General features: G+C 33.6%; 5 protein-coding genes, 1 non-coding gene and 1 pseudogene across 12 annotated transcripts; 1 reads left to right on the top strand and 6 right to left on the bottom strand.

Moving 5' to 3' along the window:
* Positions 1 to 25878: 25878 nt before the first annotated feature.
* On the bottom strand, positions 25879 to 27282 carry LOC113866879. Its single transcript, XM_027501676.1, has one exon. The coding sequence runs from the start codon at positions 27280 to 27282 to the stop codon at positions 25879 to 25881; it is 1404 nt and encodes a 467-aa protein (XP_027357477.1).
* Positions 27283 to 32727: 5445 nt separating this feature from the next.
* LOC113868203 lies at positions 32728 to 32834 on the bottom strand. The gene has a single exon (XR_003505229.1). It is a non-coding gene; the product is annotated as a small nucleolar RNA R71 (small nucleolar RNA).
* An 11117-nt stretch (positions 32835 to 43951) lies between these two features.
* On the bottom strand, positions 43952 to 45227 carry LOC113866878 (annotated as a pseudogene).
* Positions 45228 to 73152: 27925 nt separating this feature from the next.
* On the top strand, positions 73153 to 78165 carry LOC113866971 (probable choline kinase 2). Of its 4 annotated transcripts, none has more exons than XM_027501824.1 (10): positions 73153 to 73204; positions 73402 to 73480; positions 73565 to 73634; positions 73974 to 74361; positions 75803 to 75924; positions 76003 to 76198; positions 76588 to 76705; positions 76829 to 76876; positions 77662 to 77762; positions 77850 to 78164. In XM_027501824.1, exons 4-10 carry the CDS (start codon positions 74008 to 74010, stop codon positions 77997 to 77999), a joined length of 1089 nt encoding a protein of 362 aa, XP_027357625.1. In that variant the 5' UTR covers positions 73153 to 73204; positions 73402 to 73480; positions 73565 to 73634; positions 73974 to 74007; the 3' UTR covers positions 78000 to 78164. The 4 variants fall into 4 exon arrangements, 3 of the variants coding, with proteins under 3 accessions (XP_027357625.1, XP_027357624.1, XP_027357626.1); XR_003505118.1 differs by lacking the exon at positions 73153 to 73204 and adding an exon at positions 77466 to 77507 and having other exon boundaries at positions 73265 to 73480; positions 77850 to 77885; XM_027501823.1 differs by having other exon boundaries at positions 73203 to 73480; positions 77850 to 78165.
* A 5304-nt stretch (positions 78166 to 83469) lies between these two features.
* On the bottom strand, positions 83470 to 98591 carry LOC113866972 (dehydrogenase/reductase SDR family member 12). 3 transcript variants are annotated; one of them, XM_027501828.1, is made up of 11 exons: positions 98440 to 98571; positions 98284 to 98345; positions 97652 to 97771; positions 97464 to 97563; positions 97167 to 97247; positions 96884 to 96933; positions 96635 to 96785; positions 96500 to 96556; positions 91115 to 91236; positions 90624 to 90709; positions 83470 to 83898 (listed from the first exon to the last, which is right to left on the bottom strand). In XM_027501828.1, the coding sequence occupies exons 1-11, from the start codon at positions 98542 to 98544 to the stop codon at positions 83870 to 83872; spliced, it is 963 nt and encodes a 320-aa protein (XP_027357629.1). In that variant the 5' UTR covers positions 98545 to 98571; the 3' UTR covers positions 83470 to 83869. The 3 variants fall into 3 exon arrangements, with proteins under 3 accessions (XP_027357629.1, XP_027357628.1, XP_027357630.1); XM_027501827.1 differs by lacking the exon at positions 83470 to 83898 and having other exon boundaries at positions 90385 to 90709; positions 98440 to 98591; XM_027501829.1 differs by lacking the exons at positions 83470 to 83898; positions 98284 to 98345 and having other exon boundaries at positions 90388 to 90709; positions 98440 to 98578.
* A 14367-nt stretch (positions 98592 to 112958) lies between these two features.
* On the bottom strand, positions 112959 to 114481 carry LOC113866877. Its single transcript, XM_027501675.1, has 4 exons — positions 114281 to 114481; positions 113862 to 114184; positions 113474 to 113595; positions 112959 to 113359 (listed from the first exon to the last, which is right to left on the bottom strand). The coding sequence occupies exons 1-4, from the start codon at positions 114479 to 114481 to the stop codon at positions 112959 to 112961; spliced, it is 1047 nt and encodes a 348-aa protein (XP_027357476.1).
* Positions 114482 to 118339: 3858 nt separating this feature from the next.
* On the bottom strand, positions 118340 to 128753 carry LOC113867261 (type IV inositol polyphosphate 5-phosphatase 3-like). 2 transcript variants are annotated; one of them, XM_027502453.1, is made up of 11 exons: positions 128489 to 128753; positions 128197 to 128308; positions 127392 to 127454; positions 126727 to 126799; positions 126482 to 126586; positions 125336 to 126179; positions 124788 to 124972; positions 122912 to 123020; positions 121193 to 121335; positions 119807 to 120032; positions 118340 to 118765 (listed from the first exon to the last, which is right to left on the bottom strand). In XM_027502453.1, the coding sequence occupies exons 1-10, from the start codon at positions 128516 to 128518 to the stop codon at positions 119816 to 119818; spliced, it is 1881 nt and encodes a 626-aa protein (XP_027358254.1). In that variant the 5' UTR covers positions 128519 to 128753; the 3' UTR covers positions 118340 to 118765; positions 119807 to 119815. The 2 variants fall into 2 exon arrangements, with proteins under 2 accessions (XP_027358254.1, XP_027358253.1); XM_027502452.1 differs by having other exon boundaries at positions 118387 to 118765; positions 128197 to 128353; positions 128489 to 128695.
* Between the last annotated feature and the right edge of the window lie 9720 nt (positions 128754 to 138473).

Below are 138473 nucleotides of genomic sequence, written 5' to 3'. Positions count from 1 at the left end.
CAGCAACAGAGTCAGGCCTTCCAACAACAGACTCAAGCAAGTATCAAGACCTTGGAGAATCAAATGGGTCAACTTGCTTCATCCCTAAATCAACTTCAATCTCAAGGTTCAGGCAATCTCCCTGCACAAACTATAACAAACCCAAAGAATGTGAGTGCCATTACCTTGAGATCTGGTAAGGTGATGCAAGAGCCAGAAATACCTAAGGAGAAGGATCCTAGTTGCACTTTAGCTGCAGAAGGTGAAGGAGGGGAGATTAAGAGCCAAGAGCAGCCTGCACCTATGCCCACACCATGTCAACCAAAAGTGGTAGACAAAGAGGAAAGGTCCATTCCTATTCCCTTCCCTCAAAGAATGGTTTAGACCAACAAGAAGCAAGAAGAGGTTGATAAAGAAATTATGGATACTTTCAGAAAAGTTGAAGTCAATATCCCCTTGTTAGATGTTATCAAGCAAATCTCAAAGTACGCCAAATTCCTTAAGGACTTGTGAACTCATAGAAGGCGGCTAAAGGGTAATGAAAGAGTGAACATGGGAAGGAATGTATCAGCTCTTTTTGAGAGGCAGAAAACTTCCATGCTTGAGAAATGCAAAGATTCAGGGACATTTACTATTCCCTGCATTATAGGCAACAATAGGATAGATAATGCCATGCTTGATTTAGGTGCATTTATTAATGTTATGCCTTTATCTATCTTCACATCTTTGTCTCTTGGACCATTGCAGCCCACAGGTGTCATCATCCAGCTAGCAAACAGGAGCATAGCACATCCAGCTGGACTTATGGAGGATGTGTTAGTAAGGGTGAATAACCTCATTTTTCCAGCTGATTTTTACATCCTTGACATGAAAGAGTCAATGGATAGTGTTGTACCAATCATTTTAGGAAGACCGTTCTTAAAGACTGCGAGAAAGAAGTTTGATGTGCATGCCGGATCACTTACTATGGAGTTTGGAGACAGTGTTGTCCGCTTTAACATACTGGATGCTATGAAGCACCCAAATGAAGAACACTTTGTTTTTCACATTAACCATCTTGATGAATTAATAGATGATAATTTGTCTAAATTTCTAGGAGGAGACTCTCTCCTTAGTTTTTCTGATTGTGTAGATACTTCCAAATATGAATCGTGTAATAGTTCTTCTCTGTGTGACATTTGTGCTGAGATTGCTAATTATTTGAATGCAAATTGTAGACTTTCAATGTTGATGAACCTGAAAATTCCATAGGGTTAGAATGTGATGTATTGAGTACAACAAGTACAGTTGAATCTAACGCCTTTGGTTTGAATATTGCAGAGACTTTGTCAAATAAAAGTGCCAAATCACTTCCTTCTGTGGAGCAACCTCCCACATTGGAGTTGAAGCCCCTACTAGAACATTATGAGAAGCTCCCGGTCATTATTTCCACCAAGCTTGAAGGCCATCAAAAGGAGATATTGTTGGAAGTAATTAAAAGGCACAAGAGAGCTATTGGATGGACTTTAGCTGACATTCCTGGTATTAGCCCTCTCCTGTGCATGCACAAAATTCTGTTGAAAGAGGGGACTAAACTAGTGAAGCAACTTCAGAGGAAAAGAAAGAGAAAGAGGAAAAGGAAAAGGAAGCCACAACTCCAAGAACTAGAAGCGCTGCACTTAGGAGCATATGAAGACTCAAGAACCTACAAGCAGAGAACCAAGCAGTATCATGATAAATTGATAGGTAGAGGAGAGTCCTGTGTAGGTCAAAAGATGCTTCTATTCAACTCATATCTCAAGTTCATGACTGGAAAGTTCGCTCAAGGTGGATTGGTTCATTTATAGTCACACAAGTGTTTCCTAATGGAAGTGGAAATCAAGAGTGACTCCACTAACAAATGTTTCACAGTGAATGGACATCGTCTAAAGCATTTTTTGGAGAACTCAGTTCCCTTGGAGGAGATTGAAGAGGTGGATGTGTACTCTCCCATCATTTCCTTCAACCAAGACCCCTGTCATGAGTAAATCACTTCGCACGTCAAGCTAATGACGTTAAAGAAGCGCTCTGTGAGAGGCAACTCACACATGAATAAGGAATTTTGTTCTTTCCCTTTGCATTCTTTCAATTGAGTTTTTGTTTTTATTTGTTTTCATTTGTAGATACAATTCAATTTTGTGTGAATAATTCTCTATGGACTCAGAATTTTTGCAGGGATTGTGGCAGCAGCAAACACTTTGGGTACTCGTTCATGCTTGGTACAAATTGTTTTTTGTGAGAGTGGTCACTTTAATAAGCCATAGTGGTCACTTTGGCTCAAGGTAAGCATATTTCTCTCTGTAGTTCCCACTTTTAAGAGTGAAAGTGGCTACTTTGTTAACCAGGAGGTCAATAGTTTACGCGTGGACACTTTCAAGTCCATTAGTAGCCACGCGCAATTCACTTTGCATTTTGGGGCTTACTGTAGTTGCCACTTTCTTCAATGAAAGTAGCCACGCGCATATGCTCATAAAGAGGAACTCTCTGAGGTTCCCACTTTGAAGCCCCATAGTAGCCACGCGCAAATTCACTTTGAATTTTGGCTTACTGTAGTTGCCACTTTCTCACTTGAAAGTGGCCACGCACACTCGTCCCACAAAGGAACCCACTGTAGTTCCCACTTTCCAACCCCAAAGTAACCACGCGCATATGCCCACATAAACGAACTTATTGTAGTTGCCACTTTCTCACTTGAAAGTGGCCACGCGCACCACTCTTTGGGCCAACCCACTGCGCGCAGCCCCTAAATTCCTTCAAAGTCACAACGCCCACTTCACGTCACTCACGACACACACCCACAAACACCCACTCAAGCACTTCACTCACGACGCACCTCACGACACCACTCCTCCACCTACCAAATTGAGTTTTTGCAACCCCAATCCTCACATTTTCACTTCCGCCGCCACACCCAAAGCTCCAAGCAAGGTAAATCTCTCAACCTCTCTTAATTCATGGGTTAGGGTTCTTGGATCCCCAATTTGGGGCTTTTTAATTGTGCCCTTATATGTTGAAATTGATGTGAATTTCTTGTTTAATTAAGCATTCTTGTATGAATTAGAGTAGGTGACGTCCTTTAATTGAACCCAATGACCATGTTTGGCTGCCACCATGTTCAATGTTCCCACTTTTGTCCCCAAAAGTGGCCACGCCCATTTCCATTTGCTATGAATTTCATTTGTTGTTTTCGTTATGCCCATTCCCCTTATTTTTATGTTCTCAAACATGCCCATTATGCCATTCCTTTTCATATTCATGCATGTTGATGTCTAAATTCAGTTCATGTCCATTTACATTGAGTTCTAACCTCTCCATTTTGCTGTTTTGCTTCTTAAATTACATGGTATTTTGTTGTTGTTGCACTTGATTCTCATGCTCCTTCTATAATTAGCTCTAATTGTTGGCCTTTCTGGGTGTTAAACATGTTTTTCGTGACTTTAATTTCACTATTGCTGTGTTATGGCCCTTAAACTTAGCAGCCACATTGTGTTCTATAGTCAATTACTATACAAGATGAACGTTTGCCACACCATTTATTTTGTACTTAATTGCAATTGTATGTATCATTTGAGCCCTATGCTTTGCCTATAAAATGTATCTTTTATGGAATGCAATGTGTTTTTACTATGTACCATGATCAGCATTGAATGCTCTTTGAGTCATATGTGGCCCTATACACCCTTTATGCATACAAGCATTTAGGACTACATCAAAATAATTTGCAACCCCCTTTCACTGGTCTGATTACTTGTTATTGTTTGTTACCATAGAGGGTTGACCCAAATTTTTCCTGCACTACCCATTCATATGCTTTTTCTTTTCTACAGAATAATGTCTAGCATTCCCAGAAGGAACACACCCAGAACCAAAAGGAGCAGGCCAACTGAAGCCTCTTCATCTCAACCCCCTTCTACCCATGACCCCAGGTTTAGGTTCCCAGAGCACAAACAATATTTCAAAGAGAACATCCTACGGTGCCAAATCATCCAAGACAGGAATTTTGAAATCCAACAGGGGACATTTCCACAGTTTCAAGAGGAAATAGACAGGCGTGGCTGGGGACTTTTCACTTCTTGTGCAGGAAATGGGTGGAAGGACATCACCCAGGAATTCTATGCTAATGCCCTGCGCCTGGAAGATGACATCTACCCCCCCAGCCACACCTTGGTCAGGGGTAAGCAAGTTAGCTTCACTCCAGCCACCATCCAGAGGGTCTTAAACATCCCTCTTCTGCAGAAGCAACCTGGCCAGCTGGATTTCACTGCATTCTGCAAACAGAAGGACAAAGATTACCAGCCTATACTTCAAACAATCTGCATTGAAGGAGAAAATTGGGAATTTGGTTGTAAAATGCAGCCCAAGAATCTGACCACCAAACACCTTCTCCCTGCTGCCAAGGTGTGGAGCATCTTCGTTGTCAGCTCATTCATGCTCGTCATCCACACCTCCACCATTGCAGTGAAGGGGGCAGAACTCATCTATGCTATTCTCACTGGCATGCCCATCCATGTTGGGGAGGTCATCAGCAGCGCCATGTTGGAAGTCCTTAAAAGGAGCAGAGATTCTTTAGCTTTTCCCTCTCTAATCACTATGTTGTGTCAGGATGCAGGTGTTGATTTTGGAGACTACCAGTAGAGAGTTAGAGCATTTCCTCCCATTTCCACTGCCTTGGTGAAGGGCCTATTTAAGCCAAAGAAGTCTTCAAACCCAGGTCTCACCCTACCAGCGGAATACAAGGAGACCCCTGCAACACTCAAGGAGCAACTGCAGCAAATAGCACAGAGGCAGACTGCCATCTACTCTAGTCAGACCAATATGCTCCTCCTCATGAAGACCATGATGCTGAACATTGGCAAGAAGATGGGGATGACTTCAGACCAGATCTATCATGCCCCCCGTTTCCCTACCCGTTTCCTCCGAGCTGCTGTTCAGAATGAGCTGCCTCCATTCAATCCTAATGCACCCAGAGATGCCCCCAACTCCAGTTCCTCAGAGGAAGCAAAAGACGCAGAGGAAGATGAAGAAGCCACCTCATCCACCTCTGATGCAGATGCCACTTAGTCAACCTTTCGTGTTTTCTTTTCTTTCTCTGCTTAGATGCCCTCAGTTTCATCAGGAGGAGCATCATTATGCCCCTGAACTTTGAGTACATCATCTATAAAAGGGGGGGTGAACTCATTTATTTGTAGCTTACTTTTCCTGCACCGTACTAGATAAAAGACAAAAATATTTCCTCATTTCAATTATTCTCTTTTCCTTTTAATCTAGTTCTCTTTTGTATTTTGCTTTTATGCTCTGATTGCATTTCCCATCCAACTCTTACTCATTCTCATTTTTGTACATATTTACTGTCCTTACCATTTTGAACATATTTTCTTGTCTAGTGAATTGTACTCTCATTTTGCAAGTTATTATCACTTTTACCATGGTAGTGAATTGGGCCTTTCTTCTTCTTTTCTGTGTGCATATTACATGCATTTTTGCATTCATCTTCTAGAACTTGCCTTGTTTATTGATTAAATATGCATTGGGCAATTTTTCATCTAGATGATTGAGGCCTTCTTTGCACATACCCTTCCCCCCACCCTTGCACTTCATTTCCTTGTTCCCCACTTCTTGCTTTTACCAAACTTAGTCAACAAAAATAATTCTCTTTCCTTAATAGAGGTATTTCTTTTGAGTTGCCTCAAGATTGAGTGCAAGAAACTAAGTTTGGGGTGTTGATTATGCTTGTAGTTGCTTGAGGACAAGCAATGTCTTAAGTTTGGGGTGGTGGATAGCATACATGTTCATAATACATGTAAAATAAAAATGATTGTCAAAGTCCATGACATGACAAAAATATGAATGAATGAAAAAGGAGAAAAGAAAGAAAGAAAAATATAGCAAGGCATTTGAGTTGAAAAAGGATTTCCACATAAGGTAAATTAAAAAAAATGTGGTGAAAGAATGCTTGAACCTCTTAAGCTACATCATTTAAGGCATTCCACTCTAGTTGTTGTACTAAATCACTCAAAAGAACTCCTTCATCTTGAGTACCCACTTGATCTTGTGACCCTCCTTAATTAAATTTGAGCCTATCCTAACCCCATTTGTGACCAACAAAGCCCTCATGATAGGTGGTTCATTGTGTCTAGGCAAAGGAGATTGAGAATATGGGCAAGCCTATGGTAGGGTGAGGCTAAATGCATGGATTGAGGGAAAACACTTAGCCTGAAATGTTATTGAGTGATGAGTGAAACACCACCTTGTGAGATGGATAGTTTCTTTGCATTATGTGAGTCACATGAAACCTTACTTGATTCTTTTGTTTCAATTTAGTGGGACTTTGCATGGAATATTTAACATGAATATGATTCCTCTGTTGAATGAGTCTATGGTTGTGAAGATGTTGGAAGTGTTAATTAAAGCATGAAGTTGAAATGAAAATTTCTAAAAAAAAAATTTTTTTGGATAAATCCAACCCTCTTCATTTGATTTGCTTGAAATTTGATTTGCTTGAGGACAAGCAAAAGTTTAAGTTTGGGGTTATGATGAATCCACTTTTTATTATATTTTTACTTGCCTTTTTGGTGCTCCTTGATAGAAAAAATGGACTTAGATAGTGCAAATAATATAGAAATCACATTTTGAGTAAATATCATAGGTTTATTAATTTTTGGTTAATTTGCATTTAATTACATAGATATAGATTGCAATTTTAATTGTCTTTATAATTTTGCAGAGTCCCCAAGTTAATTTTGAGATATCTTGGCCCTTGGATGAAAGTTGCCCCCAAAGTAGCCACTTTTAGGAGCAAAAGTGGCAACTACAGCAAGTCTGGGCATTCAAGGTTCCAAAGTAGCTACTTTCAACCTTCAAAGTAGCAACTCCAGAGAGCTCTAGGGATGCCATTTGAGAAGCATTTTGCGTGTGGTCACTATTGTCTTTCAAAGTGGCTACGCGCATCCAAAGTAGCCACTTTCAGCTTGAAAAGTGGCAACTCCAGAGAATTAGCAAACTTACGTAAATATGCGTGTGGATACTTTCAAGGCCCAAAGTGGACACTTTCAAAGGCAAAAGTAGACACTTTGCTGACATGTCTTCCACTATAAATAGATTTTAGGAATTAGGGTACGAAGACTCGAACATTTATTTTTCTTTCATTCTCTTTGCCAAATTAGGACATTTTTCTTGACAGAGCTTTGGAGCCTTAGGTGACAGCCATGGGTCCATTATAGGTTTTAATTTTCAATTTCCCTTTGATTCTTATTGAGTTTACATTAATGTTGCTTACGTTTCTGCATTTCTTTCTTTTATTTGTGAAGCCCATCCATATGGAGGGCTAAATTCTCTTATAATTCCTAGTCAACTCATATGGTTCTTGAATTCTTGGGTTTAATGGCAATATTACTCTTTCTTTCCTTGGATTTATTAACCCCAATCTCTGAATGAAATGAAATTTACATGAGGGGAACATTGCTTAATGAACCCTAAATTACCAAACGAAATTCTAATCAAAAATTGCTTAATTTTGATTAATCTTTGAGATTGCTTAATCTTAGGGATAGAGATTGGAGCCCATTAAGATGTTAATTTTAATTGGGATGCTAAAGTTAATTTACGCTTGATAGATTAACTTAATTCAAGGGGAAAATAGGGGATTATTGAATCATTTGAAAGAATAGGGATAGAACTCATTGATTGACTAGGGATTACTCTCCTTAATTGATTGAATTTCACTAGTTTACATTTTGCTCTTAATTAAAATCTGGAAATTGACAAACCTCCCCCCAATTTACTTGCTTTAAAATCTATGTTTACACTTGTTCGATGTATGTTGCCAACCAAAAATTCCTTGGAGACAACCTAGGACAACACCCTAGTACTGCGTTCATTTCTTTGCATATTTGATGAGGATTAATGACAATCTTTGTGCATAACGAGTAGCAAAATTCGTTTCATCACTCCGTAATGCCATCAAGTCATTCAAAAGATAGAATGATGCATGAACTAGCATTTTCAGTTTTCTTTTGATAGTTTTCTCATTTCATTTAGCTGCTTGGAGGCTATTGCACAGTGAGAATAGAAGCCATCACGGGCTTAGCATCATAGAATAGAGCATAGAGCTAGAAGTCATATCAAACTTAGCAGCATGGATAGATAGATTCCATGAGTCACATGCAGTAGCATGAATAGATAGATTCCATGAGTTTCATAGTAGTTTCAATGAGTTCATAATAGTTTCAAAGCAATATAGTTTCAAGAACTCATAGCATAGAATAGATCTTTCATCATAGACTCATAGTTTCATATATTCATACTCATTGATAATTTTAGTGCAACATTCAATAGTATGGATCATACCTTGGTCAAGTCATTCAATTCTTTCTTACTCACATCCTCTTTTTGGTTCACTCTATTCTTTTCATGTTTCGAGTATGGTTCTTTCAATTTAGTCCAATCTTACTTTTCAATCCATGTAATTTTGCTATCCAAGTTCATCCTAAACATTCTATCAATTTTCATTAACCTCTAGCAACTTCTAAACCATCAAATAATCAAATTAGATTCTAACTCACTTGATTTTGTCCTCTCGATTTTTCTCTCTCCATTAGGAAATTTTAATCAAACTTAAACTCTTTCTAGACCATCAATTAATCAAGTTGATTCATAAGCACCTAAGATTATTGCCTCTCATTTTTTCACTCTCCATTAGAGATCTCAATCAAACTTAGGCTCCTTTTAAACCATCAAATAATCAAATTAATTTTCAAGCACACAAGGTTCTTTCCTCTTGATTTTTCTCTCTTTTTCTCATAGAACATTTGCTGATTTTTCATTCCTCATACACAATTGCTCACAATATAGCTAGATCATAGAATTTCCAACAAGTCTATACATAGTCATGGCTCATTTTCATTCAAACAGCCCCAAGGGCACTAGATCATCAAGATCATAGAATTTTAAAATCAATTTAGCTTCATTTTAGTATAGATCATCAAATCTTTCACAGTATAATGGGAATGATGCATGTGATTCTAGCTAAATAGTAGCTTCATTGCATAGTTCATAGTAATTAGCAAGTAAATTAGATTTTCAGCCATGCATCACATCATGTTCCTTCACAGTTTTCTATGGGAAATACCAAGAATGAATAGTGTTCAAATTCACATCATTCACATTTTTCCAGCACTTTCACACAAGTAATTTTTAGAATTTTCCAAGACCATAGTAAGGTAAAAATCATGACCTGCACTCATTTTCACACAAGGTCAATCATCCAAATTTACAAGCAACAAACAACCACTCAAACATGCATAGTCCAGCACAAATTCAATCAACCGAGTCAAGGTGAAACACTTTGATGAATCCACACTTTATAGATATTTTGTTTGGTTTTTTATAAAGTTTTAATAGAAAAAATAGACTTAGAGATTGTAAATAACATTAAAATCTCATTTAGGTAAAAAAAAACAATAGCTTTCTTAATTTTTGTCTTATTTCCATTAATTTTTGTGAATATATTTTGCAATTTTGATCATTTGAATAATTTTGCAGGGAATTCTAGACAAATTTCATGAATTTTTGGCTCTTGGAAAAAATATGAACTGAGAGTAACCACTCTTAGATACCAGACTGATCACTCCAGGGAACTGATTCCAAGGGATAGGCCAGAGTAACCACTTTCAGATACCAGAGTGATCACTCCAGAAGCTCCAGACCTCAAGTCCATGTGCGTAAACACTCTCAGAAGTGAGAGTGATCACTCCAGAGACGCCCAGAATGAAGTGCCTTGCGCGTAATCACTCTCAGAAGTGAGAGTGATCACTCCAGAAAGCTCCAGATTCACAGCACTTGTGCGTAAACACTCTCAGAAGTGAGAGTGTTCACTCTAGAGAGCTCCAGACTCAAAATGCCTGCACGTAATTACTCTCAGAAGTGAGAGTGATCACTCCAGAAAGGGAAAAATCTGAAGTTGCTGCGCGTAAACACTCTTATTTACAGAGTAATCACTGTGGGGCCATGTCAGACATAGTATATATAGAGTTTTAGAAATTAGGGTACGAATCTTTTCATAATTTTTAGATTTTTTGCCACTTTGGGAGCATTTTGCAGAGCTTAGGATCCTTGGGTGACAGCCAAGGCCAATCTTAGGGTTTGATTTACAATTTTCTCTTCACTTTCCTTTAATTCTTGCATTGATGTCATTGAATTCTTTTATCTTTCATCTTAATTTTGTAAGACCGATCCTCATGGAGGGCTAAACTTTCTTGTAATCCTTAGTGAGTTCATGGATTCTTGAATTCCTGGGTATAATTGTCAATATAATTCCTTTTCCTTTATGAATTTATAATCCCGAACTCTTGAATTGAATTAATGTTTGAATGAGGGGGACATTGCTTAATTAACCCTAATTCATTTTAATGAAATTCTTAACTTGGTTTGCTTAATCCTAAGTTAATTTCTAAGGTTGCATAATCTTAGGGAAAAGGGTTGGAGCCCATGTAAATTGCTTAATTCATATAGGACTTTAAGGTTAATTCATGCTTTTTGAGTTACCCTAATTCAGAAGAAGAGGAAAATTATTGAATCTTGAGAGGGATAGGGACAGAATTACATGAACAAACTAAGGATTGCACATTTTATTGATTGGATTCATTAATTTCATCACTTGCCTTTACATTAAAATTAGAATCACACGAAACCCCTTTGTTTTAATTGCTTTCATAGTAAATGTTTACAACAAGTTCAATGTATGTTACAAGCCAAAGTCATTGGAGACAACCTAGGTTTGCACCCTAGATTACATAAATTTTTCTGCATATTTTGATGAAGGTTGACGACAAATCTTTTTGCAAATGAAGAAAATAATTCGTTCATCACACTTTCACTTTCATTTACTTTCCTTACACAAAACAAGGCATGCAAAGTAAAAATTCAAATTTGTAATGCCTTTAGAATAGTTGAAAACCGAGATGTAACACCTTAAATTTATTTTCAAATAAATAGAAATTTTCAAAAAAATTCTAAAATAATTAAATTTCCCAAATCCATCAATATTTCAAATAATGTAAGGGTTTACAATTTTCATCAACAGTTGCTACAGGACTTATTCAAATACAACAGTTTTCAAATTAAAAATCCTAAGTCCTATAGTAGTTTCATCCGCCCCTTCACTAAGTCCGATGCTAATCGTCTTGATTACCTGAAAAATGAATGTAAGGGTGAGTACTCTACACTACCAAAATACACAGTCAATTATAGAGTCTCACCTTCAAACCAATTTAAATTCATTTAAATAGATATGTACATATATGTATATATATATATATATATATATATATATATATATTCACAGGCAGCATCCCAGCATATTTCCACCGGCATTAGCACATCTCATCACAGTACATTATACCAGCGATTACTTGCCCTTTTCACAGTGTTTATACTGGCGACAACTCGCTCTATTCACAGTATTTATATCGGTGATAACTCGCCCCATTCTCAATGTTTATATGGGCGACAACTCGCCCGATTCACTTTGTTGTACACTGGCGGTTACCCGCCCCATTCTTATTATTTCAGAATACACGGCTCTAGGCCCACATTCGTTTATAAACACAGCACATTCAACATTCATGCCTCACACAACACCCAAACTGCATTTCATTCGCAATAAATGGCACTAGGCCCACATTTATTTCACAACACTGGCACATAGCCTATAGTTATCCATAATACACGACACCTAGCCCCTTTTCATTTATATTGCACGGCATATAGCCTATATCCACTAGCAGCTCACGGCACATAGCCTATATTTATCTACGCGTCACCGTACACAGCAATTTCCATCCAATACATATCCTCTCGTCCTCACACACGATATTCACATGTCACGACACATGGCCTTCATCACATTTCACAATCAACTCTCATTCTCTACACGTTTTCTACCCTCCAACTCAGCCACATTGCAATATTTCATAAAGTAACAGCGAAATTGCCCACAAAAAGAGTAGGGTAGAGTCCTCCCTTACCTTGGATTGAAGACCCACGCTATAATTCAACCTCAGAAGTGTTCCCCACATGAATTTCGGCCTAACCACATGGAAGAACTCCATGAGAACCCAAGGAAATCACAAACACAGAAAAAGGGATGAGAAACGAAACCCTAACCATTAAAACTCACCTCCAAGCGTTCTCCACACAGATTCATCCTTCAATTAAGCTCTCGAACAGAATTGGAGACAATCAATCAGTGAAATGGGGCTTTGGGTAGAGAGAATCGAAGAGATTTGAGAGGGAATTTTGAGAAATGAATCTCAAATCCCTAAACTCCCTTTTAAAACCCCTCAGATCGTGACACTCTCGCTATAGCGAGATATTCTCACTGCAGCAAGAGGTGTCTCGCTGCAGCAACGCCTTCTATCGCTATAGTGAAAATCTCAGACAAAATTGCATTCTGATTTCTGCAGAATCTCGCTACAGCGAGAATGCACCCAGAAATGCATTCCCCTTTGTCGCTATCTCGCCACAGCAAGACCCCTCTTGCTACAGTGAAAAGGCGACAGTTTTTCCCTTTCCTCCCAGAGCCCTTTCGCTACAGCGAGAATCCACTCGTTGTAGCGAGAACACTCTGCACCAGATACTTATCACCTTTTCAACAGTCGAGCACAACAATTTTTCAATGCATAAATTCAAAATCCACAAGATACATCAATATACGCATAACCATACACACAAACACCTTCACTACACATTCAAAGCAATTTCTTCATTCTCATTTCACCATTACGCACTTAAGTGCAATTCTAACATCCATTTAATCCATATACACGTATAAATACCGATAATTAACATGACCAAAATTTGAGGTGTTACACGAGATATTCCAAGCAAGAGTAGTACATCTCTTTATATAATTTCTTCTCATAGTTCACACAAACTTTTTCCAAGTGTTTCAAAGCACCAAAATATGAAAACACTAGACTTCTTCGCAAGGCTCAAATCTATCCAACAACAAAGTTTACTTTTCACTAAGATTCACAACATGCAAGATAGAAAAACTAACATGCAAGCACATACCTTCATCATCAAAGTACAGAACATTATTTCCAAAAAGGATTGATTAGAAAGGGTAAAATCGAGGCACATACAAGGACTTTTGGCACTCAATCACTTAACTTTCATAATCTAAAAAGGTAAACTTAATTCAAGAAGAAATTAAGGTTAAAGGATAGGAAATTCGAGACATGGAAGACAAGAACTTAACATGTAACACATTATCTTATCATCTAAGTGCAGGATTTTTGTTTAAAGTTGAAGATTAAGTTTGGAAGTGGAAAACTGAAACATGCAAGGTTTAAAATTGACATGGAAGTGAAGAAATTTATCATGCAAGTTCACGGTTCCATGGTTTCAAGGGTAGATTATTATTTGAACAAGGAAATCAACAAGTCAAGTGCAAATCTGTGACATGCACGAGGAGAAATCAACATGCAATCATCAAAATTTCAAGCTTTCAAAGAGATTACCTCATCCAAGGCAAAACCAAACTTTGAGAGGTAAGAAAAGTGAAGTACAAGAGGAAAATTCAACATGCAAGGGATAACTTCAACTTGTCAAAAGTTATTGAAGAGAAAATTGCAAACTGTTCAAAGGTTTTCGCAAGTACAGCCAAGGGAAAGCAAATAAAGACAAGTAAGTGAGAACTCCCCCTTGCCTTTGAGTTTGAGACGTAAAATGAAGGAGAAAAAGGCTGAACTTGTAGATCTCCAAGGTACTTTGCTGGATCGAGAAAACAGCACCAAAAAGAGCTTGAGATCTTCCTCCAAAGCAAGCTTCTTCAACACGAAAATTTGAAGGAAAGATGGAGGAATATGTTGGTGAAAAAATAATGAAGTGTTTGCACGGTTTGGATGGGAGGATGATGGGGTTTTGTGGGCTGGAACCTCTCGGTTCCTTTGAGAGAATGAGAGATTTTGAGAGAGTGAGAAGTTAGGGAGCAAAAGTGAGAGAGAAATGAGAGAAAAGGTCTCGATTTTCGGATAGCAAAATGAGTAAATGGGGTAGGCAAATTAATTTATATAGAGGGTCAAAGCCTTAATTGCCAAATGCAATTAGACACGATTTTTTCTTGTTGGACAAGCCTTGTAGGTTCTAAAATTACACATAGCTCCAAAATGTTAAAATAAAGTGAAATGGGTAAAAATCATACAAGAAAGGGTGGTCACAGTTTTCAAATTAGAATAGGAACATTTTAGAAAAACTTGCAAGCAAAACATACACACTTTTAGCAAGCAAAATGAATGGAATGGTTACCAATTGCATGCACACGATTTTGGGTGGTGCAAATCCCAAAATTTGCACAATGTTCCAAAGAGAAGATTTTGGGCAGTATTTGCATGAATTTTGATTGGCCAGAAAGGAATGTGACATGACTAGGTTGACATGTGGACAAGACATTTGCATGGTGCTAAATTCAAGAAAGGTTTAATTAAGGAATCATGGTGTCGGCTATTTAGAAGAAAAGAAAAGAATGTTCCACAATGATGATGTCTGCAAATCGGGAGATAAGGATTTCTTGCATGAAAATCTAGTGGCCGATACTAGATTTGGGAAGATTTGAGTAATTACGATGTTTGCAATTTAGGGGACAAGAACATTTTGCATGAAAATCTAGTGGCCGATACTAGATTTGGAAATCTTTGATGTAATGATTACTAGATTTCGTGAGATTTCATGTAATGATTACGACGGCTAAAGTGCAATGATTACAAAATCTCACGTTTTTTGAGACGGATAACCATGATTTTTCAATAATTTACATAAGACAAAATATGGCTTTTTGAACAAGATTCGCAAGGGTATTCTTGGCAACATAAATTAAAATGATCAGAGAAATTTGGATGATATCGAAGCCAAGTGAATTGTATGCAGTTACTCTAAAATGCAGAACTTAGAGGTCTAACTCAATATTCTCCTTAGATAATAAAATAGAAAATTTAGCATCTAGTTAATTAATCCGACACTAGCAACGATATGTAGCCAACAAATGAGATCTAAGGGTTACTAGCTAAGTTGACAAAATTTGGGATTTTACATCTGTGATTCATGGTTTTAATTGTGTTCGCTCATTTTAATATGCATTTATTTTACTCTCAAATTGCTTTTTCCTTTTCATTTTCCATTCATTTTTCTGGGTTTTACTTCCAACTCGTTTTTCTTTTTCATTTTCCAATTCCTTTCATTTTCAATTTTTTTCGTTTTCAATTTGTTTTTGTTTTTCTGGGTTAAATTATTTTTTGTTTTTGTTTTAAATTTGTTTTCATTTTTAATCTGTGTTTTCAGTTTTGTTTTCATTTTAATTGCTTTCGTTCGTCCTTCAATTCGTTTCATGATTTGGATTTAATTCGTTTTTCTTTTTTGAAATTGAATTTATTTTCTAGATTTAATTTATTTTCTGAGTTTAATTCAATTATTTAATTCAATTTGTTTTACTGCATTTTTTTGGGCTTAATTCAATTCTCTGTTGCCAATTTACGTTTCTGTTTAATATCGTAAGAATCACCCCAATCTGACCACTATTGCATGTTTAAAATTGGAAACAGAATGAATTTGTGTCCTTATGAGATGACCTATGTTTGCTCCCTATATTGCAAAATTATTTGAGGAATCTAGTTTTGTTTGAAACCATTACAACGTGGTTGTCAAAATGGCGCCGTTGTCGGGGATACAAGTCATTTTGTTTTGATTTTTATTATGTGTGCTAGCTGTTTTGTTAAATTCCCTATGTAGTTCATTTGTGTTTGTTCGTTTGTGTTGCTTTCTATGTGATTTGTTTGTGCGTGTTGTATCCTGTAACTCATAACAGAACCATTGAATGCTCAAAACAGAGGAGTAGTAGGTGTGAAAAAGAGAAGAGTTAGTCTTAATTGTTGTTGCTACTGTAGGTTACTATTCACTTACTATTCACCTATTTTAGAAAAATCAAATAAAATAGTTAGAGATTGAATTTTGAGTTGAATTTTTGTATCCTTATTTCTTTTAGTGCCTTTTAGATAATAGATTGATGGATTTGAAAAAATAGTCGTAGAAAAAAATATACAAGTGAGTAGCAAAGAAAAAATTGTGGAAACTTAAAATAGGCATAACTTTGGCTAGAAAACTCAGAATTGACTTTATTTCATATGCATTTCGGGTAGAAAAAATTTCCTATCCACTACAACCCACTTTTTTGATTGGGGTTTCCTCGATTTTCAAAATTTTCCTATTTTCTTAAATTTTTTTATTTTCTGCCATTTATTAACCTTTTTTTTTTATTTTGGACATCTAGTTCACATAATTGTGCATTTCAAAAAATTTTAAAAATTTTTGTGGTGTTTTCTTATACCAAAAGAGATTTATCAAGGTTTCACTTGATCCATATCTCACATTCTTATGGTACATGCTTTGTAAACTAACACTATTCACTCAGTAAGTGCATTAAGTGTAGGATGTTCTTGGTTATTCTAATCGTGCATGACCAGGTCTAGAGTAGGTACACTGTATCCATTAGATCCTGAGATTGAGAGGACACATTTAAGGCTTCATTGATTACAAAGAGAACACAGTACAAGAGATATGACTGCAAACAACCAAGAGAGAACCTTGAAGGAGTTGGCTACACCTGATGTTGGCTACCAACCACTTTGCATCCAAGTGCCTTAGTTACAAGAAGGCACAACTACCTACGAATTGAAGTCTGGATTGATATATTTGCTGTCCAAATTTCATGGACTGGCAGAAGAAGATCCACACAAACACTTGATGGAGTTCTGATACACACTTTCTATCGCAACACTTAAATGATGTAATTTCACTACTAGCAAGTGTACTAGGTAGTTGTAGCAAGTTATAAAATGTGGAAATCAGATTGAGTCCCAAGTATCGTTCTCTAGGATCTTATTTTTAATCACCAATTCATAAGACAATAACCATTTGCACCAAATAGTTCATTGAACTGATTTCAATATGCAAGAAAGTAAAATTCAAATTTAAAGAAATGAGAAATTGTTAAAAATAGAATGTTAAATTATACTATCAGAATGAATCACGAATGGAGGAAAGTTAGGAATTTATTTTACTAGAATATCAATATCAATTCAGTTCTGCCTTTGAACATTCAAGCATTTGATTGATTGACAATAGGTTTCTCTTTACAATAACCAAAGATTGATTCCTAAACTCATTGGTCCTAATATTCAACCAAATCTCCCTAATTCCTTAGGCCAAATTTAGTTCAATATTGCATTACGAATTAGAACCAAAATATTGCAAAACTAAGACCACTTATTCCTAAATCAATAGTTTTGGTGATTAATTCAGATCCAAGCAACAAACCCAATTTCCATTAGTAAAGGTTACTCTTTGATTAATCAATTGAATTTCCATTCAAAGATCAATTAAACACAGAATTAATCTCTCAATCAAATCAAATACTCAAAGTTCAGAGTCAAAACGAAATCAATATATCAATTCTAGATCCATAAATGTAACACCTTAATTTAATTTCAATAAATAAAGAATTTCACAAATTTTTGAAATAATAAAATTTTCATTTTCAATCCAAGTTCATTAAGCATTTCAAATAAAGAAAGGGTTTATAAATTATATCAAACAGTTGCTATAGGACTTATTCCAAATACAATAGTTTTCAAAATAATATTCTAAGCCCTATAGCAGTTCCATCCACCCCTTCACTGAGCCCGGTGCTGATCGGCTTGATTACCTGAAAAATGAATGTAATGGTGAGTACTCTACACTACCAAACATACAATTAAGCATAGAGTCTCACCTCCAGCATATTTTTAATACATTAAACAAATACAGGCACAAGCAACATTATCACATCCACAAGCACAAATCATGAACCCATGCATACGCATGCCAGCCATACTCACATTGACATTGTGATCACAGATTTACACCATGAATGGTCGCCAGTTACCCCCGCCTCACGGATACCACGTGGGCAGTCACAGGTCGCTCATCAAAGGTAATGGTCAGAGGTCTAGTCAGGAAGAGAGTGTGTGGCCTGTGATGCACCCGTTCCACAGTCGGTGTCACCACCACTCCCTCTTCCCCAAGGTATTTCTACCGTTCTCATCTCCCGCACCCCCAGTGTATCGCTGAACCATTCACAGCATATTACAACAGCGTTGCACGCCCTAGTCGCACACACATTTTAGTATACGGCACATAGCCCACAATTCATTCCAGACACACGGCCCCTAGCCTATTTCCATTCATATTAGACAACCCTCAGGCCCACATTTCACACAATATTCATTCAATTATACGGCACGAGTGCCCAAGCGCATTCACAACATTCAATACATAATTCAAATCACATATCTCAACAATTTCCTATCCTCTAACTAGTCCACATCACAACGTTCCACAGAATAACAGAAAATTACACATAAAAGAGTAGGGTAGAGTCCCTCTTACCTTAGATTGAAGACCCACACCTGAACTCAACCACGAAAATGCTCCCCACACGGTTTTCGGCCTAAACACACGGAAGAATTTCATGAGAACCCCGAAAATTACTAAGAACAGAGAAAGGCAAGGAAAATGAAAACCCTAACTGTTTAAAACTCACCTCCAACCGTTCCCCACACAAATCCGAACTCCAATCTCGTTCCCGAACGACTTTGGAGGCAGTTAATTGGTGGACAAGGATTCTGGGTCGAGAGGATTGACGAGATTTCGGAGGGAATTTAGGAAATGAATCTTAAATACCTAAACCCCTTTTTGAAACCCCTCTGATCGCGACACTCTCGTTACAGCGAGATATTCTCGCTGCAGCGACACGCCCTCTCGCTACAGCAAAAAAAACCAGAGAAAACTGCACTCTGGTTTCTGCAGAATCTCGCTACAGTGAGACCCTCTCACTACAGTGAGACTGCACCCAGAAATGCACCCCAGACTGTCGCTCTCTCGCTACAGCGAGAAGGCGACAGTTCTGGTTCTTCCTTCCAGGGCCTTCTCGCTACAGCGAGAATAGCTCAGTATCTCACCCTGCACTCTGCCCAACCAGTCATGCTTACACATAAATACATATATACGTACATACACAAATGAATATACATTTAGATATATATATATATATATATATATATATATATATTTATATAACTATCAAAATTAATATTACAAAATTAGGAGCGTTACAATAAATCCCTAACAAAAAGAGTTAGAAACACATTACAATGAAATGGAGAGAAGCAAGAAGAAAAGAAGATGAAAAGCAGAGAGCCATCTCCATAACTTTGCCTTCCCCCATATTCCTCTAGCAAAGAAGAACAAAGTTTGCTCCTCTCTTCTCCCTCTGACTTCCCTTGGAAGTTAAAACGGTTACAAAATGAATACCAAAAACTAAAAATGACAAAAAGCTCATTTTCTAAGTTTCTAATTCCTATTTATAGAGTTCCTTTAATTCTTTGACTTAACCTTTGAAATTCTGATAGTTAGTTATCCCTAGGTGTTCTGGAATATTCTAAAAGTGATACAGAAGCTTCAAACGTCCAGAATTGGCAAGAAGAAGAAGTTATAAAGTTGCAGAATTCTGCACCAAAACACGCAGTGGCTGGAGCGAAGGCGCGCAGTTGCGCACCTTGGCTGCATATGATCTACGTTCCCACGCTCTTAGCGCCAAGGCTTCAACTGATGTGCGTTGTCACGTGCAAAGTTCCAGTCTAGGTTTTACTTGGATGCTCAGTTTCGTGTTGCGATGCCCTGCACTATGAGTTGCAACGCGCTCTTGCGTGCCAAGGCTTCAAGTGATATGGGTTTCAATGCACAACACTTCAATGAATGCTTCTTCTATGTGCTTAGCTCTGCGTTGCTACGCCATCTGCTATGCGTTTCCACTCTCTGTTGCGCGCCAAAGCGCCAGGTATGAATTATTGATATTTTTAATGATTTTTTAAATGTTAAATTCTTAGAATAATTTTTTTAAAAAAAATAGAACATTATTACGGTCATGGGACACGAAAATTTTCATGAAAGAATGAAAAAAATCATTAAAAAAAACATGAAGATAAAAATCGATAATATTTGATTTAGAGACTAGATAACATTAGTTAAATTTTTATTGATGATATTCAATTAATATTTTTCACTAAAGCCTACCTTGACACATTGAACTTGAATTCAACTTGTTACGCACGTTCTTAAACTTGTCAAAAAGTTAGTACATGGTTAATTCATTAGTTAGAGCTTAATTAGGGTGATTTAACCTAAAGCAATATTAAAATAATCAAGAAAATACAGAAAAATATAATAATAAATAATTAGAATAAAATTAAAAATAATTATACGCAAATTATTTCTTTAGAAAAATTTTGGAAAGTGTCTAGAAATATTTAAACTGTTAAATTATGACAAATGAATGCTAAACGGTAATTTAAAACAACAAAGAACTTAATTGTTTTTAAAATGTCTTAAATACCCTTTGTACCAGATAAAGCACTATTCAGTCATCTTTAAATAAATTAGGAACCCAACACCCTTTCGGCCTTACTTCTAGACGAGGGGTACTGACACCACTTTTGCCTCACCTTTGGACGAGGGATACTAACATCCCTTTGGCATACCAACACTCTTTCGACCTCACCACCCGTTCGGCCTCACCTCTGGACGAAAGGTATCAACACCCTTTCAGCCTCACCACCCCTTCGATCTCACCTCTAGACGAGGGGTATCAACACCCCTTCGGCCTTACCTCTAGACAAAGGTTACCAACACCCCTTCGACCTCACCTCTGGACGAGAAGTATCAACACTCTTTCAGCCTCACCACCCCTTTGGCCTCATCTCTAGACGAGGGATACCAACATCCCTTCAGCCTCACCTCTAGACGAGAGGTACCACCTCTTCGGCCGCACCACCCCTTCAACCTCATATCTGGACGTGGGGTACCAACATTCATTCAGCCTCACTCTCGAACGATAGGTAATAACACCCCTTTGGCCTGACTCTCGGATGAGAGGTACCGTCATCCCTTCAATCATATCAAAATAAATTAATAAGTTAATTAAGGTAAATAACTAATAAAGAAAAGATTAATTATCCAAGCAGTCAAAAGGTTAATCTAGGCCTGACTCATCAAGCCCATTAGTCCAATATTGCCTATAAAAGGAAAGTAAGAAGGACAAGTAAGGGTGAGACTTTAGAATATTTAATGACATTTATTACTCTATACCGAATACTTACTTGACCTTCGGAGTGCCATTGCAGATACCTTCCCTGTCACGACCCCTTTTATAAGGAACCGAGAACATTGTTTCTACATCACAAACTTATTCAAAATAAAGTATAGAAAATATAAGTATGAAATTCTCTTCTCATTCAAAATAAAACAGAGTTTCTTACAACAAATATCCAATAAAACAACACAATATTACATTAGTTCATAATATTCAAAATACCCAAAATTATACTACGTAGCTCCCTCTACATGAGGTCTCAAAATATAAGGGAAAAAGAACTTTGATGCATTATTACTTGACCCCAGCTTCTAACACTTCTTCACTGGCCCCTTAGCCTGTGAAGTAGATGCAACACCTGCTACATCTGCTCACGTACCACCGTACGATCATCGCAGTACACACGCACACAACGACATAGAAAGAAATGCAAGGGTGAGCTTACAAAAATAAAATAAAATCATATATATAGAGCAAAATATTTCTCACAGCAATAGCCCCATGCATTCCAGCCCATCTAATGCACAGCATGAATACGGTTTCCAACTGGTTTCACAGCCTAAGTAATCCAGAAGGAACCGAGCCGGTCCGGGAGCGACCCATTCCGGTATCTAAATCCAGACAACACAGCACAGCAGCTCAGCATGAACTTACATGTAGTTCATAGGTTAAAGTAAACTCCCCTTACCTCAGAAAGATGATTCACACTAGATCTACCAAATATTACATGTTTTAATGCAAGATTCACCGAAGATTCAGCTTTAGAACGGAGTTTCTCCTAAGAACACCATAAACTTCTATGAGAAAGAGAAGGAGAAGAGAAACGAACGGTAAATCTAGCTTTAAACTTAAAGAAACTTACTTCAAATCCTTCAGAATAGACGTAGGATCTCAGATCTGGCGAGAAATCTAAGTTTAGGAAGGTTTAGTATGAGAGAAATGGTAGTTTTTGGCCTTAGAACCTTTGAGAACCTTGGATAAGGGTGAAGAAATAAAAATTTCGTGTGAAGCCCCCTTTTTATAGAAAATTTTCAAAATCTATTGTTCATGCGCGAAATTTACTGTTCATCGCCGGAAACACTGTTCACCGCCTTACTGTTCACGCCGGAAACACTGTTCAGGGCACTATTTACACCAGAAAATACTGTGCACGCATACTGTACACGCACTGTACGCGTATGTGACGTCAGCCATGGCGTCATGATGATGTCACTCATGACGTCAGCAATCACTGTACATACACGATTTTCACTGTTCATACACGGTTTGTACGCGATTTGCACTGTTCATAGGCGGTTTTACTGTTCATCCGACACTGTTCACTTTTTTTTTTTTTATAAATAATTTAAAACTCCATCTAAATCTATTCCAATACCAAATAATCCTTCAATTAACATTGAACAAGTATAAAATATTATAGATTACTCAATAATAAATCTCTAGCCTGACAATTCTCCCCCCGAAAATAAATTTTCGTCCTCGAAAATTTCATCACTCAGAGAAAAAATGAGGGTACAACTTTCTCATTCTTTCCTCTAACTCCCTTGTGGCATCACCAGTTACTGGGTCCCAAACAACTTTTACTAATCGAATAGATTTGCCTCTAAGTTCCTTAACTCTAGTATCCTCGATACGAGCAGCTGGGACCTCCACAGACAAATCATCTCGTAACTCCACAACATCAAGCTCAATTACATGAGACGAATCAGGAACATACTTTCTTAACTGCGACACATGGAAAACATTATGTAGTTCTGACAACTGAGGTGGTAGCGCTAATTCATAGGCTACTGGTCCTCTACGATGTAATATCTGATACGGTCCTATGAACTTAGGTGTTAACTTCTTGGCTCTTAAGGCTCGCCCCACACCTGTAGTGCGTGATACTCTCAAGAATACGTGATCACCAACCTCAAATTCTAGAGGCCTTCTGCGTCAGTCAGCATAAGATTTCTGTCGACTCTGGGTAGCTCTCAGCTTTTCTCTAATAAGTTCAACTTTCTCCTTAGTTTCTTGCAGCATTTCAGGTCCAACCATCAAATGTACTCCATCTTGGAACCAACAGATAGGGGTTCTACACCTTCTACCATACAGAGCTTCAAATGGTGCCATATCTATACTCGAATGGTAGCTATTATTATAAGTGAATTCTACCAAAGGAAGCATATCCTCCCAATTACTCTTCTGCTCTACAATACAAGTCCGCAATAAGTCCTCTAAGGTTTGAATAGTACGCTCAGATTGACCATCTATCTGCGGATGATATGCAGAACTCAACCTCAGCTCTGTGCCCATAGCCTCTTGGAAACTCTGCCAAAACTGGGAAGTGAATCGAGGATCCCTATCAGAGATAATACTAGAAGGTACTTCATGTAACCTGACAATCTCTCTAATGTACAATTCTACTAATTTCTCCAAGCTAAAGGTCATGTTAATTGGCAAGAAATGCGCACTCTTGGTTAGCCTATCAACTATGACCCATACGGCATCATGATTTTTAACTGTTCTAGGTAGATGGGACACAAAGTCCATAGTCACATGGTCCCACTTCCACTCTGGAATTTCCATTGTCTGCAACTCTCCTGGAGGGCTTTGGTGCTCCGCCTTTGCCTTCTGGCAAGTCAAACAAGCTTTAACAAATTCAGCTATCTCTCGCTTCATGCCTGGCCACCAAAACATCTGCTTTAGATCTTGATACATCTTGGTAACACCAGGATGAATGTTGAGATTACCCTTATGTCCTTCTTCTAGAATTGCTCTCTTTAATTCAGTATCTCTAGGGACACAAACTCGACCTTGGCATTTGAGGATACCATCAGCACCTTTACTAAAACCCTTTGCTTTATTTGTCCCTAAGAGAAATACAATCCGACATAACATTGGATCCCACAGTTGTTTGTCTTTAATTTCCTGTAAGAAATTATTAGTCACCATAATTCGGCTACAACTAATCTTTTCAGGTGATAAGTCCACATGTATGTTCAGATCTTGGAATTGTTCTACCAAAAGAGTTTCACTAATTCTTAAGGAGAATGCCTGAACCACATTCCTACTTAATGCATCGGCCACCACGTTAGCTTTTCCTGGATGGTATTGGAGTTGAAAATCATAATCCTTAAGGAATTCCACCCAACGTCTCAGCCTCATGTTTAACTCTCGTTGATCAAATAAATACTTCAGACTCTTGTGATCACTATACACATCAAACCGAGCTCCATAAAGATAGTGCCGCCACACCTTCAGAGCAAAAACGACAGCAGCTAACTCAAGGTCGTGAATCGGGTAATTTCGCTCATGAGTTCGCAATTGGCGAGATGCATAAGCTACCACTCTCTTATCTTGCATTAACACACATCCCAATCCCTGATGGGAAGCATCACAATACACCTCGAACGGTCGATTAGTATCAGGGAGAATCAACACTGGAGAGGAAGTTAGTCTTTGCTTCAACTCATTAAAGCTTTGTTCACATTCCTCAGTCCATACAAAGGGTTGATCACGGCGAGTTAACCATGTTAATGGTGCAGCTATCTTCGCAAATCCCTCTATAAATCTCCGGTAGTAACCTGCTAGACCCACAAAACTACGAATCTCTGTGGCTGTCTTCGGCCTTTCCCACTGCAACACTGCTTCAACTTTGGAAGGATCAACTGCAATTCCTTTAGCGGATATAACATGACCAAGGAACTTCACTTCCTTTAGCCAAAACTCACACTTAGACAGTTTAGCATACAATTGTTTCTCTCTTAAGACACTAAGTACAGTCCTCAAATGCTCTGCATGTTCCTTTGACGAACTAGAATAAATCAAAATATCATCAATAAAGACTACCACAAATCGATCCAGGAAAGGTCTAAAGATCCGATTCATGTAGTCCATAAATACAGCTGGAGCATTTGTGACTCCAAAAGGCATCACTATATACTCATAGTGGCCATATCTAGTGCGGAAAGCAGTCTTAGGAATATCTTCATCCTTCACTCGGATCTGATGGTACCCAGACTTCAAATCAATCTTAGAGAATACCTTAGCACCTCTCAGCTGGTCCATCAAACCATCGATTTGCGGCAACGGGTACTTATTCTTAATTGTCAACTTATTTAACTTGCGATAATCAACACGTAATCTAGAACTGCCGTCCTTCTTTTTCACTAAGAGAACTGGTGCTCCCCAAGGTGATACACTCGGCCTAATCATCTGTTTCCGCATTAGATCCTCAATCTGCTCCTTAAGTTCCATCAACTCTTTCGGCGCCATTCTGTAAGGTGCTACAGACACTGGCTTAGCTCCAGGAATCAAATCTATAGCAAACTCCACCTCTCTACGTGGAGGTATTCCAGGAATATCCTCTGGGAAAATCTCAGGGAATTCCCGTACTACTAGTATTGACTGAAGGCCTTGCTCCACTTCTGCATTCATAACTCCCAACAAAACAAAACATGATACTCCCTCACCTAAGGATGTTTCTACTTGGCGAGTAGAAATCAATTCTACACAGCCTTGCTGCTCAGGAAAGACTAAACACCTTCGGCCACAATCAATTAGCACACGATTGGTAGCTAGCCAATCCATACCCAGGATTACATCTAACCCTGACATCGGAATACAAATAAGATTTACTTTGTATCTTCTTCCCTCAATTACTATGGGACACCTAACACAACCGTTGAAGTCTTAATTGAAGTTAAAGTAGGTGTCGATACTACCAATTCACATCCTAGATCGCTCACTGATAACCCTAAGGTTCTCACACAAATGTCCGCAATAAAAGAGTGCGTGGCTCCAGAATCAAACAATACAGAAAGAGAAGTACCTGCCACTACTGCTGTCCCCTGAACGAGATCTGTCGCCTGGGCTGCCTCTGATGCAGAAATAGTGAATACACGTCCCTCTGCTCTCGATCTAATTCTCGTCGGAGCTCTAGTCGCTTTAGGTCTCACAACGTGCAAGGCGTTAGCAGAAGACAAAACTGCCCCACTAGGCATGAAACAGTATCTAGCAAGATGCCCTGGCTGTTGGCATGAAAAGCAAACTCTGACATCAGTCTGTGGGCACTGGCTCAGGTAGTGTGGCCCACCACATCTGAAACATCTGACAATCTGTGGCACTGAGGCTCTAGGAGTGGAAGAAGTTACTCCCCTAGGCTGAAATGTAGAAGTTGCAGTCCCTATTGGCACTGGGGCTGATGCTGTCGATCCTCTCGACTGAGATGGTCGAGATTGCTGTTGGTGTAGTGACCGACTGTAGGGGCCCTTCTTAGCACCCTTACTTCCATTACCATAGCTACTAGCAGCTCTACTAGATGGAGCCTTCCCAACTCCACCAACATCCTCTGCATTAAGACTCTCTATAATGGTGGCTTGATCCACCAAGTCAGCAAATTCAGTAATCCTGAGTGGAATCAAAATCCTCTTTATGTCAGTTCTCAGCCCATCTAAAAACCTCTGACATCTCCACTCCTCCGAGGTTGGGTGAGAATAAAATCTGTAGAGCCGCTCAAACTGTATTGCATACTCATAAACTGATGAGTTTCCTTGCACCAAGTTTAGAAACTCCCGCTCTTTGGCAGCACGAACATGAGAAGGGAAACACTTTCCCAGAAAACTACTTCTAAATACAGCCCAAGTGATGACTTCACCTCGGGCTTCCAGCATAGCACGAGCTCCGTGCCACCACATCTTTGCATCCCCTGTCAGCATATAAGTAGCATATAACACCTTCCTCTCTTCGGCGCAACCCATAGTTAGGAAGATCTTCTCAATCTCCCTAATCCAGAGTTCAGCAGCATCTGGTCCATCCACTCCCGTGAATTGAGGAGGATCATTCTTCCTAAACTCTGACAAACCATGGTATTCAGGAGGAGGTGCAGCTGAGGCAGAAGCTGCTGCTGCCTGTGCTGCTGCTGCGGCTTGGTTTGCAGCTTGCTGCTGCTGAATCATATCTAGACTCTGCCTAACAGTGGCTGCCATGGCCTCCATGGCGTGAGCCATTTGGTTCACGTCAGCAGGAAGGGGAGGGTTTGTAGCAGATCTCCTCGGTCTAGCCATCCTAATATATAGACTAGCTTAGTTTACTAACGTTTAATACATTCAGCAATACCATCACATAACTATATTCATAGATTCAGCTTACAGTGATATATTCATATTTAGTATATCATAACAATTTAATCAATTTAGCATTAAGCACAACATCATATCAGCATTCATACAACATAGCAAACACACTTATCTCAACAATCATTTACAGCTTAGTTTAACAACTTTTTATTCATGCAGCATGAATCGCCTATAGCTCACCCCAGTATCATATACCAAGATTTCCTACATCAGTCATGTCTGAGAACTGAGGTGATCAAGCTCGTTCCCTCACAAATTGATGAATAGAAATCATGATATATGATTCACAGCTAAAATTCACATGTCTAATATGCACAACTGACGTCTAACAACCTCACCCCGTAGGTTTACCTAGACCATGCTCTGATACCACTAAAATGTCACGACCCCTTTTATAAGGAACCGAGAACATTGTTTCTACATCACAAACTTATTTAAAATAAAGTATAGAAAATATAAGTATGAAATTCTCTTCTCATTCAAAATAAAACAGAGTTTCTTACAACAAATATCCAATAAAACAACACAATATTACATTAGTTCATAATATTCAAAATATCTAAAATTATACTACGTAGCTCCCTCTACATGAGGTCTCAAAATATAAGGGAAAAAGAACTTTGATGCAATATTACTTGACCCCAGCTTCTAACACTTCTTCACTGGCCCCTCAGCCTGTGAAGTAGATGCAACACCTGCTACATCTGCTCACGTACCACCGTACGATCATCGCAGTACACACGCACACAACGACATAGAAAGAAATGCAAGGGTGAGCTTACAAAAATAAAATAAAATCATATATATAGAGCAAAATATTTCTCACAGCAATAGCCCCAGGCATTCCAGCCCATCTAATGCACAGCATGAATACGGTTTCCAACTGGTTTCACAGCCTAAGTAATCCAGAAGGAACCGAGCCGGTCCGGGAGCGACCCATTCCGATATCTAAATCCAGACAACACAGCACAGCAGCTCAGCATGAACTTACCGTTACACGTCTACCCACCTAAACATGTAACTCGGCTCTATAATGATGCAAAACATATATCTCAGCATGATGCACACCGCCAAAATTATTTTAACAGCTCAGCTAAGGCAAGTTTAAGATAGATCAGCCAAAATCTCAGCATTTTAAATCAATTAACAGCAGTTACAGCTTAGAAAATAGCTTTTATTCAATAGATCTAACAAAAATCATATCAAAACATCTTAAAATAGCATATTAAACCGTTCAAAACGTAGTTCATAGGTTAAAGTAAACTCCCCTTACCTCAGAAAGATGATTCACACTAGATCTACCGAATATTACGTGTTTTAATGCAAGATTCACTGAAGATTCGGCTTTAGAACGGAGTTTCTCCTAAGAACACCATGAACTTCTATGAGAAAGAGAAGGAGAAGAGAAACGAACGGTAAATCTAGCTTCAAACTTAAAGAAACTTACTTCAAATCCTTCAGAATAGACGTAGGATCTCAGATCTGGCGAGAAATCTAAGTTTAGGAAGGTTTAGTATGAGAGAAATTGTAGTTTTTGGCCTTAGAACCTTTGAGAACCTTGGATAGGGGTGAAGAAATAAAAATTTCGTGTGAAACCCCCTTTTTATAGAAAATTTTCAAAATGTACTGTTCACGCGCAGAATTTGCTGTTCATCGCCGGAAACACTGTTCACCGCCTTACTGTTCATGCCGGAAACACTGTTCAGGGCACTATTTACGCCGGAAAATACTGTACACGCGTTGTACGCGTATGTGACGTCAGCCATGACGTCATGATGATGTCACTCATGACGTCAACAGTCACTGTACATACACGATTTTCACTGTTCATACGCGGTTTTTGCACTGTTCATACACGGTTTGTACGCGGTTTGCACTGTTCATAGGCGGTTTTACTGTTCATCCGATACTGTTCATACGGTACTGTTCAATTTTTTTTTTTTTTAAATAATTTCAAACTCCATCTAAATCTATTCCAATACAAAATAATCCTTCAATTAACATTGAACAAGTATAAAATATTATAGATTACTCAATAATAAATCTCTAGCCTGACATTCCCCCTATGAATAAGGAAAATCGAAAATATTCTACGAGAACGTCACAACAATATGTGAGGACAGAAGTTACAGTGAACGAGTGTATCCTTCGTAGTAATATTTTAACTTCATAATATTTAATAGCATTTGATAAGTCTGTAATTAGGCCCTCTTTTACAGCCCATATATTCATATTTGACCTTTATTTTATTTGAGTTTTACACTAATTTATATATTAATTTTGCAGTTTGGTATAAAAAGGCCGCAAGTAGATTTTGGGTGCATTTTAGGCTCAAATTGATAGAAGATTAGAGTTTCGCAGCAGTCAGTACGCCCAGCCCCTTTAAACAAGCACGGGGTGCTTCGAGCCCATGCACGGTCGTGCTTAAGGCCTTTTGCACGACCGTGCTCATTGACACGGGGTTGTACACGAGTCAAAATAAACCTAGTTACTATAGTACGGGGTAAGCAACTAGGGTCGTTTCTCAAAGAATCACAATGACAAATTAATCTATTTGGAGAGTGTATAAGACGGGTAGGGTTTGTTTGCAAAGGAAACAAAAACGCACTTAATTATAATTAGAATAAAGAGTGAACAGAAATTGAAATTCCAATCCAAGAATTAAGAAGAAAAATGACTACTCTATCATCGAATTTTTAAGAGAGTACATCAACAAACAATTCGGTAATTAACAATGAATCCGAATGAAACCTTAATTCGAACTCAGCATTCACATGAAGACCTTCATGCATTCGATTAGCACATAATTAATTAAAATTTAGAAAACTCTAGAACCTAATTGAATTGTGCCAATTTAATTTACCAATGCCGTTAATCGTAGTTTTCAGACCTGAAAATCCAATTCATGTTCCTTAAAACTCAATTACATACATCAATCGAATAATACGTAATCAACCACATGCATAATCATCAATCCAAACGAATAACTTCAATTCAAAAATATAATTAGCAAAAGGGAGAGAATAAGGAATAGATGAAACCCAGAATTGTTATTGAATTTATGCCAATGTGCGATCAATCAATCCTCAAGAGTGTCACGTCTCTTTTAATCCTTGAATCAAATGGGAATCTAAGCCTCCATGGATGGAGGGAAACAATTCATGAAAGGGGAGAAAAAAAAACGAAAACAGAGAGAGAGGAGAGGAAGAAGAAAGGAGAGGAGCCAAAAACAACTTCAAATTCAAAATTCAAAATTTCCATTCATCACTTTGTTCCTTTTTTTAGGCTATGAAAACGGCCTCTTTTTGGTTCGTGGCCTGAAGTACAATTGTAGCCTTGGATGTTAGCTTCAAAACGCCATTGGAATGGGCTTAATCGGATATCTGTGGACTGAGATATGGCCCAAATACTGCACCTTGCTCAGGATCCGCGACTGCAGCGTTCTGACTTTTTCCAGGCCCAGTTTCAGCTTCTTATCATCGGAATTGGTTTCTGACCTCTCATAGGAATTGTGTACCTTTCTCTTAGCTTTCCTACAAATGAAGAATCACAATTAAAGGAGTTCTACAACTCAAGATATGGTCCAAAAACCAAAACAGTATCAGAATTTGCCAAATACTGGAAAAATTAAATAAAGCCCAAATAAAATCCAAACATCATAAAATGATCCAATTCAACCAATTAGACACAAAAGAGGATTAATAAGTTAGGAATTAGAGGAAATAATGTTATAAAAATCCAATTGATCACTCATCTGCGGGAAGCCCAATTAATTAGAGTTTTTAGGGTTTCCAAACCCTATTAAAAGGAAGACCGAAGGCATCGTCAAAGGCATCTTGAATACACCATTTTTACATCTTGGCTTTTGCTTTGGGATACATCTTCCATCTTGTCTCTCTTGCACGAGATCCTTGGCACATGCTTGGAGAGACTTGGAGCTTCAAGCGACCATACTTGAAGACTAGGAACTCATCACACTCTAGTTTTTCTATTTCTTTTCTTTATGGCTTTATTCATGAATGTTTTAGTTCCTTTCTTTCTACATGAGTAACTAAGTCCATAGCTAGGGCTATGAGAACTATTGTTTATGAATTTATAGGATTTTGATGTTTGAATCTTAATTTGATTTTCGTTATGTGATTAGATTTTATCCTATTGCGCTTCTTTCTTAATCCTAATTAATTATATCGTCAGGCGACCATACCTCGATTAATTAATAGATCTATAGGGTAAAACGAGATAAAGGATTAGGTGTACCAAACCAATCTTTCTCTTCTAATCGTTATTAAATTAACAAGTTCATAGGCTCCTTAAGCTTTCTTAAATTGATATCTTGCATGACCATTGGGGATGTTAATTTAGAGAAAAGAATATTAATATTGCATGACCATTGGGTATTAAAAGTATTCGTATGAATGATTGATAATCACAAGGAAATTAGATTTAGATCTAAATAAAAAAATAACATAAAGGATTGAATGAGAACACTCATACGCCCTAGGTTCCTCTTTGATAAGTTTAACCAAGAAGTGCATTATATTCCTTGCTCTTAGATTTAGAATTAATTTTATAAATTCTTGTCTTACTAAGCTTAAACAATTGAATTAGGAAATTCTTAGTAATTGGAAAACAATCCTTATGGGACGATATTTTGGGAACTTAATTTAAGAACCCTGTTTTACTTCTCGATGGGTACACTTGCCCTCCGAACGAGTTTTTGGCACCGTTGCCGGGGATTGCTTTTTCAATATTAAGAAAATCTCAAATTTAATTGATTTGAGCAATTTGTGTTTTTCTTTATTTTAATTCTGTTTTGTTTATTGTTAAATTTTTTATTTTTTTATAATTTTCATATTTATTTTATTTTAACATTTTTTTAATAGTTTCTTTTCATGTATGCTCACTCGTTCTAAGTGCTCTACAACTTGTTTATTTGATCCAGAAATTAAGAGAACAGCGCGTAGACAAAGAAAAGAAGTGAGACAGCAAAGAATGGCAGAAGGAAGGAGATCAATCCAAGATTATATGACACCCACTGCTAGAGGCACTGTGAGAAGCATCGCAGCACCTAATGTGGAGGCCAACAATTTTGAGTTGAAACCAGCACTAATAACCATAGTCCAAAACTCTATACAGTTTGGAGGCATGCCTAATGAAGACCTCAATCTCCATCTGACAAAGTTCCTCCGATTGACAGATACCATCAAATACAATGGAGTCTCCAACGATGCTATTCGACTCCGTCTTTTTCCATTTTCGGCATCTAAAAAGGTGAATGCTTGGTTCGCCTCACACCCAGCCAATTCCATCACAACTTGGGAGGATCTCACTCAACAATTCTTGGGAAAGTACTTTCCCCCATCAAGGTCCTCTAAGCTTATGACGGAGATATGTTGCTTCAACCAACATGAAGCAGAATCCTTATTCGAGGCATGGGAGCGATTTGGAGAGCTTTTGAGGAGATGTCCTCATCATGATTTTTCGACGTGGAGACAGGTGCAAATCTTTTACAGTGGCCTATCAATCACCACCAGGGCTACAATTGATGCCACAGTAGGAGGGTCCCTTATAAGAAAAGATCCAGATGATGCATACAAGCTTATAGATAAGATGGCATCTTCTGGCTTTCAGTGGCACACTGCTGACTCTTACAACATCAAGAGGAAAGAGACTGCCCCAGTCCACCAAGTAGAGAGCAGTAATCCACTAATTAACCAAATGGCAGCCCTTGCAAAGCAACTAGAATCTTTAATGAAGGTCCAAGACCAGTCTGTAAGAGCTCCTGCAAGCCTAGAATTTAAGCAAGAGGAGGCAAATTTCATGGGCAATCACAGTTCGGGGTGGAAGAGTAATCCTCCTAATTTTTAGGGGAATGGCTTTGAAAACCAAAATTCAAGTGTTTATCGCCCTCCTCATATGCAAAGTCAGGGAGCAAGACCAGAAGGGAAAGAAGCCCCCAGATCTCAGTCCAACTTTCAAGATCAGATGATGTAATATGTGCATTACTCTGATAAGAGGATGACAGAGCTTAAATCCAAGTTGGACCAACATATTGAAAGAACTGATAAGAGGTTTGCAGAGGTCAAATCTGAAATACAAGCCAATTCCTCTAAAATGAGTGCACAATTATAGCAAATTACAAATCTTTTGAGTCAAAGAGTGATAGGAACACTGCTATCTCAGCCTGAGCCTAATCCAAGGGAGCAATGCAATGCCATCACTCTTAGAAGTGGGAAGAAATTACAAGAATCGCATAACAGAGGCACATGCATGCCCATGCTTGTTGACATACATGCCCATGCTGATTCTACATGCACACCCTTGCTTACTAATGAGCACGCCCCTGCTGAAATAGAAGCACGACCGTGCTTATACAAGCACACCCATGACAGTGATCAAAGCACAATCGTGCATCACTATGAGCAAGGTTGTGCTTCAAGCGAGGAGCCTGAAAAAGAAAAGAAAGAAGAGCCTCTTGTTTAACCAAGGCCCTATGAGCCTAAGATACCTTTCCCACAGCAACTGCAAGGTCACCCTCCTTATGATGAAGAGTTCCACAAGTTCTTAGACTTATTGGGCAAAGTGCACATCAATATGCCTTTCATTGATGTTATCTCCAAAATGCCCAAATATGCTAAATTTTTAAAGGAGATTTTGACCAATAAAAGAAAGCTGAAAGCACATGAAATTGTGAAGCTCACCCAGGAGTGCTCAACTATAGTCCTTAAAAAGCTTCCACCTAAGCTTAAGGACCCAGGGAGTTTTACTATTCCTTGCACAATTGGAAAAACTCATATTGATAAGGCTTTATGTGATTTAGGAGCAAGTATTAATCTTATGCCTTATTCTATTTTCAGGAAGCTTGGAATGCATAAACCTAAGCCGACCTCCATGTCACTTCAGCTGGCAGATAGGTCGATCACATACCCCAAAGGCATATATTTTCGGGTGATTTCGTGGTACTTGACATGGAGGAAGATGATGATGTCCCCATCATACTAGGGAGACCGTTCTTGGCCACTGCTAGGGCCATCATAGACGTACAAGAAGGGAAGCTCACACTGAGGCTAGATGATGCGGAAGTTGTATTTCAAGTTTTCAATTCTTTCAAGTACCCTTCTAGCCAAGAGTCCTGTCACTTTGTAAGCACTGTGGATGTTGTTTCTCCTCCTCCAATTTATGTGAAGCATAGAATCACAAGAAGAAGGCCAAGGAGGAAGCAATATAAGAAGAAGAAAAGACAAAAGCTTAAACCATCCATTAATAAGCCTCCTAATTTAGAGCTTAAATTTTCTTCTATTTATTCTAATCTTCATCTTATGACTAAATTTTCTGATGTAATAGGTGTTGGGAAAGAAAAGCTGTTGGGGAAACGATTACATACCAAGGGAGTCACTTCTGAGACTCATGCCTTCTTCCCACCTTGATTTAACAAGAACGTCAGGCTCGTGACGTTAAACAAGCGCTCCCAGGAGGCAACCTGTGTCTTTTATTTTTTATTTAAATTTTATTTCTTTTTGTTTATTAATTTTGCTATTGTTATTTTATTTTAGAATAAATAATAAGCATATATTGAAAGATTGCAAGAACGGAGTTGATTGTTCTCATACTTTTGAGCTCTGATTTGGAAGCAAGCCCGTGCTCGTCCCACACACAGTCGTGCATTTAATCGTAGTTGTGAGAGAAATGATAGCTCAAATTTTGTTCCCACATTTTTAGTGTTATTGCATCCTTTGCATGACTTTTCATTCCCTTATTTCTTCCATTTAATATGTTTTTGCATTTATCTTGATAATTAGGAATTTTCGTAAATAATATACTTTTGTTCATATTTTCTATTTTGACCTTTGGTTACTAATTTGACCATAACTTTTTCTGTAGGTATTCTTTTTGGCTGATTCTTTTTGCATTGGATTCCTTACTTCCGGGGCTTTAATTTGGATATCTCTATCGTACTGTTTTGAGTCTGGAGCTATTTTCTACGAATTTTAGAAGTTTAGACTTTTAGTTGACTATTGTATAGTTTTTATTTTGCTTTTGTTTTGCAGTTCGTTTGTATTTAATTTCGGCCCAACTTTGGCCCACTCAGTTTTTGCTCTTTTAGGATTAGTATTTATAGAGATCAGGGGCTGATTGGGAAGGATTTTTATTCATTTTTTTATTTTTCAGTTTGCAATACCTTTCCCGCTTCTAATAGAATCTCTCAATATTTTTTACTATTCTTCTTCTTTTCTTGCATTTTTCCATTCTGAATTCGTATGCCTTTGCAATTACAACTGAAAGACGTTTAAGATTCTACAAAATCAAGATGATTTCTGCTATGTTCTCCCTTCAATTTCATTGCCAAAGTCCAGATCGCATTTGTTCAAGACGTTTTTGATGCTCCGAGTTTGTTTTCTGATCTCACATTTTTACGATTGTATAGAAGCATTGTTCGATTGAATTGTGCGTTGTTCTTAATCGTATAACAATCAATTGATTAATTGTTTGTTGTGTAGAAGAGATTTAAATAAATTCGATTTTCATTCAATCTTAGTTTTGGATTTTTGTGCTATGGATTTCAATTTTAATTTTCGGTTCCAATTCTCTGCAATTTCATTTTCTGCATTTTCATTCTCTGCGATTTCATTCTTTGCGATTTCATTTTCTGTAATTTCATTTTCTGCATTTTAATTTTGTAATTCAGTTTCTGCATTTAAACCCCCAAACATACAACCTTTCATGCATAATTGAGATTAGAGCAATGTACAATTGCATCCTTGTGAGATATGACCTAGGTTGCTCCCTGAACTGCATGTTTTTGTGAGGAATTTAGTAGTTTTTGATACCACTGCGACATGGCTATCAAAAAGCTTTACATCATAAGCATGGGCGTGCTCAAGATTTCAGCATGGCCGTGTTCCCTTACTCGAAGTCGTCGCGTCAAGAATTATCAGGGAACCTTTTTCCTTTTTATTTAATTGTCCTTTTTGTGTGATTTTAATTTGATTACTTTCAAACATTGAGGACAATGGTTCGCTTTAAGTATAGGGGAGTAGTTCCTAATTATATGATTGTTATTGCATGTTATTGAGTAAAGTGCCTATGCTATTTTTTTATGATTATTTAAAACTTTTCCCTCATGGAACCCAAATTTTCTAGATAGAAGAGCATGTTGAGTGATTATTATTGGCATTATACTTTCATTTGGAAACTAATAATTAGCTAAGCTCTTTACTTTTATGCTCTACATTAAACTTTAACCCACAGATGTGAGTTTTGAGCCTTAAAGGTGATTTTTATCTTAATTTAATTAATTGTACCCCTTTCCTCATTGTTTTGTGTGATTATCTCCTTAGGATTTGTGCTCTAGAACTTGACTTGTAACCGACTTAAGACTTCTATTTTTAATTGCATGTTTTAATGTGATTGAGGCATAATAGGATTTTTATTCTTGGCTTTCCCCATGTTTGAGATACAACTAGTTGTCCACTTTGAGCTTTATTGATTTTCTTGGTCCCTTGTGTTGAATTTATAGAATGTTTCAATGACCTTGAGTTTATGAATGGAGCAATTGAGTTGTTGAATTGTTTGATGAATTCTTCTCTACATCTCTCATGTGCAAAAAGAAAGAAAAAGTATGGAAAAAAAAAAGAAAAGAAAAAAATAGAAAAAAATGAAAAGAAAAGAAAAAGGGTTATATATGATTGAAAGGAGAGAGGAGTAAATATATTGTTTATATACAAAAATATAATAATTACTCTAAGAGCTTCATTTGTAAACTTAGGGGATGTTTATAATTGTTATAATTTATTATCCCTTTGTATATTCTCTTTCTTTCATTTATCTTACCTCAATTATTATAACCCCATGGCCACATTATAACCTGGAAAAGACCTCATGATTTTTACTTGCATTTAATTTATTTAGTGGAGAGTTGGTTTATAGTCAAGCCTATGGTAGTACACTTTTCTTTAGGAGAACTGAGTGATATCTCATTTTGTCCCTTAGTGAGAGAGGAAAGTAGAGTACCTTAGTTTGATGTTTGAGTGAAAAGTATAGAAATATAAGATTCTAATTGGGAATCCTTTTAATTGCTTATGCTCGGTGATATTACTCTTGTTGCTATCTTTATCTCCTCATCTCGAATTCCTTGTGTGGTATTATGTTTTAAGTTATTATGTTATTCTCTTAACTAGCACTTTGCTTGAGGACAAGCAAATAGATAAGTATGGGGGAGTTGATAAGTCTGTAATTAGGCCCTTTTTTACAGCCCATATATTCATATTTGACCTTTATTTTATTTGAGTTTTACACTAATTTAGATATTAATTGTGCAGTTTGGTATAAAAAGGCCGCAAGTAGATTTTGGGTGCATTTTGGGCCCAAATTGATAGAAGATTAGAGCTTCGCAGCAGTCAGTACGCCCAGCCTCTTTAAACAAGCACGGGGTGCTTTGAGCCCATGCACAGTCGTGCTTAAGGCCTTGCATGACTGTGCTCATCTGCAGGAAGCCCAATTAATTAGAATTTTTAGGGTTTCCAAACCCTATTAAAAGGAAGACCGAAGGCATCGTCAAAGGCATCTTGAATACACCATTTTTACATCTTGGCTTTTGCTCTGGGATACATCTTCCATCTCGTCTCTCTTACACGAAATCCTTGGCACATGCTTGGCAAGACTTGGAGCTTCAAGCGACCGTACTTGAAGACTGGGAACTCATCACACTCTAGTTTTTCTATTTCTTTTCTTTATGGCTTTATTCATGAATGTTTTAGTTCCTTTCTTTCTACATGAGTAACTAAGTCCATAGCTAGGGCTATGAGAACTATTGTTTATGAATTTATAGGATTTTGATGTTTGAATCTTAATTTGATTTTCATTATGTGATTAGATTTTATCCTATTGTGCTTCTTTCTTAATCCTAATTAATTATATCGTCAGGCGACCGTACCTCGATTAATTAATAGATCTATAGGGTAAACATGACAAAGGATTAGGTGGATCAAACCAATCTTTCTCTTCTAATCGTTATTAAATTAACAAGTTCATAGGCTCCTTAAGCTTTCTTAAATTGATATCTTGCATGACCATTGGGGATGTTAATTTAGAGAAAAGAATATTAATATTGCATGACCATTGAGTATTAATAGTATTCGTATGAATGATTGGTAATCACAAGGAAATTAGATTTAGATCTAAATAGAAAAATAACATAAAGGATTGAATGAGAACACTCATACGCCCTAGGTTCCTCTCCGATAAGTTTAACCAAGACGTGCATTGTATTCCTTGCTCTTAGATTTAGAATTAATTTTATAAATTCTTGTCTTACTTAATTCCATATCGTTGAAGCTTAAACAATTGAATTAGGAATTGGAAAACAATCCTTGTGGGACGATATTTTGGGAACTTGATGGTACACTTGCCCTCCGAATAGCATTTATTACTCTATATCGAATACTTACTTGACTGTCAGAGTGCCATTACAGGTACTTTCCCTCTACGGACAACGAGAATCTGGAATATTCTACGAGGACGTCATAGTAGTACTCGAGGACAGAAGTTACAGTGAACAAGTATATCTTTGTTTAAAAGATTTGTCGCAAATCCTCATCAAAATTTAAACAAATTAATGTAGTACTAGGGTTACCCTAGATTGTCTCCCGTGAACATTGGCTATTAATCTTCACTAAACATGTTGAAGGCACTAATTGAACAAGCAATTAAAATGGGGGGTTTTGTGATTTCAAATTAATATAAAGAGTAACAAGCAAACAAGTTTAATTAATTCAAACAATAGAAAGCAGCAATCCTTAGTTCATCCACAAAGATTCTGTCCTCATTCCACTCAAGATTTAACATTCATCATCTCTCCCATGAATTAGGTTAATTTAACAAGCGAAAATCAACCTTATGGTCCTAATGAAATTACACAATTTGCTAGGAATCCTTCATCCCAAAGTTACGCAACCTTAGAATTAAACCTAGGATTAAGCAATACCTAGTTTAGAATCTCCTTAAAACGAATTAGGGTTAACTAAGCAATATCCCCCACATTCACCATTAATTCAATTCAAGAGACAAGGAAGAAGCAATTCATGAGAAGAAAGGAATTATATTGTCATTAAAATCAAGAAACTCAAGAATCCATATGAACTCACTAAGGACTACACAAAATTAGCTTGCCATGGAAATAGGGGTCAAAAACGCAGTTGGGAAATACAGAAAACTCATTAGCATTAATGTAAAAGCAAGAGAAATGAGAAACCAAACCCTAGGTTAGACCCTTGGCTGTCACCCAAGGTTGCCCTAAGCTCTGGAAAATCATTCTAATTTAGTAAGGAAGAGAAAAGGTATGAAAAATGTAAGATCTCTCTACCCTAATTTGGTAAAAATCTATTTATACTAAGGTTGGCGCCCTCCAGAGTGATTGCTTTCATTCTTTCAGAGTGAACACGCGCAGCTTTGTGGATTCTGGGCTCTCTGGAGTGTTCATTATCAAAGTGAACACGCGCAGCACCTTCAATTCTGCACTCTCTGAAGTGATCACCATGAACTTTGAAAGTGATCACGCGCATTCTAGTGGATTCTGGGCTCTCTGGAGTGATCGCTATGAACTTTGAAAGTGATCACTTTAGTCGCTTTGCTGAAAGTAGCTTGCTATAGTGGTTACTATCAATCTTGAAAGTAGTTACTTTCACCTCAAATTCCTCATAATCCAATAATTCTTCAAAATAAGCTTGGGGATTCCTACCACATTATTCAAATTATCAAAACATGTAAAAAAAACTATCTAAATCAATGTAAATTAACCAAAAACTAAGAAACCTATATTATTTAACCTAATTGGAATATTCATCTTATTTACACTATCTAAGTTTATTCTTTTCTATAAAAAGTAATAAATGATGTATAAAAATTTAGTAAAATGTGGATTCATCAGTAACACCTTAAATTTAATTTCAATAAATAATAATTTCACAAATTTGAATAACCAATTTTCATAAAATACTTCGAAATAAGGAAAAGGTTACAAATTAATATCTAATGACTGCTACAAGACTAGTTCAGTTACAACAATTTCAAAATAAAAGCTAAGTCCTATAGCAGTTCATCCATCCCTTCACTGAGTCCGGTGTTGATCGTCTTGATTACCTAAAAAATTAATGTAAGGGTGAGTACTCTACACTACCCAAAAACACAAAGTCAATATAGAGTCTCACCTCCAGCACATTTCCAAAACATTAACAACTACAATCACAGGCAGCATTATCACACAGCTCATGTCAATTTAACACCGATGCACTCACGGCATCGGCAACATTCACATTCATAAGTACAATACACAAACCTGTGCATACGCACACCAGCCACACTCACTATGTCACTTTGATCACAGATTTACGCCATGAATGGTCGCCGGTTACCCCCGTCTCATGGATACCACGTGGGCAGTCACAAGTCACTCAACAAAGATAGTGGTCAGAAGTCTAGTCAAGAAGAGAGTGTGTGGCCCGTGGTGCACCTGTTCCACAGTCGGTGTCACCACCACTCTCTCCTCCCCTAGGTATTTCTACCATCCTCATCTTTCACACCCTTAGTGTATCGCTGAACCATTCACAGCACATTATAACGGTGCCAACACGGCCCATTCACATACATTTCATTCACACACGCAATAATCATGCTTACACACGGCACACAGCCCTCATTACATTCAAATACACGACACTAGGCCCACATTCATTTCACATTACACAGCACATAGCCCACATTTTATCCACAACATACGGCACATAGCCTTCATTTATTCACAATATCATTAATTCACCAATCAATGACATTCCATCACACACAATCACCCTTACGGAGTCCAATTATTCTATCACACATCACATTGCATATCAATTTCCATCAAACACACAATTTCTATCTTCTATCTCAACCACACTGCATTATTCATTGAAATACATAAGAATTACAATACATCGAGATAGGGTAGAGTCCCCTTTTACCTCGGATCGAAGTCTCACACGCTAAATTCGCCAAGAAGTGCTCCCCCTCACAGATTTCATCCTAAACACATGGAGAAACTCCATGAGAACCCAGGGAAACCACGAAAAGAGAGAAAAGGGATGAAAAACTGAAACCCTAACCATTGAAACTCACCTCCAACCGTTCCCCACTTAAATCCAACCTTCAATCAAGCTCCCGAACGGCTTTGGAGGCAATGTAATCGATAGAAAAGGGTCTGGGAATGAAAGGATCGAAGGGATTTCGAAGGAAGATGGAGAAATAACTCTCCTCGAACCCTAACCCCTTTTAAATCCTTTTCTGGTCGTGACACTCTGGTTTCTGCAGAATCTCGCTACAGCGAGACTCTCTCGCTATAGTGAGATTGTACCCAGAAATGCACCACAAACTGTCGCTCTGTCGCTATAGCGAGACGTATCTCGCTACAATGAGAAAGCGACAGTTCTGGTCCTTCCTCCCAGGGCCTCTCGCTACAGCAAGATCCTCTCACTACAGCAAGATCCTCTCACTGCAGCAAGGACAGCCCAGTATTACACCCTGCACTTAGCCCATTTTCAGCCCTATCCAGTCATGCATACACATATATATCTATACACATTCAGACTCATTACACACAAAACACCATCATTACGCATTCAATGCAAATTCTCAACATCCATTTACACTTACACACACACACACACACACACACACACATATATATATATATATATATATATATATATATATATATAGTTTTACATAAATAACAATCATCAATATTACAAAATTTGGGGCGTTACAGCAGGAACACCTTTAAATATTTATTTGATTAAAAAAATTTCTTTGTAATATGAAAATTATATTTTGAAAAATTTTGTTTGTTTTCATCCAGGATTACCGTAACAGATAAGAGTAGAACTATATACTTTGTTATTTTTAATTCTAAATTATCAAAAAGATATTCTTTAACAATAATTAATTATTAGTGGAGAAATTTTTATGATATTTTTGTTATGCATGTATGTGAATATCTGACAACTTATTAGATATGGAATGAACTATGCCTTGGTGAAGAGTAGGATGAAGATGGGGACTATGGGGTTAGATGTAATTAGGTTTACTATATGAGCGTTTTGATGCTAAGTATATAAAATAGTACTAATCTATTACTGCGAGTACAAGTTGTACACACTGTATTCAAAATATTTCTTCTTGCCTGCTCATTCATTTTTCAATAGTTCATTGATTCGTGTTTTGAAACTTGCCTTACACACAACATTGTATCTGTATCACGATTATAAAATTATTATTATTATTATTTATATGCTTTACTAATAATAAGTTAATTATATGATTTGTATGTTATACTTATTATAATTAATTGTATGTTATACCTGCTCATTCACTTTATATTTATTCTTTTTGTAGTCTGTATTTTAATTTTTATAGAGGATTAGGGAGTTTACAAAAGCCTAGATATCTGAATTCTTAGAATATGCTCTCCATCTTTATAGCAAAAATCATAACAAAGTAATATATATATATATATATATATATATATATATATATATATATATTGAATTTTGTAAATGTTGCAGCAAATTTCAATTCAAGTAATGTTTTATAAAATAAATTTATGCTTTCTTTAATGAATGAAGAAAATTATTCCTTATTTTTATAACAAATACTTTTATTAAAGATAAAATTGAATACAAAATTAAGGTGTTAAAGATATAATAAATGAAAAAGAATGCCATTAGCATATTATTTTGAATACACTTTTTAGTATATTTTTATAATTAATCTATTTTTAAAAAATAAAATAATTTTAAAAGAATTTATAATATAAATGCTTTAATTTAAAAAAAGTAGACTAATAAAAAATTAAATGTCTATTAAAATGAATAAAATTCATTAAAAATATATAGTAAAAAATGTATTCTTAATATTCTTTCTTACATAAATTATGATTTACAGGCACTCACAATGTGATTACTCATTCGACATTGTTTATTTTATTTTTATTGTTTTTGTCGCACATCTATTATATTTATTATTTTTCTTCCTATTTTTTTTAGATACTTCCATTTTAAGGAATGTCTATCAAATTAAATATTTCTTTTTATAACAGATAACTAAATAAGAAAAAAGTAAAAAATAATTTGATTACTTGTCAAACCTTAATTTGCTATTGCTGAATTAGTCCATCAGAAACATGGTATGGAACTTTGTTACCATATAAAAAAAAAAATCTTGTGAAATCCATATAACAAAAACTAGATGCTATAGTTAGATTGTCTACATCCTTATACATTTTGAAATAGGACTCAAGTATGATACCTTGTAATGTCATTATAATAATTTCTCCCAAAACTTAGGTGGTGAGTTTTCTTTAGAATGGAAAAACAACGTGGTTGATGATATAAAATTATTTTATTGGGAGCTTATGAATGTCTTTTAGTTATTTAACAAATTTCAACTAGTTTTATTAAATAACTCTAATTTAATTAAATAGCTATAAGTTACAAGCTTCTGTTTTAGTCTTACAAGTGATATTGCATCAAAGTAGTTAAATATTACTGCATTATACAATCTCTTATCATTTAAAGAGTGGGATGGCTGAACATATAGTCTGAATCAGAGTAAGCAAAAGTAGCATAGATGCAGCAATGGTAGATGCTATTTTCCAAGGAGTGTTGAAGTACTCGTGTATAAAGATCGCCCTATATTTGTTACGAGGATTTTCATAGAATTTATTCAAGCTACTGCAGATAGAGAAATACTTCGAATTGATATCCGGGATGACAACATTTGTGCAAAGACTGTTAACCATTGTAGCAACTGCTTTAGTGTCACCCATGTAATTCACAATAATTTTCTTATCAACTAGTAAATTCACATCTTTCTCAGTGTCAACAAGATAATCTAGCACCTTTAGGTACTGAGTAACGACGAGTGAATCTTGGATGAGACATTGCTCAAATGCAACTATGTTTCTGAACAATGTCTCAGTTTCATCATCTACCATTTAAGCATGGGATTGTCAATTCACCATCATGATAGTCTAAGTCGAGCAAACATTTGCTTGGACTAACTGTGAATGCTAGACCTGCGTCTGATAGTTGGCTTGCACTGTATAGATGCTTGAGTTCAGCTCTTTCTACTTGTGTAGATCCATGATCAAATGATGATGGTAGCATAAAAGTTCTTAGAGGATCAGTGAAGTGTTTTTGACGCACTCTTTCAGAAGTTATGTTCTGCTCGTTGTATTCTTGAAAATATTCGAAAGTGATGTCAAGAAAAGAGGGAAATTGATGATTCAATTGAGCAATTTCGTAGATGCCTTCAAGAACGAAGAAAGGAAGTTGATTTTCAAGTAGTGTCAAGTCACCATAAACATCATCTCCCAGCCATGGTTTCAAAAATAAAGGGTCCTTATCAATCCATTCATTGTCATCAAAATCTCTAAGAAAAAGCTCAATTATGAAACAAGCATCAATCAGAATCATCTTTAAGAAATCATTGCTGTGAAGCTTAAAAGGCCATGTATAGCAACTTCGAATTCGACTTTCCTGATCTTTTAGGTAGCAAGCAAAATCATCCACACGTAGTTCGGTTCGATCTAGAAATCCCTTGAGAAATTTCAATTTGAACTCTTCCATTGCTTCCAAAACATTGTCCTCTCCACTAGATTGTGCTTTGTGAAAAGGAGTATATACCTTCGGGTTAATTTCGCGAATACTATCTGGTACTCTAAAAATACATTCCTCACGGACTTCAGAATTTTCTGGAAGAACCACTACTTGAAGCATATCGGTTAATTCTTTTCCCCACTGTTGGCATTCCCTCTGCGAAGCATTTTGTTGTTCCTCCATTTTTTAAAACCTTGGTATGGTGACTGAAATAAACAGGATCACGTACCCCTAACAGTTTAGCATGATTTTGAAAGCAAGGGGGAAGTAAAATGCAATGCTTGACATGAATATGATGACATTAACATGAGATGCCACATATATTTCAAAGTTAAGGAAAAAGATTTGGACAAAAAATATCATACACTCTTGTGTGAAATTAAAAGAGACAGTGGCACGATACAGCTATAAGGAAGAGGAGATGAGGATGTTAGATTATTTTAATAATCCTATTACAGTGGTCTATGTAACTTATAGCATGACTCTAATTAATGATTTAATGTGATGGTGGTTAAATATAAAATATAGTATCATTAAGGGTATAATTGTATTTACAATTATAAGAAAACCTTCTCCTCTCCCTTTAGGAAATAAAAGAGCGGTTATCAAAATAGAAGTTACGGTATTCATTATCAAGACTATCACTTTTACGGTATCACGATAATTGCAACTAAAGAACTTTCTCTCAACTATCTGAGAGGAGCAAAAAGAGAAAGGAAGAATTGGAGAAAATTCTAAAAGGGTCAACAACATCAAGAGAGAGGTAACATTAAGGAACAATGGATTCAGGTTAGTACTCTCTAAACCTATGATTGTGTGAGAACCATATATTATGTTGTGAGAACCACGTAATTCAAGATCATGGGAATGGTAATTTCATAATAGCTATATCAAATAAAAATTACATAATGGATTAAAAATCTCTAACAGTTAGTATCATACCTTTTGATTGTGAATTTTGTAATTCTCCATAAAAGATTGGTTCTCCGTTATAGTTTTCCCCAAATTACATGAACCCTAAGTATTTTATATGATGGATTGGCATTATTTTTATGTTGAATGTATGATAGTCTCACACCACAATATATGGTTCTCACACAATCATAGGTTTAGAGAGCACTAACCTGAATCCATTGTTCCTTAATGTTACCTCTCTCTTGATGTTGTTGACCCTTTTAGAATTTTCTCCAATTCTTCCTTTCTCTTTTTGCTCCTCTCAGATAGTTGAGAGAAAGTTCTTTAGTTGCAATTATCGTGATATCGTAAAAGTGATAGTCTCAATAATGAATACCGTAACCATGCATCAATTATAAGCATGGCCATGCATCAGGAAGCACAGCCATACACCAGGAAAGCACAACTATGCTTCAACGAAGCACGACCATGCATCAAGTGAATTATAGGTCATTTTAGAATTACATCAAAAGTGAATTTTACTCACCAAATTGATTAAATTCTCAAGTTAATTAATTCTAAAGTATATGATCATAATGAGAACTTCACAATTTAGTACTTAATTTTAAGGGTAGCTTGTTAGTCACCAAAGTGGCTTGGCTTTAAAAGTTTGTTTAAGCATTTTATTATGCGTTGTAAATTGTTCAAAATTGTTTGATGCTATATGCTAACATAAAGGGTGAACAATTTAGTTCATTAATTATAACGTTAGGAGATCACCTAAAGGTGGATCATTGCATATGGTTAATCACACTAAGGAGACATGTAAGCACTTCATAATATGTTTGTATATCCAAAGATGATGTATATTGGTTTGAGTGACTGGTTGTCAATTAAAGTTGTTTACTTAGCATCATTGTAGATAAATTGTGTATTTAGGCGTTATCCAAAGGTAAACTTAGATGCATAATTGATGATGGTTGGTTGTCTAAATCCATTAAGTTTATTCAAAGCATAAATGCTTAAGCATGTGTTAAAGATTTCAGTCTCTATAAGTACATATGGCATGAGCAATGGTGTAGTCAAGTTCAATAGGCTCAATTACGATGATTGAGGTGAGCAAGTTCAATTCCAGCTAGGTGTGATGGACTTGGACCTAGCAATCATTACGAAACAGGAGCCTACAGCCATCGCAAAGACCAGTATTGAGGAGGAAAAGACTCTTCGTGAGGCTTGGGAAAGGTCAAACAGGCTGAGCTTGAGCTTGCTGAAAATGACTATGGCTGAAAATATGAAGCTATCAATGCCAAAGACTGAAAATGCTAGTGAATTTATGGCAAAGATAAAAGAGTATACACAATCAGATATTACTGACAAGTGCGTTTCAAATACCCTATTGAACGAGCTGACTATTAAGAAGTTTGATTGGGCACAGCCTATTCATGACCATGTGATTGACATGATCGATCAACCAACAAAGTTGAAATTAATGGGCATAAAGGAATTCTTTCTAGTACAGTTCATTTTGAAATCACTCCCTCATGAGTTTGGTCAGTTCCAAGTGAATTACAACACCATTAAGGATAAATGGAACATACAAGAAATTAAGGTCATGCTAGTTCAGGAAGAAAGGAGGCTGAAGAAGATGAAAGAACACTTTGTCCATCTCACATTTCATGAAGGGGCTAGTAGTAGCAAGGCTAAGCCAGGTAAGAAGGACAACAAGGACAAGAAAGATAAGGCCTTATTAAAGATTCATGAGGTCCGAGTCTAGAAGAGCCAGAGATGTTTCTTCTGCAAAAAGGCTGGCCACTTTAAGAAAGATTGTCTGAAGAGAATAGTTTGGTTTGAAAAGAAAGGTATATATTATGTTTCTGTGTGCTTTTAATCAAATCTTATTAAGGTACCTAAAAATACCTAGTGGTTAGGTTCTGGTGCAACTACTCATGTGTTACATGTAATGCAGGAATTTCTTTCAATTTAGCCCATAAGCAAAACTTAAAAGTTCTTGTACATAGGGAACAGAATGAAGGCACGGATAGAAGAAATAAGGACTTACAAATTGATCTTGCATACTAGTTGTTGCATAGATCTAGAAAAGTGTCTTTATGTTCCTGAATGTGCTAGAAATTTGGTTTCTATTACAAAGTTGGACGAATTTAGTTTTAATTTTAAGATTAGAAATGATATTTTTCCTTTGTATAAACACTTGTACTATTTTGGATCTAGTACATGAATTGATGGTTTATATCGTTTCAATCTTAATGTTAAATTTGCTGAATCTTTGTTTCATGTTGAGAATGCTGTTAGTAGTAGTTTGAATGTGCGTAATGAATTCTCTGCTTTCTTGCGGCATCAAAGGTTAGGTCACATATCCAAAGAAAGGATGATGAGGTTAATGAAAAGTGAAAGTTGAATTTTGTTGACTGGGATGTGTGTGTTGATTGTATTAAAATAAAACAAACCAAACACACATCAAAGAATCTAGCCACAAGAAGCAATCAACTCTTAGAGTTGATACACACTGATATTTCTAATCTATTTGACATTCCATCTTGAGGTGGTGAAAGATATTTCATTACCTTTATTGATGACTACTCACGTTATTACTATTTGTATGTGTTGCATGAAAAATCTCAGTCAGTGGATATTTTATAGGTGTTACTTGATGAGGTGGAAAGTGTTCGGAGGGCAAGTGTACCCATCGAGAAGTAATAAAGGGTTCTTAAATTAAGTTCCTGAAATATCGTCCCACAAGGATTATTTTCCAATTACTATGAATTTCCTAATTCAATTGTTTAAGCTTCAAAGATACGAGATTAATTTAAAACAAGAATTTATAAAATCATTTATAAAACTAAGAGTAAGGAATACACTACATGCCTTGGTTAAACTTATTGGAGAGAAACCTAGGGCATATGGGTTTTCTCATTCAATCCTTTATATTATTTTTCTGTTTAACTCTAAATATGATTTCCTTGTGATTACCAATCATTCATACGAATATTATTAATACCCAATAGTCATGCAATATTAATATTCTTTTCTCTAAATTAATATCCCCAATGGTCATGCAAGACATCAATTTAAGAAAGCTTAAGGAACCTATGAACTTGTTAATTTAATAACGATTAGAAGAGAAAGATTGGTTTGGTCCACCTAATCTTTCGTCTCGTTTTACCCTATAGATCTATTAATTAATCGAGGTACGGTCGCCTGACGATATAATTAATTAGGATTAAGAAAGAAGCGCAATAGGATAAAATCTAATCACATAACGGAAATCAAATTAAGATTCAAATATCAAAATCCCATAAATTCATAAACAATAGTTCTCATAGCCCTAGCTATGGACTTAGTTACTCATGCTAAAGAAAAGAACTAAAACATTCATAAATAAAGCCATAAAGAAAAGAAATAGAAAAACTAGAGTGTGATGAGTTCTCAGTCTTCAAGTACGGTCGCTTAAAGCTCCAAGTCTTGCCAAGAGTGTCCCAAAGATCCCGTGCAAGAGAGACGAGATGAGAGATGTATCCCAGAGCAAAAGCCAAGATGTCAAAAAACGGTCCCTTTACAATGCCTGAGATCTTTCTTTTTATAGGATTTGAAAACCCTACAAACTCTTCATAAATGGGCCTCCCGCAGATGAGCACGGCCGTGCAAGGCCTTAAGCACGGCCGTGCATGGGCTCAAAGCACCCCCGTGCTTAATGAATGGGTCTGGGCATGCTGAATGCTGCAAAGCTCTAATCTTCCATCAATTTGGGCCCAAAATCTACTTGCTGCCTCTTTATACCAAACTGTACAATTAATATATAAATTACTGTAAAACCCAAATAAAATAAAGGTCAAATATGAATATATGAGCTGTAAAAGATAGCCTAAATACAGACTTATCAGAAAGGCAACTAGATAGAAAGATAAAGTTTGTGAGGTCATATAGAGGTAGTGAATATTATGGAAAATTTGATGAAAGTGGACAATGTTCAGGTCCATTTGCAAAACTTCTAGAAAGTCGAGGAATATGTGCATATTATATTATGCCTAGTACACCACAACAAAATGGTGTGGCTAAAGGGCAGAATCGTATTATCATGGAAATGGTTAGGAGTATGTTGAGTTACAGTTCTGTACCTATGTCTTTGTGGATGCATGCATTAAAGACCGTTCCATATCTGCTTAACAGAGTTCCTAGTAAGGCAGTTCCAAAGACTCCTTATGAACTATGGACAGGAAAGAAACTAGTTTAAGGCATCTTCATGTCTAGGGTTGTCCAACAGAAGTAAAAATGTATAATCCACATGAAAAGAAGCTTGATGCTAGAACCATTAGTGGTTATTTCATCGGCTATCCTGTGAAATCAAAGGGGTATAGATTCTACTGTCCTAACCATAGTATGAGAATAGTTGAGTCTAAAAATGCAAGGTTCATTGAAAATGGTCAATTTAGTGGGAGTGGTGAAACACAAAAGGTAGAAATTAAAGACACACATGCAAAAACTTATGTAGTTGGTATCTCTCTTCTCAATTTATTATTCCTCTTTTTGTATCACGGTCACACAACATAAGAAGACAACAATTTAATGTTCAAAACCCCCAAGAACAACACATAGAGGATGAACCAGCTGACAATGCGCAAGTCACATATGAGCAAGATGAAGGTGAACCACAAGAGATAATGTTAAGGAGGTCTATAAGGTAGAAAAGACTTTCTATTTTGAATGATTATGTGGTTTACTCACTTGAGCATGAATGTAACTTAAGTATTGATAGGATTCAATCTCATTTAAGCAAGTCATGAAATGTTACAATTCTGAAAAGTGGTTGAATTCCATGAAAAAAGAATTAAAATCAATGAATGACAACAAGGTATGGGATCTAGTTGAGTTACCTGAAGATACAAAACGAGTCGATTGCAAGTGGTGTAACACTGTAAATTTTCCTTTAACAAGTAAACAAATTTTCGTGGTGGATAAAATGAATTTATTTCTATTCATGGAATTGATAATAGAATAAAATAAAATTTTCTATTTCTTTCTTATGAAAATTTCATAAAACTCCAAAAAGGAAGTCAAGCTTCCAAGGGTAAAACTTTGAAAACTTTAAAATAATAAAAAAAAACTCAGCTTTACTTCCAACAAACCATTTAATTCATTTTGAATACATATAAATTTTTAATTTTTACCAAGAACATTTCCTAAGTATTCTTTATAACCAAAATCTGCTCGAGGGTTTAAATTCTAAAGTCTAACGTTAAAGCCATTTACAAACTTTGCTCAACCCACATTATAATTTGATAAAAACAATACAATTTCTCAAACTATTTTAATTCCTACAGAGCAGTCTTCCTTCCAACACCCTCGGATTATGATCCTAGTATGGGCCAAACATCTTTGTCTCTTCACATCCTTTACCTGAAAAATATTAGTAAGGGTGAGTATCTCCCGCCCTACTAAGTCTCTGGTTTAACATAAGTAAATACTCACATGCATATATAGTACTAAGAATATTGCCCAACACGGATTAAATCAACAATAACACTCAAATCATCCAAGTTGCCATTACCAGGAAGCACGCACGAAACAAACAATCAATCATACTCACCACTTCAGATCATACATCTTTCTACTGATCTATATGCCATACTACATGTATTATACTATGTCAATCAATATGTCACAACACAAGTGTCCTAATCACACCTGTCGATGTATTACAACACATATATCATAACAACACCAACTGACATGTTACAATGCATATATTATGACTGCACAATTTCTATACCAATTGATACACATCACACTTTCACATTTATTTCACTTTCACATTCAATGCCCCTAGGATCCCTTGAGGACTTCACAGTTTAGATAGTCGCCGGTTAGCCACAGCAACACGGATACACGTGTGCCGACCCAGCCCCTTCTAGCAAAGGCCTAGTTAGGAGTCTCATAAGGAAATGAGTGTGTGGCATGTGAATACTTTTATTTTTAGCAAATCATTGTGCACTATCCACACTAGCATTTAGCATCCTCATTTTTCCAAGATTTCTCAAATCTTCTCCGAACTCTATACCCCCAGTTGTATCACTATAGCTATCTAAACTCACTACCACATTTCTCATTCTTTTCCACACTCTTTTATAGATCAACGTGTCATAATAAGTGAGTCTTGACCCAATGACTTGATGCATTACAATACATATATTATGAGTATACCCCTTTGAGTCATACCACAATACTTGTATCGCAATCACATCCATTCATCTATTCTGACTCCCATATTATAATAACTTTTATCCATCATTTCATTAAATTCATTCACACATGCGCTCACCGCACTTAGCCACGCTCACTGTGGCACTGTTATTACATCACACAGAAAAACCTTCTCTTTACTCAAGAATAATTGAACACTTGCATTATATCATAGGTTTACTCATTTAACATACTTCAACTATTAAACAACACATATACAAAATTATATCATTCATCCAACACAGAAAATCATCATAACATTCAGCAACTCACAGAATTACCAACCATTTCACATATCTCACAATCAATACAATATGCCGAGGGTCAGACAGCCCCAGATTCAGCCCAATTCATGCAATCCATCACTCATATTTCTCAATAATAATAGTAGAGTTGTCTATCCTAAGGTTTGGCATCATTCTACTACCCCTCAAACGATGTTCGCGTACTGAAAACATAATGTTCCTTTCAAAATAGTTTTATTTACAGCCTTATTTACAAATTATATTTAGATAATTATCAAATTAGTTACAGATTTCCCATATTAACTACCCAAGAGAGGTTAGGGTTTGAGATTTACTCTCCCTTACCTTAAAATGGAGACCCACCACAAAATCAATTGGTAGAAACACCTTTCACACGTATCCTTGCCCTAAACACACGGAATAATTCATGAGAAACCAAGATAGATGAAGAAAGGGGGTAAAACCGAGAACCCTAACTCAATATACTTACATCCAAATGTCCCAAACTTGATTTCAACCTTTAATCTAGCTCCCAAACGGCTTTGGAGGCAATTAAATCGGTAGGAACGAGTTGGGAGTAAAGAGAATCAAAAGAATTTCAAATGGAGGGATAAGAAATGGGTTTCTCAAACCCTAAATCCTTCAAATACCCTTCTAATCGCGACACGCTTGCTATAGCGACATATTTTCGCTGCAGCGAGGCATCTCTCGCTACAGCGACGCCCCGTATCGCTACAGCAAAAATCTCAAAGAAAACTGCGCCCTAGATTCTGCAGAATATTGCTACAGCGAGACTCTCTCGCTACAGCGAGACTCTCTCGCTACAGCGAGACTCTCTCGCTATAGCGAGACTACATCTAGAAATGCATCATAAACTATCGCTACAGCGAGAACCTCTCGCTACAGCAAAAAGGCGACAATTTCACACTTTCCTCCCCAGACCCTCTCGCTACAGCGAGAAAACCCTGTACCAGACACTTAGCCAATTTTGCAATCCAGTCCCAAACATATTTATCTCACGCATTTATACCGCCATCCAATACACATCATCATCAATAATCAATCTAACAAACACATGAAAAATTCCTATATATATATATACATATATAATAATTAAAATATTATTACAAAATTTGGGGTGTACAAGTGGGTCTTTAAAACCAAACGTGACTCAAAAGGTACTAAGGGATACACTCAAAAGGATGGCATAGACTATGAAGAGATCTATTCTCTAGTTTCAAAGAATGACTCTTTAAGAAGTGTTACGTCTTTAGGGGCTCATTATGACCTAGAGCTCTACCAAATGGATGTAAAGACTACTTTTCTGAATAGTGACCTGGAAAAGGAAGTATATATAGATCAGTCAGATGGCTTCTTGGCCACAAGTGAAGAAAGTTTGCTGTATAAGTCAAAGAAATCAATATATGGGTTGAAACATGCTTTCAAACAATGGTATCTTAAGTTCATTGATACCATCATGTCATACAATTTTGTAGAGAACATAGTTGACCGGTGTATCTATATGAAGGTCACTAGGAGCAAATTCATCATTTTAGTCTTGTATGTTGATAACATTCTTCTTACTACTAATGATGGGTTATTGCATAATGTAAAGGAGTTTCTCTCTAATAACTTTGAGATGAAAGATATGGGTGAGGCCTCCTATGTGATTGAAATAGAAATATTCCTCAATAGATCACATGTATTACTAGGATTGTCTCAGAAAGGCTACATTAACAAAGTATTAGAGAGATTCAAAATTGAAAAGTGCTCATCAAGGGTGGTTCCAATTCAAAAAGGAGATAAGTTTAGTGAAATGCAATGTCCCAAGAATGAGTTGGAACAGAAAGCAATGGAATTTATTCCCAATGCATCAGTAGTCGAAAGTTTAATGTATGTTCAGACATGCATTCGACCTGATACCAGTTTTGCTGTTTGAATGTTAGGCTGATATCAAAGTAATCTCAGAATGGACCACTAGAAGACTGCAAAGAAAGTCCTTAAGTATTTATAAGACACCAAGGACCACATGCTTACTTATAAGAGATCTAGTCACCTGGAAGTGGTTGACTACTCAGATTCAGACTATGTTGAATGTGTAGACTCAAGGAAATCGACCTTTGGCTACATCTTCTTGTTGGCTGGAGGTGCGATTTCATGGCAGAGCGTGAAGGAGTCCATTATTTCTACGTCTACCATGGAAGCAAAATTTATGGCATGCTTTGAGGCCACTATTCATGCTTTGTAGCTGTGGCACTTTGTCTTAGGGCTTGGTATTGTTAACAGTATAGAAAAGTCGCTAAGAATATACTGTGATAATTCTGAAGCTGTACTTGGAAGTAATCATGTCGTTGAATGACTTGTGACTGCCATGATCCGATCAAATTCTGAAGCTGTCTTTTTCTCTAAGAATGATAAGTATTCAAAGGGAGCAAAGCATATGGACTTAAAATACTTATCAGTAAAAGCTATTTTAATTTGAGTTGGTTCTGTGATACTTAGAAAGAATCATGTCATTGAATGACTTATGACTACCATGATGCGATCAATTCAAATCATTAAAAGATGATTACTTGATATTATCAATGATATTTGCACTTATAGTTCATTAAATCTTCAAGTCGTCACGTAGGCCAAGTGGGAGATTGTTAGATTATTTTAATAATCTTATTATAGTACCTATGTAACTTATAGCATGACTCTAATTAATGATTTAATGTGATGGTGGTTAAATATAAAATATAGTGTCATTGAGGGTATAAATGTAAATACAATTATAAGGAAACCTTCCCCTCTCCCCTTAGCAAATAAAAGAGTGATTACAAAAACAAAAGTGATGGTATTCATTATTGAGACTATTGTCAGGCCTGTAATTTATTATTAAGTAATCTATAATATTTTGTACTTATCAAATGTTAATTGAAGGATTATTTGGTATTAAAATAGATTTAGATGGAGATTGAAATTTATTAAAAAAAATTAAAAAATGAACATTGTCATGAACAGTACGCTTGAACAGTGGGGTGCGAACAGTAATTCTGGCATGAATAGTAAGGTTGTGTGAACAGTAACTTCGGCATGAATAGTACCAATTTTTTTTTCTATAAATAGGGGTCCTTGCACGAAATTTTTACTTTTTCACACTTCTCAAAGGTTCCAAGGCCATATACCACAATTTTCTCTCATACTAAACATTCCTAAACTTATATTTCTCTCTAGATATATGATTTTGCATCCATTCTAAGGATCTGAAGTAAGTTTCTCTAAATTTTTAGTTAGATTTACCGTTCATTTCTCTTCTCCTTCTCTTTCTCATAGAAGTCCATGGTATTCTTAGGAGAGACTCCGTTCTAAAGCCAAATATTCGGTGAATCTTGCGTTAAAATAAGTAATATTCGGTAGATTAGGTGTGAATCACCGTTCTAGGGTAAGGAGAGCTTACTTTAGCCTATAATATATGTTTTGAACAGTTTGATATGATACTAAAGAAAGGTTTGAGTTGATTTTGTTAGATCTCTTTGATAAAAACTGAGATATAAAGGATTTAATACTTGAAAGTTATTTTTCTATGCTGTAACTACTGATAATTGATTTAATAACACTGAGATTTGGCTGATTTATTATAAACTTGTCTTAGCTGAGCTGTTGAAATGATTTTAGCCATGTTGCATCATGCTGAGATATATGTCTTGCATCATTAAAGAGCTGAGTTACACGTTTAGGTGGGTAGACGTGTAACGATCTGTGTTGTCTAGATCCAGATACTGGAATGGGTCACTCCTAGACCGGCTTGGTTCTTTCTGGATTACTTAGGCTATGAAATCAGTTAAAATCGTTTTCATGTTGTGCATTAGATAGGCTAGGAATGCATGGAGCTGTTGTTGTGAGTAAATATTTTGCTCTATATATATGATTTTATTTTAGTTTTGTAAGCTTACCCTTGCATTTATGTCTATGTTGTTGTGTGTGTTCTGCGATGATCGTATGGTGGTACGTGAGCAGATATAGTAGGTGTTGCATTTAATTCACGGTCTGAGGGGCCAGTGAAGAAATGTTAGAAACTGGAGTCGAGTAATTTTGTATTAAAGTCCTTTTTCCTTATATTTTGAGACATTATATAAATAGAGCTATGTAGTGTAATTTTGTGTATTTGAGTATTATGAACTAAATATAATATTATGTTGTTCTATTGGATATTTGTTGTAAGGAACTTTGTTTTATTTTGAATGAGAAGTGAATTTTATATTTATATTTTTCATTATTTATCAATCTTAAATAAGTAAGTGATGTAGAAATAATATTCTCGGTTTCTTATAAAAAGGAGTCGTGACAACTATCACTTTCACGGTCTCACGGTAATCGCAACTAAAGAATTTTCTCTCAACTATCTAAGAAGAGCTAAAAGAAGAAGGAATAGTTAGAGAAAATTCAAAAGGAGTCAACAACATCAAGAGAGAGATAATATCAAAAAACAATGGATTCAAATTAGTATTCTCTAAACTCATAAGTGTGTGAGAATTATATATTGTGTTATGAAGACTACGTAATATAAGATCATGAGAATGGTAATTTCATAATAGCTATATCAAATAGAAATTATATAATGGATTAAAAATTTCTAACAGAGGAACGTACCTGATGGTCCAATGACAAAGGATCAGTCTTCAATTACTCAGTTTAACTTGCAGTAAATCCCAGCTTCACGAAATCAATTGCTTGATCTCGTATAGCAAGAACAATGCATCGTTATATAATAATAATAATATTCATTCAAGTTGATCAAAGTCTTTCAAAATTGTAACACGATGCAAAATAATCTAGTTAATCAAGATTCTAATAATATACATGCCATTACTATTAAGCGCTACATGAATTTTAAAAAAATATATTAAAATCTTTTTTAAATAAGATCACATAATATAAGATAAATTACATTTGAGACTTATACAATAGCTTAACTGAATTAGTAACATATGATTTAATAAATATCATTGTTACATATCGTCATATTACATGAATATTATTTAATTATTTTATTCCTTTTAAAGAAATAACACAATGTATTTAGTAAGATAAATTTTATTTCTCAATAGTAGATTTTTGAAAATAAAAATGGGACATTTTTATATTTTTGGATTTTTAAAACAAAAAACATAAAAAATGGTTTTTATTTTATTTTTAAATATACAAAATTTCAATTGAAAGTATACAATTTTATAATTTTAAAATTAGAAAGGAATGCATAACAATCATTATAAAAATAAATGATACCAAAAAATTCATGTGTACAGCACATATGAGTCAAAATTTATTAATAATAAGTTAGATGAAATTTAGAAATTTACACCATTTAATAGATTAATAAATTTAACTATTAATTTAAATATTTTTATCAGGTAAATTAATTTTATAAAATTTAATATAAAAATAAAATAATAAAGTATTCTATAACATTATTTTAATTAAATATGTAATATTTTTTAAAATATAAATAAATATTTAATATTTAAATTATATAAAATTTGATATACATAATCATAAATATAAGACGAATCAACATTTGAATTATTTAATCTTGTATTTTATAAAAAAATTAATAAACGATAAAAGTGGTCAAATATTATACATGATGTAAGATTTCAACTCTTTTATAATTTTTAATAAATTTTAAACAATAAAAAGTATTTAAAAAATTTTAAAAATATGTTACTAACATTTCTTATAAAATAATCATCATCTTATCATAATACACACAAATTAGATACATTTTGATTTAGAACCAATAGTAGAATAGTCAATATAACTTCACTAGTTAAATTAGAACTAATATTTCAATTCCTTAGATTCATCCAGATTATTATTATTTGTTAAAAGAGATAGTAAGATAAAAATGTTCACGACCAAAGCTTCATTTAAACTACCATCATTGTGTTCAAGAAATTATAAAGATAAAAAAAGAAATTAATTCAACCAACAAATGAAGTTGAACAGCTTTAAAACAATTATACAAAAAGAAAAAGAGATCTAACACAGGCATTTCCACATTCATTCTTGGAAGTCAAGAGACAAAAATCAAGTCAATTTAAAACGTACACATAAGATCTTTAATGGATGATGAGAACAATGAAACAAATGAATTTTAAAAAAATTAATGAACTCATTGATATCAAAAAGGAATTTAAGTGTTCTATCATAACAGTATTCACAGTATTGCCATTAAGTTTTGTTCTATTCTAAATAGAATGAATCCAAAGAATGAATATGCAAGAAAACAATCAATCACAAGCGTAAGCAACTAAAGGATTAACAACTGAACAGAGCATTACTTGATTAAAACTTGAAAGCACACGACAATAACCTCTTTCAAAGAGTGTTCTCAATCTGAATTTTGTGGTTCCTTCTTGTCATATCTCTGCATGCTCTCTCTCTATTCTCTTCTCCCCGTTTGCTCCTCTTTTATACGTGCCTTAATTTTTATTTTACTTTATTCTTGCTGTTTATGCTTACTTCTTATACCCTCCATTCTTTACGTGTTCTCCACTTCTCTTAAATTCTGATGCCTTTTATTTTATCTAAATCAAATTCTCTAACTGTATTACACTTCATTTTTATTCGCAATCAAAGTTTCCTTTATCCCCATTTCTCGTTACTAACAAAAACACGTCAGAAAAATTCTATCAACCTGGATACTTACCCTACTAAATCTGTTACTCTCTTTTTATTATCTAATAAACTACCAGTTTCTTTTATGAGACACGCATCTGTTAATTTTTTTTTTTTAACTATCAGTTAATACATATCCTAGACTATGAAAGTGATTCTTAAATTTAGCAGCATTTTTATTTTTAGTCCTTACATTTGAGAAACACTCCTTATCCATATTTTTGTTTTAAGTCCTTACATTTACATGCATTTTTGTTTTTAGTCTTTATTAATGTTTTTGTTTCTAGCTCTCACTCAAGTTTTTGCCACTACCTGTAATCAAATTTTTATTTTTTTTTTGTTAAAACAAAATGTTTTAGTTCACCACCCGTTAGGTTAGTGAACTTGTGAAAAAACGGCAAAGATATTGAAATATTCATTCCACTTGTTACATGGTGAAGAAAATCAAAGATCAAGTACAATTTAATAGTAATAAAAATATATGTTCTGTCAAGACAAATATTGTAATAATATATTTTTATTAATTGTCACTGTATAGTTTAAATATGATAAAACTGCTCTAATGAAATTGAATCTTTACTCAGGTGATATTTTTATTTTAAAAAAAAAGAGAAGAAATTGACTATCATTGTTTGTCATAACATGTAGCAATCTATTGATATTTTTAGTATTTTTCTAAAAGCTAATTATTAAAATAAAAAAAATTAAAACTATTTCTTGAATCAAACTATTTTTGTCACATCAATACTAGTTTCATAACTTGAAACTTGTTTTTTATTATTCTTTAAAATAATTTTATATGTTAGAGAGTTGAAACCTTTTTTTTTTTCTAAATAATTTCGTATATTAATCAGATGAAACTTAAAAATTAAAGACCGTGTGTCAAAATTTTAGATAATTTTATTTATATAAAATATAAAATTTATTCAAAAAGTATTTTAAATAATTTTGTATGCACACTATACAAAATGTGACTAATTATTTTTTTAATAACTAATTGCCAAAATAATTTTAAAATCAAATTATTTTTTCTGTGATCTTTTTCTACATCAATACATGTTTTGTTAATTTACAAATAAATAATTTTTTATTTTTTGTAAAAAATTATCTTTAACATAAATGAAATTATGAAATATATGGACAAAATTAACATCACATGTTATTTTAATTCAATTTATAAAATTTTTGTTAGTATAAAAAAAATTATTTAAAATTTTTGCCAATAAAACAGACGAATTTTTTTAAAATTTTATATATAAAAAACTTATTTAAGTAAATAAGAAAGATTGTCATTGTCAAAGTTAATTTTCAATGAACTACGGTTGCTCCAAAACCAGTACTCTATTCAAAACTACGTGTCATGTATACAGAAGTCTAATCGATAATTAAGCAATATTGAATAATTTACTAACATCTTTTACCTGCAAGCAATTTCTTTTCGTTAAAATAAAATGTTTTAGTTCACTGCCTGTCTAGTGAAATTGTGAAAAATGACAAAAGTTGTGAAGTATTCATTCCATAAGTTGCATGAACAAGTTATAATCAACTCAAGATATAGCAGAAGAAGACTATAAGATTAATGATATGCATATGATTTTAATTCAAGCTCTTGACAAAACTTTCAAATCTTTTTTGTAATCCCTGATATCAATAAGACAAATCTTTTTCTGAATACTATTTTGAGTTTGGTTATAAACTTTCCTGGTTTCTTTTAATTTCCTTCTGATATCAGCTGGATGATAAAAATCAAATTCTCCAAAATCAAATACGTAAAATGGCATAATTATAAACTCTCTCTCTCTCCTTTTGAAATCAGAATATATATATATATATATATATATATATATATATATATATATAAACCTCTAAAGTGGTTCTTCCTAAAGTTATGTTCAGGAGTTGAATTGGAGAAGAGAGGAAAAGAGTTAACCCTTATTTACGAGTTGCTTAATTAAGAAAGAAAGGTTTTTAAACCCTCCTAAATCCTCCTAATGCTAATTTTTTAAGTTCCTCTAATCTAGAAATTAAAAAACTAAAGATTTTATGAAATTTTATTTATTCTAATCTTTAAATTAGTAAATATATAAATTTGAGCATCAAATATAAAATTTGTTATTATCTTGTGAAGTTATTTAAGCTTTTGTTATTTTTTTTATATTTTTCTTCTTTTTCTTTTTTTATAAAAATTGATAAACTAGTCCCTAAGAAATTAAGGTCGAATATATTAATTCCTAACTTTTTTAATTTGTCTTGTTAATATCATACATTATAGTTTGTCAGGTAGTTATTTTATCAATAGTAATGAACACACGAGAAATATTTTACTAACATATTATATTTAGTGATATGTGTGATGTCAAAGTGGCAGAAAAATGATTCTATTTTGAACTTAAACAAAAAATATATATTTAAAATTTTGACCTAATCAAATTTGTTGCTCAAATTTCACCATTGTTATAGGTTCCATCTTAAGTTACATGCTTCTAATATGATAAGGAACAATGATCAAGATAGAAATGTAAGTCCTAATTCAAGGTCGTTTAATGTTCACTGCAACATCCATATTCTTTTTGTGCATAATTTTGATAAAACTTAATTAAAATAGGTAATATTTTAAACAAATTAGAAAAATTTAAGTTGATTCAAATCTTAAAAATTTACATATAAATCTCATTCATAACATGGAAATGTATTTTTACAATTTAAATTGAGCATTAAAATAAAAGTAAGATTGGGAAAATTGACTACTAAATATTACAAATATACTTCAAATCATTAATTACGGAAAACCTTATCAAACCTATTAAGTTTTTAAAAATCAACCTCAAATTATTTACATACCAAATATTAATTTCTATTTAGGACTTGATCAAAATTATTACAACTTTAATATAACTTAAATCCCAACAGAGCATATTCTTTCTTGCAACACCACTGAGAATATGATCCTAAAACAAATCATTCTTTATTAATTTCCTGAAAAATATAACTGTAAGAGTGAGTATCCACCGCCCTACTAAATCTCTTATTTTATAAATGAATAAGCAATACAAAAATATCATTAAATACAATATACACCAAATAATATTAGTTCGCATATTATATTAATAATTTATAGCAACTCAAATATCATAACAAGCACATCATTAGTATTTCAAAACTTACACTAAGACAGTGTCATTTGTAACACCTTAAATTTAATTTCAAATAAATAATACTTATGCAAATTCAAAATAATAAAAGTTTCATTAAACATTTTGAAATAGGGAAAGGGTTACAAGTTTATATCAAATAACTGCTACAAGACTATTTTAAATACAACAATTTCAAATTAAGATTCTCAGCCCTAGAGCAGTCCATCCAACCCTTCACTGAGTTTGGTGCTGATCGTTTTGATTACCTGAAAAATAAATGTAAGGGTGAGTACTCTACACTACCAAACACACAAACAAGCATAGAGTCTCACCTTGCACATAATTTACATTATTTCTAATACACTTCACACAATATAATCACAGGCAACATTACCACTCAATTCATTTCTAATTCAACTCTGATGCACTCACGGCACCAAACAATTTACACACACGTAATTATCAAACAATACTCCCGTGCATTCACTGCACGTCAACCACGCTCATTGTGGCACTGTGATCACTTTTTTTTTTGTTACTATAGATGGTCGCCGGTTACCCGCACCTCACGGATACCACGTAGGCAGTCACGAGTCACTCAGCAAAGGTAGTGGTCAGAGGTCTAGTCAAGAAGAGAGTATGTGGCTCGTGGTGCACCCCCTCCCACAGTCAGTCTCACCACCACTCCCTCTTCCCCAAGGTATTTCTACCGTCCTCATCTTCCACACTCCTAGTGTATCGGTGAACCATTCACAGCACGTTACACCAGTTTTAATCACACCCCGTTCACACATATTGCAATATTCATTCTCAGTATACAACATAAAGCCCACAGTCATGCATAATACAGGGCACTAGGCCCTCATTCGTTTTATAGTACACGGCACAAAGCCTATATTCATTTATATTACACGGCCCTTGGGCCCACACTTGTTTATAATATTCATTCAAATATACAACACAAGTGCCCACATGCATTTACAACATAATTCATTTCAACCACACACACAACATTCACCATTGTATAAGGCTCTCGGCCTACACCTATTCACATTACACGACACACACATTGCCTATATTTACTCACACAATACTTTCAACATAGTTCACATTTACATTCCTCATTCATCAATTATTAGCATACTCACACCACATAATCACCCATCAAGGGTTTCCACATGCTATTACACCTCACAACACACATCAAATTCCATCAAATACATATTTCCTACCCTTTATCTCAACTACATTACAATATTCATCAAAATACATGACAATCAAACCCAAAGAGATAGGGTAGAGCCCCTTTACCTTGGATTGAAGACCCACACTCGAATTCAACCGCGGAAGTATCTTCCCACACGGATTTCTGCCTAAATACATGGAAGAACTCCATGAGAATCCAAGGAAACCAAGAAACAAAGAAAGGGGATGAAAAACAAAAATTCTAACCATTAAAACTCACCTCTAAGGGTTTCCAACACGAATTCAACCTTTAATTAAGCTCCCGAACGGCTTTGGAGGTAATTTAATCGGTGGGATAGGATTTTGGATCGAAAGAATTGAAGGAATTTTGAAGGGAAGGTGAGAAATAACCTTTCTCGAACCCTAACCCCCTTTAAATGCTCTCTGGTCGCAACACTCTCACTATTCTCGCTGTAGCGAGGCATCTCTCGCTGTAGCGACTCCCCCTGTCGATACAACGAAAATCTCAGATGAAATTGCACCCTGGTTTCTGCAGAATCTCGATACAGCGAGACTGCACCCAGAAATGCACCCCAAACTGTGACCTTGTCGATACAGCAAGACACTCTCACTACAGTGACAAGACGACAGTTTCATGCCTTTCTCCCAGGGCCCTCTCGCTACAACGAGAATCCTTTCACTACAGCGAGAGCACCCTGTACCAGGCACTCAGCCTAATTTCTAAATCCAGCGACATACACATGTACTCACACACACACACACACACACACACACATATATATATGTGTGTGTGTGTGTGTATACATCCATATTCATACATATCATCGTTCAATCAGTCATCACGCACTCAAGTGCAATTTCAATATTCATTCATATTTACACACACACACACACACACACACACACACACATATATATATATATATATATATATATATATACATATATATCAATAATTAACATTACAAAATTTGGAGTGTTACATCATTTCATATATTCTTACATCAACCAACATGTCATAATACGTGAGTTCTAATCATATTAATCAATGCATTACAATACATTTATTATAATCATAATTGTTAATGTATTTACAATACCAATCAATCTATTACAACAAACGTTTTATAATCACAAGATCAATGTGTTATGACACAGATATCATAATTCCACATTCATTACCTTTGAAACTCCTTGAGGTCTTCCCTAAGTATAGATAGTCATTGATTAAGTCTTGCACACGGATACAATGTGATGACAACCACAAATCGTGTCGCCGAATTAAACAATCTTGAATTGAATTTCACACAATAGAAACGAAATTATTACGGCACAAATAGGAATTGAAATAAGAAAATAATTAATAAAAAGTGAAAATAGAATAGAGATGAAAAATGACGCCACAATCGCAAGATTGATAAGCCAAGGAACGATCGCCACAAGAGTTTTGGCCTCTTGATAAGATCAAAGAAAATTGGCTCACTCAAGAACCTAGAGTCACACGCTCTCACAAGAGTGTTCAATTGTATTCAAAACTAATTAAAAGTGTGTCTACAAGAGCTTATATATGCCTAATGCTTGTAAACTAATACTAACACAAATCTTAATGGGCTTCTTGTACCAACAAGCCTAAATTTAAATAAACTAAATAAAATAACAAGATTTTATCTTAAATAAAAACTCAAAATAAGTAATGACTAATATTAAAATAAATAAACTAAACATAATAATTAAATCCTAATAAAACTCGTTAGAGTTCAAATCCTCTAAGCATATGTAATTGATCATCTTGGGCTTTTCTAACTCTAAATTGAGCTCCCTTTCAAATAAGACAGCAACAATCTTTTCTAAGTCTCCATTTATTCTTTTTGCTCTTGCCCTTGTCATTAGTCCTTGAAGCCTTTCCAATGCCTTTAAGTCTTTGTCTTCAATGGGTCTTCCTTGATTCTCATCAATCCCTCCTTCTTCAAGAGAATTTGTCCTCAAATTTAACTCTTTATTACCTACATCAATGAGAGATAAATCAAATATATTAAAAGTAGCATTAACACCATACTTACCTAGTAAGTCCACTTTGTATGCATTATCTCTAATCCTCTCTACGACTTGGAATAATTCATCCCCTCTTGTTTGAAGCCTTGAATTTCCTTGCATGGGAAACTTTTTTTTTGCGCATATGTATCCAAACCCAATCTCCAGGTTCAAAATTCTACTTTTTTTCTTCCCTTATTGATATACTTTGCTTGTTGCTCCACTTTCTTTTCAATTTGATGTTTTATCTTTCTAATTAGAGGTAGGCAGTAAGATACTTCTTTAGGGAAGACATCTTCAAAATCCAGTAGAAGAGAGGAAACACCACTAGGAAAAATATTGTTAGCAAAGGAATCCATGAATTTATTATGAGGATTTTTTTTACACAAAAGTAGGCACATAGGCCGAGATGTCAACAAAACTTTCCCCACTTCTTTTTATCTCACAAAAAAAATTTCTCTCCTTTCACATTGATTTTTCTCTTCACCTTTCTTTTCACTCTTATATTTCTCAATTGTAAGTGTCTTCACTTTCTCCCCTTTCTTTTTAAGTTTGCCCTCAAACTTACTCTTTTTCTTTTCATTTTTTCTCTCATCTTTTTTTCTTGTTCTCTTTTTAACTTCATGACTTTTTGATCTTCATGACTAAGAGTCATGGGCACTAAAGTGATTGTGCACCTTTTATGTACAAACGTAAACTTGTTGGAATGACCATCATGAATAGCTTTCTTGTCAAATTGCCATGGTCTTCCCAAGAAGATATGACTGGCTTCCATAGGCACTACATCACATAAGACTTCATCCTCATACTTATCAATAGAAAAAGTAATCAAAACCTGTCTATTAATAATCAACTCTCCTTCATCACTCAACCATTGTAACTTATAGGGCTTAGGGTGAGAAGTAGTAGTAAGATTCAATTTTTCAACAAGTCTAACAATAGCCACTTTGGTACAACTAGCACCATCAACAATAAGAGAACAAATCTTTCCACGTACTAAGCATCTTGAATGAAAAATATTTTTTCTTTGTGTAGTGTCATCCTCTTTAGCTATACTACCCAAGAGACACCTTACCATAAGCAAATCTCCTTCATGGCATAAAGCTTCAAATTCACTATCTTCTTCACTTGAAGCATGTGATGATTGAGATGAACTTGCACTTGAGATTTCACCATTTTTCTTCAAAATCGTAGTTTTCTTATTTGGATATTGGGATGTAATATGACCCTTTCCAAGACATTTGAAGCATTTGATTGCTCAATGTTGAGAAGTAGGAGAAGCAGAAGTATTAGTAGAATTAAAAGAAGTTTTAGAGGAAGGTTTACCACTTTGTGCAATTGTATCCTCAATTGATATTTCCTCCTTCTTTACTTCTTCCTTTCACCCTTTTGAGTTGTAGGAAGAGACATTCTTCTTCAAAGTACCATTTCTCTTTAGTTGTGCTTCTACTTTAATAGCTTGCTGAACCAAATCTTCAAGTTCTACATAGGGATAAAGTTTCACTATGTCACGAATGTCATGGTTCAACCCATTCAAGAAACGGGCTATTGTTGCTTCTCTTTCTTCAAATACATTAGCTCTTATCATGGCAACTTCCATTTCTTTATAATAGTCATCAACACTTTTGCCACCTTGCCTCAAACCCTGAAGCTTTGTATGAAGCTCTCTATTGTAGTATGTAGGAACAAATCTCCTGCTCATTAAGTTCTTCATTTCAATCCATGTATCTACAGGCTCCTTATCATATCTCCTTCGGTCCCTTTGAATTTGATCCCACCACACCAAAGCGTAGTCATGAAACTCTAGGGAAGCCACCTTTACTTTCTTTTCTTCATTATAATCATGGCATAAGAATACTTGCTCTATCTTCAATTCCCACTCTAAGTATGCTTCAACATCATTCCTTCCATGAAAACTAGAAATCGTTATTTTAACTCCACCAATTCTCTCATTTTCTCTTATTCTTACATCTTCTCTTCTCCTTCTTTAATTCCTCCTCTCTCTATTATCTTTCCACCTATCATACCTCCTTTCTTCATCATATCTCCTATTTCTTCTTCTTTCTCTTAAAGAATTACTAGAGTCTCCATAGGCATGTGGGGAACTATCACGTGATCGCCTTCTTGCATTATTTGCCAATGCCTCTTAAACATTCCTTATTGCTTCATTTTGCCTCTCAAACATTCTTTCAAATCTTTGAGCAAGTCTTTCAATTTGCGAGGCAGGAGTGCTCTCTCTACTTGATCCTTCTTCTTGAGACATTCTACAAAATAATAAAAGTTAATGCAAAAAGAAAAAGTTCTCTCCACTTGCCAAGTGTTTTCGCTCAGTAGATATTCACTCGTATTTCACTCTAAATTGGCTTTTATGTAAGGATTTTTCTCTTGCCTTTTTCCCCTCAAGTGCTCTCAAGAGTTCTTAAGGAAGTCAACCTCCAATCCACACAATTAACCAAAACCAAGAGACGATCAATCAATAAGAATCAAGTGAAGCCAACAAAAGAAAACTCTAAGACAAAACTAAGGAAGCCAACAAAGACAATAAAAAAAAAGACTAAATAAGAAGTAAACACACTCAAAAATAGATTGCAAATAAGACAAATTTAAGGAATTTAAAGAAGATTATGTAATGTTAAATAACAACTATTTTTTTTTTGTATGGAACCAAGCAAAATAAATGGAAGATTGGAAGAAATATATCAAAAACACACTTTTGTATGTTGCAATTTTTTTTGCAGTATATATATTTTTTCTCTTTTTTTTTCAGTGAGCACTACGTTAACAATATGCGATGAACAGTACCTTTCAATCCAATTCTAACCAAAGTTCTTGATACCAATTGATGACAACCACAAATTGTGTCATCGAATTAAACGATCTTTAATTGGATTTCACACAATAGAAACAAAATTATTAGGGCACAAATAGGAACGGAAATAAGAAGAAAAATAAAAAGTGAAAATAGAATAGAGATGAAAAATGGTGTCACAATCGTAAGATTGATAAGTCAAGGAACGATCGCCACAAGAGTTTTGGCCTCTTGATAAGATCAAAGAAAATTGGCTCACTTAAGAACCTAGAGTAATACGCTCTCACAAGAAGAGTGTTCAATCTCAAATTGTATTCAAAACTAATTAAAAGTGTGTCTACAAGAGCTTATATATGCCTAATGCTTGTAAACTAATACTAACGCAAACCTTAATGGGCTTCTTGTACCAACAAGCCTAAATTCAAATAAACTAAATAAAATAACAAGATTTTATCCTAAATAAAAACTCAAAATACACAATGACTAATATTAAAATAAATAAACTAAACATAATAATTAAATCCTAATAAAACTTGTTAGAGTTCAAAACCTCTAAGCATATGTAATTGATCATCTTGGGCTTTTCTAACTCTAAATTGAGCTCCCTTTCAAATAAGACAGCAACAATCTTTTCTAAGTCTCCATTTATTCTTTTTGCCCTTGCCCTTGTCATTGGTCCTTGAAGCCCTTCCAATGCCTTCAAGTCTTTGTCTTCAATGGGCCTTTCTTGATTCTCATCACAATGTATACAATATAGAGCCCTTAGCAAAAGTATATTCAGTAGTATTAGTCACGAAATGAGTGTAAGGCCATGTGATACATTTGCACTCAATTAGATTGAGTACACACAAGCGAATGTCATTCACCACCTTACATTTTCTCTAAATTTCACAATCGGCTTCATATTCTATACTCTCAATGTATCTCTGTGACTATCCATATACATTTTAGTTAGTTTTTTATAACACACCTTTTGTTAGTACCTCTCTTTCCACTTGGATAACATAAACAACTTTAAATTTTCATTCTCTTTCTGTAATTTTCTCTCATCATAACAAAAATTCATCATTTTCAAATATGTATCAACTTTCAAACAAAGATCCACAATCATTGTAACATATCATTCAATCACAATTAAACTATCAATCAATTTGCCAGAGGTTAAATACCCTTTGGACTTAGCTTCAACCACATTTCATCACTACAACAAAAATAAGTTTCAAGCCATTATTTAGTAAACATAAATAATTTGTCAAAAAATCATACTACAAACTTTAATTAATATGCTTATTAAATATTAGTCAATAAAATATTTATTTTTACTAACAATTAATACAAATTTCTTAAAAAATAAAAATAAATATCAATGAAGGTATATAAGAATTCTTTCATTTATAAAATTATTTTTGAAAAATCAAATCCTCGCTTTCTCTTTCTTTTCATACGTTTGTTTCTCGAAATTGAAACTCTTACTTTTTCTCTCATGTTAACGAAGTATTCTTCTTGATTTTCAAAAAATCCAAGTGAGTTGTCAATTTGTTTATTTTTCTTTCGATTACTGGTGTGTTTTCTTTCATCTGTCGATTAATTTCATCAGAGAAGAATTGCAAAATATTGAGATTTCTATATAACTGGTTGATAAATGCCAATTGGTAGTTGTTTTTGGCATATAATTTGGTACTTATTCGATTCCTTTCTAATTATTTTATGCTTAAAGTTCCTTTTAATTCAATGCATTTACATTTCATGCTAATTAAAGTTTAGCCACTTAAATTTAGTAATTATCTACTTTAAATATATGATCATATGAAGGTATTTGATGCTTTGTTATTATGCTAAATATTAAAGGGTAAGGCTTGGTGGAATGAAGATTGAAAAGAAGAGAAGGAAAGTCCTTAAAGCTAGCAAATCTCGCTTGAGTGAGCTATGGGTCGCCTGAGCGAGAATGTCAAGCTGCAAGGCCTGCATGCTATCGTATTTTCACTTGAGCGAGAATTTCATCTGAGCAAGGAGGGATCTCGCCTGGGTGAGATCAGCTGGAACTGGAAGGCGCCTCTGTGTGGTTCTTGCTTAAGCCCAGGGGATATTCATTCATAGACCTAACTTGGTTTGGGAGTGCAGAATAAGAGGAGAAGCATGGGAGAGTGGCTACACCATTGGAGGGCTATTTTTTATCCTTTTTCTATGTATTTTCTTGTTGTTTTGTATACTATGAGTGGCAAGAACTTCATAGAAAATTGGATGTAATCTTAACTTTCTGAATATTTTAGTTCATTAATATAGTTGTACATTTTCCACGAGTCGGATGTGTTTATCTTGATATTAATGCTTGTTTTTACCTTACAGGGAATGATTCATGATTTAAGAACTTGGGGTAAGTTCGACAACTACCATAGGACCTGGCTATGATAAACTCACACACTAAGTTAAGATTCTAAGAATAGATTCTAATCTATTGTATGCTTGATAACTCTTGATATTAATGTTGGGTTATTTGTTGTTTGGGTAAGAAATTATCATTCAATAAATATATCTTAGAATCTCGAGTGAGAGGAATCCAACGAGTAAATATAATGGGAGTGCATTGTAAGACCGTGGTATTTATTCATACTATATTATGACTAAAATATGAAGTTAGTAATAGATGAAATCTGATCTCTACTCTTTGTTATCATAGTAAATTTACATTTCACCATCTTGCTTAATTTTCATGAATCCAACCAACCAAAACTAAATGAAATGTAGTTATAAATTTGTGAATATTTAAAATTGTTAATTTTAATTTAGATAACTGAAATTGCTTGTGTATCAACACTCCTTGTTGATATGACAATCTTTTATACTATATCAACAACTTGGTACACTTGCCAAAAATCTTTAACACTGGTGAGTTCTTTTATGCCCCACCTCTATTATTCTTCTCCAATGTGAAGTTGATTTTTTATTTGTAGAGTTGTATGAACTAAAACACTAAATTTCTGCACATGACCAATAATCCTTATTTTTAGGAAAATCATAATCATGTGATAATACAAGATGCAAATCTTTCTTCATTGTTATATCATCTTAAAGTGGGAAAGAACACGTGTAGAGTTTTTGATATGCATGTTGAAATAATTTGTTAGATTGCTGTTGAAGAAAGATAACTCATGAGATTAGAGTCTCAGTAGTAATAATTATTAATATTTTTTATTTTTATTTTTTCAAAAACTCCACACACCATAGGATGAGAAAGAAGGAAAAAAATGAATAAAAAAGAAAAGAAGATGGAAGGGAAGAAGAAAGAAAAAGAAGAAAAAAAAAACTTGCATATTTAAGGACGAAGATGAATAGCACTTTTTTATGAAAAAAAGATAAAAATAAATTTAAAGAATTTAACATTTGTAATAAAAAGTGACATATTTTGAACTCTTATAAATGACTAAATTAAACCTTTTAAAAGTTAAAATACTAAAATAAACAAATTGTATAAATTTAGAGGAGCAAAATATAATTTTACCTTTATTATACTAAAATTTTACAAGTATAATAAATGCTTTTTAATAAAATATTACTATTATTATTATTAGATCTGTCAAAATAAATTAATCTAACTTACTCAAGTTGGCTAATTTTTAAAATTATAAATGATTATAAAAATAAGAACACAAACATTAAATAGGGATTAAAAATATAAAACATTAAAGTAGATTAGTTTGATTTCTTTAGATGTCTTATTCTTTTAGGGTTATCGATCAGGGATTAAAAATTTTATATTAATAAAAAATAAAATAAATGAATAATATTAATAAAAAATAATTATTGAAATTAAAATTTACTAATCAACCTGACTTAATAAGGGTTGACTCATATAATTAATAGATTAAATGACTGACAATAAAAAGTTGCGTACCTTATTAGGTTAACGTCTTTTACTATTCAACTCACGTAAATTTATCATTTTAGCTCACATATTACGATGTATTATAATAACTCTAATTATTAATTACTTAAATTTAATCTGAAAATTGAAATAAACTTTTTAATCCTCATAAATAGATAACATAAAATAGCTAATATCATTTATTATTTCTCGTTATCTATAATTATAAATAATAATGACATAAATGGTAAGTAGTAAATGAGCTTCTCTTTCCTCATTTATTATTTGTCCTCTTATCCGCAATTGTAAATACGTGTAAAACTTATCCTCGTCCAATTAATTTAAATTTCCCCAAAATATTTATAAGATTACTTAAAATAAAAATTTAATTAAGAGGCATGCTAATTATACGATTTTTTAAAATTAAAAAATCAAGATAAGTTTTAAAATAAAAAAGAAAACATTTTTAAAAAGAAAAAAAGAGTGTACCCTACAACTATGGCTTTATCGTGTAAGAAAACAGAGGAGGCGGTTAGATAAGGTAATAGCGTTGTGGCAAAGGTATTTCAATTTGAAGGCTTGGAATCTCTAACAAGATTCCACTTTTCCATGATTCTCTCCACGTGATCACTTATCATTTGCTATGAATTGGCACCCATCACAAGAATCTGTCACCGTCCAAAATATGCAGAATCCAAAACACAAATTGAAAATAATCAATTGATAATAACCCATAACATTTCAACTTCATCGTGCTCACGCCAAATCAGAAGAATCAACCATACATAGAAATTTTCTTTCTTTCACTTGCGTATTAACTATGTCCTCTCGGTATGCACACATGTAATTAACTCATCACATTTCAATGATCTTTAATTAAACAATTCTTGGTTCTTAAAATTTTTTTATTACAAAAAGTTCCAGCTTTGCAACCTTTCTTTGCTTTCACACGTATTTTTATGACTTCAGCATGATATAAAAGATCATTGGTCTCTCTCTCTCTCTCTCTACCTTTCACCCTCGTATTTTGGACAGCTCAGACTACATCTAGTGCTTTTTGGGTCAGTTCCCAAATCTCAAATTCTACTCCTCCCTTCTTCTTTTTCTTCTTTTCGTGTTTATTTTTCCGTTTGATTTTAATCATTTTTCTTGCTTTGTTGTTTTGATTTTTTTAATTTTGGTTTTGATGTCTTTCTGCAACTGGGTTTTGATTCTTTCGAATAATTTGCATTTTCTTTTTATGTTTTGTTTGTTGTAGAGGTTTTCCTTTGTTTGTTTGGCTTGGTCTTCCACTGCAACCTTGTCTGCTTCAAAGGCTAGATTTTGGATAATCATTTGTGAGTTTTTGTTTCTCCTATTTTCGAATCAGTTTTTGATTTATGATGTTAATTGGATTCGCAATCTTGGTATGCATGTTTCAGCTTTGGTCAAAATTCACAGCTTCTAATTCCCCTGCCATTGTTCGAAGCTCTGAATTTCTCTGCTTTTCTGGTAAGATTCTTTAATCCTAATTCAACTACTAATTCCAAAGAATTGTAATTTTCTCTTTCTGTGAAAGGGTTCTTAAATCTTCATTCTTTGCATGTGTTCATGTTTCTACCAGTCAGCTTTCTCTGACCTTCTGTTTCTTATGTGAGTTCTTAAAACCATCAATTCTGTAAATTTTTTTATGAACAACAATCTTTCACAAAGAATCGTCAATTATGATGTATTCTCACAATTGGGTCATTAGCATTTTCTTTTTCTCCATGTGTTTTTTTGTTTTATTGCATGGGATAGAATAACAGAACTTAACTCTCTGTTTCAATTTCCCCTGTTTTTCTATACCAGCTGAGCTCTGTTTTTCGTTGAACTTTGATCAAGGATGGCCATAAAGGCAATTGAGTTGTTGAAAGGAAGTGCATCCCATGAAGAGATAGTTGAAGTTCTTGAAGCTGTGGCTGCAGATTTGGGAGATGTGATCGATGATGTGAACTCTTTGCAGGCGAAGCCTCTGAAGGGGGCAATGACCAATGAGGTTTATGAGGTAAATTGGCCAACCAAAAATGATGGTCATCAGAGAAGAGTTCTGGTTCGATTATATGGTGAAGGTGTTGAGGTTTTCTTCAACAGGTTGGATGAAATCCAAACCTTTGAGTGCATGTCAAAGCATGGACAGGGTCCTCGCCTTCTTGGGAGGTTCACCACTGGCCGAGTTGAAGAGTTCATTCATGCAAGAGTATGTGATTATCTTCTTGTGTTTCCCTCTTATTAGTTAATTCTAGGGTAAATCTCTTAGTTGCTAATACAATAATAGTGCCTGATTTATCAAAATCGTCACTTTTAGTATTTCATTTTACAAAGCGTCATTTATAAAGTTAACACTAAAGTTACCAACCCTTAAAATACAGGAGAGTAGGAAGAATTTGAGTTTTATAAAGTTATAACTAAATTTACCAACCCTTAAAATGCAAGAGTATGTGATTATCTTCTTGTGATTTGGAGAATATATGCTTTATTATTCTGTTAAGAAAGTTTTCTTTGTTGGCTTGTCTCTTTTCTATTTTATTCTCCTTTTTTTGGACATATGTACGGTTAGAATTTCCTATTAGATTAAATAAGAAGCATCTTTAGCATGTTAAATTGAATAGTATTGAGTCAATGGAAAATTTAGTGTCTAAGGCACTTGTTTTTCTTATTTTACTTTTTCAAATTTCACCCATAAATTATACCTCTTACTTTATAAGTAAAGAAATAATAATAAAACACTATTAACATTTTAAAATAGTAATAAAAGTTTTGTATTGACGTAAAACTCTAATTTTAATTAGAAAACAAACCAAAAGCACAAAAGGTGGTGCACCCGAGCTGTCCTTTTCCTATCTCTATTTAAGTCAATAAATGATCATTAGTACGTATATAACATAATGTGTAATTTATGCAATCGAGTGATTGCTTTTATCTGAGTAGTTCATTCATGCCTGAGTATGTGATTATCTTCTTTTGTTTCCCTTTTCTACCTATACGTCTTACTTTATTATTCTATTAAAAAAGTTTTTGGTAGCTCTTCACTTTTTTCCTACTTTATTCTCTTTTCCTTTGGAGGAACGGAGGGTTAACCTTTCCTCTTAGTTCTTTAGATTAAATAAGAAGCATATTTAAAATATTAAGTTGATGGTGTAGAGTCAACAGAATATTGAGTGCTCTACATGATATTTCTTACTTTATGAATTAAAAAAAAACAAACTACCAAAATAAAATAAAATACTTAATAAAAGTTGCTTATTTTGAAGGGCATCTGGAAATCTTTATGCTCAAATGAAAAGTTAAATTGGGAAGTCTTTCTTCCTCTCACTATGTTAAGTCTTAGTCAATTTTTGATCATTTGTAAAGATAGTAATGTATAATTTATGCAATCAAGCAGTTCCCTTATTTTCTACAGATATAAATATAATGGGATGACATCTTGCAGTTTAGCATTGAATGGTTTTGGCCTCTCATAATGGTCACAAGATAAACAATAGTGTTCTTTTACAGTTTCCTTGACAGGGTTTCTCTGCCTGAAACATACTGTCACTTTATATCTGAGAAAATTTCTTGATCCAGGTCATAGATGGACACTTCGTATGATGCTTGTGTATAACATACTTTTTCTTTTCCTTTTTTATTTTTATTTTCAGACACTCTCTGCTGCTGATCTCCGTGACCCTGAAATATCTGCTTTGATAGCATCTAAGATGAGGGAGTTTCACAATCTTGATATGCCTGGTGCAAGGAAGGCTCAGCTGTGGCAGAGAATGAGGTAATTATAGACCAGATCTTTTCTCAATGTCTTTTTCATTACTGTACAGAATAATATATGTTGCCCTTGTTTAACTAGGAAGTGGCTTAGTGATGCCAAAAGTTTGTGCTCCCGAAGGGATACCAACAATTTTCGCCTGGACAATCTAGATGCTGAAATAAACATGCTTGAAGAGTTGTTATCTGAAGGAAATCAAGATATTGCTTTTTGTCACAATGACCTACAATACGGTAACATAATGATAGATGAAGAGACAAGAGCAATCACTTTAATTGTAAGTTATCTTGCTATATGTTGATTATGTATTCTCTGTTTCTGGCCTTGCTTCTGTTCTTTTAAATTTGTACAAATTTGAGATCGGTAATTTTGTCTTTAGATTGTTGAACTTTCACATTCTAGTTTAGTCTTAATTCGATTTCTGGATCTATTTTTCAAATCAAGCTTTATGATCTGATAGTTGATGTGGTCTTCATTTTTCATTTCCAACAGTTACTATGCATGAAAAGTTGTTCATGAACATAATATTATGAATTCCATATCATGCCAATGTTGGGAAGATGATAGATGCTAGCACTTTTATAGTGTTCTTTTCATATTTCATTGTTCATATCTTTTACAGAGAACTTATTTCTCATTCCTGTTGTTTATTTGTCAATGATATAGGACTACGAATATGCGAGTTACAATTCTTTTGCATATGATCTGGCAAATCATTTCTGTGAAATGGTGGCCAATTACCATAGTGACGAACCTCATGTTCTTGACTACAGTAAATATCCTGGTAAAGCAGTTACTGATATATTTTACAGCATCTATTACTTTTCTACAATGATTATTTGGTGTCTATATTTTATGCTTATTGAGATCACTCTGCTGAGACACCAATTTGTATATGGTATATCAGGTCTGGAGGAGCGTCAAAGGTTTATTAATAACTACTTGAGTTCTGAAGGTTAGTCCACTGACAATTTCACTCCAAAAATACATATGATTGGGACTTAGATAACTGCTGTTGATCCATTCTCAGCTAGGAGAATAAACTTGTTCTCTAATTTGATTGACTTTTATTATGTGTGATACCTAATCTACTCCAGCATCTATTTCTAAATCATTTTTATTTATAGCATCTTATATGTGATTATGTAATTAAAACCTCATCTTGCTTAAATTGCAAGCCCATAAATGTATGAAAAATAAACAAGGGTGGGTGGGCTTTGACAACCCCTGGAGGCCGGGGAAACAGCCTATCTTCTTATTGGAGTAAGGCTGCATATATATCTACCCTCCGCAGATGAGTCAGATCACACTTGAATCCCACACTTGATCGGAGTTGCATGCATTGGGTTGCGCTTTTTTAAGTGTATTAAAAACAAATATGAAAGTCTTCTGTTTAGTCTTGCATTATCAAAATGTGCCTAGACTAGTCATCTGAACAGTCAGAATTGTATCACAGTTTGCAATATCAAGTGACTTAGTCGTCACTGATGTAGGAGCATGCTATTTGTTTTATTTATTGGCTGATTTACTCAATTTCAGTGTAGGCACAATGCGAGTCTCCTTCACCCCTCAACTTCAATGTTAATGTAATTCTAATAATTGTTTTCATATTGACCAAAGTTAACTCACATTCAAGCCTTCAAAATGATGTTTATAAAAACTGAATTCATAATAATATCAAACACAATGCTTCTGAATTTCATACATGTTTACTGATTTTAATTGGAAACTTGTACACAGATAAGAAACCAAGCAACACTGAAGTGGAGCAGTTAGTGAATCTCGTAGAAAAGTACACTCTTGCAAACCATCTATTTTGGGGCTTGTGGGGACTTATATCGGTAAACTTTTTCTTTTCTTATTTTTATTTTTCTGGTTATTCTAAAGTTCAATTATGTATGCTAAGTGTGTTACATTTTGAGGTGCAGAGTTATGTCAACAAAATTGACTTTAACTACAAGGAGTATGCAAGGCAGAGGTTTCAGCAATACTGGTTAAAGAAGCCTACTTTATTGGACTCGCCAAGTATCATTTATCAAGATGGAATTGCCAATAGTTCACTAGCACCCTTGACATGATTGCTTCTTATGACTAGTATATAGATTTTGGTTTGTATTCATATATGATATAGAAAGGCATGATATGCTGCATAAAATCTGTAAATAATATCAAAAACTGTGTGGAGTTTTGACTATTTTTACCACAATTGTTAGCAATTTGCTCTTATATGGAATTGAGTTCAGCTATGAAACTGAAATTCCTAGTTATGGAATAGATGGCTTACAAACCTGTGAAACGAAATTTATGGTTTGCATGCAGTGAGAAGATCATAAAGCAACCGCTAATACATCAAATAATCCATTGATGTGATTACTTAGACAAATTGAATGTAAAGACAAAGTACTATGTTTCAATCTTTTTTACGAAAAGTTGTAGCTTTACAAATACTCAGTACACGTGATGGTATCTTGGAGAAAACTTTGTAAATTATTTCGATCTCTTTCCCTAACCAATTCTTTATTTTTGGATAAATATTTCTTGTTATGTTGGATGTATGCAAGTAAATGCTGTATAACTTAATAACTGGGTTAAGCCTCCTCTGCACTGCAACAAACTTCCCTTCGTTTTTCTTTTTATCTATATATTAAAACATTATTTAATATAGATTTTATTTGTGTAAATAAAATTGAGTTGATTACGTCATAAAACATCAAAGGTGAAAGTCAACACACAAGTAAATAGCTAATCTTTAGTGGCATGATTAAGGCAAAAGTCAACACATTAGTAGTGAGTTTTACCAAAAAATTAGTAAAACAATTTAATTGATTCAATTTATGAAAAAAATTAGGAATTTTATGTATAAAAAATTGACATAAAAAAATAAATTTATTTAGTTTTTAAAAGGAAAAACTTAGCTAAAAAAATTCAAAATCATATTACACATTGCAATTTAAAGGAACAAAAATCTGCCGTCTTTATTCGATTGTCTTTTCCTTCAAGAAAGCATGGTCGTTGACAACAAGAAGTGTGAGTGTGAAGTTCTGTTTGTGGATATTGTCGTTATTCATATAAGCGTATACTGCCACATGCACGCATGTAATATATAATTTTGTTTCATACACACCAAAATTTTTTAACACTTTAAACCAGACAACTTGTTGATTCGGTCGACGTAGTAAAGTTACAACAAAATCTTTTAAAGTTAGACTAACAGATTGAATTCCTAAATAAATCTTCTAAATTTACGAAATAACTATCGTATAATGATTTCTCCTCTTCCATTTTGGTGCATGTAAATTGTATGTGCCCAACTTTCACAACAAGGAGTTGAATTGAGTGAGACCAATAGCCTTAGTAAAAATATTAGCCAACTGTGCATGTATAGGGACATAGGTTGGTGCAATATTTTTTTTAAAATACTCATCAAGTACAAAGTCGCAATCAACCTTAATGTGCTTAGTGCGCTTATGAAAAACCGAGTTCTTAACTATAGAAAGCGTTGCTTGACTGTCATAGTGAAAGCGTAGGATGAGGATGGGAGACACCAAGACAACGAAGAAGACTCTTTAACCAACTAAATTCTCCTATAATGGCTCCCATGGAACAACATTCGACTTTAGTAGAGGAGCGTGATACCGTTTGTTTTTTTCAGTTTTCTTGGAAATCGAAGACGATCTTAATAGAATGAACCATCTAGTAAATGACTTGCGAATTAAAGGACAGTTGGCCCAATCCGAATCACACTAACCAGATAATTGCATATCACATTTCTTACTCAACAAAATTCCTTATCCTGTATACAATCTGAAAGCTCAGGCCTAGTAAAGTGAAGGTAAACAAGATGACCTACTAATATGAAGAAGAGGCAAATCATCAGCAGGTGCCAAATGATGATTCGGTTCCATTGGCATACTTGTTGGCTTAGCTCTTAGAAGTCCAGCTTTGACTACAATATAAAGAGCATATTTTTGTTGACAAAAAAAAAATACTAGCTAAAAGACTGCACCACTTCAACACCAATAAATATTGTGTCCGAATGTCTTTCATGTGAAAACAAATATATAAATAAATATTTTCTCTTGAGATGATGATGTCATCAACATAAACCAACACTACAAGATGTACCCATGGCTTTTGCAAGACAAAGAGAGAACAATTTGAAATAGATTGCTTAAATCCATAATCTTTTAATGCAACTTTTCCAACTTTGTGAACCAACATTGAGGTGCTTGTTTGAGTCCATACAAGAACTTATTAAATTTACATACCATACTGGATTGTTGAGGAAGAAAACAAGGTGGTGATTTCATGTAAACGTCCTCCTTAACATGCCCATGTAAAAATGCTTTGTGCACATCCAGCTGATGCAATATCTAGCACCGTGTGTATGATTACCATTTTTGCAACAGGTGCAAAATTCTCTATTTAATTGATTCCCTCCACTGCCAAGAATCACTAGCCTTGCTTTGAACCTTTTGATACTTCCATCAAATTTGTGCTTTATTTTGTACACCCATTTGCTCCCAAGTGCTTTCCCAAAAGGCAATGATGTCCCTGACTAAGTTCCATTGTTCTTAAGTATTTGAATTTCACTTTTCATGACCTTTCTCCACCGATTGTCTTTTATTGCATTAGTATATTTGATATACTCTTTGTCCTATGAAATAGAGGCAAGGGAAACATGATGTGTAAGAGAAAAATGGTCATAATTCACATAATTAGTTATAGGATAGAATGCACTTGAGTTCACCATTGAAGAGGTTGAACAGTTGGATGGCTCAAACTTCTAGTGGTATTTGTTACATAAACCCATAAGTGAGTAGAAGGTTGTTCGGTTCTGTGTCCTTTACCCAATGCCAACTTAGTTGGTGGCATACACAGGACTATTGTGTCTTGCTCATTCATATTCTGTAGCGCAACAGCCTACTCATCAAACCCGACTTCTGGCTCACCCCCCAAATATTTATTTTCATATTGCCACTTTCTTTAGTATCTTCTATTTGTTCTACATTTACTACACCGTCAAACACATCATTTACGAGATCTTTGTAGTCCTAAGTAGATGAAACATCTTTCCTGGTAGAAACATCAGTGGCAAATGGATATTTGTTCTCAATGAACTCAACATCTCCGAGAGACAAAAATCTCCTCTATTTCTATGTCAAATAGCTTCCATCCTTTCTTCTTATATGGGTAGCCAATGAAAACACACTTCTTGCTTCTACAGACAAACTTATGACCATTCCTTCTTTGATCATGAGCATAACAAAAGGAGCCAAATATTCTTTGGTGGTCATATACAAGTTGTAACATCCTTATTTTATTTATACAAATTGTAAAACAATGTTATATTGGAAGAGGAATTAAATTAAATTTGCTAATATTCATAATATAAGATTTGAGAAAAATTAAAACTTTCGTATCTCTTATTCGAGTTTACAAACTATTCCATCAGTAAAGCAATAGGAAATAAATAAATTTAGACAAAATATAAATATAAACCAGTTTCATTACTGTACAGGAGTTTCATAATTACATAGCTTGATTCCAAAAATGCGTTAGGACTTATATACATTAATTATAAAAGATACAGTAAGTTCTAATGAGCAGTAATCTCACACCAAGTGATTAAAGACCATCTTAGTCATCATTCCTAAACCATCCTTCTATCTTGGCTTATTCTTTTTGAAATATGTTCATGTCTTCGCCGAGATCGCTCGTGTTGGCCATTACCTCAGTACCAGTAACCCGCTTTGAGGTAAATCAGCTTGGTCTTCTATATCAATCATAATCTAGAAAAGTATACACATAATTCATCGTATCTAGTGGTCTGACCAATCCTCTATATATATGTACAAGCAAAAAGTATGGTGGATTCGACCACTACTAGGGTAATCAAAGAAAATATCATATCCTATTGTCATTTCTAAGGTAAATACAATGTCAAAACCATCATTACTATTTATAATAAACTACAATGGCATAACCTCTATCACTCCCTACATACATAGTTTAGTCTACTACTAATAAGCAACTCTGATAGTCTTACGAGTTTTTGGGAATCTGTCATCTTTATTCCTTGAAAGATTTTGTAAGGATGAGGATGGGAATCAATAAAAAAATACAACTTCATTTTCACATACATACACTAATCATTAATATTATGATTTTTATTCTATTTTTTTTATTTTTCTATTCTTAAATTTTTCATTTCAAACTTTCACTGCTCCTGAAATCTCTTGAGGTCTTCCTTATATAGATAGTTGATGGATAGCCGCAGCTACATGGATACAGCATGTGCGCTGACCCGACCCTTTTTAGCAAAAGTATGGTTAGGAGTTTAGGTCAGGAGATGAGTGAGACTTGTGCTCTTACTCTTATTAATATGCACAAATCAAGAAAAACATCCACCACCCTCGTTTCTCCAAGATTTCTAAAATCACCTCTATCTTCCACACTCCTAGTGTATCTCTAAACTATACACACTTGTTCTTATCATCCTTCCTTTCTCATCACCACTCTTCATATTTCTCATCATGATCTAAACTTCGTACTTTCACACTAACATATTGTTCATCTTTTTCTTATTCTATTTATTCAAGTTCAATGCCTATCTCACATATTAATCATTCATTGCCTATATCATATATCAAACATTAATTGTCGAAGATCAAGTACCTCCAGACTTAGTCCACAACGTGCACACATGTATATACATTCAAAACATAAATCATTCAAATCATTAAAGACAAGTAAAATCATATTTCATTCAAACATATATTTACAAGCAAATAATACATAACATTTTCATGGCACAAATCCATCATGTTCTCAGTAATGGAATAAAGCTCTTCTTACCTCAAATAAACAAATTTTGTGAAGAAGTTAATAAAAAAAGTTGTCCAAAAGACTAAGATCTTCCTACATATAATAAAGAAGAGTACCTTTGATAAGAGAAAAAATAGAGATGAGAACAAAGAGCTAAACTCTAAGATACTCACTAGCGATTCTGTAGAGTGAAGATTCAAGCTTGGATTTAAAGCAAGTTCGGAGCTCAGAGGAGTTTCTTTGGAAAAAGGGAAGAGAGACTTCAGAGAAAAAGAGTTGGAAATGTTTCTTGGATTGTAATGCAAGTTTCTGAGTTGGAATTTCTTAAATACACCTCAATTCTCACGCGCTTTCACTTGAGCAAGCAGGCTCTCGCTTGAGCGAGAACATAGGTTGTTGTCCATAAACCATCTTATGGAATTTTTCCATTTGAGATAGAGGAAGGAGTTTGATTAATCAAGTACCATGTGGTGAAAATATATTCTCCCCAAAATTTGATAGGAAGGTTACCCTAGAGTTATAAATCTTGGACAACATTCAAATATGTTTATGTTTTCGTTCCACTCTTCCATTTTGTTGGAGTATAGTAGTGTAAGGTGTTTGAAAAATTATTCCAGATCTAAAAACTATCTTCTCATGCTTGTGAATTTTGTCTTATTATTGCTTTTGAACGTTTCACTTGTTTATAAATTGTCTTTCAACCAAAGCGAAAAAGTTACAAAGCATTTATGGTCCTTCTCGTTTATTAGTTAATAAGTAGATCCATATAGTAAAAAAATAGTCATCAACTATTGTCAGAATATAAAATGCAACATCAGTGGAAGGAGTTCTATATGCTCCTCGTAATTCACAATGAATTAATTAAAAACTTCACTAGATTTATATTCACTTAAAGGAAACTTTTCTATAATTATTTTGGCTTTAAAACAAACCTCACATGTCTTATTCATCGTATTGCAATCTTTATGTTTACTAACTACAGGTGTCAACTAAGTAATCTTTAAGAAAGGATGTTCCAAATACTTGTGCCACAAATTTATCAAACGCATTCCATCAATTTTGTAGGCTTTCACTCTTCGTACTTCCTTGAAAAGATAGAGCCCATTCTTTTGTTCACCCTCTAATCAGTATCCTTGAAGTATGTTCCTCCTGTATAACATATATATTATTAGTGAATTGGAAGACACATTTCAATTCATCTATCAACTGGGAAATATATATTAAATTGCAACTCAATTTAGGCACACAGAGGACATTAGTAAGTTTTAAGCCTTCATCTAGGACCACACTTCCTTCTTTGATTGTTATTGTACATTGTCCATTGGAGAGTCCAATGAGACAGCTTTGAATATCATGCAGTTTGTGCATATGGTTCAGGTTTCAAGTCATGTGGTTGGAAGCTCTTTGTCAATTATCCATGTATTGATATCATGCTCACCTACTAACTTGTCATTAGACTTCATTTTCTAAGAATTTAGTAATTCTACCAATATTTGCCACTGATCTATTATGTGTAATAAAAAACAGAAGTGAAATCAAATTAAAACTAACCTCTATCCATTGCAAATTAATTCCAACCAAACACAGTTTTGATTTTCTAAACTCTCACTCAAAACACAATGGTGTTGTTTTTTTAATAGAAGAGCAGATTTAGTGATTCAAAATAAATGAGCATATGAAATATTTATAGGCCTCTTTATCTATCATAGAGCTCAAAATGTGGAGACATTAATGGAATTCTGAAAAACTAGCAAAAATAAAACCTCTGCATACAAAACAGAATGTGAATAATGGAGATAGATAGATCACATTATGCTTCTAAAAATTAGGAATTGAAACTAACATGAATTTCTAACATTTTCCCACTTGGTTCATTTATCCCATTATCAACTATAATGAGAAACTAAATATATGAATCATGGTGACAGTTCCTTTAATGATGAGTATTATCTCCCATGTATAACTATATATCAAGTTTCTCAATACTAACTCACAACTTAATGAATAAACCACATGTTTACTAAAGGTCAAAACTACATGAAATTTCTCAAAGTAAATAAACAAATATGTACACAAAATAAATGGAAACATCAAAACTGAATAAGAGTCGTATCAAAATAATAAAAGTATCTATAATGATCGTCACATTATGGGATTGTAACACCCTTATTTTTGTTATTTATTATTTTTGTATTGTATGTGAATTGTTAATGCATGTTGTTTGAAATTAAGAGAGTTATCGATGTGTAAGTTTTAAGATTTCTCACTGTAGCAAGATGTGTCTCGATGTAGTGAGCGTCCAGAATCAAGCTCTATAACACTCTCTTGCTGTAGCGAAGAGCTCTCGCTGTAGCTAAAATGACAGATAATAAGGAGAAAATATGTCTAGTTTTTTCGCTGCAACGAGAGAAGGACTTGCTATAGTAAGAAATAGTTCGTTGTAGCGAAAATGTCGTGAGTTGAAGGCTATTTAAGGGTTTTTAAGTTGAGAAACTTGGATTATAATTTAAGTTATGATCTCTCTCCATTTCTTCTAACCTCTCTCCCCCTTTTACTTAAAAAAATCTTTGAAAAACCCCAACCTTTCTCCAATTCAAGCTTGAAAGTTCACTCTTCTTACTCTTTGGTAAGTTCTTAAAGCTTGATTCTCCATTCCCTTGGTTATTTTCTTGTTTTTCACTTCTAAATAGGATCTCTTGTGCTATTTAGGAAGAACCCAATGTTTTAAGCAAGATCTTTCACAAATCTTTTCTAAACTTCTATTTCAAGGTAAGGAGAACTCTACCTTGTTGTTACTAAAAACTTGTTATATTTGTACTCATGAAAAGAGTTTGTAGTGTGATGCATGATTGTGAATATATGTTAGATTGAAACATGTTTTCATGTGTTGGATGATGTGAATGATGTCTATTTTGAGCATATCAATATGTATGTATGTTATGGATTAAGTCTGGAGGTGACCAACCTTCGACAATGTTTGATTAGTATGTGATATAGGTAATGAACTTGAATAAAAGAGAGAGAAGAAAGGATGAACAAAATATTAAAGTAGAAATGCCAAGTTGGATTTTGATGAGAAATGTGAAAAGAGAAATGAAATGAGAAGGAAAATGATAAGGACAAGTATGAATAGTTCTGAGATACAGTAAAAGTGTGGTAGATGGATGCAATTTGAAAAATCTCGTGAAAATGAGAGTAGTGCTTATTCTTCTTAATTTACGTATAACAACTGAGAGTAAGAGCACCATAGGCTTCACTCATTTCTTGACTTAAATTCTTGACCACACTTTTACTAAAAGGTGCCGAGTTGGCATACATTGTATCCATGTAGCTGCAGCTATCTAGCAACTATCTATGCTAAGGAAGACCTCAAGAGATTTGGGGCAGTGAGAGTATGAAATGAGAACTCCGAGTATCAGCAGAGAGAAAAAGTAATAAACTAAATAATTAATGATTGTTGCATATATATGAATATGATTTTGTGACATGGTTAATTATTGTAATGCTTTTGTTTCTATGGTGTGACTTAATTGTGAATGTATGTTTGATAACGAGATTAGAGACTCATCCTTATATAACCTTTCAGAAAACCGTGATGACAACGCCCAGAGAGAGAATTAAACTTATAGATAGTTCTGTACAATGTAAGTCAAATTATGTATTTAATGAATATCAGAGAACTTGTCATTTTAAGTTTGTTGTACACATGGACGATATACCTAGGAATATTATTATGATAGAAATAGAATTTTACTAAAGTATGCCTTTAAATTTTCCAGTAAATAATAGGATCTATCACACCTTATATATGTATTTTTATCAAGGCACAGTTAGAACTCCGTCAGCTGTAACCTACCTGTTCACTTATTATGATCATGACTTTCTTGGGAGGCGACTCGTGTCACTTTGAGCGAGTTTTGGATGTAGAAGTCACTGCAAACTCCGTAGATTTCTATCTCGGATTAGATGATGATCTTGATTCCAAAGACCTTGCTGAGGTAGAGGGATAGCATGGGAACGACTAGTATCGTCTTCAGTCTCTTGGTTGATAGACTGTCCATTAGGACTTGTTATATTTTGTATTTTGTAAGGGATGTAGATGATTCTTAATGTATTTTGACGTCATATTTTGTAAATGTTAATCTCTTGTAAACTTTTGTGAACAATTAAACTAATGTTATTTAACTTTCCTTTCTAATTTTGTTAAATTCTCGTTACTTTGTTATTTAAATTTTTATATGTTGAGTAAAGTAAATGAAAGGTTTTAAAATCCCACATGTATTCGACTTGCAAATGAATTTAATTAAATTTTTCCTTCTTAACTCTGAAATTATTTTCTTATTGCTTTGAGATAAAGTGATGATGTTACATGAACCAAGTCTCATTTATACTACGTGATCCTTAAAATTCTTTGGTGACATGTCTTTAGTCAAAGGATTGACAATCATGAACTCAGTGCTAATATGCTCAATAACTACTTTTTTTTCTTTAACATGTTCTCTTATGACTAAATATTTAATGTCGATGTGTTTATTTCAACTTCTACTCTTGTTATTATTAGCCATAAATACTATAACAAAATTGTCACAATACAACTTCAATGGCCTAAAAATAGTCTCTATAATTCTAAACTCAAATATAAAACTCTTCAACCATACATCATATGAGGTATCCTCAAAACAAGAAACGAACTTAGCCTCCATAGTGAAAGTAGCAGTCAGGGCCTGTTTCGCATTGCTCTAGAATACAACTCCACAAACTAGCATAAAAATGTACCCGATGTAGATTTTTTGGTATCAATGCAGTCAGCGAAGTCTGAATTAGAGTAGCCTATCACCTCTAAATCATCAGTCTGTCTGTATATGAACATGTAATCCTTTATTCCTTGAAGATATCTCATTACCTTATTTGCATCTTTCAAATGGTCAACATATGGATTACATTGATGTCTTTCCAAAACTTCAACTACAAGTGCAATGTCAAGTCTAGTGAAACTTGAGCATACATAACTTTTAACAGCTAAAACATATGGAATATTTTTTATGTTTCTACTCAAGGTCATTTTTCAAGCACTGACTCAATTCAAGCCTATCACCCTTAAAAATAAGAGTTACAATTGGTGAACAAAATCTTTCATGTTAAACATCTCTAAAACCTTGTTGATATAGGACTCTTAAGACAAATTCAAAATGCCTCGGGATCTTTCTTTATGGATCTTAATGCCTATGACATAATTACTTGAAGATAATCTTTCTTAGATTAGAGAAAATGTCTCTTTGTGATTGATTCCTTCTCTTTAAGTAACCTTTTGGCGACAAGTCTTATGTTATCTCTCTCAATGTTGTTGTGTGCGTCTTTCTTTATTTTAAAGACTCGTCTACATCCAATGGCTTTTACATCCATAGAATTCATGTCATCTTTCATGGCATTGTACCATAAATTTGACTCCTTAGAATTTATGGCCTGTGAAAATATTTCAGGATTATTTTTGGTTACTATGTTATAGTCTGATTCTTGTAAATACACCACATAGTCACTAGAAATTGCTGACTTTCTGACTCTACTAGAACTTTTTAATGTTACCTCATTATCCTGATGAGGAACATGTTCAACTAATTTCTCAACATGTTCTTAAACATTTACTTGTTGCTCCTCGTCAACAACTCAATCCATAGTATCAACTTCAACAACTTGTGGAACTTCAATAACTAGTTGTCTAACACACTTTTGAATTGGAGGGGCATGAATGACTACTAAATTGTCATTTGATTCAAAGGATTCAGCTTCATAACGATTTGTTTCAAGAGCAGTGTCTTGAAACAAATCACTCCCACTAATCAAATCATTTTTAAAAAACTTTTCATTTCCTGATTCCATAATTCTAGTGTTACAAGATGGACAATAGAACATATACCCTTTGGACTTGTCAGCATATCTAATGAAATATTCACTAATAGTCCTAGGGTCAAGTTTCTTCTTTTGTGAATTATAAATTCTCACTTCAGATGCCCATCTTCAAACGCATATATGTCACAAAATAGGTTTGCAACCTTTGAATAACTCAAATTGTGTCTTTGAGACAGCCATAATCAAAACTCTATTTAATATATACACAGTGATCTTAAGTGCTTCAATTCACAAAATTAAGAGAGTTTTGCATTACTCCTCATGCTTCTCACCATGTCCATTAAAGTTTGACTTCTTCTTTCTACCACACCATTTTGATCCAGAAACTAGAAATATTGTACTAGACAACAATCCTATGTTCTTGAAGAAATTTTACAAATGAACGAGGTGCTTATCTATTCTCTATGTATCTACTATAATATTCTCCACCTCTATCTGGTTTCATAATCTCAAACTACTTGCATCTATGTCTGGACAAAAAATATTTGTATGAATGATTTCCAATAGATTTGAACTTCTTTTGGTACCAATTTTAAACTTGTTAGTTTGCTTACCTTTAATTCAGTTTACACAAGTCTCAAAATTAATAAAGTCTAAAGCACTAAGTACTCTTTCATTTACTAATTTAATTCTCCCAATGGAGATGTGTCTTAATATTCAATGCCACAACATAGAGGATTCTTCGTTCAATAATGTGCATAAAATTACAAGCAACATTATTTTATAAAATAATAGAATAAAGTCATGGGAGACTTAAAAGTGTAAGGATGTGGTTAACTCGATTCAAATTGAAGACTTTCAGATATCAATCACCAATGTTAATGGATAAATGATTTAATCAAGTTATGGGAGAACGTTTATACAAAACATGAGTTGGTTAGCTGAAGTGTCATTCTGGAGTTAGCTCATAGGGACATTGTTTTCGTGACTTTAGTTGACTAGGAAGGTGTTTATTTCATGGTTACCTAACATTCTCTTAAAATACTTGTAAACATGTTCTACGACTTGAAAAACGTGGTGGATAGGCGTGGGAAATAGTTGATTAGTAGTTTAGTCTATAAATAATCATCAATTTGAAATTGCACAGGCTCAATCAAACATATTTTATTCCTCTATATTTATCTTTGTTTTACATTTATTGCATTACATATTGCTTTATGTCTTAGTGTAACTTAATTTCTTATGATTCCTTAGTTGACACCTAGCTTTCCCATACCCAAAAGTGGCTCTTCTGCCACCAGTCATTTTAACCGCTTCCTAAAGTTTTTAGGAACCCACAATTAAGGAATAAACTTCCTTCCTTAACGCAATCACCTAACAAAGGAGAATCAATTGGATTTGAGCATCAACAAATTCCAATGCCAGAGCCAGTCAAATTTTAGCATAAAACAAGTGAGAGAGCCTCACAACTTAAATATCACATTATACTTTTATTTTACTTAACGTCGAACTCATAACAAGCGCGCTCGACAATACCAGTTAATAGAACTTTGCCTTCATTTTACAAAACTCAATAATGTTATTTGCACGTTTTATTATACTGTGTTTGTACTAATATTTAAGAAGAAAAACACTCATTTCATCAAATTATTTATATTTTTCTCTCAAATAAGGTAAAAGAAATTACGCAAAAAAAATATAAAAAATAAAAAATTGGAATGCATCCCAATTTCAATTTACTCAAAATTTGGTTTGGTTGGAAGAGCATGCCATAGACCATGGATGATTGCTGAAATCATTTATATTATTACGTTAACTTCAGAATGTTATATTGCCTTACAACTACGCTCGATGATTAATTCCAACTTCAAGGTTTAATTTCAGGATAAAAGTACATACATATTAGACAAAAGGAGAAGCCATGGAACAAAGACTATCAACAACAGTGTCTATCATAGCATGAGAATCACTGGTACCAGCAAATGAAAGGTGTTTTGGAGCTTCGGCTCTATCAAAATAAAATGCACCTGATACCAGTTTCTCTTTTGGTTGTAATGTCAACCAGATGACTGTGTCCGCACCTTCTTCACTTGTTCTAAGCTTCCCTGAAAGCCTGTAAATAATTGAATCAATACATAATTATTCAAATGGTGCCAAATCATAGTTTATTTTTGTTTCTTCATTGATGGAAGAATTATTTCAATCACAAACTATCCTGGAACCAAAAGTGTGACACAAGTCCACATCAAATTGTGTGGAAATTTAATTTAACTAAGAAGAATAAGCGGTAACAATAATCCAACTCCTGTCATATGCATGTTTGATTAACTTAATTTTTGAAAAGCTTAAATAAGTTATTGGTCCCTAAAACCGTAAAGGATTGATAACTTAACTTAAATCCAAAATAATATCAGTTCCCTAAGGTTTAGGGTTTAGGGTTTAGAATGTTTTAATTGTAACAAACAATAGGTTATATGGAATGTCAAATATGGATTATGTAAGGACAAACAATACTTACGTTTTAGAGAAGCTGGGCAAACTCTTAGCAACCCCAGGAGTCTCAGCCCAACCTGGGTGCATTGAGTAAAATCCTATACCTTTGTTCTTGTATGTGTCAGCCCATTTTTCTGTTAGTGCAACCTGGTATCAAATATATCATAATTTTACATAAATACAGACACATGAAAAAATTTAAAAGAAACAAACTCAACTAATCTCTTTTACATGCCTCCTAGATTCTATCCAAGAAATTAGGATTTTAAAATATATGAAATGCAAAGATATCATCAAACAAAATTTTAAAACTGTTTCACTAGATATCAAATAGTACTACTACTGCAGTTTTCTGTTCATATCGATATATGTAGTTATACACCAAGCATTTTATGATTATCGTCCACTGTTATATAAAATTTTTCCAACACAAACAAGTAAACCATATGGTATCACAAGTTCTGAAAATTGTTAAAAGCTTTGAATTTAAAGTAAATGAAGAACCTTTGACACTTTTACTTATTATGCAAAGAGTGTTAAATTGATAGTAGATTGAATTTAAACCTATATAAATCAAATTATTGTACGTAAAGTTTCTGCACTCAAAAGAGTCAACTTTTGAAAACTAGTAACTAGATACAGTGATCATAGCACCAACTCGTTCACAACACTATGATCTTCCAATTTTCGAACATTCAATTACAGAAGCAGACCTAATAGTTTCTTAATATGTTTCCACCAGTTTTCTGGGTGTTCTGAACTGGAGAATCAAACTAATTTACCGATAATTTATCGTTATTAGACACATTGGATTTGACAAATTGCGAAAAAAGTAATATAATAAATTTAAACAAAAAAAAGTTATGAACACGTAATAGTTGATCACTACAAGCATTCCCTTCCAGTAACCCAAAAAATATTTTGCTGGAGGTCGACATCCTAATATTTGTCACACTAGATATCAATGCTTAAGAATAGAACTGTAACACTCCTTTTCTGCAGACTTGTCAGTTAGACCTGGTCAGGGTGAACTCGGCCACAACCAAGTGAATGCACTGAATGAAGGAAACGGTTATATGTGCAATTGATAATTTTTTTTTATATAGATTAGATAATTATTAATTGCTTGTGATTGACTTGCAGTGACGCTAAGCTTGTCTGGGGTCATTTAGTAATGGTACCAATATTTGTCAAGTGAGATTTTTGCAGTCTCACAGGCTAGAGTGGTTAATGTCTGTTTAATTTATTTATCGATGAAAGACTTTAGAGTATTTCATAGTGTCTTGCTTTAGAGAAAATTTGTATTGGAGTCGGGGAGTGGAATGAGAATCAAGTTAGTAATGTGTAATTTGTCATTGTAAGAAGAAAACTTTTTTCTTTTACGATATTAATCATTGTGTTTGTCTTCTTCTTAATTCCAATACTTAATATAGACCATTGATCCTTATCATATGAAGGGATCTCAACTCTTGAACTTTTCCTTTATTATGTATTTTTCCTAAAAGCTAATTTCATTGCTTGGTAAATCTTGACCCATAATTCAAAATTTTGCATGCAAACACTTGCGTTTCATTAGGATTTTCTTCTCGTTGCCTAAGAGACCGAGAAGCTCCATAGGTACGTGCAAGCTCTCCTACTTCTCCTTTTATGCCATTTTCAAGCTTCATTTTTATCTCCTTCTCGGCTTCTCTTTCTATTTTCCTTTCTCACCTTTCTTCTTCCTCCAACTTGTCCTTAGCTAGATAAAACTCCAAGGAAAAAGTATCCAAAGACCCTATCTGTGCCTCTTTCTTGAAGGGTTGAAGGGGAACACCAAGTGGATCTTGAAAGCAAAGTATTGAACCTCCATTTTAAAGAGAACGTCAACTTTTATGCCTCCCTTTTCTTTCCTATTCGTGCCTAGCCTAAACACAGTACAAGGGGGGGGGGGTTCTCATTCGTATGTTTTAGGTAGTTCTTTATGGTGAAAAACAGAGTCTTTACTAGGCAACTCTCTTTGCATTGGCCTTTAAATGCATGGATGCTTGATTCCTAACTGTTTATGTAGTCTTTTCTACTTTCTATCACCCTTGCATGTTTCTGTTTGGTGAAAATAAATATTATGTTTATGTGCGTAAATAGTTCTGAGGCAGATTCTATGTGCTTTAGAAATGCTACTACTTATGGCCATGCCTTTTGTGTTTAATGAGAGTTTCAAAGAAAAATGTGTTATGGGTCATACCAAATATACACGAAATAGACGTTTTGCTGTTTCCCTTTATGAAGGGTGCAACCAAGAGGAATGAGGGGTTGTAGGGTGTGAAGATAAAAGAAGTTTTATTCTTACCCTTGGAGAAATGAGACTGAGAGAAGAGCGAAACATTGGAGTGGAAAAGTTACACCAAAAAGTGGGAGGAATTTCAAGAAAATGAGTATATAAGATTTAATACTAAACATGCTAAAGGAACAAGAATAATGAACTCAGCATTTTTTCTATAATAAAAGAATAACACCAAGGAGGTAATAAATGCCCATTCACATAGATAAACCTCTCAACAATTAGTAGAATAAGAATAGTAAGAGAACTTATGAGAGAACCTATGTAAAGCACGAGTCCACGGCTGATGCCACTTAGAAGTGTATAAGTTTAAGAATACCATAATCCGGAATTTTTTTTCTAAAAGAAAAGAAATGACGGTAGCATAATCCTTATGAATGTGGTGTAACAAACAAACATTTGTATGAAATCTTGCATGATGCAAGAAGGAATACATAATGGAAATGACCATGAGGCCACGAGGCTTGTATATGATGAGTGCCACTAAAATGATAAAAGTGATTGATAAATTCAAACTAAGATAACACATGCATCATGTGTATAAAAGGATGACATAATCGTAGAAGTTATAGTTCAGTACAATGGTGGGATGATGGGTGTCCAAGTTTCAAGGGAACTTTGAGGGTGGCTTAGGGGTGATGCCCCAATGGCACAAAATAGCTCCCTACTGGCCGGACTAGTCGCCTGCAACCTTTAATCATCCCTAACGCGGACACGAGTCATGATAGGTCCATTCATTAAGTCACCCATGAGGCAAGTGAGATGTTTCAATGTTCACGCAATGCATTGAAGCATTAGTGTGTTTGAGGCCCCCATACATGCAATAAAAGTTATCTTTAAGAAAATAATTTATAATGAACTTGCATCATGCATCATACAACATATGGAATGTGTGTTTGAACTTATGCATGTTTACTTGATTAATATTAATAGCATAACCATTGAAGGATCTTGTTTGTGTAATTGATGTAAGGATGTGAACTTATCCTTTGCATTATTGCATTTCTTCTTCTCTTCTCCCTTGGCATTGTAACGCATGTGATAGATGAGCCAAGAGTTGATGGGGTTTTGGGTACTGCCCTCCAAGGAGAAGGCGTGGACCTATGAGCCCTTTATCCACCAACACACTCATCACAGACTGGTCACCGTGGGATTTGGAAATATGACGAGTGAAGGTTGGTGAGGCCAACATATCGATGATGTAGATGCAAAGATCTTTGTGCCCCTTCCACTAACTGAGTACCACCTGCCATAGACTCCAGATGCTACTTAGACTCTATAGCCCAAACCTAGGATTGATCTATATTTTACTCTCTACCCTCTACCCAGAACAATCGAAGAGCCTAAAGAGGAGTCGACGCCCCCTCTAGTTGTGTCTGCTGACACTATCCTTAGGCAAGATCATATGGGCATTGCCCCTCCCCCAACACCGCCACCAGAGTCTATAGTTCCACCCAAGCTGGAACTGCAATTAAGAGATATTTAAGTAATCGAGTCCACGGTCAGACCACATCCCTTACCGACACCCTCGACCACCATCAGAGCTTCAGACGAGGCTGGACCGTTTAGGCATCCTCCTCCTCTAAAGATGCATATCCATTCTCAATCTCCAGCCCTTACTCCTAGATGGGTAGGAAGTGGTGGTGAGGACATGGTCAGCCCTTAGTATGAGCAGGACAATGATTTCGAGGAAGACCCTAACCCTAAGGAGATGTCCAAGGGATATTATGTATGTGTCTATTAGGTTGAGAATTAGGGGTCTCACAAGAAGGATCATAAATTGGGAGGTACAATTCAACAAATGGAATGAACTATAAAGCAAGACTATTTAAGTAAGAAAAAACGATCAGACAAACTTGTTGGACACAATCAACCCAAAGATCTCTCAACATGACCTGAATTTTTGAATTGAAGAACAAGTGAAGATTGAAGTAAGCTGATCCCAAACCTAAATCATTCAGCAACTTGTATTGTAAATTCATGGAAAATGGAGCATTTCCATTCATAACGAGCACAATGTCAACCAACCTATTCCATTCCATCCAATCAATTTGACTTGTTTAATCCTTCTGATAAATAAAATAAATGTGGTCCTAAAATTTGGAAATTAGATAATTCATTGAAAGCATGATACATGAAATTGCATTTTATGTGCCTCCTACAACTCATTTTTGTCTTTGACATACAGGTTGACCCAATTTTTAACAAAGTGAATTCAAAGTTTCTAGATCCCCAAAAGCGATGTTTTATGCTTTTTGGCACCATTCATTTCTAAATTGATGGGCAACACCGAATCAAATCCAATCTATGTCTTCCCATTGGCCATTCCAAGTCTTGACTGGTTAAGGTATACGATATATCACCCATGCTTCAGCAGAAAGACATTACTTTTTCTCTTCCACTAAAGAGTCCAAACTCGATGCTTCCTATTGTCAAAAAAAATTTCCATGTTTCCCAATCCCCATGATACTGAATACTGATAGAAGTGAATCAGAATCTTGAAGAAAAGAATGTATACAAAATGGGGATACAGAAATTAGAGTCTAACCCTAATCTATTTGAGAGACCTGGATGCCAAACACTATTCCCAAAATCACAAAAGTGATCTCTAATTACTTTCCACTCATTATTTGTAAACACACACCAATGACATGACCAGATCTTCATAGAATGGTAGTTTCCATTAAATAAGAAGCCCAGTTACAAGATTCTTTAAGCCTTTATAAGAAAAGCATGAAATTCTGTTAGTTGACTATTGGAACTTGATATCTTCAATCAAATTATAAGGGATCTTAACACAAGGACGTAGAGAGATAATATTTAAACAGTTGAGACTTTATAGTAAAACACAAGTGTTACCAATGAAGGGTCTAAACCAATTCCACCATTGTTAATTACAAATTTACAACGTATACAAAGAAATATGTTCATAGAAAACAATCATTTCAAATGAGGACCCTTCCTCTAAGATGTGCTATTGCTATGAAGTCAGTATATGCTATAGAACAGATCTGAAACTTTGCCTCAATTTTAAAGTTAATTGTAAAATAAGAAAAATTAATGTACCCAAAAATAGTCATTAACATAACTCACCTGAACACGCTTGTTTCGAGCATATTGTTCAACTCCATTAAAGTTGCTCTCGGAATACTGGGTACAAACAACCAAATAAATTATGCTAAATCCTAAAAATGATTGAGTAAGCTGACAAGATCATAACACAGTTACCTGTAGATCATTGGTTAAGGGAGCAGTGTACATTCCACCAGAAGAAACTGTAATGACACGTGCATCTGGAGAAGCTTTCTTCAGTAACGGTACCATCAATTCTGTCATGGTGTATGTGCCTAACACATTTACAGCAAAGTTCAACTCATACCTGGAATATGAAACATTACATTGAAAAACACCAGATCAATGCAGGTTACGGGTAGAATTTGCAAAATTTCTCTTTCCATAGGCAACATATAGACTCACCCTTCTGATGTGGTAACTCGATTTTGCTCAAGCAAGCCAGCATTGTTAACCTTGATGCAAGAAATTGTGTCCATATTAGTTTTTTTATTCAAGAGCATAAACTGGTTAAGATAATATAATTATCACTTCAACAGTTATAAATAATATGTGCAGTAATTTCTTGAAATGAAACAGTATCCATCAGCAGCCCAAAGATATCCCCTGAAGTTTCCATACTAAGCTAGCAGCAATTACAACCAGAAAGGAAGTAATATATTTTCTTGAAATATAATTGAGAACTTACCAACACATGAACTGGCACATTCTTCCTTGAAAACCTGGAAGCAAATGACTTGATCTCATTGACTGAAGAAAGGTCACAAATCTGCAAGATCATTCAGCTAGTCATATATAACCAAAATGGCAATTATAATTTCTAAATACTTTCAGTTCATCCAATAAATTGTGGAAAGAACCATTTAGCTCATAGCTCATGTACAATGCATCCAAGTAGGAATATTTAATGATTTTGATTTTAAAATTAAAAAAAATAAAAAAGGATTAGTGACTAGAAAAAACACAGGGAGAAAAAGGATGATACCTCCAAATATACATTTTGATTGCCAGTTCTAGTTTGAATATCAGATAGAGCAGCCTCTCCTTTATCCTTATTACGACATATAAGATAGACAGTTGCACCACTGGTGAAATCATGAACAATAAAATTTAACTAAAAACTTAGAAACATAAAAATTTCAGAAAACAAACACATAGGAGAAAGATCAAAACCGCTTGGCAAGACCCTCTGCTGTTGCGTAGCCAATTCCAGAGTTAGCTCCTGTAACAATGCAATTCTTCCCAGGTAATTGTACTTCCATTTCCTCTGGTTTGAATCTCTTAGAATGATCGCTAAGAAAATTTTAAATCATCCCATTAGCTACGAACACAATAAGGCAAAATAACACAGCACTAACAGAATGCTATCAGTTTTATATTATTCCACTTTTCAACAGATACAACGAATTGCGACCAATGCTCATCTCCACTCTCTATTTCTACTTTTTATTTTGGTTTTAGCAATTTTGAAATTTCATGGAACCAGGGTCAGTGACATGCACCTATTCAATCTTGTAAGCTTCCCAGTAATTCAAAACTAAACAAAATGAAGAGAAATCAAGTGTAAATTGATTATATCAATAATTTAAAAATTAATAACGGATACATCAATCGAACAGTCAAAACCAATTTGCTTTCCTTAAAGATTTAAAAAAATATATATCTTTATTCGCAATTATCTATATCTGCAAAATCAATGCTTTTGAGCCAAGGCTTGGCATTCATTAAATACCGAGTTCTAGGAACAAGGACAACTATAACATCATCGTCCACATAATCATAATAATAATAACAGAAGAACGCACAGGAAACCAGCTTTGGTGAAATTAAGGTAGCCAAAAACTCCAAAAGCTGTTTGTCTCCATGTCTGTTAAACACGAAAAGTTGAAGGTTAAAGCAGAAAAAACACGAAGCAATGCAAAATTGAGGGAGAAAGGATCATGGGAAATTGTAAAGTTAACCTTAAGAAGGAACATAGCGAGTGTTGGAACGGAGAAGTGAAGTTGAAGTTGAAGTTGAAGTTGGAGTTGGAGTTGAAGTTGAAGTTGCAGTTTTCTGCTGTTCATTGGCTATGCCGTTATGGGTTCTTGACTTGACGTGCGCACCAAAGCTCACGTTTTGTTCACGTGCGTGGCAGGTTTTACGATTAAGCATTAGAGGCAAGTGGCAGCGATCCCCACCACAAATTTTCCTTTCTTACATTTCTTTAATTAAATAGTTTATTTTTTAGTTTAATGACACATGAGTTAGTAAACAAAATAACTTATGAATAAGTAAATAATTTTAAATATTAGATGTACTTTAAAATTTATAAATAATTCAAATTTTTTATTTATAACTTAATAATATAAGTTTATACATATTTATCATTTAATCTTTCATAAAATTTTTAATGGATACAAGTCTAAAAGTCAAGAAAAGAGTGAACAATGAATACTATAATACATAGGAATCAAGTTATTAAAAGAGTTTTTAAAAGTATTTGAATTGGCTAATTCATCGGGCATTATTGTTGCAAATTTTGTTAAAATCATTTATAAGAGAATGTAAATTTTAATGTCACAAGCATTTTCTGTATAATAAAAAATAATATTTAAAGTATATAGTTTAATTAATTGCTTACTCAATATATTTTTTTATGTTAAGACTTTTATAAATTTAGGATTTGCTTAGGAACACACCTTAATTAACCTATTATTAAATAAGCTATTTTGTATGAGTCATCATACCTTAAATTTGTTTATAAAATTTTATATAATGAGTTATGTTAAAAAACATATCAAAGTAAGTATAAAATAAAATATCAGTAGTTATAAATATTCACAAGCTTTTGAAAATAAAAAAAAAAATTGTCTTTGGAATCAATTTAAGAAATTTGTTTTAAAATTTTCATATAAGATAAAGTGATTTAAAATGTTTGAAAATAGTATCATAGAAAAATTGAATCAAATTTGATGACCTTCCACCTTATTTTATTTATTGTTCTTATAAATGCAATGATGAGTTAACAGTTTTTCTGATAATTTGACTTAAACTTTCAAATACTTTTGCTGAAATTGTAAAAAAAAAGTTTAATACCATTATAAAAAGTACTAGTTCTACCATTAATAAATGAAAAATTTGTTATTCAGCGGTCATTTCATAAGATTTTGAACATTGAAAAGCTTTACTAAATACATTCTTAGAGTTAATGTTAACTTTTATTATTGAAATATATGTTCAAATTAAAATTATAATAAATAATAAAAAATTTAAAATTCATAAGAAAAAAATATACTTTTTATATTCTGCTATTTTGAGTTTGAAATTGTAATATATGACTTAACTAAGTAATATAATATCAAATTAAATAAATTGCATTTAGTTGGACTACTAGTATTTTATGGTCATTAACAAATAGAAAAAAAAATATTTTACTTTTAAATTTAAATATATAGTTTAGGTGAAAATAAGAATGAGTTCATAAAATAAAATAACTAATAATTTGTTATCTTACTCATAAAAATGATAGTGGCTTACTATTTCGTTGAAACTAAACATACATCACTTAAGCTGTAGATATAACGGTTGAACAACTACATATTAAAACATCTAGCTTAAGCAAAATAAGTCTAGTGTAAGCGAATTAAATAGAACTTTAGCAAATAAATTATAGGTTAAACTAAAAATATTGTGCTTAAGTTAAAACTATCATGCTTAAGCTAAAAATATCACACGCTTAAGCTAAAAATTGTGCGCTTAAGCTAAGTCTAAAATGAACCTTAAAGTTACCATATGCACTTATGCGAAACATATTAGCTGCTTATATGAAAAATTAAGTATAGTTCTGAAATGGAATAAAGAGGCAAGCTACATATGAATCACTGTAACAGAGATGAATTGCTTGGAGTGAATTGTTTTTCTATGCTCAAGGCTTTTTGTATGATATTTGCTTAAGCAAATATGTACGCTCTTAAGCAAAACTATAACAATAAAGGCTAAAGTTTTTCATATCTATTTCAAGAATGTATTCCAAGCTATCAATTTTAATTACCATATCATTATCATCATCTCCTTCAGGCATTTCATCATTTATATTGGTGTCATTTGCATCATCAGTGCAAGCTTCCTCAACTTCAGTTTCGTCTTCATTTTCAAAATAAAATTCACCTTCATCTTCTATGTCTAACAAAATTTCATCTAATCCTTATAACAAAAGCAAACAACACTTTCAAAAATATATTTTGAATCCAAGGTGAAAACATTGCACTACTATTCAACTGACTTTGATGATACCTTTGTTGATCCAAGTACCTTAGGAAACAAGCTACCTCCTGCTACATTACCATATTATTCTTCATGTATGTATTTATTTATAAATTATCAAGTTTTGAACACTTTTTGCAAAATCTAAATCATGCCACCCTGTATAAATAAGATGATTAACCTTTTAGAAATTAACATGATGTAGGAGATGTATGACAATTAAAAGTTAAATCCAATTAAACAATATCCTTACCTCAAAAGTTGACAACAAAAATTGTTATTATACCTTATAAAATGTTTAAAACTTTGTGTTTGTCAAGTATATTTTATTACTATCATTTTAACTGATCATAACATGGATTTAAGCCTATATATAGAAAAATAATTAATGTTTTTAAAAAAAATCACTTTAACAAAGCTGTATTTCACTTTAGCTAAACTATATGCTTAAGCCACAACCCATACGCTTAAGCAAATGTGTGTTAGATTCATATATGTCTTTAATTCGCTTAAGCACATGGGTTGTGGCTTAAGCTAATTTTGACAAAAAATTAGAGTTCTTCTCAGTCTTTGATTAGGTTAAGTGAATGTGTGTTAGGTTAGGCGAATTTGACGAAAAAATTAGATTTATCTCTGTCTAAATTTATCTTAAGCATATAATTCCGGCTTAAGTTAAAATTACAGCAAAGTGAATTCCTGCGTTTTGTCTTGTTCAACAAAATCTCTTTAGTTACTACCCCTATTCTGATCAAAAGGGAGTTATAGTTAAACTTTTATCAAGTAAATTTGAACTGCAACTACTCTATTTATCGTTAAACTTTATATTGAAAACACAAAACAAATTCTTGAACTTCTTCAAAAACAAATTTAGTAGTGAGTTTGAAAGAATATGATATGGTTTCACGTGAATAAACAATTATGTTTTTTCTTAACCTTAAAAAGAATTATTTTAAAGATAATCTATTTTAAATATCTAAGAGATTGATATTCTTTATCTATAAAATTTATTAAGAATTAATTTTTAAATATTCAACTATAGCAAGTCATTTTGCTAACTTATTTACGAGTTACTTAATATGCTAACTCATCCTGCTCCTCTCCAATATTTTTATTTTAATTTAATTTAAGTATTTGTTAATTACTACTAAATAGAAGGTGTTGTATATTTTTTTAAATTAATAGTTATAATTTTAGTACTATACTTTTTTTAATTGAAAAAGTTTAGTACTTTTCTTACATATATAACAATTGCTACTGTTAATTTTATATTAATAATTAATAGAGTTAGTAGTTTAATTAAGATGGACATTAATATTTTTTAATTCTTAAGATAATAAAGAAATTATCATCGTTAATTTAAAAAAATATAAAATACTTTCTCAAACTTTCTTGTAAGTTAGTAAGTATTATAATTTTTTTAATATCTTTAAAATTATTTTTTTATGAATATTTTCTTTTTTTCAAATTTTAGTAATTTATTTTTTATTCTCATTATATTTTATCATTAAAATTGAATATCTTTAATTTAAAAAATATGAAAATATTATGTAATATTACATTTTTATTTAAATATCATACACATAGATTTTTCTTTATTTTTTAAGTCACAAGTTTTTATTAATTTATATAAATCAATATTAAAATATAATTTTGTTATATTCTTGAAAATTATTGATTACTAAACACTTGAATCGGGTAAAGAATTCTTCAAACTGAAAAAATAATTTTGTCACTCATAATAATTTTATTTAACTCAAACAAAATTGTCCTCCAATAAATCTGTGGTCTAAATAAAAATAAACAAATTATTAAGTGAACAACTAAATTTTAATAATTTAAAAATTAAAATATTAAATATGTACAAGTAAGTTAGGGTAACTAAAACAATATATAAGCTAAAATATGAAAATAAAAATTATAATATAGCCTCTTTTTCTTTAATAATAACTTTCACTGATTAAAATAAATTAAAAATATTCCTACAACATGTTTTTTTAGTAGTTCTCTTAGTTATCAAATAAAAAACATTAATTTTTTTATTTTAACATATTAAATATATTTTTATTTTTTAATAAATCATTAAAATGATTAAAAATAAGTACTTTAAATTTGTCTTTAATAAAATATTGATGTTTAGAAAAAAATTAAAAATAATATATTAATAAAAGATGTAATATTATTCGATTACAAAGAAAAAAAAGAAGAATACCGTAGTTTTTTACAATATTTTTCTATTAATTCTTATAATATTCTAATATATATATATATATATATATAATAAAAGAATAAATATATTTAATATTTTAAAATAAAAATTTTTTAGTTTATTTGATATAAAAAATTAAAAATAATTACTATAAAAATGTTATTATTTAACATAAATTTTCAAATATTTTTTATATTTTTAAGATATTAATACATTCGCAATTTCGCATCCTTACTAGTACCTTAATAATAAACAGTACTATTCTCCAAGAATTAAAAGAGAATCTCTAAGAATATAAACCATCAATCTTGTTTATTTTATCTATTAATTATTTTTTTTCGTTCCTAATTTTCAACTGTGCTTAAAATACTTAATAAAAATGTACTTTTCTATTGATTATTTCTATTTAATAAAAAGAATAAATATATTTAAATCGATTAAAAAGATTAAAACTTCGTATGATAATTTTATATTGTATAGGATCCAAAGTAACATTATTGCATATGAGTCTTAACGATTTAAAGCGTATAAAGGTAGAGACGTTATATAATAACACTATAAATTGTTGCATTAATATAATAAAAATATTCTAGATGATAGATTTTAATGAAATAAAAAATAATAATTGATTAATTTTAAAAATCAGATAGAATTTTTTAATATATTGATAATGTAGTAGGTTTTGACAATTTATATCGCATAAAGTAGAGTCGCTACACATCAGTATTATAAATTATTATATTAATAAAATAACTTACATTTAAACTTGTTGATTGATTAATAAGTTAATAATTAGAAGGGGAACACATCTTGATTAATTATTAAAATAGTTATTTAATTAATTAAAAATAACTTATCATAAATTAATATAATATAAAGCCTAGATAACATAGATACACGTAGGCTTTATCAATTTATAATATATGACGATGGAGAAGTTATACATCAGTATTATAAATTAATATAATTATATTATTTATTGATTATATAAAAAGGAAGTAAATGACAAATATAAATTTAAATCAAATCAATACTCTACAAATATACAATAAATAAAATAAAAAATAACAATCTTAAAAGATAAATAATCAAAATAATAATTAAAATATAAATAATGGAATAACATAAAAAAATATTAAGGAGAATTTATTATTAATGTTAAAATGAAATAGATTTTATAACTAAAAACACAACTCACATATAATATGATAAAAAAAATTATATTATGTTTAACCAATTTTAATAATTTCTTATCATAATTATTCTAGTTATTATTGCTTAAAAAAATATATCAATGAAATCTGGAGATTTAAATTAAAAATTATTTTATTTAAAGTAAAACAGAATAAATAAAATTAGACAATAAATAAATAAAATTATAAGGCTGAAAAAAAAAGAGAAAAAAATATTGAGATAGGTGATATAACATATTTTAAGTTTATATTTATAGTTTTATTTTGATTTATAACCACTTTTAATATGCTTTATTTTTAGAGTTTTTACCGTTTTTGACTTATTTAAATAAATTGGACTTATTACAAATAAATGCTTTCATTTCGTATTTTCAGTTATTCTGATATCTGACTACTCTTTTAGTCATAACTTTTTCTACAAATATTATTTTTGTCTGATTCTAGCTGCATTGGATTCTACACATCTAGGGCTTCAAAATGCATATATAGATTGCTCGATTTGGAGTTGTTTTTTATTTTTTATGATTTTTGAAGTTGGAACTATTAGATAATTGTAATTGGGTTTATACTAAGGTTTTGAATTAACGAGTTGGATTAGATAATTTGAGTTTTTGAAATTTGGCCAAAATAAGAATTTTTGTTTTTATTTTCTCTCGAATTCTCTTGTTCTCTTTTCATCCTTGCGTGGGTCAAACGCTGTTATTCTGATTTGAGTTTTAGGCCAAATTGCTCCGAGTTTGTTCCTTTTTTCTCTAATCTCAGATTTTTGTATTGCGATCGTAATTATTTTTTTTTGTTATTAGAATTCAAATTATGATTTGATTGATATTTTAATTTGATAATTAATTCGTGTTATGTTAAATGATAATTTTATTTAATATGTGATATAGTTAATTAGATTATTCAATTGAATTAATAATTAAATTGAGTAAATGTTCAAATTCATATTAAAATCTTTCAATACCGGATAATCGAAGTTACAAGCATTTGGCATTCTGTGGATTAATATTTCTTCATTTGTTTTTACTCAATTTTATTCTGTTTGTAGTCTAATTAAATTAATTTGCAAATTTCAAACCCCTCAAAAGTTTACTTGCATTCTTTAAAAGAAAATCTAAATTAAATTTAACTGAAAAATGTGTCTCTGTGAATCGACTTAGGTTTAGCTCTATACTACAAAATCCGTAAAGAACTTAGTGCTTTTGATAGTGACTCAGCATCATCTATTAAATTGGTGTAGTTGCCAAGGACACATTGTCAATTTTGATTCGTTTTAAGATTTATTATTGTTTTTTCATTGTTTGCAATTTTTGCATAATTTGATTTTTTGTTATTTTTATTTGTAGGCTTTTGTTTTTGTTTCTTTTTCTATTTGCGATTTGGTATCCTTTTTATTTTACATTAGTTTGTTTGTTTATGCATGTTTAATTTTAATTTTAATTTTCGTGATTAAAAGGTTAAATAAAAAAAATTGCATTCTAACTGTTTATTAAATGTTGCAAGTTGTTTCTATCATTTGTTTTGTGTTTTGTGTTTTTCTTTTATTCTGAAATTCTTCTATTTTAGTGTATTTAATTTTCAATTTTGAATTTTAGATTTTTGGAGAATTAGATTAATAGGATTATTGTAGAATTGTGTGACTTGCAGAGATTTCATAGAGATTTTGTAGAGATTTGAGGAGCAGTGGAACAAGGATTCTCTAGATTAATAATAAAACAATAAAATAAATAAACTAAGAAAAACTAAGTCAAATAAAGCATAATAGCTTAGATAATCTAGGTGTATAGTGTAACGACCTTTTTCTGACGATGAAAATGCCATTTTTTTTTTACCCAAACTAAATCTTAGTGAATCATTCTCACACAGTTTGTCACATGTATATTCTAATCAAGCAAACACACTTTCAATTACAAGCAACTTGTCAAACTTTCCTCTTTGGTAGTCTTAGAGACTGACTTAACATTCGAACAAGGCATAAGGCGTCTCATACCACTTTACACCTTGTACTCCAAGGATTTAATGTGTCCCATACCACATTAGTTCACGAGGTAAATATTAAATCCTTAACTAGTATCATACCAATATGGTAAAATCCAACATCAAAGAATTACTCACCCACTGACTCTAATAACCCTAGTTAACATATGGAATTCCATACGTGCATAGGAATTCCCTTGTGCGACCATGATCTGACTGACACAACTGTGTTTCTGGATATAGTAATCTTGCTAACAGAATCTTCTTATAATCCTCAAGTATACCTATGCTCCTAGACACAACATCAAAGATTTGCAAAACAAGAATAAAAGAAAGGAGTGAGACTTTTCAAATACTCATAAGAGCAGTTAGGACATGAAAGGAAGGAAAGAAATAAACAGGAGAAAGTATAAACTTATATAAAACATTGATATTCAAAAATCAACATAACCAATATAATATAAATAATTTCATTCATTCACAAGCAGGCACCTCATACATGGGACTTATGCATATGCTGACTTTTGGTTTGGCTTAAAATCATTTGTTATGCTCATGTGACTCTTGGATCCATTCCTATCATCGGAAGTTGTTGGTAGTTTAACTAGCCAGTCAACATTTCGCATGTTTGGTGGAGACTCGAACCTCCACTGACTGATCTAGCTCGACTAACATGATAAGCCTCAGGAGAAGGTCAGGATAAAGGAGCATCGCGTGGAGACTACCAGCCAGAGTTTCGGGGCCTAGGACACTCATAGGGCTATTAGTAAGTTACCTGACTCCATTAAATCCCCTAGACGTCAAGGTCCTCCCTATCTTTCACCAACAACAGTTATAAAATAACTTCGTGACTTCCTTCACAGGGGAGAGGTATCCACACCCATTGCCATCTAAATATTTCATTTCTCTTTGGAGCTCAATCTCCATATCACGTACACAGGTGCCAATTCAAATCAGGATTAATATCCCATCTCATTTCACATCACACACTCAAGCATTGGTTTAAATCCAAGATCAACATTCCATGTTCAACTATTTAGACAATTTCCATAAGAGATTGACATTTACTTATATCAATGCTTTCAAGCACATCCACTAAGGGTCTCTAGCTCACTAGTCTTGTCTCTTTCTTTGAATTCCCAATTTTATCTACCTATTTAGTTTACTACTCATGATTGAAAAGATGTTAGATTTTCGCAAACATTTGTTTTCCTTGATTCAATCATTAAGGTTCTATTATGAATTTTACGTCCAAGACAAGCAAGTGACTAGACTCAATAGTGTGGTTATACTTACTTATCAATTCTCTCTATGCGTTCTCATTATCGCATACACACCCCTTCAGGGTCTCATAATCACAATAGAGGCCTCAATCCACCTGCCTATGCATTTCTATATGCTTTCAACCAACTATGGGTCACCAATTCACATGTGCCAAACCAAACTTTAAAATCATGTAATCATCACATTCATATTCAAATGTTACAGTATGTGCAAGATATATGCATATGCAAATAATAGCATATTTAAAATCACAATGCCTCAATCATCACCAGTAAAAGTGGATTTTATTCTCGTAGGCGTCGTACATTAGGTTTGTCTAAGTTTCCTTATGGCAGTTCATTCAATCTTTTCATCAGACACTTCGATAAATACAAGAATTTTAGATTTTATTATTATTATTTTTTTCTAAATCCACAAGTATAGTTAACGTGACTAGCATTTTATCAAACATAACTTAAATCATTTTGTTCCTATTCTATATCATATTCAATTAAATTTTCTAAAAGGTCAGATACCTAAATCGAGACTTCATTTTATCTTTCCTGTTTCATCTATTATTGGAATATCTGTTAAACTTGTTTAAATTCTTGCTTATTACTTGTTTTAACTAAAATTGTAGATTAGGGTGATAAAACATAGCATGACTTAAGGTCATAGGACTTACTAGTTCATTGGATTTTCTAAGCAATAGTCTGAGTAGGGGTCATTATCAAAAATCAAATGCCTAGGTGTTTCTATCTAGCATAGTTTGGTTTGATTTTACTAGATAATAGAATATACATGTCAATTTATAGCTTAGTTCATTCAACTAGTTTTGGTGTACTTAGTCCTATGCTATAAGGGACAATTTCCATTCTCCTTGGTATTCATCAAGTTTAGGAGTCTAAAACTTACCATGAAATTTTGCTCAACTTAGCATTCAACCACACAATTTCACACATATATGTGCACCATAGTAACACAAGCAAATATATCAATCTCAACATCAAATATATGTCTATAAACTCAAGAGAGTGAGGAATTCTCAAGAGCTCTCAACCACACACAAGCTTGATAATTTCATCAAGTGTACGGGAGGGAGAAAGAATGAATTTTAGTTTTGCCAACCTTTCAATACATGGTTACATATGTGTCACGCATTCAAGGGGTGGTCGTCCTTCTTCGACACGTGGCTGCCACATGGCGTCACGCATGCAAAGGCTTCTCCTACTTCGACACATAGTTGCCATATGTCGTCACGCACGCAAGGGCTTTTCCTTCTTCGACACGTGGCTGCCACATGTCATCATGCTTATAAGGTGTAACACCTTAAATTTAATTTCAATAAATAAGAAATTTCACAAATTTCTGAAATAATAAAATTTTCATTTTAATTCAAGTTTCATCAACCATTTCAAATAAAGAAAAGGGTTACAAATTATATCAAACAGTTGCTACAGGACTTATTCTAATACAACAGTTTTCCAAAATAATATCCTAAGTCCTATAGCAGTTCCATCCACCCCTTCAATGAGTCTGGTGTTGATCGTCTTAATTACCTGAAAAATGAATGTAAAGGTGAGTACTCTACACTACCCAAAACACACAGTCAACATAGAGTCTCACCTCTAGAACCTTTCCAATACATTCAACAAACACAATTCAGGCAGCAATTCACATCCATAAGTACAAAACACAAATCCATGCATACTCATACCAGCCACACTCACTATAGTACTGTGATCACAGATTTACACCATGAATGGTCATTGGTTACCCCGCCTCACGGATACCACGTGCGCAGTCACAGGTCGCTCAGCAAGGATAGTGGTCAGAGGTCTAGTAAGGAAAAGAGTGTGTGGCCCGTGGTGAACCCGTTCCGCAGTCGGTGTCACCACCACTCTCTCCTCCCCAAGGTATTCCTACCGTTCTCATCTTCCACACCCTCAGTGTATCGCTGAACCATTCACAGCACATTACAACTGCACTAATACGCCCATTCACACACACACACACACACACACACACAGATATATATATATATATATATATATATATATTTCATTCACGCATGCAATAATCACGCTTACACATGGCACACAACCTACAATGCATTCAAATACACCGCACTAGCCCACATTCATTTCACATTACACAGCACATAGCCAATATTTGTTTATATTACACAACATTTACATACAATCCACATCTATCAAGATGGGATCAATACACAAAATCAAAACACTAACCATTAAAACTCACCTCCAAGCGTTCCCCACATGGATTTAACCTTCAATCTATCTCCCTAACCCCTTTTAAATCCTTTTCTGGTCGCGACACTCTCGCTACAATGAGATATTCTCGCTGCAACGAGGTCCCTTCGCTGCAATGACATGCCCTCACGTTGCAGCGAAAATCTCAGAATAAATTGCACTCTGATTTTTGTAGAATCTCACTACAGCGAGACCCTCTCGTTGCAGCGAGACTGCACCCAGAAATGCACCCCAGACTGTTGCTTTCTCACTACAGCGAGAAGGCGACACTTCTGGTCCTTCCTCCCAGCGCCTTCTCGCTGCAGCGAGAACAGCCCAGTACCACGCCTGCACTTAGGCACTTAACTCATTTCAGCCCTATCCAGTCATGCATACACACACACACACACACACACAGATATATATATATATATATATATATATATATATATATATATATACACATCCACAACATACATATATTCATACTTTTACACACAGAACACCATCATCATGCATCCAATGCAATTTTCAACATCCATTTACGCTTATACACACATATATATGCATTTAGATTTATATAAATAATATTACTAAAATTCAAGGCGTTACAATTCTCTCCACCTTTAAGGAATTTCGTCCCCGAAATTCAACCAAACACATAATTTACAAAAACAATCCTGGGTACAACTCCTTCATTCTACTCTCTGTTTCTCATGTGGCATCTCCCTCATTACTTGAGCTCCATATTACCTTTACCAATGATATCTCTTTATCCCTCAGCTGTTTAACACGGTGATCCGCAATTCTCACCGGGTGCACATCATACGATAAGTCTTCTCTAACTTGAACCGGGTCAAGATTTATCACATGCGAAGGATTCGACACATATTGCCTAAGCTGCGACACATGGAACACCGGATGTAGATTCGAGAGATTCGGAGGCAACGCGATCCGATATGCAGCAGGACCAATTCTACTCAGTACTTTGAATTGCCCAATAAACTTAGGAGACAACTTCTGAGATTTTAGAACCCTTCCAACTCCGGTCACAGGCGAGACCTTCAGAAACACATGGTCCCCCACTTGGAACTTCAACGGTTTCCTCCTCTTATCATAGTAGCTCTTTTGCCTATCTTGCGCAACCTTCATTTTCTCTTTGATCATTTTGATTTGCTCATTCTGCCTTTGGATCATATCTGGCGCACACAGAGTTGCCTCTCTGGTTTCATACCAACACAATGGAGTCCTGTACCTCCGTCCATACAAGGCCTCAAATGGTGTCATTCCAATGCTAGCATGGTAACTGTTGTTGTACGTGAATTCCACTAGCGGCAAGCACTCTTCCCAAGTTCTCTGCTGCTCAAGCACACAAGCCCTCAACAAGTCCTCCAGGGATTGGATGGTCTGCTCAGTCTGAACGTCAGTCTATGGGTGATAAGTCGAGCTCAGTCTCAACTTAGTCCCCAATGCTCGTTGCAGGCTCTCCTAAAACCTCGAGGTAAACCTCGGATCTCTATCTGACACCACACTAGTTGCACTCCATGCAGCCTGACTATTTTCTGCACATACAACTCTGCAAGTCACTCCAATCTATACTTCATGTTAATCAGGAGAAAGTGTGCAGCCTTGGCCAATCGATCCACTATCACCTAGATGGTATCATGATTGTTCTTGGTCTTAGGCAACCCAAAAACAAAGTCCATGGAGATACTATACCATTTCCACTTAGGGATTTCTAACGGTTGCAACAACCCAGGTGGACGCTGGTGTTCTACCTTCGCCTTCTGGCAAGTTAGGCATTTAGCCACATATTCAGCCACATCTCTCTTCATGCCATTCCACCAAAAACTCTTCCGGAGATTCTAATACATTTTAGTTACGCCGGGGTGAAAACTCATCCTGCTCTTATGCGTTTCCTCAAGCACCATCTGTCTCAACTCATCCACTTGAGGAATGCACACTCGGTTCCGGAACTTAATCACTCCGTTCTCATCACGGTGGAACTCCAAGTCTTTTCCCTCATCCTTCCACCTCATCATGCCTTACAGGAAAGCATCTCCCTGCTGAGCATCTCGGACGTACACCAGGAAGTCGTTGTGAATCATCATCATTCCGAGATATAAACTCCCCAGCCTCACCTCCATGGCCAAATTCATGTCCCGAAATTCCTCAATCAACTCCATCTCTTTCACCATCATCGCTGCCACATGCAATGATTTCCGGCTCAACGCATCGGCTACCACATTTGCCTTGCCAGGGTAGTAAGACAATGTGAAGTCGTAGTCCTTGAGGAATTCTATCCATCTTCTCTGCTGCATATTCAGCTCTTTCTGATCAAATAGATACTTCAAACTCTTATGGTTACTGAATACCTTAAACCTCGCCCCATACAGATAGTGCCTCCATACCTTAAGAGCAAAAACTACCGTGGCTAACTCCAGATCGTGTGTCGGATAGTTGACTTCATGCGAGCGCAACTGCCTCGAGACATAGGCGACCACTTGTTCGTCTTGCATCAAAACACAACCAAGTCCTTGTCCGGATGCATCACAATACACATCAGATTTTCGCTCCGAGTTGGGCAACGCTAACACCGGCGCCAAGGTCAATCTTATTTTTAGCTCCAAGAAACTAGCTTTACACCCCTTAGTCCACTTGAACTCCTTTCCCTTGCGGGTCAACTTCGTTAAGGGTAACGCTATCTTAGAAAACCCCTCAATGAATTTCCTATAATAGCCTGCCAATCTAAAGAAGTCGCGCACCTCTATCACATTCGTCAGTCTCAGCCACTCAGCCACTGCTTCCACTTTTGCAGGGTCCACCATGATTCCTTCCTTTGATACCACATGCCCTAGAAACTGAATTTCCGACAACCAAAATTTGTACTTAGAAAATTTTGCATACAGTTGTCTCTCCCTCAGAATTTGCAAGACAATCCTCAAGTGCTCGGCGTGCTCTTCCTGAGTCTTGGAATAAATTAGGATGTCGTCAATGAACACCACCACAAACTTATCCAAAAACTCGTAGAAGATCCTATTCATGTAGTCCATGAACACTGCAGGCGCGTTGGTCACCCCAAACGGCATCACCAAGTACTCATAGTGACCATACCACGTCCTGAACGCCGTCTTAGGTACATCTACATCCTTCACTCGGATTTGATGGTATCACGATCTCATATCAATCTTCGAAAACACTGCGGCTCCCCTCAACTGGTCCATCAAATCGTTAATCCTTGGAAGTGGATACTTGTTCTTGACCGTTACCTTGTTCAACTGCCGATAATCCACACACATCCTCATGCTTCCATCTTTCTTCTTCACCAAGAGCACTGGTGCTCCCTAGGGTGACACACTCGATCTCACAAACCGTTTCTGCAACAAGTCTTGTACTTGCTTCTTGACCTCTGCCAACTCCACTAGTGACATCCTGTAAGGTGCCACAGAAATCGGACTTGCCCCAGGAATGAGGTCAATAGAAAACTTTATTTCCCTCTTAGGTGGCAGCTCAGAAACATCTTCGAGAAAAACCTCTAAGAAATCCCTCACCACCAGAATATACTTCGGCTCCGCCACACTTTCGGCTTCCATTGAGAACATAACCATGAAAGCCTTGGCGTTTACCATGTTCTCCCATGCTCCCTGGCTCATAAGCCTTGGAACCTTTGCAACTGTCGCCCCGAAGATCAAAGTCTTCTCCCTACAGTCCATTAGCATATGGTTGGCAGCAAGCCAATCCATTCCTAGAATTACATCCAGTTAAGAAAGAGGTAAACAAATCAAGTCCACCTCAAAATCCCTACCATGTACCATCATTGCACACCCCAAACACACCCATGACGTCACAATCGGCTTACCCATAGGGGTAGTCACCACAACATTACACGGCAATTCCGTCACATATAAGCCCAGACTCTTCATACAGTCCACAGATATAAAAGAGTGCGTAGCACCCGAATCAAACAACATATCAAGCAATCTGCCTTTAATATACATTTATCTCGGATCAACTCCTCAGATTGTGAAGCCTCTACCCCACTCATAGTAAAGACTCTATCAGGAATGCTCAGCTTCTGCCCTGTACTCAGCCCCGTACTTCCTTTTGATTCCGGCCTCTGAGTTGTACTTGTATTGCCTCCTCTCTTGGCGATCCAGCACTCATTGGCAACGTGCCCCGACTTCCCACAGTTACTACAAGTTATCCTCGACTATGAGCAGTCCTTCACCATGTGTGACCCTCCACACCTGAAACACTTATGCGGCCCTCTGAAAGAACTCGATCCTGAACCACTTCCACTACTCCTCTCTTGGGAAGAACTCTCTCGGGATTGAGAACTATTTGAGCCCGAGTACAGTCCCCTTGAGAACCTAGGAGGTCTTCTATCTTGTCTCACTGGACCAGCTCCCCTAGTGTCCACTGTCTTTCCCCTTGAGTTGGCTTCAAAGATTCTGCTCTTGCTCACCAGAGTGGGCAAGTCTGTCAGTTGAAACACACTGACTGCAGCCCGAATGCTTGGCCTCAATCCATGCTCAAACTGAGCACACAGATCCTCCTCTCCATCACCATGCTGATAGTGAGGCCAGTATTTCATCAACTCTTAGAACTTAGCTGTATACTCTCCCACGGTTATGTTTCCTTGCTTCAACTCAAGGAACTCCCTAACTTTCTGCTTCCTCAGATCTCGGGAAAAGTAGTTCCCTAGGAAGATGGTCTTGAATGCTTTCCATTGGACATAGCCATCTTCTTTTGGCAAAGTTTGGCCGGCAAACCTCCACCAGTTCTCAGCCTCCCCACATAGTAAGTAGGTGGCATAGGCAACCTTATTCTCCTCACGGCATCCCATTGCATTAAAAATCTTCTCCATATCAGCCACCCACCTTTGGGCTCCTTCGAGGTGAATCCACCCTCAAACTTTGGAGGATCATGACAGCCTTGATTGTGCACCATGGCTTCCAGAATCTGAGTCATGCGTTCCATGAGGTCATTCGTGCCTCTAGCTCTTCTACCTCTATACAATTTAACAGTCACAGTCCAGCACATCAAATCAATAATATATTTAGAATTCAGGCAAACAAAATAATCAACACTTATCTTGGACGTTTTAGCCCAATACCCCAGTCCGGTTTGGATGAACTAAAATTGTAACACCTTAAATTTAATTTCAATAAATAAGAAATTTCGTAAAATTTTGAAATAATAAAATTTCCATTTTAATTCAAGTTTCATCAACCATTTCAAATAAAGAAAGGGGTTACAAATTATATCAAACAGTTGCTACAGGACTTATTCTAATACAATAGTTTTCCAAAATAATATCTTAAGTCCTATATCCATCCACCCCTTTACTGAGCCCGGTGCTGATTGTCTTGATTACCTGAAAAATGAATGTAAGGATGAGTACTCTACACTACCCAAAACACACAGTCAACATAGAGTCTCACCTCCAGAACCTTTCCAATATATTCAACAAACACAATCACAGGGAGCAATTCACATCCATAAGTACAAAACACAAATCCATGCATACGCATACCAGCCACACCCACTATAATACCGTGATAACATATTTACACCATGAATGGTAGCTGGTTACCCCCGCCTTACGGATACCACGTGGGCAGTCACTGGTCGCTCAGTAAGGATAGTGGTTAGAGGTCTAGTCAGGAAGAGAGTATGGCCCATGGTGCACCTGTTCCGTAGTCGGTGTCACCACCACTCTGTCCTCCCTAAGGTATTCCTACCGTCTTCATCTTCCACACTCCCAGTGTATCGCTGAACCATTTACAGCACATTACAACGGCGCTAATACGCTCATTCACATTCACGCATGCAATAATCATGCTTACACACGGCACTGGCCCACATTCATTTCATATTACACGGCACATAGCCAATATTTGTCTATATTACACAACATTTACATACAATCCATATCTATCAAGTTCGGGTCAATATACATAATGTTCACATATCACGGGACATGGCCCACATTATATTTCTCAGCAATTTCCTACCCCCTAACTCAGCCACAACACAATATTAAGCAAAATAACAATAATTCATACACAAAAGAGTAGGATAGAGTCGCCCCTTACCTTGGATTGAAGACCCATACACTAAATCCACCAAGAAGTGTTCCTCCTCACAGATTTCATCCTAAACACATGAAAAAACAGAGAAAGGGGATGAAAAACTGAACCCCTAACCATTAAAACTCACCTACAGGCGTTCCCCAAATAGATTTAACCTTCAATCTATCTCCCAAATGGCTGCTTTGGAGGCAATTTAATCGATGGAAAAGGGTTTGGGAATGAGAGAATCCAAGGAATTTCGAAGGGAGAGGGAGAAATAACTCTCCCTGAACCCTAACCCCCTTTAAATCCTTTTATGGTCGCGACACTTTCACTACAGCGAGATATTCTCGCTGTAACGAGGTCCCCTCGCTGCAACAACACGCCCTCACGCTGCAGCGAAAATCTCAGACTAAATTGCACTCTAATTTTTGTAGAATCTTGTTACAGCGAGACTCTCTCGCTACAGCGATATTGCACCCAAAAATGCACCCCAGACTATTGCTCTCTCGCTACAGCGAGAAGGTGACAGTTCTGGTCCTTCCTCCCAGGGCCTTCTCGCTACAACGAAAATTCTTTCGATGCAGCGAGAACAGCCCAGTACTACGCCTGCACTTAGATACTTAGCTCATTTCAGCCCTATCCAGTCATGCACACACACATACACACACACACACACACATATATATATATATATATATATATATATATGCACATCCACAACATACATATATTCATACTTATTACACACAGAACACCATCATTACCCATCCAATGCAATTTTTAACATCCATTTATGCTTATACACACATATATATGCATTTAGATTTATATAAATAACAATAATTAATATTACTGAAATTCAGAGCGTTACATAAGGGCTCGCCATATTTTGCCACCTATCTTATAGTTTCGCCACTTATCTCATCCATGCATGATATTTTGAGGGCAGTCTGCTCATTTTGTAATTCATTCCAAAAAAACTTATTGAAGCAAAATCTACCTTGTTGATGTTTGAAACCAGAGACTTCTAACTCCTAACTAAAGACTAACCCTTCTACTACTATGTTGCTTCTGCTTGTGCGTTATCATTTGGAACTCAATATAATTACAGGATTTCTAAATAATCCAAAGCATTGAGATCCATCTCTTAAAACATCAAACACATACTGACAAATTATTTGAACAAAATAAAATAAATACTTTTATATCAAAACTTCTTTAACTAAAATCATAAAATTTTGTAAAATATATTGAATTATCTTTGAGAAAAAAGGAAAATTGCATTACACACGTGAACATGGAAGGGAGCAAAAATGAGGATGTTACATATAGTGTAGAGCTCTCGAGCTACACATTTCGTATTGTCCAATCAAATCAAATATAATAAAATAATAATAAATGTTAATAAATATATTAAAAAGTAATAAAAGAAATGATTACAGTACATACTATGCCCAAATCTTATGCATCCATCAAATCGGATTCAACAGATTAATAAAATAATATTATAATTATAATTTTTTTTTAAAAAGAAAAAACAAAGGTGGTTTAAGTATGTATTTTCTCCCAAATACATCTACTGAGAGTAAGTTTAAAAAACAATTGAGAAAAAAAAAATAAACTTATCGATACAGTGATTCAAATGATGAGTTGTAGTTAGCGATATACTATCATCTTTCCTTTTGAAGAGTTAGTTAAGTATAAACATTAACTTATCTCTAAGAATGACAAATAATTAAGTGCATTTTAGAATCTTGAAAAATTAATTTCTAATTTTAAGGTTAATGTTACCGTTTAGGTGATAACTCATAGTTACATCATGTTATGTTATTTATATTAATATAGGCAATTAAATTTTGCATGAGAATTTATTTAGATATAGAAAGAAAGAATCCTTTATAAGTTAATATGATGAATGATGGTGTAGGAAAAAACCAACTCAAATAATGAAAACTTATCAAGGTTAACGGATGAAGGTGAAATAAAAGTGACAATGAATAAAAATTTTATTGTCAATTAGATATTAACATAATATAACATTAGTTAAACTACTTTTAACTTAAACTATAGGTATCTTTTATTGCAAGCAATTATGTTCTTAAATATTATTTTGTGCTTATTATAGACAAGTTATTGTAAGAAGTTTGTAAAAAGATGGGAGTTTAGATTTATTTATTTGATTTAAAAAATATAAAATTTGTCATTTGGTTCAAAAATGTTAATTGAAAAAAGTTAAAATACTGTCAAACGACTCTCTGTTGATTTTGCTTTAAAAATTACATCTGTATTGCTTCGTTAATAACATGTAAAATGTTATAAGAACATTAGATTACAGTTGCATTTTTTTCAGATAAGAAATGCATTACTTACACAAGGGGAAGTTTAACAACTCTGAATTGTTTAATTACAAATTAAATGACCTATCTTACTGTCATTTGTTATAGCAACTCAATTGAATTATAAATTAAAAAATGTATTATTTATAAACGTCAACATCAATATGGCAAAGATGCTAGTTTTTCTTCGCATTCTGAATTTGTCTCAATAAATGCTGGAGATGCAATCTTATTCAAATATGTAACAGTTTATCTAAATCAAATCTGTAAAACATGCTACCAACAGATGATGTATTTTACATGAAAAAAAGACACAATAAAAGCGATGTTTATATTTCTCTTGCACGATGTGTAGCATAGAATTCAAATTTTAGCAAAGCTGTATTTTATTGCTGCTGTGAATGGAAGTTAAAAGCAGGCGACACCACCTTGGACAAGCAAAAATATCATAGACATATATGCTTCTATTTTCTAAACACGTATGAAGCTCTCACATGCAAGGCACACCTCAATCACATATACAAGATACAGCCAACCAAGCAATTAACTCTACTTATTGGTGAGATCCCTAAAAGACAAATCATACAACTATCTCCTCTATAAAGATGGAGGCAAAAATTAGACAAAAAACAAATGAATGAATGAATCAAATATCTACTAGTGGCAATATTGAGTGTTAGAAGATGACGCTCCCCGATATTCTGCAAATTAATATCCTTTACAGCCCATGATGTATCCCTGCAGCAGAAAGTAGAATATGAAATATTAGACAAGGCATGATTTTGGAGATATTCAATATATTCAAGTTGATAAAATTGAGAGCTAGTCAAGAAATAACCGATGCAATCCCACGGTAGCCTCTGAACTATAAAAGTGATAGGAGTCAAGATATAAAAGGGAACTCTTAACTTTTGTGGACCCTACTGAAAATTTAGAATAACACTTGGACCAATGTAATGCATTGTTTCTAATCTTGTTCCTTATCTACTAATTAACATCAACCATAGATCTGTACTATGTCTTAATTGTTGGGATTCATATGGTAAGCAAACAACTTAATTGCACAAATGTGAGGATCCAATGTGATGCAAACCAAAAAACAGAGTATGTGATGCAAACCATAAAACAGAGTATAATATATGTACTGAATGAAATAAGGAACCTTGGTTAAATTGAGAAAGGTAACCAAAACAAGAAAAAACAGATGGGAATGGGTACCCAATCTGCCCAGAGCTAGGCTCCTTAGAGTCACCTCACAAAAGAGGTATCCTCTACCAAAATGATGATAGAAAACAGAATGATCCCCCTTCTCTCTCCAATCTGATACTACCACAATGATGATAGAAAACAAAATGATCCCCTTTCTCTCTCTAATCTGATACTAAATAACTGTAAAGATAAAAAAGACAAAAATGTCTCACCCACATCCCCAAAATACCCCTTAACTAACAATCATGACCCAATCACCCCTCTAATGCCTTTTCCTCACGTAAACACGACCCCATCTTCCATGGTTGCCTTCATGTACTAAAGGCTCACTTGATTCACCTCCAATGGCTGTATCACAATGTTTAGCCAAATATGCGAACAGGTATGAACTACAAAAAGTATAATGGCCAAGACATTTTCTCTTGACAGTTCATTTTAGTTTGCCTGAAGCTGCTTTTTCCAAAGGCTATTGTTCTGAACAAAAGTGAGGGGGTTGACTTTGTTGAGAATAGTTCATTCAAACCTTATGCATACATCACATGATTATATTTGATATACTAAGCAATTCACCTGTTCCAGTTAAGCAGCTAAATTCCAATTACTGAAATTTATGGCTTCGTCATTTTCAATCTCTGCATCAGTGAAAGTCAGGGCTCGTTGTAGCTTCCTAGGAGAGAACGCCTCAATGTCCACCATATAAGTGGCAGTCACGGGTCTGTGATCTGAGAGTTTGAACTCAGCCCTTTTGTAACTCAATAGTCTCATTCCTTTGCCATATGAAATAATTCGATCACACCTGAAAGATGGTCACAAACACATGGAAAATTCATCAATGTCACATGTGGCAGATATCACTAGTTCATAAACCATTAAATTCAGGTTTAAGGACATAGTGAAGTCAAAACATTTTCAATAACCCAGTATTGTAATTAGTATATTCAGTTTGAAGCATTTAGAATTTTCCAAAAGTCTGAACCAGTGCATACATCTACAAGTATATGTGCAGATCTCTGTTTAAAACTTATGCTTGGTAAAAATTTAGTTAATACAGTAATTCATGCTAATATAATTACTGAATAGAATTACAAGTCCAACAAAGCACACAGCTGCTAAAATGAAACAACTCTCCTCATTATCTTAAATTTGATTGCTTGGCAATTATCAATGAGAAAATTCACTAACCATTTGTAGGGTGCGCTATAAGCAGTTTTGTGCTCTAGTGGATGCTGTTTGATACACACACCAAAAAATTTCCAAATTTATCACAATACCCTTTGTGTTGTGCATTGTTTCACATGAAGAAAATGTTTAGGAAGTGATTTTGACATTTAATCATTTTAGTTTTTATAATTAAATTATTTTCACACATTAATCTTTTGCAATTTATTTATAACATTGCTTTAATTTTTAATTATATTTATCATATAATTATTAATAAAAATTTAATTTTAAATCATAATGTATTGTCACTGTAGCTGATACTCATTTGGGTGGTGAGGAATTTGGTAACAAAATGCTGAATCATTTTGTGTCTAGGAAAAATCTTACCTTGACCTCACAAATAGCATAAATTATTTCCCCATGCCTCACGTTGGGAGTATTAGTCTAGGAAATTCTGCTCTCTTCAAATTTTGAATAAAATATCAGGGTTAAAAAAAAGTGATCAAATTTTGACCTAAAACTCGATAAGTTTAAGATTTTGTCTCCTGGGAGGAAAGCTTGTGCCATTCAATTAGTTTCCTACACAAAATGTCTGATCTAAAACATCTCATTTTGACTTATAAGTGTGTATTCAAAGCGCACATGATAGAATCAAGAATAAATTTGGACAAACAAAATGTCGGATATTCCTAATAAATTTGAAAAAATGAGAAAGAATGTTTTTAAAATTGATAAATAAACATAAAAGCACAGGATTTGCAAACATGGAAGCAGAATCTTGGAATAAAAGTATACCATGCTGGTGAGCGCTTTCCACCAACCCTGGGATCCTCTCCAAAGTATTTATCCGAGTTCAGCTCATATTTATAAGTTGGTGGAAAGTTTAACGTGCCTTCAGACCATCCACCAAACACACCGTTCTTGAGTTCTTGCATGAGCTGTCATAATAAGACATCAGTTTATTAAAAAGCCAGACCATCTCATAGGATCCAGAGGAAAGTAGTTAGAATAGTTAGTTATATAATTAGTTGAAGTACAAATAGTACTATACTACTATGAGAAAATTTGTTTATGGTTTAGCTTAAATAGTAGAAGGGGGATCGAAGGGGAGGTATTTGGAATTGTTAGTGTCAAAAACAGAGCAGGGACTCTGTTTGGGAAAGGGGAAACCCTTAGAGGAAACCATTGGTAGGAGAGTTCTTTTTGCGTTCAGATTTCTTTCCTAATAACAAACTCATTCCGGCTCTTTCCATTTCTTTTATTCTATTCTTGAATTTTAGTTCATTGGTTCTAAACATCATCAGCTAACAAATTGAGTTCACTTTTGAAGCAGGAGCTCTACACATTTCATCTCTCATAAACTAGAATGAACAATTACATGTATTATGAACAATAGCTATCGAACATGGTCCAGTTAGGAACCATTAGGAATGGTATCCGTTAATGAGTAAAATATGACATGAACAGAGGATGACACACTTTTTTTACGATGAATATTGTTAAAGAGAAATATGAAGTTTTTCAAACATGAAATCAAAATTAAATAAAACATGCATATGTTTTGTTTAAGAAAAATAGGATAGCTTCAAAGTATTTGTTAATTCTAAATAATGACAATGTCTAGAATTTAGGAAACTAAAAGTATAGAAGTACAAGTTCTAACCCCAAAATTTGAAAAAAGAATGATGAAATTGCTGTTACCATTTTATTTGTATCACAAAAAATTTATCAGAGTAAGAAAGGAAATTCAAGATACCATCTTTTTTCTTTTGCACAAAAGCAACACAACAAAATGAAAAATATGAGTCTTTGGGAAAGTACCGCAGGACATCCTATCCTCAGAGAGCATTTAACACATAAATAATGGTATCAATACTTTGTGAAAGTAAACTTGAGATCTCCAATTAGTTAGGGCATTCATTATTTGCACAAAGACTGCTTCACATGTCTCCTATCAGTTTTTTGTTGTTTGAATGGCATAATTATCAATTTTTATATATAGGAATATATCCATTTATTCTTGATACTTTCTTCACTTAATAAATTTTTGTAGATTATGAATTTGGCATATTCAACTATTGAATCATGTGATATCGTCTTGATAATCATACATGTCAAATTTTAGATAAATTAAACATTATGTAATATTATAACTAATATTTTTTTAATATATTGAAAAACATATTATAGGTTAAAATAATTTTTAAATTTTATGAAATTTTGTTAATTTTATCTACTCAATGTAAACTTTCAATAAAATGGTCAGATTATGGAATTCACTGTCTCTAAAAGGTTATTAAGTGGAATAAGTTATTACTCCCAACCAAGAGATCAAGCGATCAAAATGTCTTAACATAGATATTCTCTTTGACCAAAAATAATAGAAAACTCTCATAAGTTGGCTTGTTCCCAATTCCCAATCCGATCAGAAAACACCAGTTTTGACCTTTTAAATTAGAATCCAGAAGAGTGTTCTTGTGAAGAACACTAAATGTAAAGAGTTTAATATAGTACCTGGTCTTTCTCCACCAATTTTGACCACTGTTTCTTTGAGATAAGAGCTCTTGTTTCCAAATTTGATAAGTTGATACGGTAATTCAGATCACCCAACCATATTATTCTTCTGCAGAGTGCAGATAAATTCAAATTGAATAAGCAATTATAAAACACAGAACATTTAAATACAAAATTACAGTGACCAATCAGAAACAGAAGAAAGCTAAATATGCTCCAAGTGAATGAAACACGAGTGCTCAAACTACGTGCTCAAACTACCTAGTTCACTACATTATGGCTTGCAATTCTTTTCAACCACATTAAACACACAAAATGCTCACAGAATATTGAATTATGGGGCCATATAAGGTATTATGTTTATTTCCTTAGTGTTAAGTGAAGAAAAAAAGAGTGTTATGATCAAATCCTTGTGTCAACCACACAGCAGGGCAGAATTATATGGACCAAAAATAATAAATACACAGCTTGTAGCTATCCTAGTACCATAATTACAACAATACAATGAATCTGTACATTATTTATAAATTTTCCAACAGTTAGATTCAATTATATCAATTAAATAATAATAGGTATATATAGAAGTAATTAACCTCTAGGATTTTCACATTGGGGATTATATATCTTCATTAAACTCAAGAAAACTGGGATTTCATTTTTGAAGAGAAGAAATTTGAGTTTGGGAAGAAGGGTAGACTGGAAGATAAGTAAATAAGCAGAGGAGAACATTCTCTTAAAGAGAACAAAAACAAAACAGAGAAAGAAATACACAACAAGAAAGCAGCCCTTGCCTATAGTCTATAACAACATCCCACTAAAGGGATGGTGTTAGGATCCAATTGCAAGGTATGAGACTTGAGTCCCACATTGGAAGTATGGAATTCTAATATGGGGTTTATAAGGCTTTGCACTCTCCAACTACAACGGCTAGATTTTGCTGTGTGGTTCTCCCAAGGTTCTTATCAATTGGTATAAAGCCTTCTACAATGTCTCTCAGCCACAATCGTATATAGGTGGTGACACTAGTATTGCAATGTTCATTCGATACTAGTTAAGGGACTAGTGCACAGCCACTGAGGAGGGTGGTGGTATGTTAGGATCCTAATAGCAAGATATGTAACTCGAGTCTTATATTGGAAGTATGGGCTTCTAGTGTAGCATATTTCCTTCTTAATAGTAACCTACCATGTCCTTTTCAGCCTCCCTCTACCCCTATTTAAAAGACAACATGTGTAACTGTAATATCGCATCTTCTTATGGAGCCTATGGTGTGGGTAGGTTGTCATCCTACATGACAAACCATCCTAAATGGTTTTTCATCATGCTTTCCTCTATAGAAGGTAAATACTAATGAAAAAGTAGAGCTCAGTTGCAGCAAATACAGCATATTCTAACACAAGTTGGCAAAACCATACTAATTCTTAAAGGAAAAGTACTGTGCTAATGTATATTGAATAATGCTTTAGCTGCTCCAATAGTCAATTACAATAATAGGTCACATCACAGTGAGACTAACTGAAGTTAGTGCATCAATAATTTTGATCTGATGGGCCACAACCAGATAATTCATCAATAACTTCCTTGTACTCTAATTTTGAAAATGTTAGCAAGTAGCAACCACCTTACCACCTCATTCCATGACAATCCCCATTTCCCAATATAAACATTATTTTTGTGGCTTAACATAATTGATAGAAAAATGATAAACCCAAAGAAATATCATAACAAATAATTAAGCTAAAAGAAAGATAAGAAACCAAGGACTAGGTAATACAGGGCAGAAATAAAACATGCAATGTGGAAAAATGTATAGAAGTTCTAATAAGAAAGAAATTAGCAGTTAAGTTTGTCATGGTATATTAAAGCATGCACTCACTCATGATCAAGGATTCTTTTGGGAAGTCCAATATATGAGAGTGAATGGAAATGGGTTCTACGAAGTATTTCATGAACATCAGCATTTCTTTTAAGTTCATCTCCTTCCTTCTCACCAGACGTAAGGTGGGTGCATATGAAACAAAAAAGTGTCTGATATATGGACATGCTGACTGATATCGAACCCTGGAAAAATTGAAAAAGCTTTTAAAATCTGATGCAATATTGATCACATGGTCACTCTACTTAATATTAAATATTGCCAATAGTACAATCAATCTAATTCAAAAGGCCACCATGAACTAAAATAATATCAATATAATCATCACAAAAAAATATTTAAAACCTTAAAATTGGTGGATTAAATAATAAGCCATTTATATTAGGGATAGCAAGCAATATATAAGAACCTTATATCAATAGTGAAAATGCAGAAAACTGTATTTATTAGGGATAGAAAGCAATGTAAATATGATAATATGACAATATAATGATATGAAAAATATAGTTTCAAGAAGTAGAAAAGAAAATACTTTGAAGAGAAAAGACCTTGTTACCAATATAGCCCATAACACCAACACCAACAGTTGAAACCTTTAAATTTTGAATATGTTTTCGCAAGCTCCGACGAACCCATATGGTGATGAAAATCCCAACCATCTGCTTGCTCACAATTCTTACATATGATGATCTTCTTTTCCGCTTTACCAAAGCTTCAAGGTCAATTTCAGGAAGTAAACCTAACCCTGGTATTTCTTCCCTAACTGACTTGAAAGAGTTATATGTTTTGAACGACTTAGATGATTTAAAGGATTTGAGTGATTTAAAAGAAGTTGGTCTATCCAAAACTCGCTGAGATAGCAGATGTAGTGGAGGCTCTGGCCAGCTCAAACCAATCCTTTCAGACCCACTAAGCATTCTGGTTAATTTAGAGGCCTGTTGAGCAAATGATGTATCAAGGTTTTCTGACAAACCTTGTTGCCTATCAAACATCTTTGGAAAAGAAAACTGTCTCTGTAAATCAGTTTTAACTGGCAAACCGGAGTTGGTAATATCAGTAGCATCAAAAGTTAATGCATTTGGATTCTCAAATTCCTCTGTGTTTGTTCCATCAGTACCTTCATCACAAATATTGTTTTCTTCATCCAAAGGATGGACTTCCTCACCAATGTCACTATCGCTTTCAAGGAATATTTCTTCTTCTATGTCAGGGACATCCTCTGATGGCTTAAATTTTGATGGAGATGGAGGGTCACTAAAGGATTTTATCTTTGGTAATTCAGGTCGAACTCTATTCAGTGTTTCTCGAATAATATTCTCCCATTTTGGAACAGGACGAGTATCTTCAGCACCAAAAATGTTACCAGGATTTAAGGGTACAATCTCTTGAAGACTGCAAGTGCAAAGCATTGTTTTAGTCAAAGAAATGGGATGAGTCTTGAAAGCATGAATATAGAAGTAATTAAAGTAGAGAATATTTTAATGGTAATTACAAGATGGCATCAAATGTATTCAGGAGTACATACAATAGCAGAAGAAGATGAAAAAGAAATTTATGACTAACACCAAAACCTGATTCACAAACATACCAAGACCAGCTTAACATTATAGATGAGTAACAGTATTTGATGTGACAAATATCAAGGACATAGATGTCAGTGGAGTATTTTCAGTAACTATCAGTGAAGAAGTTACCCAAGGACATAGATGTCAGCCGGTTCATTGACAGTGAGCCAATCGTCAATATCAAGGTCATCAGGTGGAAGTTTTCCTCCAACATTCCATGTCCCAACACATACCCTAGGGGGTAAATATACACCACAATCCAGATATGAGAGGCTTCAGCAATAATGCCAAATAAACTGTGCTTTTCACACTTGAAATCATTGAAATTAGTGTCTGCTCTTGCTTGCTAAATAAACACAAGAGTAGTGCCTCACCTCAGCTCCTTTGTGTTTATATACTGAGATCTATAAGTTGATGATTTTTGCCTCCTTAACCTTGGAAGAAATTCTGTAATTCAATAGATATTTAGGCTACTATCTGGGGCAATAAAGAATAGCAATATACTATACCTTCATAGTTTACAGAATAGATGATAAATCAGAAACTACTTTATTATAACTTAGCACTGGATGTTCATGGAATTGATTTCTGCATCATACTATGGTTTTTTGGTGATAATCTGCTTTCAATAAAGGAGGAAGAAAGCCTCCATCACAGCAATAATATTATAAAGGTTTTAAATTTAAATTAAATGATATTAAATAGTTTAATTTTCCTAATTTAACAACCATGTTTATTTTTCTGCAGTACTTACAATTTATTACACCTACACTTTCATGCAGACAACTAATTCTATACCTTTATCCCCATGTAGAAAATCAATCAATTTCCAACAGCCTACTACAGGAGGAATCATTCAAAGTGACAAGTAACCAACAATAAATCCTAGTTTTAGAACTGTAGAGATGTATCAATCATACACACACTGAAAAGCCTTATTAAACCAGTCTTGAAAGTACATTAAAGAAAATGAACCAAACTTTGTACCTCAGACTAGATAAATTAGAGCTTCATGTATGGAAAGAAAAAGGAAAGTCACCTTTTGATTCATCTGTAGCTTCATCACCTCTGTCATCAACAAATCGCGACTGTCTTTCCCACTCTACATAACACACCAAACTCAAAGTGAGATCATTAAACAAGGCCTATTAAACCCCAGAAACAATCTCAATTCAGTGTGTGTGGATAAAGAACTTGAAAGAGGTAATGCATTTATTGAGAGGATTTAGATTGATTTTGTTTAAAATACTTTGTTTGGACATAAAAATAGGAGAATTTCACAAGTCCTGAGTATTTTTATAGAGTTCGTTTTAATTTTAAAAAAAAGGGAATTTGAAATTTCAACTTTTTTTTTTATTATGAAATTTCAACTTTAAAGATACAATTTTGAAATTTCTTCTCTCTCTTTCCAATTTTAGCAGCTTCTCTCTCTCTCTCTCTCTCTCTCTCTCTCTCTCTCTCTCCCCCTCAATTCTTCCTCCAATACTTGAGTCTGATGGAAATGGTGGGAAGGTGTAGGCAACTCAGAACAGGGTTGGGTTGAAGATGGAAGTTATTAATTACAAATTAACAAATGAAAAAAATAAAAAATTCTAATGATAGAATTTGGAATTGCACCAATTTAATTTCTTGTCATTTAAAATCCACTAAAATTTTGAAATTACCTATCCAAACACATAGTTAGATCATTTAACAATTCCCATACACGCACATACCCCAAAGTTCAGTTTTCCAAATTCTAATCAAATTAACAAAATCCACAACACCCCACTTCCCCACAATATCAAAAAAGAAAAACACAGAGCACTCAAAATGACAACAGAGTCACTGTTGCATAAACTCACCTTCATTGTCTGAACCACTCTCCGGATCATCATCATCAGGGTCAGCACTGTAATCAGACTCATAGCTTCCCATGTTAAGCCACTTGCGCATGACCACCCTTGCCCAGAAGAGCTGTATGCAGGACCAACCCAAACAACACATTTCAGCCCAAGTTCTCTGCAATTTGCCTCAGTTTCCCAAAATCAACAAACCCCATAACACCAACAAGCAAATCCACCACTCAACAGAACAAACAAAGAAATTCTATGAACCATCATCAAAAGAGGAAGAGAGAGAAAGAAAGAACAGTACCTGTTGTTGGTGTGGTGACCTGTGCTTCATCACTGCTGAAAATGGGTATTGGAATATAACTAACCAAATGAGAATATTAAGATTGATATTGAGAAGAAGAAGAAGAAAGGGTAAGAAGGAATATTGTGTTGCTCGCCAAAACGCAGTGAGCTAACCAAAAAAGATGGCGGTAGGAGCTGAAAAAAATGTGCTCCTTTGTTTTCTGAAGATTCCGAAGCTTTTGACTGTGGAATTTAATGAAGTAGAGAATTTGAAGGGGTTCGTTGAGAGAAAGTTTGCAACTTCAACAATAAATAAAGGACAGTGCGGTGTGACACTGAATTGTTTGTAAAAAAAGAAAAATTGTTAAGATCAGACATAAGTATTAAAAAAATTAATTTTTTTATTAACAAATATACGTCTTATATTAAAACTATAAAAGTATAATAAATCTTTTTAATTAAAATTTATTATTTTTATACATTTAATCTTAGTTCAAAAAAGTATATTTATTATATTTTTTAAAAAATAATTTTACATTTTGAAGTAGACACATTTTTAAGTGTTTTATTAAATAGTATATTTTGGAGATGTGGGTAGGTATACAAAATAGTAAAAAAAATATATGTGTCTGCCTGTCAAACTATGGAGCTGAAGGAAAATATAAAGAAGGATTTAGTGCTGCTTCATGCTTATTAGACGGCAACCACTGGTCCATCGAGGATTATATGTCATGATGGACGGTTAGATTATTCATCGTTCAACTTCTACTTTTAATGTTTTTTTTTTTCCAATTTTGGGGTTATAAGTTATAACTTAACTTTTATTAAGATAAATGGTAACTAATGTTTTGAGGACATTAATTAAAAAATTAAAGTACTATTTTTATAAAAAAAATATTGTTAATAAATTTTCTTCCACAATTTTAATATAATTTATATTTAAAAAGTTTAATTCTTTTACTAATATATTAAAGAACTAACTAATAAAATTCGTTTATATATATATATATATATATATGCAACATCTTCTTATATTATTACAAACTCTTACACTTAAATTTAAATTTTTTATTTAACTTAAATCTAACATATTATAATTTATTACTTTATTTACCGTTAAATATAAGTTAAATGAAATATTCAAATTAAATATAAAAATTTTTAAATTATAAAAAAATTCTTCTTAATATTTGATATATTTAAATATAGATATTATCGTTGTATTTATTTTTTAATATATTTAAAATAATAACTTTAACACTTGTTTTAGTGTTTTTTTTTTTCTTCAAGAGCATATGTATGTAATAAAGAATGAGCATGAATGAATTGTAACTAAATATGCAATTGAAATGTTTAGATACATGGTAAAGAAATTAATTCATATCAACACATAAGAAAAAAATTCAATAATTTTAATCTCAATAGAAAATATTTCTTTTTGTCCGTAATATCATAAAGACTTTAATTTGTAAACTTTTATAAAGCGTTAATTAATATTTTTTTATTACATTTAGATTTGACTCCTTTGAAATACAAAATATAAAATAAAAAGATAAAAAATTATTTAATTAATTATATTTATAAAACGAAAAAGATCTTCTTACACTAGTGTAAGTCTAAAAACTCTCATACTCAATTTGAACCTTTCATTTAATTTATATCTAACGTCAGTGAAGTAATAAATTATAATCCGTTAAATATAAATTAGATGAAAGACTCAAATCAAATGTAAGAGTTGTTAGACTTACACTAGTGTGAAAATTTTTTATCCTTTTATAAAATATTTAAATTAAAAAATATATACTTTTTTTATTTTACACAATTTTTTCATTTTAAAATAATTAAATCTTATGACTTCAACACATTTTTAATGTAAGTCTGAATAATTTTTTATTTTAATTTTTGAAGAGGAATAATTCTTTTTATTTAAACCCAACTAACATTTACAAAGAGGGATTATTACAATATGAGAAGCAAACAAATATTGGGGATATAGATGGTGTTAACCCCAACTTTTCAGTATCACTCTAATAAGAAAACAAGTGCGCATTGCTTGCTTGTCACATGTCCTACTTTGCCACGTTAGATTAACAAGAATGAAAAAGTTATAACGATCATATATATGTATACGCATGGAGCACCTAACCTCACAACTATTGGTTCCCATCTTAAAGGATATATATATATAACTATGAACTACTAAAGAAGCACCATATCTGAAATGGTGTGCCAAACAGATAAACAAGCCTATAAAGATGAGCTAAATCAGCTTAAACCTATACGTGTAAAGGACAAGAGCGTAACCACTATTGGTTCCCATTTTAAAGGATACAACTATGAACTATTAAAATAACAAGCAAATATAAAATGGTGTGTCAATAAGCCTATAAACATGGTCCAAATTAGCTTAAACAAAAGGCCAGTTAGTAAAATATAAGTCTATAGGGGTAAAGGACAAAAGGGTAACGATGCAATGTTGCAATTCTTTTAGAATGTAAGTGAAGGAGATGAGACAAACTAAGAAAGCATTGAGGGATAAAATAAACCCACAACTAGAAAATTAAATTTAATTAATTATTTGCACGCTAACCCATCGTCCCTAGCTTTCAGTGAAGATTCGCAACGCGGAATTGAATAAAAGCACGAGAGAAGTTGGTGTGAGTCATTGTTGAAATGACCACATCATATTATCAAAAGACAAATACGATTCCGTAAGTCTTTTTTTAGTATAAAAAATTATAATAATAATATATATATACATATATATTTTTATAATTCTCAATATACTGTCGATATAATATTTAATTAAAATTTATTATTATTATTATTTATTAAACTAATATCTTAAGAATATTAATGAGTAATTAATAAGCACTACACTAAAAAAAAATTAATAAAACACTACATAAGAGAGCAGTTAATAAAAAAATCGCTTTTCAATTTATTTCAAAAATGATTAATTATTTGCTATCTAAAATGCTAACACACTTAATACAATATTTCAGAATAATTCTAAATGTTATCTAAGTATATGCAAAATTGCTCTTAAATATCTTTCTAATGTAGTAAAAATTTATAAAAAAAGAATAACTTTAAAATACTTTTTTCTTATTAAACCAAGAGCTTTAATTAATATAACTATGTGGAGATATACAAATAAAAACAATCAAACTCACAAGTCATTACACGCTACTTTTGTTTTCTCTCATCCTCATTTGCAATAGAACATAAACACATATATATATTACGCATTCCTTAGTAGTAATTGTTTATAACTACTGTCTGTAATTAGTTAATGCATATAAATTGCAACATACTTAATTTGGAATGCAAAAGAACAATAGCATGTGCACACAATTTTTAAGGTGTTGAGATTTTATTATAGCTCCTTTCTGTCTGTCTACTAACGACCAGTCACAAACTTGACCACCACCTTGCATGAAAAGAATCATAATTTTTTTTTTACACTACTTTCCCTTGCACATTTTATTTTTATACATTTATATTATCCCTATTGATTATAATATCTTTTAGATATATAACTCAAAGTTGGCCTTGTACTTTGTTTAAGATACAGTCTCTTGAATCATTACACGCACACAACACTCATATTAGGTTTATTAAGACTAAAATATATATAAAAAAACTGTGCTTTAAAAAATAAATATTTTTTTGGTGAAATATTCTGTAGCATTGATTATTTACAAAAATATATATAAAAAAAGGATTTGATCAATTTATAAGTCTGAAATTTAATAATCGGGAAAAAAACTATGAAGCAAGTCGTTTGTGCTTTTTATTTCAAATTAATGCTAACTGTCAAGTTAGAGTGTATTTTAGAGAATAAAAGTTACAACTAAGGATTAACTTAAAATTTTATTACATATTTACTTAGTTTTTATCATAATCACAACTGATTTTTTTTTAATCAATCACTGTAAATACATTTTATCAATTAAAATAAATCCTTTCATATTAAAAGAGCTAAATTTGTCAAGCTAATTAATACCTTTATCTTGTACTCTAAAACAAAAGCATCAACTTCTCTATATTAGGAGGATCTATTTTTTATTTTTTTTCAACGAAAAAGTTTGTGTTTTAATATTTATAATAAAAATATTTATTTTTTAATAGAGGCTTACATTTATTAGATTAAAATAAATTCAAGCCAAAATGCTATGACTGAACAGAAATATAAGCTTTTGGGCACAAGGCTACACAAATTTGTTTTCTGTTTTTCTTTTAAAAATAAAAATTCTGGAAAGACTGAAAGGTGGTAGAGAATATACAGTTTAGTGTCATGCATGATTGCGGATTAAAACAACTCTTTCTACTCTTTAACGCCATGTGTCGCTCTCTCCGTTAATTAAGGCTGATTTCATTTTCTAGAATTAAGTTATGTTTCCCACTAGCTTGCAAAATAATTATTAACAAAATTTTCTTCCCTTTTATATTTAATTTATAACTTTCCTCATACATCATTATATACTCGTAATATATAAAACAACGTAAAAAGGTTTATATATATATATATATATATATATACATAGACACACACCTCAGCATAATAAAATCTGTCTTTAGTGTCATATTCATTTATGCTTCTTATCTAAATTTTGGCAACCATATAATTGCCGACAAAGCATACTAATCGATTAAAACCCTTCGCAAAGGTGTGGTACCCTGAATTAAACCACTCTCATCTCAGGCATGCATGCATGTGAATGAGACTCAAGTTGTTCTACATAATCATTGCCACAAAGAGATGCTTTCACAAAGCAGAACAAATCTAGTTTAATGTACAAGAGATACTATTGTGTTTCTTGTAGCTCATAGGTCACGAAATGAAGCTCCATGATTTGGTCGAACAGAAGGGTTGAAAAATAAAAAAGGAAATGTTGTTGGCAGATTTGTGATGATATGAAAGGAAAAACACATAAAACAGAAGTTATGATCTTATATATTTTTGTTAAAAACTGAATGTAAATTGAAAAAGATGTTAAGATCAAACACTAATCTTAGTAAAATAACATATTCAATAACTTCTTATCAAAAGTTAATTTTATCAATTTAATTATTTAATTTAAAATTCTTATGAAAAATTTAAATTTACAAAATTTCACATAATTTAAATATTAATTAATATTTTGTTGGTCTATTATATTTTAATGTATAAAAAAGCATTTAAAATGTAAGTAAATAACTACTATTAGATTATATGTCTATAAATATTTAAATTATATATATATAGTTTTTATAATAATACTATAAAAATTATTTTTGATAAAATATTGTTTTTACTAAATTTGATCCTAGAGTTGTGTACTCAATTTCAATATAGCTTTGTTGTCTTTAATTAACGATGAACAGCATATAATTGAACGGGTCCAGCTCCCCAGATATTTTTTCTTTTCTTTTAAGACAGAAGAAAACGTTAAGAACATTATGCGGAGGAAGAAAACATGTACCACCGTCATGTTTTGAAAAGAAACCAGCATTATTTGAAGCTTTACATGAAAATATTTATATTTAATACAAACAACATTTGATTGATATTAGAGAATTAATTTATTAGTATGATTGTTTTGTATAAATTCATAATTGAATAATTTATCTAGTTTTGAATTATATTTCACAATATATTTTATCATATTTTAAATAGTTCAAAAATAAGATGAACATATGATTCAGTTTCAGATTATAATGTTATCACTTAGACTCAATTTTGTATGAATGATATCAACTGTAACACTATAATATTTTAATTATTTAACTAAAATTGTGATATTATCATATTTTAATGCGCTTGATTCCAATTCCAACATCAACGCAAAATTTAACAAAAAAAGAAAAACATTCTGTTTCTTGGTTTCATTGCTTAATTAATTGGAGGAATAAACATCACATAATACAACATGGGGCCCCATAATGGCTCACAAGCATGAACATAGAATGGTTCTTATTAGGACGAAACGAATATGCAACTATGTTGACTGTTTCCTTTTATTTCTTTGAGACAAAGCATTTGATGGGAGAAAGTCATACATGTTACCTTCCTTTGTCACATCCATAGCATTTTTCCAACTTTTTCCCACTTAGCTATATACATTCCTATTTCTTTCATGCTAATTAAGAATCTTCTTTTTCAACTTTTTTCCATTTTTGACAAAGGAGACTTTGGGAAAAGAATCAATTGATTATATTTTCCCAAAAAGTTATTTTAAAAAAAGTGTAGAAAAATGCATGTTTATGTGTGGGTGAGATTTGGTGCATCGGATGAGGGCGCGGCTAACATAGGAACATAATTGATTTGGTCTCATATAATAAAATACATCATCAATAGGATATGGATCAAAAGTTGATAAAGATCTAACTTATAGATATGAGGGTCAATTCAAGATACATGGTTCTCGTTTGGTGTGAAAGAGATGATGTATTTATTATGCGGTAGTTTATAAATATAAAATTCTATAAATATTTAATATATAAGCAACAAAATAAAGTGATGTAAAGAGGAAAGACTAATGTTTAATAATGTACCAGAAAATGACTAATATATTTAATAAAAGGATTTATTTCCTTTTCCACCGACGTGCTACTTTTTATTTAATAAATAGGAAGTTAAGGATGGTATAGTGTATAGGGTAAATATACTGTTCGGCATTTATTGATTGTTTATAAGATAATTATAGTGTTTAAAAGTCTTAATTTTCTTCACGGGTGGGCATATAAAAAAGTTCTTTTAAACCATCACTTTAACAAATGCTCCTTTCAGTTTTTTTTTATGAGAATTTTTTTAAAAAAATTATTAATTCTTAATATAATTTTTATAATTTTTTAAAATATTTATTATTTTTCACATGTTTATTCTTTATTATTTTTTAATAGAATATTTATTACTCCCTCTATCTCTATCTCTCGATAAATGACGTACGTTTTAGAAGAAGAAAAAATGTTTCACAATATTTTACATTTTAGCATCTCAATAAATAACGTCTTTTTTCTCACTTATTAGGATTTTCTTTCTAGTTGTTTTATATAGTTGGAAAAAAAATTAACGTCTTCTTTCTTATTTGAAGAGTCAATGAGTAATAAGAGTGTAATAGAAAGTTTAAAAAAAATTTATATTTTTTAATTTGTGTGAAAATTTTTTAAAAGACACAGAGAATGGGACGGACAGAGTATTAAATATCGCTTCCAACAAAACATTTTTTATACACAAACAGAAAAATTTATTACTTATCATAAATGCCGCCACACGTAGAAAGGAAGCTTCGTTCACTACTATAGTAGTCTTACGCAATATGCTGAACACCTTTTCTTTTTCCTTTGACGGAAAATTCCCTTTTTTAGTATTTTTTCTGTTTCTAAAATTATACGTATCCTTTATAAGAGTCGACGGTCATCGACTTAAAGTTACAGTCATTTTTCAATTTAAAGAATCACAGTAAATCAGATTAATTTTATATATTTTTTAATAAATAAAATACAATTTTAATTAAAACCTTACTTAAAATAATAAGACGTATAGCTGAACTAATAACTCGCTCGCCTCTTTTGGAAAATTGAAAGCACATATTTCAACCTTAGTCCAAAATATTAAAAAAAGGGTAACTTATTACTTGACTAGGTTGCTGCACTAAGCCTGAGGATGATCTATTCCTAGTCTTTTTCAATAATAATAATATTAATAACAACAGTATTAATAATAATAAAACTTACTCTATATATGCATAGTTACATTTTCTCCATTCTCAACAGAGTTGTTCTCACACCCTATTCAATTTCTTGGTCATGAAAAGTTATATTTGAATAAACGTTAAAATCACATAATTAATCAACACAAAAAAAGGAGTCATCGACGATGACGATGAAGAAAAAGGAGAGAACCTTACCTCTTTATGTTGAGATGAGATTGAAGTGGTGTGGCGTGGAACCTTCAAACTTGTTCTTCAAGAGATCAATGGCGAAGAGCCTGAAGCATGAATCCAAAGCTTCCTCAGTTTCCTTTTTCTTTTTTAATTTATTTTTGTCTCTAAAAAAATATCGTTGGGCTTTCTGAACTGCTATTTATAAACAACACAGTGGGAGGAGAAGCATCTTTCTCTTCCTGCATCTTATCTGCCGCAACGTGTCAATACACGTGGCTTTGCTGCTAAGAGTCAAATCTAGTATAATTTATAAAAGAAAAATACTAGTTGTAAAAGAAAAATACTAGTTATATAGTAAAAACAACATCAAACAGTTATATATGTAAAGCAACTCGTTTAAAGAATAAAACATTAAATTTAAATTTGTGATTATATCATTCCTTTTTATTAATTATTTTTAACAAATTTATAAAGATTATAAAAGTTTATTACCTTGTTTAATAATTTTAAAATTTATAAAATATTAAACATTTCAATTTGTATTGATTTAAAAAATCATCAATTCTATTATTTTTTTTCCTTCACATTAATTATTTCGTTTATTCTTCTATCCAGAAAAATAATGATATTAGTAAAACCACTCTGAAAAAGTGTAAAATATAAAATAGTTAACATAATTTTGTTAAAGATAAATTTGAAAGAAAAATATTTAAAGATGCATATATATTCTAAAATAATTAACATAAAAAAATAAGGAAAACTTTTAAAATTTGAAGTTGTTTAGACATTTTTATCATATGGATAAAAGTTATTATTATTATTATTATTAGTTAAAGATCATAAATTGTCTTCAAGTTCAAAAAGATCAAGACTAATTTTTTTTCACGATTCATTGGCTCAAAGAATTTTTGCATATAGTAAGATTCGAACAAAAGGTTTACTGCTAAATGGATCGACCATACACGTATAAATACAATGGAGCCTTATAGCATTGCACTAATCTTTTGAGTTGTCTGTCATCATTATATTAATACTTCTTATATTTTTATACGTCATCATCACCCATTGCCTTAATTATCTTTCTCTCTTTCTTTCATTATTGTCACATGATTTATCATTTTATTTTGCTACCTCTTCTCTTTCAAATATACACTTTTTAAAGATTATGAATGTTTAAAAAGTTATCATAATATTTCATTGATAGTTAATGTATTTTTTATTACAATATAATATTTAAAATATTATTATTTTTATTCTTATATTACAAATGATAGTGGGAAATATTTGAATAATATTCTTTAATTTGATTTTTGATTGTATGATTATAACAATATATTCTAAATTTATAAGTCAAAGTCTTTATAAGTCATGTTTAATTAAAACTTGAATATTAAAATTAATTACTTTATATATTCATAAATGTTTAGATTCACTTAGCTATCAAAGTTTAAAATTAATTACGACTTAAAATATAAACAAGTCAAAGAAATTGTAAAAAAGGAAGATTTATGTTTCTAAGTGATAGAGAAAAACATTACATTACATCCACTAATGATATAGATGAGGTAAGGGGGCCCTTCCTCAATCCACACAAAACCCTGAAAAGAAAAAGCAAGTTTTGCCACATTATGAGCAACTTCGTATCGAGACCTCTTAACGTGAGTCATCCGAAACCAAATAAAAGGTGTCAACAATGCAAATACATTCGCGGACCACCTCAATTGTTTTTTTCCAAGCATGTTATAGTGGCCTTGTCTATTTCCACAATGACCTTGATTTAGAAAGCCAATGTATCAAGTAATCTCCAACAGCAAACACAAACACAGTGCCTCAGCATCTTGTGTACTTCTAGAACTTGACCATGACAATGTGTAACACCTGCTAAAATGTTTCTTTCATCATTGCTTATTACAATACCACAGCTCGATTAGCTCCTTAATTCAGTCCAAGCTCCATTTATATCACTTTGTGCTAGACTTCATCATCTTGGGCTGTTTGATTTTTCTCAATAGAAACTATCATTCTAATAGTTTGCTCAAAGTTGAATGATTTCTTATGTTCCAAATTGAGTGGTTGAAGCCAATCCTCAGAAGAGATGGGTACAGCTACATTAATATTGAAGACCTATGATAG

Source organism: Abrus precatorius, unplaced genomic scaffold (genome assembly GCF_003935025.1).
Source record: "Abrus precatorius isolate BTA unplaced genomic scaffold, Abrus_2018 Scaffold5, whole genome shotgun sequence".
NCBI lineage: Eukaryota > Viridiplantae > Streptophyta > Magnoliopsida > Fabales > Fabaceae > Abrus > Abrus precatorius.
Note: the sequence above shows the minus strand (reverse complement) of the source record. Positions and strands in the feature narration are given on the sequence as shown.

Excerpts from the sequence above, each read along its gene's own strand:
- LOC113866879 (XM_027501676.1), bottom strand. The coding sequence starts at position 27,282 with ATGGCTAGACCGAGGAGATCTGCTACAAACCCTCCCCTTCCTGCTGAC.
- LOC113866971 (XM_027501823.1), top strand. The coding sequence starts at position 74,008 with ATGGCCATAAAGGCAATTGAGTTGTTGAAAGGAAGTGCATCCCATGAA. Across the intron at positions 76,877-77,661 it reads TAACTACTTGAGTTCTGAAG|ATAAGAAACCAAGCAACACT; the intron begins GTTAGTCCACTG and ends ACTTGTACACAG. Across the intron at positions 77,763-77,849 it reads GCTTGTGGGGACTTATATCG|AGTTATGTCAACAAAATTGA; the intron begins GTAAACTTTTTC and ends TTTGAGGTGCAG.
- LOC113866972 (XM_027501827.1), bottom strand. The coding sequence starts at position 98,544 with ATGAACAGCAGAAAACTGCAACTTCAACTTCAACTCCAACTCCAACTT. Across the intron at positions 97,248-97,463 it reads ATCAAAATGTATATTTGGAG|ATTTGTGACCTTTCTTCAGT; the intron begins GTATCATCCTTT and ends ATGATCTTGCAG. Across the intron at positions 96,934-97,166 it reads ATGTGCCAGTTCATGTGTTG|GTTAACAATGCTGGCTTGCT; the intron begins GTAAGTTCTCAA and ends TCTTGCATCAAG.
- LOC113866877 (XM_027501675.1), bottom strand. The coding sequence starts at position 114,481 with ATGGAGAAGATTTTTAATGCAATGGGATGCCGTGAGGAGAATAAGGTT. Across the intron at positions 114,185-114,280 it reads GAGATCTGAGGAAGCAGAAA|CATGGTGATGGAGAGGAGGA; the intron begins GTTAGGGAGTTC and ends CCTCACTATCAG. Across the intron at positions 113,360-113,473 it reads TGTGGTGACTACCCCTATGG|GAATGGATTGGCTTGCTGCC; the intron begins GTAAGCCGATTG and ends ATGTAATTCTAG.
- LOC113867261 (XM_027502452.1), bottom strand. The coding sequence starts at position 128,518 with ATGAAGCACAGGTCACCACACCAACAACAG. Across the intron at positions 127,455-128,196 it reads GAGTGGTTCAGACAATGAAG|AGTGGGAAAGACAGTCGCGA; the intron begins GTGAGTTTATGC and ends TGTGTTATGTAG. Across the intron at positions 124,973-125,335 it reads TGGGCTATATTGGTAACAAG|GGTTCGATATCAGTCAGCAT; the intron begins GTCTTTTCTCTT and ends CAATTTTTCCAG.